Consider the following 144179-nt stretch of genomic DNA (forward strand, 5'->3'; position numbering starts at 1 on the left):
AGTGAAGGATCTGAGGAGAAGTTCTTGGGGGCACTGGTGAAGAGTGGTAGTGAGGGAATCTGAGGAGGAGTTCTTGGGGGTACTGGTGAAGAGTGGTAGTGATGGAATCTGAGGAGGAGTTCTTGGGGGAAGTAGCAGAGAGGGGTAGTGATGGAACCTGAGGAGGATTTATTGGGGGCACTGGTGGAGACTGATAGTGATGGAATCTGAGGAGGATTTCTTGGGGGCACTGGGGGGTTTTGGGGCACTGGTGGAGAGTGGTAGTGATGGAATCTGAGGTGGAGTTCTTGGGGAACTGGTGAAGAGTGGTAGTGATGGAATCTGAGGAGGAGTTCTTGGGGGCACTGGTGGAGACTGATAGTGATGGAATCTGAGGAGGATTTCTTGGGGGCACTGGGGAGTTTTGGGGCACTGGTGGAGAGTGGTAGTGATGGAATCTGAGGTGGAGTTCTTGAGGAACCGGTGAAGAGTGGTAATGATGGAATCTGTGGAGGAGTTCTAGGGGGCACTAGCGGAGAGTTGAAGAGATGGAATCTGAGGAGGAGTTCTTGGGGGCAGTGGTGAAGAGTGGTAGTGATGGAATCTGTGGAGGAGTTCTTGGGGGCACTGGCGGAGAGTGGAAGAGATGGAATCTGAGGAGGAGTTCTTGGGGGCACTGACGGAGAGTGGTAGTGATGGAATCTGTGGAGGAGTTCTTGGGGGCAATGACGAAGAGTGGTAGTGAGGGAATCTGAGGAGGAGTTCTTGGGGGCACTGGCGAAGAGTGATAGTGATGGAGTCTGAGGAGGAGTTCTTGGGGGCACTGGCGTAGAGTGGTAGTGTTGGAATATGAGGAGGAGTTCTTAGTGGCACTGGCGGAGAGTGGTAGTGATGGAGTCTGTGGAGTAGTTCTTGGGGCACTTGCGGAGAGTGGTAGGGATGGAATCTGAGAGTGATAGTGATGGAATCTTAGGGTGAGTTCTTGGGGGCACTGGCAGAGAGTGGTAGTGAGGGAATCTGAGGTGGAGTTCTTGGGGGCACTGGTGAAGAGTAGTAGTGATTGAGTCTATGGAGGGGTTCTTGGGGGCACTGGCAGAGAGTGGTAGTGAGGTAATCTGAGGAGGAGTACTTGGGGGTACTGGTGAAGATTGGTAGTGATGGAATCTGGGGAGGAGTTTTTGGGGCACTGGTGGAGAGTGGTAGTGATGGAGTCTGAGGAGGAGTTCTTGGGGGCACTGACAGAGAGTGGTAGTGAGGGAATCTCAGGAGGAGTTCTTGGGGCACTGGCGAAGAGTGATAGTGATGGAGACTGAGGAGGAGTTCTTGGGGGCACTGGCGTAGAGTGGTAGTGTTGGAATCTGAGGAGGAGTTCTTAGTGGTACTGGTGGAGAGTGGTAGAGATGGAATCTGAGGAGGAGTTCTTGGGGCACTGGTGGAGAGTGGTAGTGATGGAGTCTGAGGAGGAGTTCTTGGGGGCACTGGCGTAGAGTGGTAGTGTTGGAACCTGAGGAGGAGATCTTAGGGGCACTGGCTGAGAGTGATAGTGATGGAATCTGAGGAGGAGTTTTTGGGGGCACTGGCGAAGAGTGATAGTGATGGAGTCTGAGGAGGAGTTCTTGGGGGCACTGGCGTAGAGTGGTAGTGTTGGAATATGAGGAGGAGTTCTTAGTGGCACTGGCGGAGAGTGGTAGTGATGGAGTCTGTGGAGTAGTTCTTGGGGCACTTGCGGAGAGTGGTAGGGATGGAATCTGAGAGTGATAGTGATGGAATCTGAGGGTGAGTTCTTGGGGGCACTGGCAGAGAGTGGTAGTGAGGGAATCTGAGGTGGAGTTCTTGGGGGCACTGGTGAAGAGTAGTAGTGATTGAGTCTATGGAGGGGTTCTTGGGGGCACTGGCAGAGAGTGGTAGTGAGGGAATCTGAGGAGGAGTACTTGGGGGTACTGGTGAAGATTGGTAGTAATGGAATCTGGGGAGGAGTTTTTGGGGCACTGGTGGAGAGTGGTAGTGATGGAGTCTGAGGAGGAGTTCTTGGGGGCACTGACAGAGAGTGGTAGTGAGGGAATCTCAGGAGGAGTTCTTGGGGCACTGGCGAAGAGTGAGAGTGATGGAGTCTGAGGAGGAGTTCTTGGGGGCACTGGCGTAGAGTGGTAGTGTTGGAATCTGAGGAGGAGTTCTTAGTGGCACTGGTGGAGAGTGGTAGAGATGGAATCTGAGGAGGAGTTCTTGGGGCACTGGTGGAGAGTGGTAGTGATGGAGTCTGAGGAGGAGTGAGTTCTTGGGGGCACTGGCGTAGAGTGGTAGTGTTGGAATCGGAGGAGGAGATCTTAGGGGCACTGGCTGGGAGTGATAGTGATGGAATCTGAGGAGGAGTTCTTGGGGGCACTGGCAGAGAGTGGTAGTGATGGAATCTGAGGAGGAGTTCTTGGAGGCACAATAAAAGATGGCACCACCAGCACTACAGTCGGCTCTGCTGCCCACATCCAAAGGGTTCATTACAGATGCGACGCCCACCACATTCAGAGACTCCCTGCTGGTGCCAGCCTTTGAGGATGTATAATGCTAGGTTATGGCATTTCTAAACGCGAAGGACGCGTCAAATCAAATGTACCATCCAATCATTTTTATCACATATATAACTTGTTCACAGGAGGCCCCCAACACAAGACCTGTTGTGTTTGTCTGCATCCGTCCTGGGATGCTGGTCACACAGGGGAGAATGCACCAGTGTTGACAGGTGGAGTGCCAGTGGGTAACTCCTCATATGTAGCACTCCCCCCCCCGACTTTCAATGTGGATAGAATTTAATTATATTCGATCTCGGTCAGCGCCCCCCGCAGGACTGTATTGATACAATTCTGTATTTTCTTGTAGCTCAGGCTGGGGAACGAGAGACATGTTTATAGATCTCGACTTGGACCCTTCACCAGAGCACCAAATGATCTAATACGGGGTCAATCATGATGGTCCACTCACCCCCAAAATAAAGTCATCCGAGCAAAATTCAGCAAGAGTCTTGAGAGTATGGTATGGGGGCACCTTTCATCACCATTTGCTTCATATCTCAAGCCCACATATATATTTGCATCCATAGTTTTAATTGTTCAAACAGCAGCTTCCGGGCAGGTCTTCTGTGTTTTTAAGAGTGTCTCTAGTGATGGCTTGCTGCTCATCTGGTGGACACCATGGGATGGTGACTTCCTCTAGTGGGTTGTGGCTTGATCCACCACCCACCCATCTCCTAATGATTTCAAGTATCCCTCACCTGACAAGTGGGGTTCCTGAGGGAGTATTTATATATCAGTGTGCTTGGTACTTGGAAAGTGACGTCTTTTCTATGCTTTGACATAGGTGCCATGACCAAGCACATTAAGTGAAGAGACAGGCAATGGCTGGTTGGAAATCGTCTTGGCACGTGAGAAGCAGGCGTCTGGAGGAGAAATGTAGTAGATGTAATTGAGTCGGCCAGTAGGCGAAGGTCTGTGAAGCAAGAAGATGTAAGAGGACGAGCAATCAGTTAGAGCACAGCTGATATAACAACCTTTAAATGTAAGGTTTTGTGAACATAATTCAAAGCTGCACTCCAACTCCCATGACTGCCAGAACCCAGAGTTTAGTTTCCTACCATCTTCAACTACACACAAAGTGTATTTCTCTGCTTGTTGCAGGTGATCCAGGCTTGCCTCCCTCGATCTCTGGTATGGTGACGGGTACCAGTATCCAGTTGTGGCTGAAATAAGTAGTTTATTTCATGGAAGAAGATCTCACCTTCACCAGCTCTCCCTCTGCTTACTTTAGTCCCTACGATTCAAACTGACCTCAGCATTGCATTTGACGTACAGAGCTGCTGCATTCAGTCGATCATTACAATAGATCCTTATTCTAAGTGTGCAACTACTACACCTCCCTTGTTGGCCCTTCTCCATCCCTTGTCCATCACGTGTCGGACAAGGATCCTGGATGGTGTACTTTAGGATCTGCAAGTCCACCTTTATGTCCAGGGATCCAGAGTCTAGGTGACCTGGAAGAGTTCCAATTGGGTGAAAGAGTGTAACCCGTTGCCCACCCTCCATCTTCTTCTTTTGGGTCCATCCTGGTAGAACTCCTTGGGGTGCCCAGACTGATTATTCAACACCAGCATTCTTCCACAGAAAGGATGCTATTGCTTGGTGTTGGCGAGTGTGGTTGAATGCCAGTTGGATGTTTTTAACATGACCCGATAAGTCCCTGGTGTCCAATGGACATCTTAGTCCCCCTGCTGAGGGCTGATCAAGGTAAACTCCTGATATGCCTCCGGGGGGAGGGATGGGGGAGAAAGCCACCAAGGCCATGTTTGTATCGGGAGAGTAGTGCACTTGGAAGAATGTACCTCCCACTTTGGACAGTCCTCTGTGTCTAGATGGGAAGATCCCTGCTTGGTGAATGTCATTCATTGTAATTTATTTTAGGAGAGGGATTATTTGAAAGGGGATTGTACCCCTGTGGAATGGTCGCATGCAGGAAACAGCCAATAGAAGATTGATATTCCACATACAGGACCCCCAACAGCTTGGCACAGCAGTTGGACAGTCAATGAGTCAAAGCCCCACGTTCTAGAGTTCCCCAATATCATGACAGAAGTCCATTCTAATGCAAAAACAACAGTTGATGGACAGAATGCAGAGCAATGTCATACATTCAGCCCAGTATAGAGATCTGGGCCTAAATCCATAGTTTTTTTGCTCACCATGCCTTTCCAGTTTAAACCCAGCCATATGCAAATCAGTCTTGACCCTGTGCCTCATTGGAACAGTCCAGCCCGAACTGCCAAGCCAGGTCCTCCCTGGACTGGAAACAAGCACCCTAGGACTCGTTTCAGGGTTTCACCCCTCTTCAGCCAAGATAGCTTGATTCCAGTGGCATGGAGAGCACATGACCCACGTCTGGGCATACCTGTCCCACTCGGGGTGACAAATGCAAAAACAACAGTTGATGGACAGAATGCAGAACAAAGTCATACATTCACCCCAGTACAGAGATCTGGGCCTAAATCCATTGTTTTTTTTGCTCACCATGCCATTCCAGTTTGAACCCAGCCATGTGCAAATCAGTCTTGACCCTGTACCTCATGGGAACAATCCAGCCCGAACTGCCAAGCCAGGTCCTCCCTGGACTGGAAACAAGCATCCTAGGACCAGTTACGGGGTTTCACCCCTCTTCAGCCAGGATAGCTTAATTCCAGTGGCATGGAGAGCACAGGACCCACATCTAGGCATACCCGTCCCACTCAGGGTGGCATGGTGAGCAAAAGAATGATGGATTTAACCCAGATCTCTTGACTGGGGGTGAATGTTTTGATTTGTCCTGCATTCCGTCCATCAATTGTGTGTCTTTTGCTTCCTCGCCCTAATTGTGCCAGATATGCTTAGATGTGGGTCTCGTGCTCACTGTGCCTCTGGAATCAAGCTATCCTGGCTGAAGAGGGGTGAAACCCTGAAACCGTTCCTAGGATGCTTGTTTCTGGTCTAGGGAGGACCTGGCTTGGCAGTTTGGGCTGGATTGTTCCCATGAGGCACAGGGTTAAGACTGATTTGCACATGGCCAGGTCTAAACTGGGGTGGCATGGTGAGCAAAAGAATGATGGAAATAACCCAGATCTCTTGACTGGGGGTGAATGTTTTCATTTGTTCTGCATTCAAATGTGTGTCTTCAGAAGTCCATTCTAATACATACACACCAATGTTTAAAGACACATGTACCTGAAATAAAAAAGTAATAACAATAATACCCATACTACAACCCCCTTGCAAAAGATACCTTACCTGTGAAAATCGGTTCTCTGGTGGAGAAGTTATAGCCCATGAAGTTGCCGCTGCATGAACCTCTTTACATAGTCACCCATTGGCTTCGCTGATGTCCTCATTTTTAGATTCAGGTCACCATCTGGCATTCTAACATCACAGATCATGTAGGTAGTCTCTGGAGACAGAAGCAATAGTGCTTTGATTGTCTCCACTGGGCACATACTGGCAAAGAAACTGGTGGAATCACCAGAGGTTTCCCTAAGCCCCTGTGAGAGGTTGGGACCACCACAACAATCGCATGAGAGGTAACGCAGAGGTCATGCCGCCCTCATTAAATACAAGAAATTAGAAATCTGTTGGCCACTTTTGTGATGGTCAAGAAGCCCCTTCAGCATCTCCCCTAACAGGACCCCAAAGGGGTCTTTGAGGGGCATTATAAGTAACTTTTAATAAGCCACCTTGCAAGAATTAGAGATTAGCCAACCATTCTGTGAAAAGTCTCAGTGATCTTCTTCTTCTGGCCCATGAGACCCAAATCTCGGTGTCTAGACATCTAAAGTAGTTGAGCTGCCATGTCAGAGTGTCTGCAATGGAGATAACACCTTGCCAGATATCCCAAAATTAGCTGACAGAATCAAAGCTCAACCAAAAATGCTTCAAGGTTTGGGAAAAGGCAAGGTAGCATTTATACTTTACTTGCACATGCTTCAACTGGTTCGGTGCAAGTTCAGGCCCTAGGAGGTGCTCATGCCAATCAGGTATAACCTAGAAGTGACGTCAGGCCTGAATTTTGATTTTGAGCTTAAGGTGGGCAGTGATCCCACCAGATCCACACATTGGGTGTTGAATCTCTGACTGGTGTTTTAATTTCAAGTGTCAGTGTAGTATTCTGTGTTGGCCCTCCCTCTGACTACACCTTGTCCACTACCCATACCATTGGTGCATTCCATGACCAATCTCTTATTCAATTTGCATTCCTCATGCCTCTTCGATATATGAAAGGGGCATAACCAGTGCTCTCAGTCTGACATATAGATGTGAATGTACTATTATGCACCCAGACTAGATGCTGTTGGGGGACACCAAAGAGTGCCAGATGCATTATTAAGCAGCCAAACTCTATGGGGGGGGGGGGGGTAACAAGAGGTAATGAGAGCAACGTGGATCTGATGGGAAAAGCACAAGGGGGAGAAAGCTGTAATGTGGGTCGAGACACAAAGACGTGCGAAAACCTCATTGAGAAGGTGGAGAAAAGCACACAATCATGGAGAGATGTGCATAGGAGAACAACTGGAAAACACATGCACTTCCACGGAGTGCTTAGATGAAAGAAAAAAGTAACACTTGGAAATGAGTAGTGGAAGCACACTAATGCACCTATGCTTCAGGGGAGGGGCAAAGGCAAAAAAAGATTGTAAAAGCCACACAAGCTAACAAATAAGTAGCAAGCAAATGAGGGTGACAAGGAAACCAACAAATGGGAAGTAAAGGGCAAGCTCTAAGCCCACCATAAGCAGATAATATAGCTTGCTTGCAAATGACACTGGTGTAGAGAGGCCCAGTCAGAAGTGGAGCTAGATATAGATGCATAGAGGTTCTGATAAAGAAATATAAAAAGATGTGATAGAGTGGGAGAAAGAACACTTCACCAGGCATCTCTAAGAAAGTGTGGTGCCTGGGAAATTGCTCAATTTGCCCATACCACTTCTTTGTGTTTTGGTGTGTGTTAAGCACTCCCCACAGCATGTGTGAAAATCTGTACTCTGTGCATACAGCACCAAAATGCTCTGCAATGTAAAATTAATTAAGAACTCTATGCTAAAGCAATGAGTAAACCATTCTCCATCCCAGTTCAAAAAGCTAAAACATGGAGAGCAATGCCAGGAAACATAAAACTAAAAGAATTGGAACAGCTTTGTGACAGCCATGAGCTCTCAAATTAGCTTCTCTTCTGGAAAGTGATACACACTGAGTAAACGTGACTGGCTGATAACGGAGACCCACCAACACAGCAATGGTAAACACCAGGTAGCCAGATTTTTGCTATGTGTCATCTCTGCCAACCATGCCAAACATTTACTCCCTCTGTCCATCACACTGGAACATTCGTGCACCAAATAGGTTTACATCCTTCTTGTTAAATCAAGCACCACCTTCAACTCATGTAGAGTACAACCACACCATTGTTGAGGGTAACCTAGTCTCCACAACATGCATTAGAGTTCAGTGTTCTTGTTATCAAGGGAACATACAGATCCTGGGATTAGCCAAGTTAGCTCTTATGCAAAGGTAAGAGGCCATACACCACAATGAGTTGAATTGGAAAAGCTAGGCTTGCTGTTCATGGAATTAGACACGTTCCTGGAATTGGACAGGTCCCTGAGGCCTTCCCTTTTCTTTTAAAACACTGAGTTTTATCATCAAGCTCTGCCCACGTCTGTTGCACAATTATTTGTTTGTTTGTGGTATAAGCAGCTGTAAGATTACTGCACTCCTGCCTTTCCTGAGTGGCATGTATCACAGTTACACCATACTATTGTGTACCAGGTGGCATTGCCTCACGTTGATGAAAACCAACTGGCATTGTTGGGTCATCCATCTAGACATGGTTGGCCACTTCTACTTTCAATGACCTGAACTGGGTCATGATTGTGCACCCCTTTCAGAAGTGTTTCACCATAAGAAAAAGAAGATCCCCATACAATCCAGTGGATTAGGCAGTAGAAACAGAAACAAAGTTTTGGAAACTGATAGAAGATCAATACACCCTCAAACTCACATGCATCACCCTTAAAAGAGAACTAGGCAGAGACCCCACTACCACTCAACACGCCACAGATAATGCTCGTAGCCCTGGGGAGTGGTCTATGTGGAGAGCCCGCTCCCTCCTCACAGCCCACAGTGCATGCAGTTCGCCCTGGGGAGTGGTCTATGTGGAGAGCCCGCTCCCTCCTCACAGCCCACAGTGCATGCAGTTCGCCCTGGGGAGTGGTCTGAGTGGAGAGCCTGCTCCCTCCTCACAGCCCACAGTGCATGCAGTTCGCCCTGGGGAGTGGTCTGAGTGGAGAGCCCGCTCCCTCCTCACAACCCAGAGTGCATGCACTTCGCCCTGGAGAGTGGTCTGAGTGGAGAGCCAGCTACCTCCTCACAGCCCACAGTGCATGCACTTCGCCCTGGAGAGTGGTGTGAGTGGATTGCCAGCTCCCTCCTCACAGCCCACAAGTGCGTGCAATTCGCCCTGGAGAGTGGTCTGAGTGGAGCGCCAGCTCCCTCCTCACAGCCCACAGTGCGTGCACTTCGCCCTGGAGAGTGGTCTGAGTGGAGAGCCATCTCCCTCCTCACAGCCCACAGTGCATGCAGTTCGCCCTGGGGAGTGGTCTGAGTGGAGAGCCCGCTCCCTCCTCACAGCCCACAGTGCATGCACTTCGCCCTGGGGAGTGGTCTGAGTGGAGAGCCCGCTCCCTCCTCACAGCCCAGAGTGCATGCACTTCGGCCTGGAGAGTGGTCTGAGTGGAGAGCCAGCTCCCTCCTCACAGCCCACAGTGCATGCACTTCGCCCTGGAGAGTGGTCTGAGTGGATTGCCAGCTCCCTCCTCACAGCCCACAAGTGCGTGCAATTCGCCCTGGAGAGTGGTCTGAGTGGAGCACCAGCTCCCTCCTCACAGCCCACAGTGCGTGCACTTCGCCCTGGAGAGTGGTCTGAGTGGAGAGCTCGCTCCCTCCTCACAGCCCAGAGTGCATGCACTTCGCCCTGGAGAGTGGTCTGAGTGGAGAGCCAGCTCCCTCCTCACAGTCCACAGTGCGTGCACTTCGCCCTGGAGAGTGGTCTGAGTGGAGAGCCCGCTCCCTCCTCACAGCCCAGAGTGCATGCACTTCGCCCTGGAGAGTGGTCTGAGTGGAGAGCCAGCTCCCTCCTCACAGTCCACAGTGCGTGCACTTCGCCCTGGAGAGTGATCTGAGTGGAGCGCCAGCTCCCTCCTCACAGCCCACAGTGCGTGCACTTTGCCCTGGAGAGTGGTCTGAGTGGAGAGCCAGCTCCCTCCTCACAGCCCACACTGCATACACTTCACCCTGGAGAGTGGTCTGAGTGGAGAGCCATCTCCCTCCTCACAGCCCACAGTGCATGCACTTCGCCCTGGGTAGTGGTCTGAGTGGAGTGCCAGTTCCCTCCTCACAGCCCACACTGCATACACATCGCCCTGGAGAGTGGTCTGAGTGGAGAGCCATCTCCCTCCTCACAGCCCACAGTGCATGCACTTCGCCCTGGGAAGTGGTCTGAGTGGAGTGCCAGCTCCCTCCTCACAGCCCACAGTGCATGCACTTCGCCCTCGAGAGTGGTCTGAGTGGAGAGCCAGCTCCCTCCTCGCAGCCCACAGTGCATGCACTTCGCCCTGGAGAGTGGTCTGAGTGGAGAGCCAGCTCCCTCCTCACAGCCCACACTGCATACGCTTCGCCCTGGAGAGTGGTCTGAGTGGAGAGCCATCTCCCTCCTCACAGCCCACAGTGCATGCACTTCACCCTGGAGAGTGGTCTGAGTGGAGAGCCATCTCCCTCCTCACAGCACACAGTGCATGCACTTCGCCCTCGAGAGTGGTCTGAGTGGAGAGCCAGCTCCCTCCTCACAGCACACAGTGCATGCACTTCACCCTGGAGAGTGGTCTGAGTGGATTGCCAGCTCCCTCCTCACAGCCCACACTGCATGCACTTCGCCCTGGAGAGTGGTCTGAGTGGAGAGCCAGCTCCCTCCTCACAGCCCACAGTGCATGCACTTCGCCCTGGAGAGTGGTCTGAGTGGAGCGCCAGCTCCCTCCTCACAGCCCACAGTGCGTGCACTTCGCCCTGGAGAGTGGTCTGAGTGGAGAGCCAGCTCCCTCCTCACAGTCCACAGTGCGTGCACTTCGCCCTGGAGAGTGGTCTGAGTGGAGCGCCAGCTCCCTCCTCACAGCCCACAGTGCGTGCACTTCGCCCTGGAGAGTGGTCTGAGTGGAGCGCCAGCTCCCTCCTCACAGCCCACAGTGCCTGCACTTCGCCCTGGAGAGTGGCCTGAGTGGATTGCCAGCTCCCTCCTCACAGCCCACAGTGCGTGCACTTCGCCCTGGAGAGTGGTCTGATTGGAACGCCAGCTCCCTCCTCACAGCCCACAGTGCGTGCACTTCGCCCTGGAGAGTGGTCTGAGTGGAGAGCCAGCTCCCTCCTCACAGTCCACAGTGCGTGCACTTCGCCCTGGAGAGTGGTCTGAGTGGAGAGCCAGCTCCCTCCTCACAGCCCACACTGCATACACTTCGGGCTGGAGAGTGGTCTGAGTGGAGAGCCACCTCCCTCCTCACAGCCCACAGTGCATGCACTTCGCCCTGGGTAGTGGTCTGAGTGGAGAGCCAGCTCCCTCCTCACAGCCCACAGTGCATGCACATCGCCCTCGAGAGTGGTCTGAGTGGAGAGCCAGCTCTCTCCTCACAGCCCACAGTACATGCACTTCACCCTGGAGAGTGGTCTGAGTGGAGCGCCAGCTCCCTCCTCACAGCCCACGGTGCATGCACTTCGCCCTTGAGAGTGGTCTGAGTGGAGACCCAGCTCCCTCCTCACAGCCCACAGTGCGTGCACTTCACCCTCGTGAGTGGTCTGAGTGGAGAGCCAGCTCTCTCCTCACAGCCCACAGTACATGCTCTTCACCCTGGAGAGTGGTCTGAGTGGAGAGCCAGCTCCCTCCTCACAGCCCACACTGCATACACTTCACCCTGGAGAGTGGTCTGAGTGGAGAGCCATCTCACTCCTCACAGCCCACAGTGCATGCACTTCGCCCTGGGTAGTGGTCTGAGTGGAGTGCCAGTTCCCTCCTCACAGCCCACACTGCATACACATCGCCCTGGAGAGTGGTCTGAGTGGAGAGCCATCTCCCTCCTCACAGCCCACAGTGCATGCACTTCACCCTGGGTAGTGGTCTGAGTGGAGTGCCAGCTCCCTCCTCACAGCCCACAGTGCATGCACTTCGCCCTCGAGAGTGGTCTGAGTGGAGAGCCAGCTCCCTCCTCACAGCACACAGTGCATGCACTTCGCCCTGGAGAGTGGTCTGAGTGGATTGCCAGCTCCCTCCTCACAGCCCACACTGCATGCACTTCGCCCTGGAGAGTGGTCTGAGTGGAGAGCCTGCTCCCTCCTCACAGCCCACAGTGCATGCACTTCGCCCTGGAGAGTGGTCTGAGTGGAGCGCCAGCTCCCTCCTCACAGCCCACAGTGCGTGCACTTCGCCCTGGAGAGTGGTCTGAGTGGAGAGCCAGCTCCCTCCTCACAGTCCACAGTGTGTGCACTTCGCCCTGGAGAGTGGTCTGAGTGGAGCGCCAGCTCCCTCCTCACAGCCCACAGTGCGTGCACTTCGCCCTGGAGAGTGGTCTGAGTGGAGCGCCAGCTCCTTCCTCATAGCCCACAGTGCCTGCACTTCACCCTGGAGAGTGGCCTGAGTGGATTGCTAGCTCCCTCCTCACAGCCCACAGTGCGTGCACTTCACCCTGAAGAGTGGTCTGATTGGAGCGCCAGCTCCCTCCTCACAGCCCACACTGCGTGCACTTCGCCCTGGAGAGTGGTCTGAGTGGAGAGCCAGCTCCCTCCTCACAGCCCACAGTGCGTGCACTTCGCCCTGGAGAGTGGTCTGAGTGGAGAGCCAGCTCCCTCCTCACAGCCCACACTGCATACACTTCGCCCTGGAGAGTGGTCTGAGTGGAGAGCCATCTCCCTCCTCACAGCCCACAGTGCATGCACTTCGCCCTGGGTAGTGGTCTGAGTGGAGTGCCAGCTCCCTCCTCACAGCCCACAATGCATGCACTTCGCCCTCGAGAGTGGTCTGAGTGGAGAGCCATCTCCCTCCTCACAGCCCACAGTGCATGCACTTCGCCCTGGGTAGTGGTCTGAGTGGAGTGCCAGCTCCCTCCTCACAGCCCACAGTGCATGCACATCGCCCTCGAGAGTGGTCTGAGTGGAGAGCCAGCTCTCTCCTCACAGCCCACAGTACATGCACTTCACCCTGGAGAGTGGTCTGACTGGAGCGCCAGCTCCCTCCTCACAGCCCACGGTGCATGCACTTCGCCCTTGAGAGTGGTCTGAGTGGAGACCCAGCTCCCTCCTCACAGCCCACAGTGCGTGCACTTCACCCTCGAGAGTGGTCTGAGTGGAGAGCCAGCTCTCTCCTCACAGCCCACAGTACATGCACTTCGCCCTGGAGAGTGGTCTGAGTGGAGAGCCAGCTCCCTCCACACAGCCCACAGTGCATGCACTTCGCCCTGGAGAGTGGTCTGAGTGGAGCGCCAGCTCCCTCCTCACAGCCCACAGTGCATGTACTTCGTCCTGGAGAGTGGTCTGAGTGGACAGCCAGCTCCCTACCCACACTACTCAGCACATGCCCATTCTTCTAGCCAGTGGTCTGCATGTAGAGACCTTTCTCTCTTCTCTACATCACGCTGTGCATGCTTGTTGCCTTGGGAAGTCGTCTGTGTGGAGAGGTCACTCCATTTCCAAATCCAACAGCTCACTACCATCACCCTGGGGAGTGGTCTGTGTGTAGAACCCACTCTCTCCCCACAGTGCATGCTCGTCAATGCGGGAATTTGTCTGGGTGAAGAACCCATTCCCTTTCCACACCCTACAGTGCATTCCCATCACCCTGAGGAGTGGTGTCTGTGGAGAGCCCCCTACCTCCCTATATCCTAGAGGGCACAGCCGTTGCCCTAGGGAGTGGTGCTCCCATACTCCACAGCACACGCACTTCACCCTGGTGAGTGATAGTTGTGGAGACCCTACTCCCTCTGCACACCTCACATCCTTCACTCTTGGGAGTGCTCGCTGCAGAGACCCCACTCCCTCCTCACACCCGACAATGCATGCCTGTCACCCTGCGGAGTGGTCTGTTCCGAGAGCCCACTCCCTCCCCACATCTTACAGCTCACGCCTATTGCCTTGGGGAGTCTCTGCCTGAAAAGCTCACTTCCCCCTCACAACTCATACATTCTTAGATGCACCTCCACACTCATACACACATGTACTTTGACATACAAACACACACACAATCATAAAGACACGTACACTCTCTCATACATACAAATAGTACATAGACCATAGACACAGATCCTTTCCCACTCTCAGACACAGAGACACACACAGCACATTTTGACACTCACTCACCCATACATACATTCTTATATACGCCCAAACACTCATACACAGAGACACACTCTGACATACAAACAAACACACAATCACATGGACACATACACTCTCTCACACACTGTCACACACATGCACAAATGCAGACACACTTCGACACATTTACAGACTCTCACATGCAAGCACGGTTTCACCCATATAAACACAGAAGCACACGCTTTTACACTTAATCGCGTACAGATAATACAGACACACATTTCCTTACATCCTATCACACATGCACAGGGACACTCACACATACTTATATTCTTGGATGCACCCAAACACTCATACACAGACATGCATCCCGGCATACAAACACGCACACGATCACACAGACATATGCATTCTCTTTCACAGTTTTACACACATGCAAAAACACGCTCACACACCCACCCACACAGACATTCTAGCACACATAAACATAGTCTCACACACACGTACACACACAAATATACGACATACAATATATTATCTACTGGCGGTCGCCAGTAGATAGTTATAGTTAGGACCATGTTTCCATAGGAAATCTCAAAATTCTATTTGGAATAACTTTGGCGCCGGTTGACGAATCCTCGTGAAATTTTCAAAACTAATGGGGGCGCTACGCTCCGCTCCTACCCTGAAAGTCTCGGGGTGATTCGTCAAGCGGGGGTTGAGAAACAAGGGGGGTCCCAAAACGCGTTTTCCCCATGCATTTTTCCATAGGACCTTTAGACACAGCTACAGCCCGAACGGCTGAACAGAATTACTTGTAATTTGGCAGAGAGGTAGCCATGAGGTCAAGGAAGTGCCTTTTGTAGGTCTGGTGTAAATCTGTTCAGTAGTTTCTGAGAAAATAGCATTTAAATCAATATATATATCTGTAAGCGCGCTCCGTGCGCTTACGGTAAGCTTACCGTACGCGTACGGTGACGTGCGCGAGCACGATTCTGATTGGTTGTTAGATCAAAGTAAACATTCGAATCGGTCGAAACCAGGAAGTATCGGCCGCCATTTTCTGTCTCTCGCACTGAAAAACAAAGGTTGATAACATGAAAAGGGGGCAACGAAGAGAGTTGCAGACCCCCTATCGTTCGTCAGGGGGTTCACAAAGGACCAAAAAGTATGAAAAATAAATTTAATAATTTTTAAAAAAAATCGCGGAGTGCGCGTATGGTAAGCTTACCGTACGCGTACGGTAAAAAAAAATAAAATAAAAAAAGAATTAACAATCACATTTAATATATAAATCTAAGGACCCCCAAGGGAGAAAAAAACAATTGATATTTTGTAAAAAATGGCGTGGCGTGCACGGTACGAAATGCGCAAGGTGGGCGCTCGGTGCGCGAAGCGCTCCGTGCGCGGTAAAAATTTACAATAAATAGATAACTTAGCATTTAAAAAACCGTACAAATTCACTGAAAAAACCATAGGTTTCACACACGTTATAGTTAGGAATTAGCATTTAAAAAACCTTGGAAATTCACTTAAAAAAACCATAGGTTTCACACAAGTTATAGTTAGCTGTACATTTCACTCGTAAAAAACCAACGAAATTCCACGTTATAGTTAGATACGGTAACTATAACTTGCGCGACCGCAATGCACAATGTGTCATTTCAGATGTCATCATTGATGTCATGAGTGATGTCACTGACCATGTCATAAGTGATGTAATATGTGACGTCATCAGCAGTGGATTGCGGGTGCGCAAGTTATAGTTACCTGATCTAACTATAACGAGGAATTTCATTGGTTTTTTACGAGTGAAATGTACAGCTAACTATAACTTGTGTGAAACCAATGGTTTTTTAAGTGAATTTCCTATGTATATATATATATATATATATATATATATATATATATATATATATATATATATATATAAATAATCGCCAGTAGGTAGTTATGTAGTTATAGTTAGGACCTATTTTCCATAGGAAATCCACAACATTCTATTTGGAATAACTTTGGAGCCCGTTGACGAATCTTCACGAAATTTTCAAAACTTTTGGCCAGCTCCGGTCCGCTTCTATCCTAAAAGTGTCGGGATGATTTGTGTAGCGGGGGCTGAGAAAAAAGGGGGGCCCCAAAATGTGTTTTCCCCATGCAATTTCCCATAGCACCTTTAGCTGCAGCTACAGCCCGAACTGCTGAACGGAATTACACCAAATTTGGCAGAAAGGTAGACCTTGGTTCAGAGTCGTGCCCTTTGCTTAAATGCTGTAAATCTGTTCAGTAGTTCCTGAGAAAATCAAAAATAAAATCACATATATATCTGGGCGGAGCCTAACCACACATCTCATCGTGAGATCTGATTGGCTGTCAGCACTTCATCCAAAAAGTGATGGCAGCCATCTTGGGACCAATATACATGATAGCACCTCATTAAAAAGCATTGCACTTAATAGAAGGTTTGTGGTAAATATTTAAATTACCTGTACTATTTTTTATGCGGTAAAGTTCAATAAGAATAACTCAGTAAAATAAGAGGCAGAATCCGTGGTATTTGAGGTTCTAAAAGGCTTTATTCCTTACAAAGGAATGATGGTTCGAACCAGGCAATCGTATTCCATCACCACGAAGGTTCAGGAAGGGATAGGCAATACATTATTGACAAGTTAACATATATATAGGAAATGTATTACAGTAAGACAGATGTAGGAGGCGTAACAGCTGATATGAAAGATAAGAATACACATACGTAATGAAAAAGGCGTTACAATAGGCGTGCATAAAGGCGTATACTAGAAACGTCATTTAAGATGATGTCACAGGTGGGTGGATCCATAGAGAATCCTGCAATGTCAGCAGAAATACTTGGCAGAGATGCGCGCGCAGCCGCATGACGTGTGATTGACGTGTAACTAGAGGGTGAAGGGGACTTGACATTTAGCTCTACATGTGGAGACAGAAGTCTGGGATGTCAGAACGACCTAATCCCAAATCGTATCTAATATCTTATGTTTAAGGAACTGTATTATCCAAAAGGAAAGGTCTCTCGGACAGAATCTATTCTATACTGACTGTTAGTGCGTGTACAAGCGTCTAAGTGTCTACATGAGATGCGAGGGGGCATGGGCCTTCCATGGTAACAGGGGCTATGAATTACTTGCATGAAGACAGTGAGGCCGGGCCCTTTGCTCGGTAGCTGGAAGGATGTTTACCTAAACTACTAGACAGGAATGCATTGGATGAGGAGCGGAGCAGATAACTTGAAGGCTGAATACAGTCTTTGGCAGGCAACAGGCCGAGTCAGGCACCGTTAGCCGCGCAGGGAGTAGGACAAAGTTCATGGATACAGATGCAAACTCAGGCTGGAGTTTTCAGAGGCAGAAGGCAGGAAAAGGCTTGATGGCAGAATTCAGGGCCTACTCGCCTGAACTGTAAAACGTGAAAGGTGTACCATATAAAGTCGGTGGCCAATCATATTTAGGAACGGAATATCCGACCCATCCATGGCGGATCTGAAAGAGGACATGTTGACGTTGGACGCACATGTATTTGCGTCTTCATAGCTGGAACTGGAGGGAACATACATGTACATGGAGCCGTTGGGGTCTAAGATAGGGGACATAACTGATCATAAAATTCATATTTCCTCATTCCCTCCTTGTCCCCTACGGACCCTTCATGAAATATCGATCTTCATCAATCCATCAATCTGTTCGTATAACATCATCTGTTCCTCTTTCTTCTTCCGGGATCTTGAATGAAAACTTGAATGTGGAATACACGATGTGGCACACAGACCACAAATCGCTGGCCCACATTGTAGACATAAGCAACAACTGAATATTATGAGAAGGCCAATACCTAGGAAGGATAGGATCCTCCATCCCCAGGCTGACAACACGCTCCAGAACCAACCGGACCAAGTCCAGGTGCCTGGATTCTGGTGTATCTGGCTTACAATCTTATGAAGGCGAGTTATGGCTTTATATACTGATGGCGCGTTTTCTGGGATGAAAACACAGCAACTTGATCCGATGACCCTACAAGCTCCGCCCCTATCGGCCAGGATGACGTCAAGGACAAGACGATTTTGAAGAACAACAATCCGCATCGCAGACTGCTCCTCTGTTAAGTTGCCTAGGGCGGAAGTAGTTTCATTCACTACTGCTTCAAGGGTTCTTGTTAATCTACGTATTAGTTTACTATTCGTGACAGTGCCTATGTAGGGAAAGAAACCTTTATTGAAATCTGTGTATTGTTCCCATGCCGTTTCAGTGTAGTCGACAATCGGGAGATCTCTCTGCTGTCTATTGTGTACTAAATGGGTATTTCTGTGATAATCAGGAGGGGCTAGGAAAACAGGTGGCAGAAGGAATGCAATGTAACAGGTACCATCCCAATCTAGAGGTAAACGTATATATGCTGTCTGACCACATATGAAGTATGAATGACGAGAAGCTCTAAATGTAGACTTGCCTTGATCACTGAATTCGACTACAGTGGTACATTTACTATGGCCCATGTATATTGAACCATTCTTTCTTACACATAATTCACCTTTAACTGGAAATACTGACATAGCGGGCAAGACTGGTACAGATTCGGATTCAACATTCAGAATCATGAGGTTAAGTGTAAAGTTACCTAATCCATATACTTCATTTTCTAGATCAGTTCCTGTTCTTTTGGGAAGTCCCTCCTTGTTAGGGTAGCAGACTTTAAGTAAAACTAGGTTCAGGTTTCCCCATACCCAGTTGTCCTGGTAAACTACGGAATTTGAATCTAGGGAATTAATCAAACTAAACCATGCTCCACAGGAGCCATTGTGTGTGAATGGATACGGAAAGAGAGGCAGAACTCCCTTGTAGTTCTGATAGGGAGGGAGTCGGCCACATATCCAACAATTTGTAGCATTGCTGGTCTGATGGGAATGATGTAACATACTAATGAATGTGTTATTGCGCAGCGCAAATCTATAGGACAACTCATGCGGAGGTAATTCGCTAAAAGAATGTTCGGCAGTAGCATTGAAAGCACGCTTGGAAATAGGGTAATACATGTGTAACAGTATACCTGCAACAATAATCAGAATGCTTAGAAAAAACATAATTAATAATGTCACTATGCAGTGACTACGAAGTGATTTACAGTATGCATGTTTCTTGAGCTGTTTCTGTCTATTTCTCTCTCTATTTCGGTCTAGAGGATACTTGTCAGAGACTAATTCAACTGATTCACCTTGGAGAGGACTTAAACAATCAAATTGTCTGACTTGCTAGACCTTAGTTTCAGTTTATAATTTTCTTGTTCGGTTTTTTCAACCAGGGGGAGTTTTGAGTCAGTCTGTGAGGGAATGCAGGGCTGAAAGTTCACATCCGAAGGTAGTCCATGAAATTTCTTGATATGACTCGAGTGTAGCCAACCCTTGCGACCCTCAATCTTCACTGCTGTCCTCGTCGTGAGAAGAACGAGTTTTGGCGACTGCCAACGAGGCTCCAGCGGGCTCCTCCTGTCGAAGTTTCTTACAAGCACTAGATCACCTGGAACCACTTCATGGGGCTTCACCTCAGTGTTATCGGGAAAAGCTGCAGCTACCTGTGAACGACAAGATTGTAGTGCAGACATCAAGGAAGCCAGGTAATCTGTCAGCATATTACAATCAACGTCTGTGATTTTACGAGGTATAGGCGTCCCCCACATATTTGGTGGCCTACCGAAGACCACCTTATACGGGGATAGCCCTGTTCGAGAGTGTGCTACCATTCTCATGTAAAAGAGCGCAACTGGTAAAGCTACAATCCAGTCGACACCTTTTTCTCTACATATTTTGGAGAGTCTTATTTTCAGAGTTTGATTATGACGCTCCACGAGACCTGCTGCCTCGGGATGCCGGACACAGTGGAATTTCCATTGATAGCCTAACAGAAGTGAAACGTGTTTCATTAGCTCGGATGAGAACGGCTGGCCGTTATCTGAGTACACGACACGGGGCAAACCGTACCGTGGGAAGAATTCTCGAACTAACTGTTTGGCAGTAGGGGCAGTGTAATCTGAGACGGGATAAGCCTCTGTCCAACGGGAAAGAGCACATACAACTACGAGAACATATTTGAATCCTCGACAACGTTCCATCTGGATATAATCCATCTGGAGGACCTCAAAAGGGTGATCGGGAGGTTGAAATCCACCTTGCTCTACAGGAATGCTTTTACCTGGATTGAACTGACAACAAATCATGCAGGTACGTACTTTCTGTTTGGCTGCTGCTCGTAAGTGTTTGTTGAACCAAATGTGTTGAATACTGTCTAGCATAGCTTTTTCTCCTAGGTGTGCTGGACTGTGTATTGTGTTAATGATGACTTGAACCATGGAGTCGGGGAGAAACCATATAGATTTTCCCTTCGTCATCCATCCTTGATCCGTTTGGATCCCTCCTAATTCAGTCCATTTCTTAATTTCTTCTGGTGTAGCATGTGTCTGTATGTCAATTACATCAAGGGCGGGATCCTTAACTGTCATGCAGTGTGTCGGTGTCGGAACTATTGTCTTTGTCAAGTCAGTTGTATGAATCTGATTCTGAGCAGTCTGTTTAGCTGTTCGGTCAGCTAGATCGTTACCTTGGGAAATAATGTCAGTCACTTTCGTGTGGGCCTTGCACTTCATAATCGATATTGCAGTAGGTAAATGTATTGCGTCTAGTAGGGCCTGAATGAGGGGTCCGTGTTGGATGTGGGCACCGTGAGAAGTTAAATAACATCTCTCTCGCCAAAGAACGCCGAAGTCATGGACGACTCCGAATGCATAACGTGAATCTGTGTATATGTTGACTTTCTTATTTTTGGCTTGAATACAGGCTTGTGTCAGAGCGATGAGCTCTGCTGCTTGAGCTGACAAGGTATCAATACAATTTGTTTCAATAACTTCAGTGTCTGTTGTAACTGCATAAGCGGCCACTAACTCTCCTGTACTGGTTCTCATGCATGAACCATCTACATACAATGTCAGGTCTGGATCTGATAATGGAATATCTGTCAAGTCTTGTCTGGGTTTCGTCGTAATAGTAATGACTTCGATACAATCATGTGCCAATGGGTCTGTTCCACTTAATGGCAAAAGTGTGGCAGGATTTAATGTACTACAACGTCTTATTTCTATGTGTGGCTGGAACAATGTTAGCTCGTAACCCGTCAGTCTTGCTATAGTCAAGTGTTGTGTTTGTGTCCGGTTCAAGAGAACCTCTACTGCATGTGGTACTTGCACTGTCAATTGATGTCCTAATACTATGGCATCGCTTTGTCTGATCGCTAAAGCTGTTGCTGCCACTGATTTCAGGCACGCAGGAAGAGCCTGAGCTACGGGATCTAACGTACTAGAAAAGTAAGCACATGGTTTGTGTGATCCTGCTTGTTCCTGAGTGAGTACTGACAAGGCAGTACCTTCACGTTCTGTAACAAAAAGTGTAAAAGGTTTACTGTAACATGGTGTTGCTAAAACAGGTGCTTGGCATAAGGCTTTCTTTAAGCTTTCAAAAGCTTGTGTATGTTCTTGAGTCCAAGGGAGGACAGTCGATGTCGCTGCCTCCTGTGTTGTCAACTGAATGAGTGGTTTTGCTAGAAATGCATATTGAGGGATCCACTGCCTACAGTACGAAGTGAGGCCTATAAAGGCCCGTACCTCCTTTTGTGTCTTGGGTGGTGGCATGTTAACAATTAACTGGATGCGGTCAGGTGTAAGCTGTCTTCCCCCCTTGGACAGCAAGTGCCCAAGGTACACAACTTGCTGGACACAGAATTGTAGCTTCGAAGGGGACACCTTGTGCCCCTTGTCGGCTAGGAAATGTAAAACCGTCAGTGATGCTTTTTCACACTCGGGTTCGCTTCGGGCGGTGATCAACAGATCATCGACATATTGAAGCAGGGCAGTGTTAGCTGGCATGTGGATACTGTCAAGTTGTCTTTTCAATGCTTGGCTATAGATGCTGGGGCTTTCTGTGAATCCTTGAGGTGCGCGTGCGAATTTAAAACTTCGTCCATTTAAACTGAATCCGAACAAATATTGGCTTTCCGGATCGATTGGGACGTTAAAGAAGGCGTTCTTGAGATCAATTACAGTAAAGAACGTTGCTTCGGAATCAATGGCTGTTAGTAATGAAGAGATATCCGGGACCACGGGATATTGTGGTACAATGCATTTATTCAACTCGCGCAGATCAATAACTAATCGATATACTGGCGGTGCTTTTGGATCAGTTCGTTTAAGAATCGGAATGATCGGAGAATTACATACATTGGAGTCGGTTTCCACAACCACTCCTTGTGCAATGAGCTCGTCAATGATTTGCAGCAAAGCCACTACAGCATCTGGAGGTAACTTGTATTGTCGCATTCGTGGTAATACCACTCCTGCTTTGAGTGTGACTCGATATGGTGTAATGTGCATGCAACCTACATCAGTGGGGCCTTGTGCCCATAAATGTGCAGGTAAATTCTGTAACCGGTGATCCATGTCTCTGGACACGTAGTGACCTTTAAAGTCACGCAAAAATAATCGTACTCCTTCCGGAGAACAACATATTATAGCTCCTAGAGCTTTCAGTGTCTTTATACCTAACAAGTTTTCTGGACATGATTTAGTAAGTAATAAATCTGTAGTTCGTGTCAATGGACCAACCGTAAGTGGAAGAGGTTGCGATACTTCGTTAATAATAGGCTTTCCTGAAAATCCAAGGGAAATATTCTGTGAGCCTGAGAGGGGTGCCCCTGGAACTTCGTTGTGACTTATAGTTGTTCTGCTTGCCCCTGTATCAACTAGAAATTTTCTGTCTTTCCCTAATACTTGACTATGTACATAAGGTCCCTCTTGATCTACAGGAACCTCAATAAGGGGTAAGCCAACTTCCTTCTCTAGGCTATTTCATGTGTATCGCTGATAATCGGGATAGTCAGCTTGTGCATACTGGTACATCTGTTGTGTCGTGGTTTGTGTTGCAGCAATAGGCTGTGGCTGTGATACTGCTACGGTCTGTTGTGGAACTGGCATAGGCTGTACATGCTGAGGTACTTGTTGCTGGGTCTGATCCGGTCTAGGTGTTTCAGGACTGCGCAATCGTTTATATAATGACCTGGCTGTTTACAATAGTTGCATGTCCCTTTTACAGGAACCGCTGAATCACTGGACTGTGTTGTACCCTTTTTATGACCGTCAGCTGGAACTGACTGAGCAACAAGCATTTTCATTTTCGTGTCTTTCATACGTCTTTGTTCATGTTCTTGTTCTTCTCTAATTCTATTGTGGTGATATTGTAACATTTGTAACATCTGTGAAGGGGTGTTACCTTGCCAAGTACTCTCGAATTTCAATACTCTATTCTTAACTTGGGGCAGGGAATTTTCGACTAGTTTTGTCACAAACAGATGTGGATACGACTCGCTATTTGCTTTTAGGCCACTATTAATACCAAAACATTTTTCAAATCGGGAATAAAAATCACTAGTGTCTTCATCTTGTTTTTGTTTACAGGCTGAAATTGCACCCCAGTCTTCCTTTTTCGTAGTTAACAAACGTGGCAGTACTTGCACTAATAATCCTGGTAATGCTGTAGTTTTTCCCCCAAGCCCTGAGCCTGCAGTTCGGGCCTTTTCTTCGTTTTCTAATGCTGTCCAATCAATCTTTTGGTCTCCCACCTCCCATTCCTTTTCTTTGAGTTTCTCGTAAATACCGGCAGGAAATAATACTTTTAATATTTTCATAATGTCAGGGTAGGTATAGTCACCCATGAGTAACATGTCTTTTATTTCACGGTGGAAACCTGCTGGATCTTTGTCATGGCTGGGTACTAATTTTTTCATTTCCAATAATTCTATTTTAGTTATGGGCGTGTACACAAACACGCGTTTAAAAGTATTGTCTTCACCTTTGACTGGGTGCACTTCATGTAAGGGATTCTGTCTGTCTATGTAATACGTTTTTCTTTCCATGGTGGGAGCTGAAACATGTTCTGGGCATACGAAGACAATGTACTGGTGTCGATATTCTAGAATTTCTTTAATTAGATCAGTACCCGAACCTCTCCATTTATTTGTTAGTAATTCTATCAGGATATCAGGTAGGGGACCAGGATCCGAGTGTTGGCTTTTATATAATATAAGGAGGTGTTGTATCATGTATATACCAGCTAAACGCTGTTCGTCTGGGGTAAGATTCAGAAACGTGTGTGCTAGCGCATCATCACTGTACTTTTCAGAACTGTCAGCCCAGTGTACTGCTGACCTGGCTAATTCTTGTTCATCCAGTGAATTGAGCACATGGTACCCCCTTCGGTCTCGTAGTAATTTATCAGCAGCCTGGAATAAGTGTTCAGGGGACCTCGTATTTAACATAGGGGCTTGAAAATTTCTGTTACATTCTGGACGTATCGGACGTATTGGATCATTAAAGTATCTGGTATTGTTAAAAGATCTTCCCTTACCTACATAAGCTATCGTTTCTCCAGCTGATTTTTCTAATTGTCCTGTGGACATTTCTGATTCTTCCTCCTCCTCTCCCTCTGATTCATTTTTGTCTGCCTCTAATCTGGTTTCATGTATTCGTTCTACTTCTTGTCGGATCTTTCGGCACATAACTGTTATACTCTTCTGTTTATCATGTTTATTGTCTGCTATATTCTGACCCCATTTGGTAAGTACTTGCATTTCATCCTGATCTACCTCAGGCCTATCTCTGTTTCTGATCAAGCAGTTTATGAAGAAGCGTAACAAGAATCTCTGTATATCCACTTTCTGGTATTCCATGGCCTCGTCAATACTTTCAGGGCCTTGCCCTGTTTGGACAAAGCGATATATATTGTCTAGATGAGCAACCATTCCTGGTAGCATCGTTAAATAGTTCGAAGCTCGTCGTATACGTAGTGATGATAGCAACATTCTGTCCTTTTTACCGGGCACTGGATCATATCTACAATCTGCAAGAGGTTCCTTAAATATATCGGAATTTGCTGTTTGGGGTGTACGTTGGTATGCTAAATCTCTAAAAGTCAATTTATTTCCTGGCGGTGGCGTGGAAAAAATTGCTGTCGCACCTCCTGTCGCACCTTCTGAGGTGCCAGGCGTAAAAGGATTTGTTGAATGTAAGGTAGAGACGGTAGATGCCGGAAGGACTGTAGAAACCGGCGGAACTATTGGAATGTGAGGAGGAGTTTGTTGTTGCGGAGGTGGGGGCGGATGATCTTGGGGTTGAGCACCATCGACAGGTGGTGTGTGTGGCGGAACATTAACATATTCGGGAGCTACATCGTCTAAATAGGAAGAAAGGAAAATGTCCTTTGCGGTCTTGGGGTGTACTTTAATCGGGAGTAATGGAGGTGGCAGATCCTTTGGTATTTCCGGGGTGGCCTTAGGTAAACCCTCGGCCAGAAGAGGATACATACCATTCATAAGAGTGTTTCGTTGCCTGTCTACTTGTTCTGTTTTTACTCGGATACCTTCCTCAATTAATATATTTTCTCGGGCTTTATTTGAATTCTCTCTACTTTTCTCTTCCTTTCTGAACGCTTTCTCTGCGCGTCTATGCGATTCTTTACGCCATAATTCAATGGCATCTTTCTGTGACTGCCTGGCTTTCTTTTTCCATAATTCTTCTTCTACTCTCATGATGCAATCTGCATCCCATGTCCCAGCTGCGGGCCATCTCTGACTTTCTGCTAAATCCTTGGTGTAGTCCACCCATAAATCAAGATATAATACGGCATCTAGGCCATGTTTATGGTACATAAAGTACCCTGGAGTGTCCCTAGGTGGAATGGGAACAGCTTCTTCGAGTACCCCTTTTCTAGTTTTTATCTGTCTTAATTTTGAAAAGAACGGCATCTTTAAACCTTGCTACTTGATTCTTACTCAAACTCTTAATACTTGGACTTGAACACAATTAATACAATAAACACAATAATGAACAATCATTCATACCACAATTTTTAAAACATATTAAAACATTTAACATTTAACGAACAATGATAATTAGAAGAAAACTAGTTACTGACATATTACTAATACTAGATAATACTAGATTATACACTAGATATACTGGATGTACTGCTAAACAGTACAGATACACTGCTAAAACAGTGCAGACCGGATCTGTGTACCCAAACCCGTCTTGACTGGCACAAACTAATGTGCACGTCTAAATGCGTCCCCAGCAACGGTACTCACCGGGAAGCACGGAACGGAAGGCCTCGGAAACTCTGGACTGGACTGGACCGGACTGGACTCGACTCGTGAACGGAACTTCGGAACCTGGTGGGCCTCTGTATACCTCGGATCTTGCTCTCTCAGCTAGGCTCTGGTCGGGATCCTTCGCACTTCTCACCGCCTCGTCTGGGTGTTGATCGCAGCCTCAGTCACCCCCGCTTGGCCGGAGGGAGATACAGGAAATCCTGCGGGTACGCGTAGTTGTCCGTCCAGCTGTGGCAGGAGACCGGGCCTGCAACGCACCTCCGGCGCGTGAGATGGGGAAAGTGTCCCTATTCGGGCGCCAATTTATGTGGTAAATATTTAAATTACCTGTACTATTTTTTATGCGGTAAAGTTCAATAAGAATAACTCAGTAAAATAAGAGGCAGAATCCGTGGTATTTGAGGTTCTAAAAGGCTTTATTCCTTACAAAGGAATGATGGTTCGAACCAGGCAATCGTATTCCATCACCACGAAGGTTCAGGAAGGGATAGGCAATACATTATTGACAAGTTAACATATATATAGGAAATGTATTACAGTAAGACAGATGTAGGAGGCGTAACAGCTGATATGAAAGATAAGAATACACATACGTAATGAAAAAGGCGTTACAATAGGCGTGCATAAAGGCGTATACTAGAAACGTCATTTAAGATGATGTCACAGGTGGGTGGATCCATAGAGAATCCTGCAATGTCAGCAGAAATACTTGGCAGAGATGCGCGCGCAGCCGCATGACGTGTGATTGACGTGTAACTAGAGGGTGAAGGGGACTTGACATTTAGCTCTACATGTGGAGACAGAAGTCTGGGATGTCAGAACGACCTAATCCCAAATCGTATCTAATATCTTATGTTTAAGGAACTGTATTATCCAAAAGGAAAGGTCTCTCGGACAGAATCTATTCTATACTGACTGTTAGTGCGTGTACAAGCGTCTAAGTGTCTACATGAGATGCGAGGGGGCATGGGCCTTCCATGGTAACAGGGGCTATGAATTACTTGCATGAAGACAGTGAGGCCGGGCCCTTTGCTCGGTAGCTGGAAGGATGTTTACCTAAACTACTAGACAGGAATGCATTGGATGAGGAGCGGAGCAGATAACTTGAAGGCTGAATACAGTCTTTGGCAGGCAACAGGCCGAGTCAGGCACCGTTAGCCGCGCAGGGAGTAGGACAAAGTTCATGGATACAGATGCAAACTCAGGCTGGAGTTTTCAGAGGCAGAAGGCAGGAAAAGGCTTGATGGCAGAATTCAGGGCCTACTCGCCTGAACTGTAAAACGTGAAAGGTGTACCATATAAAGTCGGTGGCCAATCATATTTAGGAACGGAATATCCGACCCATCCATGGCGGATCTGAAAGAGGACATGTTGACGTTGGACGCACATGTATTTGTGTCTTCATAGCTGGAACTGGAGGGAACATACATGTACTTGTAGCATGTACATGGAGCCGTTGGGGTCTAAGATAGGGGACATAACTGATCATAAAATTCATATTTCCTCAGGTTTTAAGACTTTAGTTACATTATAAATCATTTGTTGATGGTACCATACTAATTTTAGGAATTGTGGTGTGTTCTAAGGTGATTTTACCATGTGAAAAAACCTACTGCTGGGATATCATGAATCATGTTTGAGAGAGAACTATTTTCTCATGCTTTTCCCACAGAGGTTTGGAAGGTGATCTATAAGCTAAACTGAGAGCATATTTTCTGTACATTCACATTTTCTTTCTCAGTCATGTGAGAATGAAGTCTGACATTCTCAGTAAAACATGTACATCCAACAAGGGCAGAGATTGTCAGTTGATTCCTTAGGGTTCTCCTGCAGCTTCCCAGAGTGTTCCAAAGAACAACTAGAGCGCTAACAGTCCTACTTATGATAAACATATGGCACACCTGAAGCCATCTTGATTGGAATACAGTGGTAACACTTAAAACATTTAATTTAAAAAAGAAGAAAATGAGGGGGTTCATTTTGCCATAGAATGTATGATTAGTGCTGCAGAAAGAAAAATTAGGGCACATTTTGAGTGACTTCTCAAATCTTCTTCTATTTCATTAAAGAATTCTGACATGCAGACTGAAACATGCACTTTCAATACCAGCAGCAGACTTCCCTGGTGAGCAGTAGCTTTACTACAGTGATCTAATGAGGAACTAGAGTGCTACCATTCAGAATTTATGGCAAATGTGTCACATCTGAATGCCTTCTTGATGGAACCAAAGTAAACAAGCATTGAAAATGCAATAGGTCTCGCCCTGGTTTAGGTTAAAGAAATTCTGTTTGTAATCAGGTGGCTTTTTAGCTTTGCTTTTATTAGTGTTTTTCAAAATTTCATGTAAATAACATGCATATCTGTATATGTATGCATGCATTTATATTTGTATTTATATAGATATGCAGATTATATATATGTTTATATATGTATGTATATACATATATATACACATACATATATATAAATGCATATATGTGCATATGTGTGCGTGTAGAGAGAGGTAGAGAGAGGTAGAGAGGTAGTGTTAACCTTCACTCACCTGAAATGCAGGCTGTTCAACTTGAGAGATGCGTGGATAGCTCTCGACTTCCCCCAAGAACTTTTTCTGGACTCAACTGAATATTTAACACAGTTGGACCAAGTTAAGTTCCTAAGGGAAGGGGGAAATGGGACAAAATAATAAACAAAAAGACACTCCGACTTTCAGTGTGCTCTGTGCTCTCCTGTCAGGCTTCTCATGAAAACACAGTTCTAGTAATAAATAAAGAACAACATGATTTTAGCACATAGCACATCAGATTTGCAAGAATTACATATACATATATCTACATATATTTAGTACCTTGTTGGCCCAATATACTGATCTACACCTGAACACAATGTGGAATATACATCTGCAAAGATAAAAGTAAAACTCTTAATTATTGTTGAATGGTTAACCTGATTATGCCAAGGTGCTGTTGAATGATGCTCAAAGTTGCTTTGTAAATACTCACAATAGTCTAAGAAATGCCAAAAGTTATCAATCCAAATGTCTCTTTTTTCTGTTCTGTAGGGTTGTTTTTTTGCACCTTGGATTAGAAGAATGCGCTGCGCCAGAGTGAAAATCCACTTTAGATAAGTATTGTCTTTTATATTTGCATTGTTCTGTGCTTGTTTAATCACTAACTCTAACACTTGGCCAAGTATTAGTTAAACTAGAATAATGAAACGATGTCCGAGAAACTTACAGGTATTTTGTAGTAGCCAGCCGGTTACTCACTGATTGCTGAATGCTTTCTCTTTTGTTTCCTTTTCTCCGTAGGAATCTTTTTAATGTGACTCCAGATTTGCAGAAGGGAAGCTTGAGGCGTCTCCGTGGCAACGAGGGAAGAACTTTGGAACTGGACCGGATGCCTCGCAGGACTCGGGAGCCGATGCAGGATCACAGAGGAGAGTTTTCTGCCTTCAGGTAAGCGTTGGTAGAAAAACGAGCGTAAGCGCTTTTGTAGGGGTTTTCAGGCTTTAAATAAAGTAGCTGGAGGGTGGGGTTAGAATGCGGAGGAACCAGTGTTCCACGTGTTTGGTTTCATGCTGGTTTGCCTGCAGGGAACGTGAGTAGGGAACGTGAGCTCAACTGTCAGAAGGGAACGTGAGCTCAACTGTCAGAAATACAGCATGTTCTGTAACGTGCGCCTCTAAACTGTGCAAATAAGAATTATTCCACGTGCCCCACGTTTACAGCAGCAGGAGCAAAAGACAAAAGCCTAATGATTTCATTGCTACCAAAACGTGCACCTGTGAGGAGTTTTAGCACACGAGACCAATGAAAATACTTTACCATCATTGCCATCGAGTTTTTGTCATTCAAGACTGATGCACAGTTTAACAACAAGCATTGGCAAAACGTACAAAGGAAAAAAACTAACATTACTATTTCTGTACATAATTACAAGGTGATTCTTCCAGATGGGTTCGAGCATGGTTGTTACAACAGACTGTAACAGTCGCTCCCCTCAAAGAGCGCCCCACCGGACGTGGCTTGAGAGGGAAACATAAGTGAAACTGTCTCAAAAGTCGTGGAGCATGAACATATGATGCTGGTTCCCATGAGTTCTCAGTAGCATCAAAACCTTTCCAGGCTATTAAATAATACAATTTACCTCGCATTCTTTTTGCATCTAAAATCTTCTGAACTTCATATTCTAAATGTCCGTCAACTTGAATAGGAGGGGGTGGAGGTTCTGATCTGGTTTGTGGATTGTAGGGTTTTAATAGGGATACATGAAAAGCAGGGTGTACAGGATATTCTTGGGGTAAGTCCAATTTAACAGTTACTGGGTTGATGATTTTTTCAATTACAAATGGACCTATATATCTTGGCATCAATTTTCTAGGTCCTGACAACTTCAAGTTTTTAGTAGAAAGCCAAACACTATCTCCTACATGATATAGCGGAGGAGCTATTCTATGTTTATCCGCTTGCTTCTTCATAGAGTCTTTGTATTTATTTAAATGTTTTATAGCTTTTGCTTGTATGTCCAGTAACGAGGTGAGTCGCTCTGTGACCCCTGGTGTTAAAGAGGGAGTCACAGAAATAGGTAATGCTTGCGGATGATACCCGTGTAAAAAATAAAACGGTGTACATTGTGTTGCAGAATGCACATTGTTATTATAAATGAATTCTGCAATAGGTAAGATTTTATCCCAATCAGTAGGGAATTCCGCCATTAAACAGCGTAGAGTCTGCAATAACGTTTGATTAACTCTTTCTGTTTGGCCGTCAGTTTCTGGGTGAAAGGCCGTCGAAAGAGCTATATCCATTTTTAGACTTTTTCCTAAATTGGTCCAAAATTTTGAGGTAAATTGAGTCCCCCTGTCCGAAAGGATTTTTGCTGGTAATCCATGTAACCTCACTACTTCCTTAATAAAAACATCTGTCAACTGTGCTGCAGTGGGGAGTTTAATCAAAGGGATAAAATGTGCCATTTTTGACAAATAGTCTACTACCACCAAAATAGTGGTATACATATTTGACTTAAGAAGATTGACAATGAAGTCCAAACTGATTGTATGCCAGGGACTCGGAGGAGTTGGCAATGGCTGTAATAAACCCATGGGTGCTTTGTGTACAGATTTATTTCTTGCACAGATGGGGCAGGAATTGACATATCTTTTAATGTCTTCAATCATGGAAGACCACCAAAAATGTTTTTTGCAATTTTCCAAGGTTTTTTGTGATCCTGGATGCCCCGCTAAAAGAGAATCATGATGCCAAGATATAATTCTTTCTTGTAAATTCTTAGTTGGCACATATAACAAAGAATTATGGTACATTAAACCATCTTGAATAGAATTGTGAGGATTTTTTAACCACTCCTGGGCTGTTACTTTTAAATGTTCCTCCCTGATTTGTTTTAAAAAATCTTGTTGTATAATGGGAGCCAGAATTTTTTGTGGAGGAATTATGGGAGGGCCAATTCCTTCTTTCTTTAAATCAGCTGTGTACCCATATCTAGATAAGACATCTGACTGAATTTGCTGTGCACCTGGTGGATACGTAATAACAAAATCAAATGCACTAAAAAAATTCAGCCAACGCATCTGTCGAGGTGTCAAAGCTCTTACAGAACTAAAAAACTGTAAATTTTTTGATCACTAAATATAGTGACTGGGAATTTTGAGCCCATCAAGTGGTGTCTCCATTCAGTAAAAGCCAATTTGATTGCCAGCAGTTCACGCTCTGCCACTGTATAATTTTGTTCAGCAGGTAGCAGTTTTTTAGAATATAAAGCTAAAGGATGTAGCTGACCATCCTGGATGTCCCTTTGAGATAATACTGCTCCCACCGCCACCTGTGAAGCATCTGCCTCTACAAAAAATGGAAGATCTGGATCTGGGTGTTTTAATAAGGGTGCAGAGGTGAACTTTTCTTTGAGGGTTTTGAACGCCTGAGCTGTGCATTCTGTCCATACAAACTTTTGTCCCTTATGTAACAATTTGGTCAGAGGTACTACAGTTTCTGCAAAACAAGGAATAAAACGCCTATAAAAATTGGCAAAACCTAAAACATTTTGTACTTCCTTAACTGTCGTAGGTTCTGGCCACTCCATAATAGCATTTACCTTTTTAACATCCATCATTATACCTGCTGGGGACAGACAATACCCAAGAAAATCCACTGTATCTGTGTTGAAAATACATTTTTCAAGTTTAGCAAAAAGATGGTTTGTCAACAATTTCTGCAACACTGCTTTAACTTGCTGCACATGTTCTGCTCTTGTCTTTGAATAGATAAGTATATCATCAATATACACAATGACACAAACATCAAGGAATTCATGCAACACCTCATTAATAAAAAATTGAAATGCTGCGAGTGCATTACATAGACCGAAAGGCATCACTGTATATTCAAATAAGCCAAATTTAGTTTTAAATGCTGTCTTCCATTCATCGTTTTCCTTAACTCTAACCAGGTGATATGCACCTCTCAAATCTAATTTTGTGTATATTGTGGAATGACGTAATTGGTCCAAGAGAACAGGTATTAAGGGCAATGGATATTTATTCTTTATTGTGGCCTTGTTTAATCCGCGGTAGTCAATACAAGCGCGGAGACTTCCATCAGGTTTAGGAATAAAAAATAGTGGCGAGGACACAGGAGAGGTAGAGTGTCTTATAAACCCTGATGCCAATAACTCATCAAGATAAGTCCTCAAATATTTAGTTTCCTCTTCTGTGAGGGCATATACTCTAGAGTTAGGCAAGGTAGCTCCGGGTATTAGGTCAATTCGACAATCATACGACCTGTGTGGTGGCAAAGAGCCAGCCTTTATGGGGTCAAAAACATCTTTAAACTCTTGGTATTCAACTGGTAGATGAACCACCTGCGTTTGCGCAGCCGCACAATGTAACATAGTCATAGATTCAGTGAGTGCTTCTTGATAACAAGTCTCACGACAGAAGGTGGAATCCAAAGTTACCGTTCTCAAAGCCCAATTAATTTTAGGATTATGCTGAGTTAACCATGGTACTCCTAGAATTAACCCAAAAGCAGGTGTATCAATTAAATCAAAGCCTATTCTTTCCGTATGTCCATTTTGACACACCATAATCAAGGGAGTTGTTTTCTTGGTAATCATCCCAGAAGACAAAGCCGACCCGTCTACTGCGCACACAGATTCGGGTTGCGTTTTCCACTCAGTTGGAATCTGTAATCTTTCTGCCATTTTAATATCCATGAAATTCCCTGTGGCCCCACAATCTAATAAGACTGGGACGGAATGCCGCACATGGGTACTAATTATCAAAACTACATGGATCATGAAATGTCGAGGTATTTTTGGTACCACATTAGTGGAAACATTGGAGGTCAACAAAGATTCTTTACTCGTACAAGAGACCCCCTTCTTGCCGAGTTTGTTAGTTTTCCTGACCTCCTGTAATGTTTGTGACTAAGGAATTAACTTTCTTTGTCCCTTTAGGTTTTATTGGACATTCTTTTGCAAAATGTCCAGATTTTGCACAATATAAACAAAGGTTTAGTTTTCTCCGTCTATCCTTTTCCTCAACTGACAGGGGTCCTTTAATTGTCCCAATCTGCATAGGTTCTGACTTAGATACCTTGGAATCACTTTCCTTCTTCTCATTTTTATATACTGAAAATCTTGGTTCAAGTCGGGTTTTATCTCCTTTTCTTTCACTTATTCGATGATCTAATTTGACCACCATCTCCACAAAGTCTGAATACTCTTAAGGAAGGTCCACAATATGTGCCAAGGCATCTTTTAAGTCATCACGCAACCCTCTATAAAAGAGCGACGTGCGCTTTTCTTCTGGCCACTGAGTTTCGGCCAAAAGTCTGTTAAATTGAGTTACATAAGTTAGTAAATCTTGTTTACCTTGTTTTAAGTTTAGTAACTCATTGTCACTGGCTTGCACATATGTATGTTTTGCAAATAATTTAGTCATGGTGTTTTTAAACATTGACCAGTTATGTAAAATGGGATCATCTCGATCGATAAACGGTATAGCCCAGTTTGCAGCCGTGCCTCCCAAATAGGAAAGTACAAAGGCTACCTTAGTAGCATCTGTGGGAAATAACTGTGGTTTACAAGTAAAATGTAATTGACATTGACTGAGAAATATGGTAAATTTTCCAGAATCGCCAAAATAGCGTTCCGGAGCAGCCAAAGGAACAACATTAGGAACGGCCACCATTACTTGTACTGGTGAGGAAGCAGAATCAGGACTCGTGACTGATTTAGAGACTTTAGACTTACTACCAAACATGGATGAATCTAAATGTGGAGACAAAACAGGTTTCCCCCATACAGAATCTCTTGGTTTAAAACGAAGAACTTCCTGTCTTAATTCTGAATTTTCATGTCTCAAATTTTCCATTTCAATTTGCATTTTTTGTAAAGTCTCTGCTAAAGATTGATTTCGCAAAACATCGTCAGCCAGTGCTTGTGCCATTGCTTGTCCATCAATGATCTCTGTATCAGAATCCATATCTCTCAAGGAGAACTTAAGTTGTTGTGAAGGCTTACGCTTCTGTTAACCTTCACTCACCTGAAATGCAGGCTGTTCAACTTGAGAGATGTGTGGATAGCTCTCGACTTCCCCAAAGAACTTTCTCTGGACTCAACTGAATATTTAACACAGTTGGACCAAGTTAAGTTCCTAAGGGAAGGGGGAATTGGGACAAAATAATAAACAAAAAGACACTCCGACTTTCAGTGTGCTCTGTGCTCTCCTGTCAGGCTTCTCATGAAAACACAGTTCTAGTAATAAATAAAGAACAACATGATTTTAGCACATAGCACATAAGATTTGCAAGAATTAGATATACATATATCTACATATATTTAGTACCTTGTTGGCCCAATATTCTGATCTACACCTGAACACAATGTGGAATATACATCTGCAAAGATAAAAGTAAAACTCTTAATTATTGTTGAATGGTTAACCTGATTATGCCAAGGTGCTGTTGAATGATGCTCAAAGTTGCTTTGTAAATACTCACAATAGTCTAAGAAATGCCAAAAGTTATCAATCCAAATTTCTCTTTTTTCTGTTCTGTAGGGTTGTTTTTTTGCACCTTGGATTAGGAGAATGCGCTGCGCCAGAGTGAAAATCCACTTTAGATAAGTATTGTCTTTTATATTTGCATTGTTCTGTGCTTGTTTAATCACTAACTCTAACACTTGGCCAAGTATTAGTTAAACTAGAATAATGAAACGATGTCCGAGAAACTTACAGGTATTTTGTAGTAGCCAGCCGGTTACTCACTGATTGCTGAATGCTTTCTCTTTTGTTTCCTTTTCTCCGTAGGAATCTTTTTAATGTGACTCCAGATTTGCAGAAGGGAAGCTTGAGGCGTCTCCGTGGCAACGAGGGAAGAACTTTGGAACTGGACCGGATGCCTCGCAGGACTCGGGAGCCGATGCAGGATCACAGAGGAGATTTTTCTGCCTTCAGGTAAGCGTTGGTAGAAAAACGAGCGTAATGCTTTTGTAGGGGTTTTCAGGCTTTAAATAAAGTAGCTGGAGGGTGGGGTTAGAATGCGGAGGAACCAGTGTTCCACGTGTTTGGTTTCATGCTGGTTTGCCTGCAGGGAACGTGAGTAGGGAACGTGAGCTCAACTGTCAGAAATACAGCATGTTCTGTAACGTGCGCCTCTAAACTGTGCAAATAAGAATTATTCCACGTGCCCCACGTTTGGGAGGGAGGGGTGGGGGGGGCAAAGCAGACCGCTGACCAAGGTATGTGTGTAAAAGGCCGCTTTATTGGAGACAGGTGCACATTACAATTTTACAACCTTGGCCGAAACGCCTTCCAAAACTAAACCTCACTAAATATAACATACCTAACCCCGCCCCCCACCCCCTCCCCTAAATTCCTTCGAGCCCGCCCCCGCCCGTACAATACAACATTACAACAATATCAAACATTACATTCCTGTATAACCCCCCCAACAATCTCTAAATACAAACCTTCCGTTAAACAAACTGCCCTGCCTGCCCCTTTACAGCTATCGGCCCCCAAACTGTGTAACCGAACTAAACTTACCAACCTATCCTTTCCCTGTCGATAACCCAACTCAACAACATAACTCCACCAACCTCCGGTAAAACTATCGAAAATTCACCATAACCCCCGCACTGCACCTGCTCCAAGCGACAAAATACAAGCGTATGCAAACCCCTGCACACCTGTCCCCAGCAAACCGCCCAAAAAATTCAAACGGAAAAAAGGAAAAAACAAAAAATCCCCGCAAAAGTGTTTTTTGAGGGAGGGAGGGGGGGACAAAAAACACACAGCACTAGCCTAGCTCCCAGCCACCAGGTCACCAAACCTAAAATGGTGGCCGGGAGCAGGCGCCCAAAGTATTTATACTTGGGCAGCATTTGGTAGAAAAAAGGAGCCCAAATTCAAAAAAGGCCGCGCGGGGCCAGCCACGCCCCCCCACACGCCCCCTCCCAAACTGCCCGGGGGCGGGGACTCCCTTCGGTCGCCACCCCCCCCAAGCCCCCCTTGGGAGGGAGGGGTGGGGGGGGCAAAGCAGACCGCTGACCAAGGTATGTGTGTAAAAGGCCGCTTTATTGGAGACAGGTGCACATTACAATTTTACAACCTTGGCCGAAACGCCTTCCAAAACTAAACCTCACTAAATATAACATACCTAACCCCGCCCCCCACCCCCTCCCCTAAATTCCTTCGAGCCCGCCCCCGCCCGTACAATACAACATTACAACAATATCAAACATTACATTCCTGTATAACCCCCCCAACAATCTCTAAATACAAACCTTCCGTTAAACAAACTCCCCTGCCTGCCCCTTTACAGCTATCGGCCCCCAAACTGTGTAACCGAACTAAACTTACCAACCTATCCTTTCCCTGTCGATAACCCAACTCAACAACATAACTCCACCAACCTCCGGTAAAACTATCGAAAATTCACCATAACCCCCGCCACCCAGAAAGAGGGGGGCGGTGCAACTACCCTCCCCTCTTTCTGCCCCCCACCAAAAAAGGGCTTTAAACACAACGAGCCTGATTCTGCACATTCAAACACCGAGACAAAACCTCCCGAAGCTCCAACAAATACAAATCCCTGCCCAACCTCGACAAATGGACCCCATCTCCCCGAAAAAATTCAACCGCCTCGAAACGAATATCCTTGTGCGTCACCCTCCCAAAACCCAGATCTCTGCAAAACCTGGAGATTTCCAAATTCACCTTCCTCCGAGACCTGTCAATTGCCCTGGGATTCTTTGCCCCTCTCCACACTCTCCGCGGGACCAATTCTTTCCAAATAACATGACAACCCGACCATCGCTCCTTGAACAACGCCACATCCCGTTTCATGGCACGCAATAACACCACCCCTTTAACACCGCACAGATCGTTCTCCCCCAAATGTATTAACAGAATATTCGGGCATTGACCCCTCACCATGGCTTTGTTCAAACACGGAATCAGTTCCCTCCAAAGCATACCACCCTTCCCTTTCCAGGTCATTCGAAAAAGGCTGTCATTAAAACCCAAATTCCCCCCAAAATAACTCTTGCACGCTTGAACGTGTGCCCACTTGACGAAGGAATGCCCCACAATCCACACCGTCAATTCCTTTGCTTGTGGCCCAGCCACCGAACCTGAAAAGAAAAACAAGAATGAGACTCAAGGCATAGAGGTGGACGCAAGCGCCTCCGCTGCATTTGCACGCACATATTTGTTAAAGCAGTCCGATGACCAGCGCCCCAAGCGCATTATGTCGCCCTGAGACCAACCCCGATTATGCGCTTCAGTTGCCGCCCCAATTCTAAAAGAGTGCGTCCCAAACTGGGCCCCATCCAGCCCAATGCGCTGCAGCCCCTTGCGCAGAACCATACGCAGCTGATAATCCGTGACGCGCGCCCCATTCATATGCCTGAAAACCAGATCGCTCCCATCTCCCCCCGATAAGATCTTCCATTGCCTCGCCAAACGCAGCGGACACGTACAACTGGGGGCTCCTGCTTCTAACCACACCCCCGTACCCTTCCCCCTCTGATCGGTTTTCGAACTGGTCAACCAAATGTTCACACCTGTGTCCGAGAAGAAAACGTCCTGCCAACGAATACCCCTCTTTACCTTGGTCCCGAGGAGCTCAGAAACCCAAAAAGCCCCAAAAAACATGAACACCATAAGAGTGGCAAATAACGAAGCCTCAAAATCATCCCTGCAAACCGCAGGCAACACTGTCAACAAACGTGCTAACATCTGCCAAGAAATAGGTAAACGGGACATCACCGTTCCCCCCCCGCTCTCTGGCCCAACCCTCTAGCATCCTGCGTCCTATTTCCCCAGCAGACGGAGAATAGCCCCAGAAAAGCTTACCCATAAAAGAAATTCCCGCCAACTTCCCAGCAATGGTGACTCTAGACAAACCCCTGTCGATGAGGTCAAGGATAAATTGAACTACATCCTCTGAACTGCGCCACCCTTCCTCCCTCCTACGCGCACCTGAAGACAAAAATTCCTTCCACGCCAAAGCATACGCTGCACGAGTGGAAGCAGACAGAGAACCTACCACCAGTTGAAATACCCTACGTTGCCTACAGACCAGAGGTGCTCCGGCATCGGGGTCGGTGTCTTGTCCGCCTCCTTGGCCAGCCCATGGAATCTGTCCCACTGCGAACGAGACAAAGCATCCGCAATGTCATTGTCCACACCTGGCACATGCAAAGCCCTGAATGCAATATCATAGCGCAAACAGCCCAACACAAACACTCTCATCAGTTTCAAGATCTGCTCGTCCCTAGCCGACTGCCTGTTGACTATTTGTACCACCGCCATATTGTCCACACGGAACAAAACCTTCTTATGTTCCAGGTCCTTGCCCCAAATTGTCAGAGCCACCAGTAGTGGAAAAAGCTCCAAAAAAGCAATGCTCCGCCCACCATTCCTCCATTCCTGCGGCCATTTCTCTGCACACCAACGCCCTTGCCAGTAAATGCCAAAACCATCACTGCCCGCTGCATCTGAAAACAATTGCACGTCCCACTGCATATCCTCATCTCTGGCCAGGGGTACCCCATTAAAAGAGTGTAAGAAAAAGGACCACATACGCAGGTCTTCTTTCACGCCTGCTGACAAACGCACATGATGGTGAGGTAAATGCTGCCCTGACAAGGCCCGACCCAAACGCCTACAGAAAGTCCGCCCCGCCCTTACGACCCTGCAAGCAAAATTCAAATGGCCTAATAGCACCTGGATGTCCTTCACTGTCACTTTCGGTCGGGCCAACATCGAGTCCAGCAATGCCAACATTTTGTATTTCTTATCTTCGGGCAAACTGGCCTGCATTGCAACTGAGTCAAGCTCAATACCCAAAAAGGAAATAACAGTATCCGGCCCCATTGTCTTTTCCGGGGCCAACGGGACCCCCAATTCCTCCATAATCCCTTGAAAAGACTCCAGAGCCTGCCGGCACTCCGAAGAGCCCGGAGAGCCCACAAAGAAGAAATCATCCAAATAATGGGTGACCAAGCTGTGACCAGTGCGATGCGTGAAAAACCATTGCAAAAAAGTGCTGAACAGTTCAAACAGAGCACATGACACCGAGCATCCCATTGGTAAAGACTTGTCCACATACCATTTACCCTCAAACTGTATGCCCAACAACGGCCAATCGTCCGGATGAACCGGCAGCAGCCTGAAAGCCGACTTAATATCACACTTTGCCATACCTGCAGCTGCGCCCGCGGTCACGACAAGTGACATGGCGACGTCAACTGAGGAGTATGACACCGAAGCAGCGTCTTCATCGATAAAATCATTGACGGACGACCCTTCAGGCCATGACAGATGTTGAATCAGTCGAAACTACCCTCCTTTTTGGGCACCACACCAATAGGGGAAATGATCAAATTATGAACTGGCCACTCTCCAAACGGGCCTGCCATTCTCCCCTCCTGCACTTCCTTATCCAATTTTTCACGCACCACCATAGCGTGCTCTGAGGCGGATTTCAAATTATCTGCCCACCTTCTCTGCCGGGGCCCGTGGTACCCCAAATGAAAACCCCACCTGAAACCATCAAGAAGTGTCTGCCGAGCCACCAAGTCTCCGTAGCCCTGCAATGCGTCCTCAAGTGGAGCCAACTTAATTGGCGTAGGAGCCCTTCGGCCCAGAACCCTGTGCGCCCCTACCTCCCCGTCCACCTTGTGACTGCTGCGCATTGCCAGACATCCCTGCGCCTGACTGCTGTCCTTGCTGTCCACCCGCCGGCCTAACACCCCAGCAATTGACGAGAGGGTGGCGCTTGCCGCATTTGGAACACTCGTGACGGTATTTGCAATACTCCCGAGTACACAGGCCTTTGTTGAAATCCCAACATGCCCCGACCCCTGACTGTGACGCGGCTGAGCCTCCCACCCCACCCCGGGTGGGCTTGCCCTGAAAGGGCCGATAAACCAAAGGCAGACCACTAGCCGTAAAAATAGTCTTACCTTCCGGTGCAGCCCCCATGGTATGTTGCCACAAGTCATTATCTAGTTCACCCCACTTTGCCTCCGGGTCCCAAGCCATACGGGCCCTAAACTCTTCATCATATTGTGCCCAAGCGTAACCAGTACCTGTAATCTGGGCCTTCCGTATGACATCCATATACTTGAATATGGCCACACAGCGCTCAGGAAACTTTTCACAGTAGACACTGGCAAAGATTAAAAATGCCGCCGTCCAATTTTCAATCGTCAGCGGCACCTTAGGGCGCTTCGCCAATTCATACTCCTCTTCCTTAGAGCCCTGCTTAGACCTCACCTCCCTGTGTAACAACTTTAAAATTTCCACATATTCACCCTTCCAAATGCGCTCCTTGGTCGCTAACATCAAATGTGCGCCTAAAGGCTTAGTCACCCCCATATACGGTAGCTTCTTAATTTTTAATTCTTTGCTCTGTGGCTTGTCCTTACCGTCACCTACCTCTGGATTTGACCCAGACTCCACCTTGTTCCCCAAAACCACACCCTCTGACCCCGTACCAACCCCTGTATCTTTCACATATTTACCTTTATAAAGTCTCCCCTCCGACACCCCTCCTGCCCCATCCCCCCCAGACCCCACAGACACCATAATAGGTTTGGCCCGTGGTTTAGCACTCTCACCTGGCTCTAAAGAGGGTGTGCGGACCGACTCCGACCGCCTCGCCGACCTCTCAGAAGACTCCCTTGGAGGATGCGCCCTCACTGACGGGCCGTGCTCTCCTTTGGCCGTCCCCACCACGGGCTGTGCCATGTGTGCCGCACCAGACACCTGTAACATACTGCAAGAAGCATTAGAGTGTCCCCCCTCCTCATAACCCCGTATCTCCCCTTCTTCGGGGCTGTCTTCCTCATAATCAAGCAAAAGTGGCTCATTCACCATCAAATTTCCTGCAGCAAATTCCACCACACGGGCTTTACCGGACCCAGAATTAGCCCAATCGGCCTCCACGGCCTTAAAACCAGCTTGCGGGGGAGCCGACTGTACACGCCGGTCCTCCCCCCTACGCTGAGCAACAAAAATATTCCATCTTTTTTGAAAAATCCGTCCACCTTGACCTCCGTGACGTTGGGGCCAGCGAGGCCGCGCCGGACCTTCGTGAGCTGGACGCGACGGGATCCCCCGCCGGTGCGGAATGTGCCGCGCTAGGCCTCATCCTCCCTTCTCCTCGGCGATAATGGGCCGCACTTCGCCCTACCGAGTCTGCTGCGCTGCAACGCCTCCTGTCCTGAAATGAAAAAGTTTGGACTGGTGTGCTGGGAGCCTGAAAAACAACCGGGCCACCCGCCCGATGACCACTCAATAAAACTTCCCCATCTTGCCTAGTTCCGGAAAAACCAACATGCTCCCCGACACCCGACAACGTAGAAACCACGCCTTCCTCGTCCCCACTCCAATCTAGCATCGCCTGCACCACCGCCGACGCCGATCCCCCAGCCCGCTCAACCCTTCCCGCCCGCAAACCGTCAAACCCAACGCCAGAGGCGTCGCCAACACCGACGCCTGCCCTCATCCCCGACTCCAAAACCAACCCGTGCCCCTGCCCTAGAAACGGGCCCGACGCAACCCCCCCACACCGCTCCGCACTCCCTCAGACCACGAGGGGAAAATATCCAAACCGTCCCAGGCTAAATCCCCCCCAGCTGGCTCCAGATCCCCAAAACCCAAAACCTCCTCCCCGCTACTACCCCCCTGCCCCCGCCCCGCTTTGACCTCCCACATAACTCGAAAAACGCGAATCCCCCCGCTGCGAGGAAATGGACACCCCAGAAACCCCAAGATCCCTGCGAGGAATCAAATCCTGCTGAGAAACCCACCCCCCCACCTGAGCCCGTCACCGTCGCCCAATGAACTCGTTCCTAAAGACCCCGGCCCTCTCCTCAAAGAGGAAGGGGGGGAAAACAATAAAGGACTTACCTCTCCTGATGCCCCCACAAACCCCCGCTCCCCCACCACCTCCGCCATACCAAAAGCCTCACAATCCTGTTCCTCATAAAAATGCCCTGCAAGCTCTCCGGACCCACTAGTACCCGACCGCTGATCCCTCACAACCCCCGCGCCGCCTGCCCTGCCGCCTGCCCCATCCCCTTCGCGATCTCGAGGAGAAAACGCCGCACGCGCCAAGTGCTTAACCTCTTGACCTGCCGGGCCCGCTCCACACACATCAGCGCCTCCCTCCTCCACATGTTGCCGCGCCGGAGCCCCCGGCACCGAAGAAGCGCGCCGCTTATATACGCGCCCTCCCCCGCGCTTGCCTCTCACTGCGGGGGAAGAATAAGAGCGCACCGCCGCCGCCCCCACCACTGAACTGGATTCCCCACGCCATGCCTCACGGCCCGCTCCAGTCACGCCTCCCGCCACACCCCTGCTCAACCTGCGCCCCTCTCCGAATAACTTCCGTCGGAGCCGCTTTCCTAAAGCGCTGACGGCCCCGCTCACTTACCCCCACAGTTTTCAACCGCTTCGGCGAAGTGCAGGCGGCCACCACCGCCGCCACGCCTGCCGAGGCCTGGCGCATGGGCCGCGACGGCCCTGCCACCTCACCAACGACGAGGTCCATCCGGCCCGCCTCACTCAAAAGCCTGAGAGCTTCCAAAACGCGATAATCACCTTCCGCCATAGCAATAAGAACGAAATACTACCAAAACAGGCTAAACTACCCTGACAAAAAACACACAGCACTAGCCTAGCTCCCAGCCACCAGGTAACCAAACCTAAAATGGTGGCCGGGAGCAGGCGCCCAAAGTATTTATACTTGGGCAGCATTTGGTAGAAAAAAGGAGCCCAAATTCAAAAAAGGCCGCGCGGGGCCAGCCACGCCCCCCCCACACGCCCCCTCCCAAACTGCCCGGGGGCGGGGACTCCCTTCGGTCGCCACCCCCCCAAGCTCCCCTTACAGCAGCAGGAGCAAAAGACAAAAGCCTAATGATTTCATTGCTACCAAAACGTGCACCTGTGAGGAGTTTTAGCACACAAGACCAATGAAAATACTTTACCATCATTGCCATCGAGTTTTTGTCATTCAAGACTGATGCACAGTTTAACAACAAGCATTGGCAAAACGTACAAAGGAAAACAAACTAACATTACTATTTCTGTACATAATTACAAGGTGATTCTTCCAGATGGGTTCGAGCATGGTTGTTACAACAGACTGTAACAGGTAGAGATGTAGAGGTAGAGACGTAGAGGTAGAGAGGTAGAGGTAGAGAGGTAGAGAGTAGTAGAGAGAGAGGTAGAGAAAGGTAGAGAGGTAGGGAGTAGAGGATGAGTAATAGAGAGTAGAGAGTGAGTAGTAGAGAGAGTAGTAGAGAGAGTAGCAGAGAGTGAGTAGGAGAGAGTAGTAGTGAGTAGTAGAGAGTGAGTAGTAGAGAGTAGTAGCGAGTGAGAAGTAGAGAGTAGTAGAGAGTGAGTAGTAGAGGGAGTAGTAGAGAGTAGTAGAGAGTGAGTAGTAGAGGGAGTAGTAAAGACTGAGTATTAGAGAGTGAGTAGTAGAGAGTAGTAGAGAGTAAGTAGTGGAGACTGAGTAGCAGAGAGAGAGTAGTAGAGAATGAGTAGTAGAGAATGAGAAGTAGAGTGAGTAGTAGAGAGTAGTAGAGAGTGAGTAGTAGAGAGTAGTAGAGAGTGAGTAGTAGAGAGTAGTAGAGAGTAGTAGAGAGTAGTAGAGAGTGAGTAGTAGAGAGTGAGTAGTAGAGAGAGAGTAGTAGAGAGAGAGTAGTAGAGAGAGTGAGTAGTAGAGAGTAGTAGAGAGAGTAGTACAGAGTAGTACAGAGTGAGTAGTAGAGAGTGATTAGTAGAGAGTAGTGGAGAAGTAGAGAGTGAGTAGTAGAGAGTAGTAGAGAGTGAGTAGTAGAGTGAGTAGTAGGGAGTAGTAGGGAGTAGTAGGGAGTAGTAGAGAGTGAGTAGTAGAGTGAGTAGTAGAGCGAGTAGTAGAGCGAGTAGTAGAGAGCAAGTAGTAGAGAGTGTGTAGTAGAGAGAGTCTAGTAGAGAGTAGTAGAGGGTGAGTAGTAGAGAGTGAGTAGTAGAGAGAGTAGTAGAGAGTAGTAGAGTAGTAGAGAGTGAGTAGTAGAGAGTGAGTAGTAGAGAGTGAGTAGTAGAGAGTAGTAGAAAGTGAGTAGCAGAGAGAGTAGTAGAGAGTAGTAGAGAGTAGTAGAGTGAGTAGTAGATAGTGAGTAGTAGAGAGAGAGAGTAGTAGAGTGAGTAGTAGAGTGAGTAGTAGAGAGAGTAGTAGAGTGAGTAGTTGAGAGTGAGTAGTAGAGAGTAGTAGAGAGTAGTAGAGAGTAGTAGAGCGTAGTAGAGAGTGGTAGAGAGTGAGTAGTAGAGAGTGAGTAGTAGAGAGAGTAGTAGAGAGAGAGAGTAGTAGAGAGTAGCAGAGAGTGAGTATTAGAGTAGTAGAAAGTGAGTGGTAGAGAGTAGTAGAGAGTAGTAGAGAGTGAGTGGTAGAGAGTAGTAGAGAGTAGTAGAGAGTGAGTAGTAGAGAGTGAGTAGTAGAGAGTAGTAGAGTAGTAGAGAGTAGTAGAAAGTGAGTACTAGAGAGTGAGTAGTAGAAAGTAGTAGCGAGTGAGTAGTAGAGAGTGAGTAGTTTAATTTAAAAGGAACACAATGAGGAGGTTCATTTTGCCATAGAAATTATGATTAGTGAGGAAAAAAGAAAAATTAGGGCACATTTTGAGTGACTTATCAAATCCTCTTCTATTTCATAAAAAACTTCTGACATGCAGACTGAAACATGCACTTTCAATACCAGCAGCAGACTTCCCTGGTGAGCAGTAGCTTTACTACAGTGATCTAATGAGCAACTAGAGTGCTACCATTCAGAATTTATGAAAAATGTGGGACACATCTGAATGCCTTCTTGATGGAATCAAAGTAAACAAGCATTGAAAATGCAATAGGTCTCGCCCTCGTTTAAGTTAAAGCAATTCTGTTTGTAATTAGGTGGCTTTTTAGCTTTGCTTGTATTAGAGTTTTTCAAACTTTCATGTACATACCATGCATATGTATGCATATATGTATATGTTTGCATGAATTTATATTTATATAGATATGCAGATTATATTTATATGTTTATTTATTCACTGAAAAAACCATAGGTTTCACACACGTTATAGTTACGAATTAGCATTTAAAAAACCTTGCAAATTCACTTAAAAAACCATAGGTTTCACACATGTTATAGTTAGCTGGACATTTCACTCGTAAAAAACCAATGAAATTCCCCCGTTATAGTTAGTGCAGGCAACTATAACTCACGCGACCGCAATCCTCTGCTGATGACGTCAGATATTACATCACTGTATTTAGACACCTATTTACCCATGTCTTCTTCCATTAATCTTTAGCTATGCATATATTACAAATATTTATTTTTCATAAAGACACATATGTCATCAGTGATGTAATATCTGACGTCATCAGCAGAGGATTGCGGTCGCGTGAGTTATAGTTGCCTGCACTAACTATAACGGGGGAATTTCATTGGTTTTTTACGAGTGAAATGTCCAGCTAACTATAACATGTGTGAAACCTATGGTTTTTTAAGTGAATATATATATATGCCAACCATTTCCTCCTCAAAAGAAAATTAGGGTCGCACTCCAGTTCGTGAATATTGCAAGATTTATTCACAAATCATTTTCAAAGTCAGCAATAAAGAAAGGCACACAGGTCCCAACCAACGCGTTTCGGTATGCTCACGCTACCTTGCTCACGGTCATTAGTTTAACTCCTGGTGACTGATATTTAACCCCTTCGACGCTCATGACGGAACGGTTCCGTCATGAGCGTCGGTTGAGCTGTGCTCATGACGGAACCGTTCCGTCATGACCACGCCCGCGCAGGTAACGGTCAGCACAGCGGGGGAATCCGCCCCGCATGGAAGGGGTTAAACTTCTCAACAAAACTTTACTGAAAAACGCGTCAAATCAAATATACCATCCAATCATTTTTATCACATATATAACTTGTTCACAGGAGGCCCCCAACACAAGACCTGTTGTGTTTGTCTGCATCCGTCCTGGGATGCTGGTGACACAGGGGAGAATGCACCAGTGTTGACAGGTGGAGTGCCAATGGGTAACTCCTCATATGTAGCACTCCCCCCCCGACTTTTAATGTGGATATAATTTAATTATATTCGATCTGGGTCTGCGCCCCCCCGCAGGACTGTATGGATACAATTCAGTATTTTCTTGTAGCTCAGGCTGGGGAACGAGAGACATGTTTATAGATCTCGACTTGGACGCTTCACCTAAGCACCAAATGATTAATACGGGGTCAATCATGATGGTCCAGTCACCCCCAAAATAAACTCATCCGAGCAAAATTCAGCAAGAGTCTTGAGAGTATGGTATGGGGGCACCTTTCATCACCATTTGCTTCATATCTCAAGCCCACATATATATTTGCATCCATAATTTTAATTGTTCAAACAGCAGCTTCCGGGCAGGTCTTCTGTGTTTTTAAGAGTGTCTCTAGTGATGGCTTGCTGCTCATCTGGTGGACACCATGGGATGGTGACTTCCTCCAGTGGGTTGTGACTTGATCGACCACCCACCCATCTCCTAATTATTTCAAGTATCCCTCACCTGACAAGTGGGGTTCCTGAGGGAGTATTTATATATCAGTGTGCTTGGTACTTGGAAAGTGACGTCTTTTCTATGCTTTGACATAGGTGCCATGACCAAGCACATTAAGTGAAGAGACAGACAATGGCTGGTTGGAAATCGTCTTGGCACGTGAGAAGCAGGCGTCTGGAGGAGAAATGTAGTAGATATAATTGAGTCGGCCAGTAGGCGAAGGTCTGTGAAGCAAGAAGATGTAAGAGGACGAGCAATCAGTTAGAGCACAGCTGATATAACAACCTTTAAATGTAAGGTTTTGTGAACATAATTCAAAGCTGCACTCCCACTCCCATGACTGCCAGAACCCAGAGTTTCGTTTCCTACCAACTTCAACTACACACAAAGTGTATTTCTCTGCTTGTTGCAGGTGATCCAGGCTTGCCTCCCTCGATCTCTGGTATGGTGACGGGTACCAGTATCCAGTTGTGGCTGAAATAAGTAGTTTATTTCATGGAAGAAGATCTCACCTTCACCAGCTCTCCCTCTGCTTACTTTAGTCCCTACGATTCAAACTGACCTCAGCATTGCATTTGACGTACAGAGCTGCTGCATTCAGTCGATCATTACAATAGATCCTTATTCTAAGTGTGCAACTACTACACCTCCCTTGTTGGCCCTTCTCCATCCTTGTCCATCACGTGTCGGACAAGGATCCTGGATGGTGTACTTTAGGATCTGCAAGTCCACCTTTATGTCCAGGGATCCAGAGTCTAGGTGACCTGGAAGAGTTCCAATTGGGTGAAAGAGTGTAACCCGTTGCCCACCCTCCATCTTCTTCTTTTGGGTCCATCCTGGTAGAACTCCTTGGGGTGCCCAGACTGATTATTCAACACCAGCATTCTTCCACAGAAAGGATGCTGTTGCTTGGTGATGGCGAGTGTGGTTGAATGCCAGTTGGATGTTTTTAACATGACCCGATAAGTCCCTGGTGTCCAATGGACATCTTAGTCCCCCTGCTGAGGGCTGATCAAGGTAAACTCCTGATATGCCTCCGGGGGGAGGGATGGGGGAGAAAGCCACCTAGGCCATGTTTGTATCGGGAGAGTAGTGCACTTGGAAGAATGTACCTCCCACTTTGGACAGTCCTCTGTGTCTAGATGGGAAGATCCCTGCTTGGTGAATGTCATTCATTGTAATTTATTTTAGGAGAGGGATTATTTGCAAGGGGATTGTACCCCTGTGGAATGGTCGCATGCAGGAAACAGCCAATAGAAGATTGATATTCCACATACAGGACCCCCAACAGCTTGGCACAGCAGTTGGACAGTCAATGAGTCAAAGCCCCACGTTCTAGAGTTCCCCATTATCATGACAGAAGTCCATTCTAATGCAAAAACAACAGTTGATGGACAGAATGCAGAGCAATGTCATACATTCAGCCCAGTATAGAGATCTGGGCCTAAATCCATAGTTTTTTTGCTCACCATGCCTTTCCAGTTTAAACCCAGCCATATGCAAATCAGTCTTGACCCTGTGCCTCATTGGAACAGTCCAGCCCGAACTGCCAAGCCAGGTCCTCCCTGGACTGGAAACAAGCACCCTAGGACTCGTTTCAGGGTTTCACCCCTCTTCAGCCAAGATAGCTTGATTCCAGTGGCATGGAGAGCACAGGACCCACGTCTGGGCATACCTGTCCCACTCGGGGTGACAAATGCAAAAACAACAGTTGATGGACAGAATGCAGAACAAAGTCATACATTCACCCCAGTACAGAGATCTGGGCCTAAATCAATTGTTTTTTTGCTCACCATGCCATTCCAGTTTGAACCCAGCCATGTGCAAATCAGTCTTGACCCTGTACCTCATGGGAACAATCCAGCCCGAACTGCCAAGCCAGGTCCTCCCTGGACTGGAAACAAGCATCCTAGGACCAGTTACAGGGTTTCAGCCCTCTTCAGCCAGGATAGCTTAATTCCAGTGGCATGGAGAGCACAGGACCCACATCTAGGCATACCCGTCCAACTCAGGGTGGCATGGTGAGCAAAAGAATGATGGATTCAACCCAGATCTCTTGACTGGGGGTGAATGTTTTGATTTGTCCTGCATTCCGTCCATCAATTGTGTGTCTTTTGCTTCCTCGCCCTAATTGTGCCAGATATGCTCAGATGTGGGTCTCGTGCTCACTGTGCCTCTGGAATCAAGCTATCCTGGCTGAAGAGGGGTGAAACCCTGAAACCGTTCCTAGGATGCTTGTTTCTGGTCTAGGGAGGACCTGGCTTGGCAGTTTGGGCTGGATTGTTCCCATGAGGCACAGGGTTAAGACTGATTTGCACATGGCCAGGTCTAAACTGTGGTGGCATGGTGAGCAAAAGAATGATGGAAATAACCCAGATCTCTTGACTGGGGGTGAATATTTTCATTTGTTCTGCATTCAAATGTGTGTCTTCAGAAGTCCATTCTAATACATACACACCAATGTTTAAAGACACATGTACCTGAAATAAAAAATAATAACAATAATACCCATACTACAACCCCCTTGCCAAAGATACCTTACCTGTTAAAATCGGTTCTCTGGTGGAGAAGTTATAGCCCATGAAGTTGCCGCTGCATGAACCTCTTTACATAGTCACCCATTGGCTTCGCTGATGTCCTCATTTTTAGATTCAGGTCACCATCTGGCATTCTAACATCACAGATCATGTAGGTAGTCTCTGGAGACAGAAGCAATAGTGCTTTGATTGTCTCCACTGGGCACATACTGGTAAAGAAACTGGTGGAATCACCAGAGGTTTCCCCAAGCCCCTGTGAGAGGTTGGGACCACCACAACAATCGCATGAGAGGTAACGCAGAGGTCATGCCGCCCTCATTAAATACAAGGGGTCTTTGAGGGGCATTATACGTAACTTTTAATAAGCCACCTTGCAAGAATTAGAGATTAGCCAACCATTCTGTGAAAAGTCTCAGTGATCTTCTTCTTCTGGCCCATGAGACCCAAATCTCGGTGTCTAGACATCTAAAGTAGTTGAGCTGCCATGTCAGAGTGTCTGCAATGGAGCTAACACCTTGCCAGATATCCCAAAATTAGCTGACAGAATCAAAGCTCAACCAAAAATGCTTCAAGGTTTGGGAAAAGGCAAGGTAGCATTTATATTTTACTTGCACATGCTTCAACTGGTTCGGTGCAAGTTCAGGCCCTAGGAGGTGCTCATGCCAATCAGGTACAACCTAGAAGTGACTTCAGGCCTGAATTTTGATGATATCAAAACTAACCAAAGGTGACGGACTTAAATGGTAGCACATCACTTTTAGTAATGCTGCTGCCTTATCCGGCTGTTAGTGCACAAAAACTCCAGCACCATTCACCTAGTGGTGCCTCAGAAAAAGAGAAATTCCGACAAACAATTCACAACGAATGGAGGTGCACTGAACATAGAAAAGAAGTCCAAAGTGTTTCTCTGTTTCTTTGTTTAATTTTTATTTTAGATAAATACACAACCGCAGCCAACGCGTTTCGTTCCTTAAAGCCAAATTTTAACGGAACTTCTTCAGGGCTGCAACAAAAATAGAAAATAAATATATATAATACAATCATTAAAACTGACGGACGTACACATATTTACAGACATTAAAAAAAAAATTTGTGTGTTTTTTGTTTTAAATTCATACAATTTATACAAAAAATAGAATTGATATATACAATTAGATTAGTTGCGTTCTTTTACACATTCTCCTACAATTTATAAATACCGATTTTCCAAAAACTAAAAGGAGAATTTTAATGTTCATCAATCCATATACTATGTCCGAACAGCATAATAACAATTTCTTTAGGAACTCCGAACAGTATTTCACTTTTGAATTTATTAACCAAAGCTAAAACTCATAAAGTACAAGCCATTATCTTACCTCAAAATGACAGCAAGTTAAGTACAAGCTTAATATTCGAAGAATGAAGAATACGAAATGAGCAGTATATCCCACTTGATAATGGAACTATCAAAATGTCAAAAAGTATCTGAAAGAATTTTTGAGACAAGAAAAACCAAATTAGAACAACCTAAACTGGTTAGCGTGATGTTTGAGAAGAAGGGGAAGAAAAAGGGGATGAATACAGTCAATTGTCTCACCCAAATCGGTCGCAGAGGGTTTAGATAAATCTAGAGAACCAATGGTTGATAATAGAGATGTGAAGGTCCATTGGGATGGTGACTATCAAAGATTCTTAATGAGAATCTAAAGTGAAATAAGACAAATATTGAGTCACAATTAATTGAAAGTGATAAAAACACGTTGCGTACAAACAACATTTACACAAATCATAAAACATAAAACTCCACAAAGTTTGCCATTATTTCGCAAAAAAAAGGGGAGAGGGAATGAACTAAAACTAAAGAAGCTTCAAATTAAGAAGACCTAACAAATAACAAACCGCAACTTTAGATGATTTAATAATCAGTAAAAAGAGCTTTTTTTTATAAAGATTAGCTGGGATCTCACCTGTACTGTAGCTTCAAGTAAAATTGTGAGGCAGATTGTCTTAGATCTCATGAGTAGATGCTCAGTTTATTGACAACGGAATATCGGTCAGACACCTAATAAGGAATATGTGAATCTATAAATAACTTAATACAGAACTTCATTAATGTTCAATAATCCAATTAAAGTCGTATATATAAAATGTAAACAAAAACCTATAAAACTCAAGAAGTCGACTCATGTATTGAATTTTTAATGAGGAAAAGAATTGAATTTTTAATAAGGAAAAGAGAAGGAAATTCTATGACCAAACTCAGAATTGGCATTGGTTCAATCAATTAGTCTCTAAAGTTTATACAAAAGAGCGATAGTCATTCAGTGTACTTTATATGGGCGCTAGTGGATTTAATAAGTTGTAACTAAAATAATATAATAGTGCAAAGCATACAAACAACCAAATGTATCTCCGAGATCATAATCACTTAACCCCAACAAATTCACTAAACCCACAGAACCAATTAGGCTGATGATCTAAACAAATATCTAGAACCAATAAAAATGCAGATTATCACATCTTAAAAGATCGATTTACCCCCTGTTAACACTCGCGGTAAAATACCAAAATACTAATTCCCATTGAAATACCTTGATAAGCGTTTTCTGCTCCCATCCCGATTCACCGACAGCTTTCACGGTACTATTTCGCTGCTTAAATACCAAGTTTGAATACTCTAGATAGGAGACACCTGATCTGACGCGTCTTAGATGACATCATAGTTACGCGACACCCACAATAACGCAACCTCGTGTATAGAAGACTCTCACAAATGATTCCGCCATTTTGTAGTGTCCAAAATATAAGGATTTAGAAAGTATGTTTGGACACGTCTAATGCTCACCGGATCAAAATTCGATATTTAATAGGAAAAAACAATCTCCTCATTTATAATTCTAAAAGGTGACAGTACAATTTCTAATATAAATATTAAGTTTGACGTTGATGGAAATGAATATTTAATCAATTTGATCCTTATTCTATTTTCGTAAAATACCGCAAAATAAATTGTTTAATTCTGTTTTTCTCTATTTATAAAAGTTATTCAATATAAAAATGACCGCCTTAAATTGTATGAAAAAAAGGGGAATTTATGTTAAAGGTTCTAGTTTCATGCTCCAATATTTCGGCCATCTTTAAGTATCAATATATATGAGTTCAAAGAGTTGAATACATGTAGTGTCCAATACGCATATGCTTGTCAGAAAAAATAATGCAAGCTTAAGATGTTTAGCTGATATAATAGTATAAATTACAAATATAAATTGTTTACTAATTATACAAAAAGCAGCAGTATATATATGCTCCTACCTTTGGTGCGAAAACATGTAATATTTTAAATTTAGTCACAAAATCCTATAAATCAAGATGCGACAATCATAAAGGATAGTAAATGAAGCAGGAAAATTAGTCATGTTCAAACAATATAAAGAAATAATACCATGGCATTTTTGAAAGGTGCCATTTGATAAATACAAAAGGGATCAGCAACAAGATCAAGCAAATATAAAGTCTTGTTGTTTTCCTTGTAATATAACAAACCTCGTAAGGGAAGTGATATAGAGAGAGTAAAGAATAAGGTCAGGGAATGAAGAATAGAGTATGTGAATGAAGCTGGATAAAGAGAAAGAGTCCCATGTTACCATAATGCCTACATAGCCAGTCTTGCTGTCAGATCGAGTAAGACAATATTCAAAACAAGCTTTCATATTACTGGTATTCCTTAACATCCGCTTAAAAGAATGGCATCACAACTGTAATAATTGGTCGATTAAGTAGCTCCTCAACAAGATTTATGATACATTTTGATGCCACGACTAGCAAATAACTGATTTTGCTTAAGCTGAATACAAGATTTTAACCATTGACATCTGTCTTAATTCAAAAAATAATGAAATTCGTTATCAGTATTATGACCAAACTTGATTGCTTGTAATCTACAAATCCATTTTGCCTCACGTTGTCTTAGCATAAGAGCTCTATCTCCACCTCTATTACATGCAGCCACATGTTCAATTCCAAAGAACCAAAATGTATGGTCATTAGCATGAGTTTGTTTAAAGTGCTCAGCCATAGGATACTTCGGATCTCCTGCAACTATTGCTCTTCTATGCTCCTGTATTCTCAGTTTTAGGCTTCTCGTTGTGCTTCCTACATATATTTGATTACATTAACAGCTCAATATGTAAACCACAAAACAGGTTTTACAATTAATAAATTCTCTGATCTTATATTGCTTCTGAGTATTATACATAAATTCCTTTGTTTTGTTTATACCAAAGGCACACATGTTGCAGGAGCTGCATGTAAAGAAACCAATCGGTTTCGTAGGTAACCATGTTTGAGGTTTCCGTGATGAGGTCACATAACTAGGGCACAATCTTTCTTTTAATGTTGTACCCTTCTTATAGGTGACACTTGGATTTTTGGTAAGAGTCATTCCGAAAGCGGGTATTTCCAGTAGCATGTGCCAGTTGTTTTTCAAGATTCTAAAAATCTTTTGACTATGCGAAGTATATTTAGTGATGAATCTTGGTTTGTCATTATGAGTTTATCTTTTTAGTGCTATTCTCCAACATGGAGTCTCTACTTATTTGATGTACTCTTGAAATGGCTGTTTTTACATCTCTCTCTTCATAACCTCTTTCCAAGAATTTATTTCCTGTCTCTAAAACATTTTTTTCGAAAACTGTGGTTTCCGAACAGTTTCTTCTTACCCTCACTAGCTCTCCGTAAGGAATATTCTTAATAACTGATCTAGAATGGGCACTCGTAGCATGGAGTACTCCATTGCAGGATGTCTCTTTTCGATACAGAGCACTCTGTATCGTTCCATCTTTCACATATAGATGTAGATCTAAAAAATCTATTTGTGTTTTATTGCAAGTCATTGTTAGCGTCACATTATATGGATTATTATTAAGATGATGGAAATAATCATGTAAACAAGTTTCAGACCCAGACCAAAGGCATATTATATTGTCAATAAACCTCCCCCAGAACACTATGTGCTGTGTCCAAGGGGAGGCCTCTCTGCCCCATGCATGGAGGCCCTCATACCATCCCATAAATAGGCATGCGTATGAAGGGGCAAATTTAGTGCCCATTGCTGTACCGCGCAGTTGGCGATACCACTTTCCATCATGGAGAAATACATTCGTTGTGAGAATCAATTCCATCATTTTTAAGATCATCCTATTATGTTCAAAGGTGTCAGCTTTGTCTTTGTCTAGGAAGGACTGTGTTGCCAGAAGACCAAACTTGTGCTCAATGCATGTGTAAAGGCTAACAACGTCCCACGTGACAAAAAAAAGTTCATCTGACCAGGCAAAATCTTTCAATTTGGACAGAACAGCTTTGCTATCTTTTAAAAAAAGATGGCAAATTAAACATATACTTTTGTAGTTTGTGATCCACAAACTCAGACATTTTCTAAGTAGGTGATCCTACTCCCGAAATTATCGGTCTTCCTGGTGGAAATTTGACTATTTTATGTGTTTTTGGAAGTATATAGATACACGGGAAGCGTGGATTGCTCACTTTTAAGAATCTATATTCTAAGTCATTTAGGAGACATATTTCTTTCCATTCTCCCAACATAAGGTTTATTCGGGAGGTAAGTTCAATTATGGGGTTACCCTTCAGTACTTCATAGCAGGTCTTATCGCTTAATTGTCGGTCTAATTCACCCATATAGTCAGCTTTGTTCATCATAACAACATTATTGCCTTTATCGGCTTTCCTAATGACTATAGAGCGGTCGTTCTCTAGCCTGTTCAATGCCTCTCTTTCACCTCTGGTCAGATTATGTTTATCTTGTTTCAAGTTTTTCTCAGATTTTTCTAACTTGTATAACTCTTCCGTCACCTTTTTATGGAATTTGTCGATGTTTGGATGGTATCCCTGATTGGGAACAAACTTGGACTTTGGTCTTAACCCACTGTCTATATTGACATTTTCTAAAATGTCCAAATCTTGTAGAAGAGATTCCATCTCCAATTCTTCCCCTTCCTCAATAGAAAGGAGACATTGTATATTGCGGACATCCTCAATACTATGTGTGATTTGTTCTGTACTCCTTCCCTCGAAAGACACACCACAATTTCGATCTTTGAAGTACTCTTTTAATTTCAAAGTTCTTATAAATTTGAACAAATCAACATGTACATCTGATAAGTCTCCCGATTGTGTGGGACAAAACCCAAGGCCTTTACATAACAAACTTTGTTCATCAACATCAATAGATCTATCAGATAAATTGATAATTTCCAACTTTGTATTCTCTAAATTACCATCAGATGGAGTTATGATATCATCATTTCCTTCTTGGGTTGCACTCATGGTTTTTTGGGTCTCAGTGTCATTTTCTCCTGCTCTGACTGTCTGCCTTTTACTGCCCTTTCCTTTTCCTCTCCTCCCTCCTCTCCTCGTCTTGGAATTTGTTTTTTCCGCTGATTGCTGCTTATCCGAAGTGTGGCCAGTTCTTTTTGGAATGATGTGGTACCCTCCCCCAAAGGGGCCTCATCTTGATTACTACCTGAAGCAGCACTACTGCGTGAAGATACTGAGATACTACTTAGTGATCGCGTATCTTCAACTTCTTCCCTTCCTCTTTTCTTGACTTCAGATATCTGCATGGAGTCATACTTTTTTGCAAAGGTGTATATTCTCCCTTCCTTATAATCACAATCATCTCGCCAAATTTTTCTCATTTTTTTATCTTTGAGATATTGTTGATGGCTCAAAATTACCTTTTTTAAAATTTCATAATTCTTCTCAATTAAATCTTTGGTTTCCAATGTCTCAATCTCTGATTATATCTTTTGAATCTCCGATAGCAATTTTGCCCCTTTGTCAATCGCATGTCTTATCAAGATTTGCATCATGACTAATGACGCATTTTCCAAATTCACTTCCCATTCTTTGAGTAGATCTGCACTCAGATCTTCAAATGTAGGGAAAATTAGAATGCGTAGTCCTCTTGGGACTTTCTTGTTGTCTATGTATTGTTGGAGTGTAACTCCATCCCACCATCGTGCCAATTCTTGTTTTTTTAAACGTTCTAATTTTAAGAATAGGGCTCGTAATCCTTGTTTCCCCGTAGTGGTGGGTATGGTGGATATTGGGGTGGCACTTTTGCCAAAAAGGTCCTGCGCTAATTCCTCGAGTCCGTCATTAAAGCGTGACATATTCAGAATGTATATAGAGCAGTAGTGAGTGCAAACCAGTCCAGAAAATGATGATATCAAAACTAACCAAAGGTGACGGACTTAAATGGTAGCACCTCACTTTTAGTAAAAAGTGAATTTTGATTTTGAGCTTAAGGTGGGCAGTGATCCCACCAGATCCACACATTGGGTGTTGAATCTCTGACTGGTGTTTTAATTTCAAGTGTCAGTGTAGTATTCTGTGCTGGCCCTCCCTCTGACTACACCTTGTCCACTACCCATACCATTGGTGCATTCCATGACCAATCTCTTATTCAATTTGCATTCCTCATGCCTCTTCGATATATGAAAGGGGCATAACCAGTGCTCTCAGTCTGACATATAGATGTGAATGTACTATTATGCACCCAGACTAGATGCTATTGGGGGACACCGAAGAGTGCCAGATGCATTATTAAGCAGCCAAACTCTATGGGGGGGGGGGTAACAAGAGGTAATGAGAGCAACGTGGATCTGATGGGAAAAGCACAAGGGGGAGAAAGCTGTAATGTGGGTCGAGACACAAAGACGTGCGAAAACCTCATTGAGAAGGTGGAGAAAAGCACACAATCATGGAGAGATGTGCATAGGAGAACAACTGGAAAACACATGCACTTCCACGGAGTGCTTAAATGAAAGAAAAAAGTAACACTTGGAAATGAGTAGTGGAAGCACACTAATGCACCTATGCTTCAGGGGAGGGGCAAAGTCTAAAAAAGATTGTAAAAGCCACACAAGCTAACAAATAAGTAGCAAGCAAATGAGGGTGACAAGGAAACCAACAAATGGGAAGTAAAGGGCAAGCTCTAAGCCCACCATAAGCAGATAATATAGCTTGCTTGCAAATGACACTGGTGTAGAGAGGCCCAGTCAGAAGTGGAGCTAGATATAGATGCATAGAGGTTCTGATAAAGAAATATAAAAAGATGTGATAGAGTGGGAGAAAGAACACTTCACCAGGCATCTCTAAGAAAGTGTGGTGCCTGGGAAATTGCTCAATTTGCCCATACCACTTCTTTGTGTTTTGGTGTGTGTTAAGCACTCCCCACAGCATGTGTGAAAATCTGTACTCTGTGCATACAGCACCAAAATGCTCTGCAATGTAAAATTAATTAAGAACTCTATGCTAAAGCAATGAGTAAACCATTCTCCATCCCAGTTCAAAAAGCTAAAACATTGAGAGCAATGCCAGGAAACATAAAACTAAAAGAATTGGAACAGCTTTGTGACAGCCATGAGCTCTCAAATTAGCTTCTCTTCTGGAAAGTGATACACACTGAGTAAACGTGACTGGCTGATAACGGAGACCCACCAACACAGCAATGGTAAACACCAGGTAGCCAGATTTTTGCTATGTGTCATCTCTGCCAACCATGCCAAACATTTACTCCCTCTGTCCATCACACTGGAACATTCGTGCACCAAATATGTTTACATCCTTCTTGTTAAATCAAGCACCACCTTCAACTCATGTAGAGTACAACCACACCATTGTTGAGGGTAACCTAGTCTCCACAACATGCATTAGAGTTCAGTGTTCTTGTTATCCAGGGAACATACAGATCCTGGGATTAGCCAAGTTAGCTCTTATGCAAAGGTAAGAGGCCATACACCACAATGAGTTGAATTGGAAAAGCTAGGCTTGCTGTTCATGGAATTAGACACGTTCCTGGAATTGGACAGGTCCCTGAGGCCTTCCCTTTTCTTTTAAAACACTGAGTTTTATCATCAAGCTCTGCCCACGTCTGTTGCACAATTATTTGTTTGTTTGTGGTATAAGCAGCTGTAAGATTACCGCACTCCTGCCTTTCCTGAGTGGCATGTATCACAGTTACACCATACTCTTGTGTACCAGGTGGCATTGCCTCACGTTGATGAAAACCAACTGCCATTGTTGGGTCATCCATCTAGACATGGTTGGCCACTTCTACTTTCAATGACCTGAACTGGGTCATGATTGTGCACCCCTTTCAGAAGTGTTTCACCATAAGAAAAAGAAGATCCCCATACAATCCAAAGGGTTAGGCAGTAGAAACAGAAACAAAGTTTTGGAAACTGATAGAAGATCAATACACCCTCAAACTCACATGCATCACCCTTAAAAGAGAACTAGGCAGAGACCCCACTACCACTCAACACGCCACAGTTAATGCTCGTAGCCCTGGGGAGTGGTCTATGTGGAGAGCCCGCTTCCTCCTCACAGCCCACAGTGCATGCAGTTCGCCCTGGGGAGTGGTCTGAGTGGAGAGCCCGCTCCCTCCTCACAGCCCACAGTGCATGCAGTTCGCCCTGGGGAGTGGTCTGAGTGGAGAGCCCGCTCCCTCCTCACAGCCCACAGTGCATGCACTTCGCCCTGGAGAGTGGTCTGAGTGGAGAGCCAGCTCCCTCCTCACAGCCCACACTGCATGCACTTCGCCCTGGAGAGTGGTCTGAGTGGAGAGCCAGCTCCCTCCTCACAGTCCACAGTGCGTGCACTTCGCCCTGGAGAGTGGTCTGAGTGGAGCGCCAGCTCCCTCCTCACAGCCCACAGTGCGTGCACTTTGCCCTGGAAAGTGGTCTGAGTGGAGAGCCAGCTCCCTCCTCACAGCCCACACTGCATACACTTCGCCCTGGAGAGTGGTCTGAGTGGAGAGCCATCTCCCTCCTCACAGCCCACAGTGCATGCACTTCACCCTGGGTAGTGGTGTGAGTGGAGAGCCATCTCCCTCCTCACAGCCCACAGTGCATGCACTTCGCCCTGGGTAGTGGTCTGAGTTGAGTGCCAGCTCCCTCCTCACAGCCCACAGTGCATGCACTTCGCCCTCGAAAGTGGTCTGAGTGGAGAGCCAGCTCCCTCCTCACAGTCCACAGTGCGTGCACTTCGCCCTGGAGAGTGGTCTGAGTGGAGAGCCATCTCCCTCCTCACAGCCCACAGTGCATGCAGTTCGCCCTGGGGAGTGGTCTGAGTGGAGAGCCCGCTCCCTCCTCACAGCCCACAGTGCATGCACTTCGCCCTGGGGAGTGGTCTGAGTGGAGAGCCCGCTCCCTCCTCACAGCCCAGAGTGCATGCACTTCGCCCTGGAGAGTGGTCTGAGTGGAGAGCCAGCTCCCTCCTCACAGCCCACAGTGCATGCACTTCGCCCTGGAGAGTGGTCTGAGTGGATTGCCAGCTCCCTCCTCACAGCCCACAAGTGCGTGCAATTCGCCCTGGAGAGTGGTCTGAGTGGAGCACCAGCTCCCTCCTCACAGCCCACAGTGCGTGCACTTCGCCCTGGAGAGTGGTGTGAGTGGAGAGCCCGCTCCCTCCTCACAGCCCAGAGTGCATGCACTTCGCCCTTGAGAGTGGTCTGAGTGGAGAGCCAGCTCCCTCCTCACAGTCCACAGTGCGTGCACTTCGCCCTGGAGAGTGATCTGAGTGGAGCGCCAGCTCCCTCCTCACAGCCCACAGTGCGTGCACTTTGCCCTGGAGAGTGGTCTGAGTGGAGAGCCAGCTCCCTCCTCATAGCCCACACTGCATACACTTCGCACTGGAGAGTGGTCTGAGTGGAGAGCCAGCTCCCTCCTCACAGCCCACACTGCATACACTTCGCCCTGGAGAGTGGTCTGAGTGGAGAGCCATCTCCCTCCTCACAGCCCACAGTGCATGCACTTCGCCCTGGAGAGTGGTCTGAGTGGATTGCCAGCTCCCTCCTCACAGCCTACAAGTGCGTGCAATTCGCCCTGGAGAGTGGTCTGAGTGGAGCACCAGCTCCCTCCTCACAGCCCACAGTGCATGCACTTCGCCCTGGGTAGTGGTCTGAGTGGAGTGCCAGTTCCCTCCTCACAGCCCACACTGCATACACGTCGCCCTGGAGAGTGGTCTTAGTGGAGAGCCATCTCTCTCCTCACAGCCCACAGTGCATGCACTTCGCCCTGGGAAGTGGTCTGAGTGGAGTGCCAGCTCCCTCCTCACAGCCCACAGTGCATGCACTTCGCCCTCGAGAGTGGTCTGAGTGGAGAGCCAGCTCCCTCCTTGCAGCCCACAGTGCATGCACTTCGCCCTGGAGAGTGGTCTGAGTGGAGAGCCAGCTCCCTCCTCACAGCCCACACTGCATACGCTTCGCCCTGGAGAGTGGTCTGAGTGGAGAGCCATCTCCCTCCTCACAGCCCACAGTGCATGCACTTCACCCTGGGTAGTGGTCTGAGTGGAGTGCCAGCTCCCTCCTCACAGCCCACAGTGCATGCACTTCTCCCTCGAGAGTGGTCTGAGTGGAGAGCCAGCTCCCTCCTCACAGCACACAGTGCATGCACTTCGCCCTGGAGATTGGTCTGAGTGGAGCGCCAGCTCCCTCCTCACAGCCCACAGTGCGTGCACTTCGCCCTGGAGAGTGGTCTGAGTGGAGCGCCAGCTCCCTCCTCACAGCCCACAGTGCCTGCACTTCGCCCTGGAGAGTGGCCTGAGTGGATTGCCAGCTCCCTCCTCACAGCCCACAGTGCGTGCACTTCGCCCTGGAGAGTGGTCTGAGTGGAGCGCCAGCTCCCTCCTCACAGCCCACAGTGCGTGCACTTCGCCCTGGAGAGTGGTCTGAGTGGAGAGCCAGCTCCCTCCTCACAGCCTGCAGTGCGTGCACTTCGCCCTGGAGAGTGGTCTGAGTGGAGAGCCAGCTCCCTCCTCACAGCCCACACTGCATACACTTCGCCCTGGAGAGTGGTCTGAGTGGAGAGCCATCTCCCTCCTCACAGCCCACAGTGCATGCACTTCGCCCTGGGTAGTGGTCTGAGTGGAGTGCCAGCTCCCTCCTCACAGCCCACAGTGCATGCACTTCGCCCTCGAGAGTGGTCTGAGTGGAGAGCCAGCTCTCTCCTCACAGCCCACGGTGCATGCACTTCCCCCTGGAGAGTGGTCTGAGTGGAGAGCCAGCTCCCTCCACACAGCCCACAGTGCATGCACTTCGCCCTGGAGAGTGGTCTGAGTGGAGCGCCAGCTCCCTCCTCACAGCCCACAGTGCATGTACTTCGTCCTGGAGAGTGGTCTGAGTGGAGAGCCAGCTCCCTACCCACATTACTCAGCACATGCCCATTCTTCTAGCCAGTGGTCTGCATGTAGAGACCTTTCTCTCTTCTCTACATCACGCTGTGCATGCTTGTTGCCTTGGGAAGTCGTCTGTGTGGAGAGGTCACTCCATTTCCAAATCCAACAGCTCACTACCATCACCCTGGGGAGTGGTCTGTGTGTAGAACCCACTCTCTCCCCACAGTGCATGCTCGTCAATGCGGCAAGTTGTCTGGGTGAAGAACCCATTCCCTTTCCACACCCTACAGTGCATTCCCATCACCCTGAGGAGTGGTGTCTGTGGAGAGCCCCCTACCTCCCTATATCCTAGAGGGCACAGCCGTTGCCCTAGGGAGTGGTGCTCCCATACTCCACAGCACACGCACTTCACCCTGGTGAGTGATAGTTGTGGAGACCCTACTCCCTCTGCACACCTCACATCCTTCACTCTTGGGAGTGCTCGCTGCAGAGACCCCACTCCCTCCTCACACCCGACAATGCATGCCTGTCACCCTGGGGAGTGGTCTGTTCCGAGAGCCCACTCCCTCCCCACATCTTACAGCTCACGCCTATTGCCTTGGGGAGTCTCTGCCTGAAAAGCTCACTCCCACCTCACAACTCATACATTCTTAGATGCACCTCCACACTCATACACACATGTACTTTGACATACAAACACACACACAATCATAAAGACACGTACACTCTCTCATACATACAAATAGTACATAGACCATAGACACAGATCCTTTCCCACTCTGACACAGTGACACACACAGCACATTTTGACACTCACTCACCCATACATACATTCTTATATACGCCCAAACACTCTGACATACAAACAAACACACAATCACATGGACACATACACTCTGTTGGACCCGGCCTCGTGGCGTGGTCCTGACTTCCCGGGGATTGGGCCCGTTCCCCACCCTAGCCTCCACGAGCTACCCGTGCGGGCCGCACGAGGTCACCTACACCTCGAAGCTCCGCCATTTTGTCACCTGCCACGTGACCCTGCACACCAGCCCTCATGACTCCGCTCAACCCGGCCTCGGCCCCAGCAAGGCCCAGACATTGAGGCACCAAGAACTGGCCAGGGGGTGTCACGTGAACACCTCATCGCCCTGGCGGAGGGCGGTATCGATGGGACCCCCAACCGTCCCCACACACCGAGGTGCGATCGGCCTCCAGCTCTCCTGGGCCGGGCGCCTCTCCTGCTGGGCGTCTGGCCGCCTCAACCCGGCCTCTCCGCCCCCCCCGGGCGCAAGGGTCCAGACATCAAAGGACTCCAGACCTATATCTGGGGCGACCCCGCCACAGACCGGCAGTTGTATCCCGGAGTCGAGAGCCCTGCTGATCGAATCGCGGCCGACCCTACGGAGAAGAACTCTTGCTTGAACTACCACGAGCCCTGCAGACTGCGTCGCGGCTCCTTCTTGTTGAAACCTTGAAGCCCCCCGGAACATCGGGGCCCTGCTGACGCTGTCGCGGCCCAACCTCGCTGAAACCTCCCTCGGAGCCCTGCTGACGACGTCGCGGCTCGAGCTGAGCAGAAACCATCTTGAGAGCCCTGCTGATTGGATCGCGGCTCTCCACGAACTGAACGCCAGAGCCCTGCTGACGCCGTCGTGGCTCGACCCCTCCGAGATCCGGAGGTCCTCCAGCTTGAGGATAATAACTGGGCCCCAGGTACCCTCGTACCGAGCTCCTGCCAAAGACTGTCCCGCTACCCCTTCCCTTCTAAAGAGACACTGAGACTTTTGTGGATCCCTTGATCCCTTTCGTGTAAATATTGATCCCGTAGCCTTTAAGTGCTGATAAAGAATTGCTCGTCTTGAGACAACCTCCTTGAGTCCTGTGTGGTGGTGTTACTGTGCTAGTACATGAAAGGAGAAGGATCTCCCAGGAGGCTTCTCTACAGCGCTCGGCTACTTCGTACAGTGTGGGGGCCCCCCCCCCTGAGTGGTCTCGCCGACTCCTCGGGGTCCGCCTTCCAACATTTGGTGGCCAGCGACGGGATCCGAGCCGAACGCAGTACGTACCAGCCAGTAACCCACTAGCTACCCATCCAGACAAACAGAAGTCATGAGCAACCAGGAAAATAACGCGACCACGGAGTTCCAGCCCGAACGGTTGGAGGAATATACGCACAAGGAATTGAAACAGTTCTGCAAGGACAAAGGCATTGCAACCACCGGCCTAGGTACCAAAGAGGAGATGCAGAAAGCCCTGAGGACCTGGCTGGAGGCCGAGGCAGGCCACTCCCAGGAAGAAGGTCCCCTGCCCCTGACTGAGGCCACATCAACCGCACTGACTCCAGCAACCGGAGGAAGAAAGAGCATAGAAACCGGCCTCTCCGAAGAAGAGATACGAGAGCGGGAGAAGGTCCGGAACCACGAACTAGAGCTCGCACGACTGCGGCTGGACGGCGAACTCCAGCTGGCGGAAAAAAAACTGGCCCTAGAGCAGCTACGGCTACAAGAGGAGATAGAAGAGAAGAGACGGCACCGAGAGTTGGAGGAAAAAAGACTGACCCTTGAGCACGAGCGAAGTCTCAAAGAGTTCGAAATCAAGGCAAAGAACGGGGGGACCGACACCCCCAGTAATAGAGACACCCTACCGCCTGCCGAGGCCAAGGTACATATCCCGATAGAGGTCGTCAAGGAGTACTATAAGAATGACGACATCCAACAATGGTTCAAGGCATACGAGGTGGCCATGACCTCTCATCGGGTGCCCCGAAAGGACTGGGGCGCCGGCCTGTGGGGTCGGTTCCTGAGTGAAGGTCGAGACACACTGCTCCAGCTGCCGGAGGAGGTGATGACCTCCTACGACCACATGAAGGAGGCCCTGCACACCCGCTACGGGCTAACCGCGGAAATGTACCGCCAGCGGTTCAGAGACTGCAAAAAGATCCCGGGTACTACCTGGGTGGAATATGTGGACTTTTTCAGCCGGGCCCTAGAAGGATGGATCAAGGGTAGCAAAGTCACCACCTACGGGCAGCTAGTCGACCTCATTGTTTGGGAACATCTCTCCAACAATTGCTTCGTGGAGCTAAGGCAACACCTCCTCGACAGCAAGATGACCGACCCACAAAAACTCGCCGTCGAGGCCGATCGATGGGTCAACACCCGAGTCCCCCTGAACTCGATGGGGGAGTACCAGAGGAACCCCACCGGACCCCCCCGCCAACGCGGTGGAGGGGGAGGGCCGAACAGGAACCGGGACCCCCCCGCCGGGGCCCCCAGGAGCCCACCTCGAGGGCCACCGCAGCAACCCCTCTCCCCGAGCCTAGCCCGAAGGGGGGCGACCCCAGCCAGAACCGGACCACGGCCCAAAGTAACATGCTACGGCTGCCAACAAACCGGACACTATGCCAGCAACCCGGTCTGCCCCCTGAACCGAAGAAGCGGGGCCGGCGGGCCACCGCCCCGACAGCTGGCGGCCGCCGCCCTGGGGGAAGGAGAAGAAGAAGAAGAAACCCTCGACCGAGGAACCACCGAATGGGAGCCGGCAGCCATGTCCCTGGTCTGCCTGGGCAGCCGAGAAATGGTGCCCCGCACCCCCATCCCAAGCAACACCCAGAAGAACAGGCAGCAGGTCACCGTCAATGGACAACGGGCCGAAGCCCTTCGTGACACCGGCGCCAGCGTCACCGCTGTCCGCTGCCACCTGGTGACCCCCGAACAGATCCTACCCAATGTGCTGTGCCCCGTCCGGACGGCCGACAACAGCGAAAGCCTGTGCCAGATGGCCCTGGTCCCCTTCGAGTGGGGAGGGGTGACAGGCCTGCTAAAGGTGACTGTCCGCGACGACGCACCAGTAGACTGCCTCCTGGGGAACGACCTGGAGAGTTCCCCCTGGGCCCAAGTGGAGCGACGAGAGCACCTCCGAATGCTGGGACTATCCGAATGGGCCTGCGCCATCACCCGGTCCATGACCGCCCGGGCCCCCCGCTCGTCCTCGGCCCCCGGGGCCGCCCAGCCCGAGGGGCTCGCACCACCCCCCGCCTGCGGCGAGGGGGAGGCGGACACCGACCCTGGACCTATTGAATCCTCCCCCGAGGAGATTGCTTCCCTGGGCGCCCTACCAGAACTTGCACAATGGCGCCACGAAGGGAGCCCCACCCGTGAGCAGTTCCAGCAAGAACAGCAGTCCTGTCCCTCTCTCGAAGGGGTCCGACAACAAGCGTCCGCACAAGCCAACGGGGACCAGACCGGCACCCACTGGGTCTACTGGGCCGAGGGCCTGTTGTACAGTGAGCAAAAAGTGGCAGAACTCGGGGCCAGCCGCGTGTTGGTGGTCCCCCTCCGCTTCCGGGAGTTCCTTCTCAACCTGGCACATGACGTGCCCCTCGCCGGACACTTAGGGCAAGACAAAACTTACAGCCGTCTGGTGACCCACTTCTACTGGCCCCGGATGCGGAGAGACGTGGACAACCACTGCCGGTCCTGCCAGACCTGCCAAGCCTGCGGGAAGACGGGGGGGTCGGGTCAAGGCCCCCCTCCAGCCCTTTCCAGCCGTCAGCACCCCGTTCGAACGGGTCGGAATCGACATCGTGGGGCCCCTGGACCCCCAGACCGCCCTGGGCCACCGCTTCATCCTGGTCCTCGTGGACCACGCCACCAGGTACCCGGAGGCGGTCCCGCTAAGAACTGTAACGGCCCCCGTGGTAGGCCGGGCCTTGATGGGGATCTTCTCCCGAGTGGGATTTCCCCGCGAAGTGGTGAGCGACAGGGGCACGAACTTCATTTCCAAGTACATGCGGTTCCTGTGGCAGCAGTGCGGGGTCACGTACAAATTCACAACCCCCCATCACCCTCAGGGGAACGGATTGGTCGAGCGGTTCAACAGAACCTTAAAGTGAATGATCCAGGGCCTGGAAGAGCCCCTAAGGCGGAGATGGGATGTCCTGCTGCCGTGCCTCCTGTTTGCCTATCGGGAGGTCCCGCAGAAGTCTCTGGGGTTCAGCCCGTTTGAACTATTGTACGGACATCCGGTCCGCGGACCGCTCAGCCTGGTCAAGGAGGGCTGGGAGACGAAGCTCCAAGGCGCCCCTCCTGACATCTACCGATACCTCCTGACCCTACGAAACCAGACCCGCAAGTTCCGAGCCATGGCCGAAGCCAACCTCGAGGCCAGCCAGGAGGACATGAAGCGGTGGTACGATCGGAACTCCTCTGGGTCATGGCCCCGGTTGAGCCCTGCGCCCTCCAGGACAAGTGGACCGGGCCCTTCAAGGTGGTGGAGAAGAAAAGCCCCGTCACCTACCTAGTCGACCTGGAGTCCCCCCGGAACCCCCTCCGGGTTCTACATGCTAACAGGCTCAAACCCCACTTTGCCCGGACCGAACTGAGCCTGCTACTGGCGACCGACGAGGGGGGCGAGGGCGACTCCGAGCCCCTACCCGACCTCTTGCAGTCCAACGTCCACGACGGATCCGTCAAAGGTGTCCTCTTCCCTGGCCCCGGAACAGCGTAACGACTGTCAACAACTGCTGCAGGACTACGCAGCCCTCTACTCCCTCACCCCGGGGGTGACCCACTGGTGCGTCCACGACGTCGACACCGGGGAGAGCCCCCCCCCGTGCGACACCGAGCCTACAGGGTACCCGACCGAGTGCGGGCATGCATCCAGGCCGAAGTAGCAAAGATGCTGGCCCTGGGGGTCATCGAACCCTCCGACAGCCCGTGGGCCAGCCCTGTCGTCCTGGTACCAAAGGCCGCAGCCCCCGGCCACCCCCCGGAGTTACGATTCTGTGTAGACTACCGAGCCCTGAATGCTGTGACCAAGACGGACGCCCATCCTATACCCCGGGCCGACGAACTCTTCGACCGCTTGGGGGCCGCCCGCTACCTGAGCACGCTGGACCTCACCGCCGGGTACTGGCAGATCCAGCTCACCCCCGGAGCCCGAGAAAGATCCGCCTTTTCTACCCCTGATGGGCATTACCACTTTCGGGTGATGCCCTTCGGCATGAAGAACGCCCCGGCCACTTTTCAGAGACTTGTAAACAAGGTTTTGGCCGGGCTCGAGGCCTTCAGCGCGGCCTACTTGGATGACATTGCCGTGTACAGCAACCACTGGGCTGAGCACCTCATTCACCTCAAAGCCGTCCTGGCCGCCCTCCAGCGGGCCGGGCTCACGATCAAGGCCAGCAAATGCCAGATCGGCTAAGGATCAGTGACCTACCTGGGCCATCAAGTGGGAAGCGGTCAGGTGGCCCCTCTCCAGCCAAGGCATGGGAACCCCCCACTACCCAGACCGCTGTGCGGGCCTTCCTGGGCCTCACTGGATACTACCGGCGGTTCATCCGGGACTATGGGAGCATTGTTGGGCCTCTCACAGAGCTCACCTCGAAGAAACAACCCAAGAAGGTGCACTGGACCCCTCGCTGCCAGTCAGCTTTCGAAACTCTCAAGGCAGCGATGTGCACTGCCCCTGTACTCCAGGCCCCTGACTACAGTAAGGAGTTCATCGTGCAGACAGACGCCTCCGAATATGGGATCGGGGCCGTCCTGTCTCAGGTTGATGAGAAGGGACTCGACCGCCTGGTGGCCTTCATCAGCCGACGGCTGCTGCCCCGGGAGCAACGATGGAGCACCATCGAGCGCGAGGCCTTCGCCGTAGTGTGGGCCCTTAAGAAGCTCTGGCCCTATCTCTTCGGTACCCACTTTCGGGTCCAGACCGACCACCGGCCCTTGCGGTGGTTAATGCAAATGAGAGGCGAGAATCCCAAGCTGCTGCGGTGGTCCATTGCCCTGCAAGGGATGGACTTTTCAGTTGAACACCGACCCGGCAATGACCATGCCAACGCGAACGGCCGGTCTCGCTTCTTCCGCCTTGACGAGGAGAATCCCCAAGGAGATGGGTGACTCTCTCCGCCTTCGGCTGGGGGGGGACGCCTGTTGGACCCGGCCTCGTGGCGTGGTCCTGACTTCCCGGGGATTGGGCCCGTTCCCCGCCCTAGCCTCCACGAGCTACCCGTGCGGGCCGCACGAGGTCACCTACGCCTCGAAGCTCCGCCATTTTGTCACCTGCCACGTGACCCTGCACACCAGCCCTCATGACTCCGCTCAACCCGGCCTCGGCCCCAGCAAGGCCCAGACATTGAGGCACCAAGAACTGGCCAGGGGGTGTCACGTGAACACCTCATCGCCCTGGCGGAGGGCGGTATCGATGGGAGCCTCCAGCTCTCCTGGGCCGGGCGCCTCTCCTGCTGGGTGTCTGGCCACCTCAACCCGGCCTCTCCGCCCCCCCGGGCGCAAGGGTCCGGACATCAAAGGGCTCCAGACCTATATCTGGGGCGACCCCGCCACAGACCGGCAGTTGTATCCCGGAGTCGAGAGCCCTGCTGATCGAATCGCGGCCGACCCTACGGAGAAGAACTCTTGCTTGAACTACCACGAGCCCTGCAGACTGCGTCGCGGCTCCTTCTTGTTGAAACCTTGAAGCCCCCCGGAACATCGGGGCCCTGCTGACGCTGTCGCGGCCCAACCTCGCTGAAACCTTCCTCGGAGCCCTGCTGACGACCGCAATGCACAATGTGTCATTTCAGATGTCATCATTGATGTCATGAGTGATGTCACTGACCATGTCATAAGTGATGTAATATGTGACGTCACCAGCAGTGCATTGAGGGCGTGCGAGTTATAGTTACCTGATCTAACTATAACGTGGAATTTCATTGGTTTTTTACGAGTGAAATGTACAGCTAACTATAACTTGTGTGAAACCTATGGTTTTTTAAGTGAATATATTATATATATATATATATATATATATATTATCGCCAGTAGTTAGTTATGTAGTTATAGTTAGGACCTATTTTCCATAGGAAATCCGCAACATTCTATTTGGAATAACTTTGGAGCCCGTTGACGAATCTTCGCGACATTTTCAAAACTTTTGGCCAGCTACGGTCCGCTCCTATCCTAAAAGTGTCGTGATGATTTGTGTAGCGGGGGCCGAGAAAAAAGGGGGGCCCCAAAATGTGTTTTCCCCATGCAATTTCCCATAGCACCTTTAGCTGCAGCTACAGCCCGAACTGCTGAACGGAATTACACCAAATTTGGCAGAAAGGTAGACCTTGGTTCAGAGTCGTGCCCTTTGCTTAAATGCTGTAAATCTGTTCAGTAGTTCCTGAGAAAATCAAAAATAAAATCACATATATATCTGGGCGGAGCCTAACCACACATCTCATCGTGAGATCTGATTGGCTGTCAGCACTTCATCCAAAAAGTGATGGCAGCCATCTTGGGACCAATATACATGATAGCACCTCATTAAAAAGCATTGCACTTAATAGAAGGTTTTAAGACTTTAGTTACATTATAAATCATTTGTTGATGGTACCATACTAATTTTAGGAATTGTGGTGTGTTCTAACGTGATTTTACCATGTGAAAAAACCTACTGCTGGGATATCATGAATCATGTTTGAGAGAAAACTATTTTCTCATGCTTTTCCCACAGAGGTTTGGAAGGTGATCTATAAGCTAAACTGAGAGCATATTTTCTGTACATTCACATTATCTTTCTCAGTCATGTGAGAATGAAGTCTGACATTCTCAGTAAGACATGTACATCCAACAAGGGCAGAGATTGTCAGTTGATTCCTTTGTGTTCTACTGCAGCTTCCCAGAGTGTTCCAAAGAACAACTAGAGCACTAACAGTCCTACCTATGATAAACGTATGGCACACCTGAAGCCATCTTGATTGGAATACAGTGGTAACACTTAAAACATTTAATTTAAAAAGGAACAAAATGAGGGGGTTCATTTTGCCATAGAAAGTATGATTAGTGCTGCAGAAAGAAAAATGTGGGCACATTTTGAGTGACTTCTCAAATCCTCTACTATTTCATTAAAAACTTCTGACATGCAGTCCGAAAAATGTACTTTCAATACCAGCAGCAGACTTCCCTGGTGAGCAGTAGCTTTACTACAGTGATCTAATAAGCAACTAGAGTGCTACCATTCTGAATTCATGGCAAATGTGTGACACATCTGAATGCCTTCTTGATGGAATCAAAGTAAAAACTGAAAGTATTCCTACTGGGGAGACTGTAGTAAATGAGGACATTAGGAAACTTCCTAACAAATAAGTCTCCCAAGATGGCCACCAGAGACAAAGAGTACAAATGTAGCCCAAATATCACCCAGATGTAGCCCAAGTATAGCCCAATGACAGAAGTGTGCAAAACACTTATATTTTGTGTTTTTGCAGTTTTATATAGTGCAGACTTGTCAGGTATTGGAGTGCTTTACATGAGCATTGGTTACATCACACAAGAACAAATTCATTTTGGTTGTAGACATGGGGAGATTAAGTGATTTGACCAGCATCACAGAATGTCGAGCTGAAACAGAAACTCCAACCTGGTTACCCAGTTGCAAAGTCTGCAGCTCTGGAAGTAACACTACATCCTCTCCCCTGAGTGCAACATTCAATCAAGTGGTCAACTGGATAAAGAAACATAAAGATAACAAATAATTTAAAAGTGCTTTGTCGCTATTTGAAAACTCAGAAAATATGTTCTCATTTTAGTTTTTTAGAGCACTAACCATAATTTTGATGCAAATAAGACCCTCTCATATATGTAATTTCTAAAGGAAATGCTCTAGGTATTACAGTTTTGATTACATCAAGATGACGTCAGGCGTTCCACACTTTTATAATAAATATAGAATGTTAGCAATCTAGTTGTTCATTAGGATACTGTTGAGAGGCAGAGGCCATGGGCACGGACTCTGAAAATTGAAGGCAGGTAGGAAGGTGCAGCGGCAACAATTTGACCACACTGGGCAGGCAGGAAGGGCCGTGGCAGCACAACAGACTATGGAGCGCAGAGGAAAGGGGGGCAGGGGCAACAAGCCAACAATACAGGACTGGCAAGAGAGGCTGTGGCAATATAATAGACCATTGTGGGCAGAAGGAAGAGGCAGTGGTAGTACAACCATACATGCCAACAGACCCGATTCAGCCAGGAAACGTCCAATGTTTTTAAGCTCAAATGGGCTTTATTTGATCTGTCTCCTGTCTACAATCTCCTCTTTTTCAATGTAAGTCAAAGGGGAAAATCAATACCCCAGTGTTTTTTCAAAATCTCTCTCTTACCAAGTTCAAAATGTTCGCAAGAATGGTACATTGGATCATGGAAGGCAGGAGGAATTGAGGTAGGGACATGGACTTGGATAACAGAGGACAGGAGGGACGTGGAGAGGTGCACCAAACTGACCCTGCAGGGCAGGCATCAGGGTTTGCAGCAGCACAATACACCACATAGGGCATGCGGGATGGGAGTGCAGCACAACAATCCATAGAAAGCAATAGGGAGGGGACAGGACCATGCAAATGGACAACAGATAACATAGGGGAAAGAGGCAATGGTAGCTAGCTGACCATAATGGACAGACAGGAGAGAAAGCTGCAGCATAACAGACCTTAAAGGGCAGGAGGGATGGATCAGGGGCATTACAATGGAACAGACAAGCCAGGAGGGAGGGAATAGGGGTCTGCACATGGAAACAGAGGGCTGGGGGCAAAGGGGCAGGGCAGGAGCAGCAAGATGACCATGGAGGTCAGGCAGGATGGGCACTAGAAGCAAGACACACCATAAAGAGCAACAGTGAGACTGTGATGGCATACACACAGACCATGGAGGGAAGGTGGAAGGGGGTCAGGGGCAGCTTGATGACCACACAGGGAAGGTGGGAGGGGCCGTAGCAGCACAGAAGACCATGCATGGCAAGCGGGAGGGTTAGTGGCAGCACAATGGCTATGATGAGCAAGAAGGAGGGTGCAGGGGCATGCACAAAGGACCATGGGGGATAGAAGGGAGGGTCAGGACCTGGACACAGACAAGAGAGTTCAGGGGAAGGGCCTCACAACAGACCGCGCGGGGCAGGCAGGAGGAGCAGTTGCAGCACAACAGACCAGGGAGGGCAGAAGGGTGTGGCAGTAAAATGGACCATGGAGGACAGGAGGAAGGGGATAGGGGCATGGCATGTGGACAGGCAAGGTGGAGGTGGCAGGGACAGGTTACAGTCATCTGACAATGCTAGGCAGGTGGGAGGGGAGTGGCAGCTCAACAGAGCACTCAGAGTAGATAGGAATGGCAGGTCCATGGAACATGGTGGGCAAAAAGCATGGAGCAGGGGCATGGACAAAGACATCGGAGGGCAGGGGGAAGGAGAATAGGGGCAGCAAGCTAAGCACAGAGGCTAAGCAGGAGGTCAATGATGGGGCATAGAATTGTACAATGGAGGGCAGGAGGAGTGGACTGGTACATCATGCTAAATGGAGGGCAGTGGCAGCACATCAGACCATGCATGGCAGGAGGGAGGAGGCTAGTCCATGGATTCAGACAACAGAGGATAGGGAGTAGGGGGATGGGGCAGCAAGCTAACTGTTCAGAGAAGGTGGGTATTAGGAACTTTATTGTTTTTAAAATGTGTGTCTGTGCGAACTACTTAAAATATGAACAAGTATGCAGCATAATCTCACTTTTATTCAGGAAGAGCGAGGACGTTTGTGACTGACTCCGGGCTCACTTGGCAGAAACACTCCCTGACCCTCCACCCCCCATCGCAAAATGTAGTGCCTGTGAAAAGGGTAGGTGAACTCAGTGTTATATAGAACATAGTCCCGAGAGCACGATTGAAAATTAAAACTAGATATAGTGTATGGTATAAACTATGCATCAAAAAGTGTGATATAAGATGAACCGGGCCTGAAATATAATATGCGATACATTGTGCGCAATGACAGATTCATTGGAGAGCGCGAGATAGCACAGGCACTAGCGCGTGCTATGCGATATGCGCCTTGGAGTGTAGTATGCACAGGGCAGTGTTGTGTAACCTAACTAGTCTCTAAAGTTGTAATATAAAATATGTGCTGGGGAGAGTAACGTTGCATATGCACTGTGACAAAGATATGGATCCCAGATTGTAATATGTATGGTATAGTGCTGTACGTTATAACATAGGCATCGAGGAAGGCACGTTAGATGGGGCAATATAACCCGTGCGAAGGCAAGTGTGGCATGACATATTCACGGGTGGTGTTACAGTGCACATGGGCTAGTGTCACAGCATACGCACCAGCTGGTGGAATACAACACAGAGGTGTGTGGCACTCGGCGAGCACTTGTGGGTGTAACACAGCATTGGGCTCAGCCAGGAGCGTGCTGTGACTCTCAAGTGAGGTTTGTCTCATTTCCAGAGAGTAAAATAAAAAGTATTACACATCCGGTGCTAGATGTGTGTTTTATTAACCGTGAGGGGGGTTTCTTGCATAGTTTGTCAAATTTTTGTCGAATCCCCTTTAAATGGTTTGGTGTGCGTGTGTATTAAGTGTGCCCGTCAATAGCGCCGGGATTAGGCACGGTAGGGCGTCAGACACGTCAGAGCTTCACTAGCGATGTAAATACATTCCACGTGGATTCATTGTATGCATAGTCGCCTTTTAATGAATATCACGCAAATCGTCATGGTGATAGGTACGTACGGTTTGTCCAGCATGTCCTAGGTGTTTCTATAAATATATATATTTTTTTAAAATAATGAAAAACAATGGGCTGCCCCGGGGCCATAAGTGGCCTGAGGAGGGGGGCAACTCAGCCCCCCCTCCTAAAGATTTTTTTTTTTAAAAAGGCGATGCCCCGGGGGTTGGGTCCCTGGGGCCGATTTAGGCCTTGGGAGGGGGGGGCACGCGGCCCCCTTCTACATTTATTTTGAAAGAATTAGGAGGCATGCCCTGGGGGATGGGTTCCCAGGGCCAATAAATTAGAAAAAGAAGGGGGGCCACATAAAATAAATAAAAGACCGGCATCACGCCGGAGGCCACGCCCCCTCCTTGCAGCACTCTGCAAACGCGCCCCCCGGTGAGTTGTAAGTTGGGGAATTAATTCCCCTTCAATACTGAGGGTCCCTGAGGGCCAACTAGCCCAACAGATATCTCCAGTATGCGTCAGGGAGCTGCGTTGTCGACAGGTGTTCTGAGGCCACGCCCCTTTTTACACCTCTCTGCAATGCAGCTCTGTGGCGCTTACTGGAGGTACTTAGTGGACTAGTTTGCCCCTAGGGACCTTTAGGATTCAAGGGGACTTAATCTCTCTACTTAGAACAGCCACAGGCCGCGTTTACACAGTGGTGAAGGGAGGGGTCGGGGCCTGAGGTGACGTGTGCAAACACTCCCTGTAGTGCATTTTAATTTGGGGAAATAATTCCCTTTCAATCCTGAGGAACCCTGGAGGCCAACTAGCCCACCAGGTGCTTCCATTAAGCACCACTGCGCTGCATTGCAGAGAGGTGGTGCAGGGCGTGCCCCTTTTTACACCTCTCAGCAACGCAGCTCTGTGGTGCTTACTGGAGGTACCTAGTGGTCTAGTTGGACCCTAGGGACCCTCAGGATTCAAGGGGACTTAATCTCCCAACGTAAAACGGCCACAGGGCGTGTTTACACACTGGGGAAGGGAGGGGACGGGGCCTGAGGTGACGTGTGCAAACACGCCCTGTGGCCCGTTTTAAGAGGTAGTTTTAATCCCCCTGCCCTATTATATACTTACAGAGGAGGTCATGCTAATCACAGGGGGACCCCAACGCATAGTGTTCCCTAGTGTATGTAGGTGTTTTCACTGCATTCTAAGTGTCTTTTAACATAGCACTGGCTCTAGGACTGGTTAGTCAGACTTAGATACCACCAGTATCCGTCTGAAAAAGTTGAGGGTACAGGATGATTTTACAACAAGGCTTCTTTCTGCTCTCCTGTTTGTTCTTTCTGCACGTTATCCTTCTTCCTGCACTTTTCTTCGTCTTTGAGGACTTCTGTTGCTTCTTTCTGCATTTCTTTTTTTTCTTTCTGTGCATTTTTTCTTCTTTCTTCACATGTCCTATCTCTGTAGGCATAGTTAGAAATTAGCATTTAAAAAACCTTTGAAATTCACTGAAAAAACCATAGGTTTCAGGCATGTTATAGTTAGGAATTAGCATTTAACTTCACTTTGATAGCTTTATTTCGGTCGGTGACCATAAAAGCACAGATAAAATATATACATATACATAAAATACATAAATAATTCAGTTTTTTTAGATAAAAAGTTATTAAACAACAGTTATCAAAGTAGCAGCAAAGAACAATAAAATCCCATTTGTATTAAAAATAAATAGTTGATTAGTTTATCAGGGCTGACCTTCTTCTCCACATACCATATAAAAAACGGGAAACAGAAAACACAATTGGGGGGGAAGTGTCATAGCGTAAAATCCTGCAGGCTTGTGCACAATGCTTTAATCCCAAATTTCTGCACAATGGCACAAGCCAGGCTCTGCGTATTTTATTATAAGCGGAGCAGAAAAATAAAACATGAGCAAGGTCTTCTTTGGTTTTATTACAGACGGGACAAACCCCCGCACCTCTTCCCGTCCACTTGCAAGTCAGTTCCCCAATCGGGAGACAGCCATACCTTAGTTGGATATATAACTTCTTTGCTCTGGGCGGCTGAATCAAGTCTAGGAACTCCTCCCTGCTAGGGGTCAATTTTACTTGCAGGAATTCCATTGTCAGCCTACCCATAGATGACAGGCGGTATAGTTGGTCCAGATTGTGCTGTCTAACTAGAGCTAACAACTCCGTTCTTTTTACCGCCAAACAGCCTTCCTCTGGGGTCTCCCATAGTTGGGGGAGGCCAATCTGGTATAATGTGGCCTTTATATGGGATAGCCAAGGTATGTTTCTACTCTTCAGCTGATCCCAAATTGCTAGAAACTCAGCTCTGTAATCGCCGAGCTCTGGTACTGTCCACAACCTTCTCCAATACAAGAGGGGTCTGCTCGCCAGAAGTTCAAAGATAGGCTCTAGATCTAAGTCTAGTCTCAGGGGTATCAGCGGGGTGCTCTGAGGGAGCCCTATCAAATTTCTAGTAAATGTATGTTCGACCTTGGAAAGGGCCGATACACGGGTATGGCCCCAGAGTTCTGCCCCGTACATTGCAGCAGGTCTAGCTTGGGCTTTATATATTTCAAGACCAGGAGAGACTGGTTTAAATAGCGTTTTCCTTTGAAATTTATTTATACCCCCCGCTATCTGTGTGAGCCTCAGGGCAGATTTAACCACCTGTGGGCCCCAGCCAAAATCTTCGGTCAGGGTAACACCCAGATAGACAAAGGTACCAACCCTTTCTAATGGGATGCCATTTAGGACTGGGCAGGGGCGAGTGCGCTTCGGGGGGCCAAAGATCATGAACTTTGTCTTTTCTAGATTGATCTCAAGCCCCCGCGAAGCGCAGAATATTACAAAGCCATCCAATACCCTCTGGATGCCTGTAGAGGTTCGAGACAACAGTAGAGTGTCGTCTGCGAACATCAATGCAGGCACCCGTCCAGATGCCAACCGAGGAACATCGCTATTCTTAACCTTATCCAACTCACCCACCAAACCATTAATGTAGAGGCTAAAAAGAGTGGGGGCCAGGGCACAGCCCTGGCGTACTCCTCTGGTAACTGGAAAACGTTCTGAAAGCATTTAAAAAACCTTAGAAATTCACTGAAAAAACCATAGGTTTCAGGGGTGTTATAGTTAGCTGGACTTTTCACTCGTACAAAACCATTGAAATTCCCCCATTATAGTTAGTTCAGCTAACTATAACTCGCGCGCCCGCAATGCACTGCTGATGACGTCACATATTACATCACTCATGACATGGTCAGTGACATCACTCATGACATCACTGATGACATCTCAAATGACATCACTGATGACATCACTGATGATATCATCCTTGTGATAGAGTGGCAGACCTCCTCTCACCCTAATATAACCTTTGATACACACATTCAAAAATAGAAACTAAAATTTTCAAAACAATGGACATACAATACCAGTTACAACAACCTATTCAGTAATTCTAGGATCCACATACACATCCACTCATTCACCAACAGTCCTATACAGTCACTCATACATGTACTCACTCATCATATGTACACCCACACCTATACATCCTGTTACACAACACCACTTATCCATAGAGTTACTCACACACATAGCCACTCATGCTAATAAAGAATCAAACATCCATTTACTTGCAAATACAGTTATACACACACCACCACACTTACTTCTACAGAAACTTACACATACTTAGTCTTTTAAACAATCACTTATAGAAACACATACTTATTCATACAGGAACTCATCCAATCTCTCACTCTCACATATACTCACTTATATACACCAATAGTCACATATACTAGTTTAAAACATATGTAGTTACTCATAAAGACACTATTGAGACAGTCATTCACTCACTAACACACCCATACACACACTCATCCACCCATACAGTCCTACACATGCTGTCTTCAACACATACAAACAGTGAGTCACTCATTCATGCACCTATGCACTACGTAATACCCCTCACCGAACCATACAGACACTCAGACACTCATACTGATACTCAAAAAAACAACTAATAACCTATATAGACACTCATGTAGCTACTCACCAACCCATGCAGCCACTTATACACAAAGTGAGAGACTGATACAGATATTTGCATATTTAAACATTACTCACTAGGCCACGTATTCCCTAAGATTCACTTAATCAGTCAGTTATACAATCAATTTTTCAAAAGCAAATCATCCATTTAGACACTTATATACCCATTTATTCTTCCATCGACCTTGAGATATACATATATAAAACATATTTAATTTTCAGAAAAACACAGATTCACTGGATGATGTCATCAGTGATGTCATGAGTGATGTCATTTGAGATGTCATGAGTGATGTCATGAGTGATGTCACTGACCATGTCATGAGTGATTTAATTATGTGACGTCATCAGCAGTGCATTGCGGGCACGCGAGTTACAGCTAGCTGAACTAACTATAACGGGGGAATTTCAATGGCTTTTACGAGTGAAAAGTCCAGCTAACTATAACACCCCTGAAACCTATGGTTTTTTCAGTGAATATATATATATATATATATATATATATATATATATATATATATATATTATCTCAAAATTCTATTTTGAATAACTTTGGCGCCGGTTGACGAATCCTCGCGGAATTTTCAAAACTAATGGGGCGCTCCGCTCAGCTCCTACCCTGAAAGTCTCGGGGTGATTTGTCAAGCGGGGGCCGAGAAAAAAGGGGGGTCCCAAAACGCGTTTTCCCCATGCATTTTTCCATAGGACCTTTAGACACAGCTGCAGCCAGAACGGCTGAACAGAATTACTTGAAATTTGGCAAAGAGGTAGTCCTCAGGTCAGGCATGTGCCTTTTGCATATATGGTGTAAATCCGTTCAGTAGTTCCTGAGAAAATCAAAAGTAAAATCATATACATATCTGGGCGGAGCCTAACCACACATCTCATTGTGAGATCTGATTGGCTGTCAGCACTTCATCCAAGAAGTGTTGGCAGCCATCTTGGGACCAATATACATGATAGCACCTCATTAAAAAGCATTGCAGTTAATAGAAGGTTTTAAGACTTTAGTTACATTATAAATCATTTGTTGATGGTACCATACTCATTTTAGGAATTGTAGTATGTTCTAAGGTGATTTTACCATGTGAAAAAGCCTTCTGCTGGGATATCATGAATCATGTTTGAGAGAAAACTATTTTCACATGCTTTTCCCACAGAGGTTTGGAAGGTGATCTATAAGCTAAACTGAGAGCATATTTTCTGTAAATTCACATTATCTTTCTCAGTCATGTGAGAATGAAGTCTGACATTCTCAGTAAAACATGTACATCCAACAAGGGCAGAGACTGTCAGTTGATTCCTTTGTGTTCTACTGCAGCTTCCCAGAGTGTTCCAAAGAACAACTAGAGCGCTAACAGTCCTACTTATGACAAAGGTATGGCAAACCTGAAGCCATCTTGATTGGAATAAAGTGGTAACATTTAAAACATTTAATTTAAAAAGGAACAAAATGAGAAGGTTCATTTTGCCATAGAATGTATGATTAGTGCTGCAGAAAGAAAAATTAGGGCACATTTTGAGTGACTTCTCAAATCCTCTTCTATTTCATTAAAGAATTCTGACATGCAGACTGAAACATGCACTTTCAATACCAGCAGCAGACTTCCCTGGTGAGCAGTAGCTTTACTACAGTGATCTAATGAGCAACTAGAGTGCTAACATTCTGAATTTATGGCAAATGTGTGACACATCTGAATGCCTTCTTCATTGAATCAAAGTAAAAAACTGACAGTATGCCTACTGAGGAGACTGCAATAAATGAGGAAATTAGGAAACTTCATAACAAGTCTCCCAAGATGGCCACCAGAGACAAAAGAGCCCAAATGTAGCGCAAATATCACCGAGATGTAGCCCAAGTATAGCCCAATGACAGAAATACCAGAGTGTTTTAAAGAACAACTAGAGCGCTAACAGTCTTACTTATGACAAAGGTATGGCACACCTGCAGCCATCTTGATTGGAATAAAGTGGTAACATTTAAAACATTTAATTTGCAAAGGAACAAACTGAGGGGGTTCATTTTGCCATAGAAATTATGACTAGTGCTGCAGAGAGAAAACTTAGGGCACATTTTGACTTCTCAAATCCTCTTCTATTTCATTAAAAAGTTCTGACATGCAGACTGAAACATGCACTTTGAATACCAGCAGCAGACTTCCCTGGTGAGCAGTAGCTTTACTACAGTGATCTAATGAGGAACGAGAGTGCTACCATTCAGAATTTATGGCAAATGTGTCACATCTGAATGCCTTCTTGATGGAACCAAAGTAAACAAGCATTGAAAATGCAATAGGGCTTGCCCTCGTTTAGGTTAAAGCAATTCTGTTTGTAATCAGGTGGCTTTTTAGCTTTGCTTTTATTAGTGTTTTTCAAAATTTCATGTAAATAACATGCATATCTGTATATGTATGCATGCATTTATATTTGTAATTATATAGATATGCAGATTATATATATGTATGTATATACACATATATACACACATACATATATATAAATGCATATATGTGCATATGTGTGCGTGTAGAGAGAGGTAGAGAGAGGTAGAGAGGTAGAGATGTAGAGGTAGAGACGTAGAGGTAGAGAGGTAGAGGTAGAGAGGTAGAGAGTAGTAGAGAGAGGTAGAGAAAGGTAGAGAGGTAGGGAGTAGAGGAGGAGTAATAGAGAGTAGAGAGAGAGTAGTAGAGAGAGTAGAGAGAGAGTAGTAGAGAGAGTAGTAGAGAGAGTAGTAGAGAGAGTAGTAGAGAGAGTAGTAGAGAGAGTAGCAGAGAGAGTAGTAGAGAGAGTAGTAGAGAGAGTAGTAGAGAGAGTAGCAGAGAGTGAGTAGGAGAGAGTAGTAGTGAGTAGTAGAGAGTGAGTAGTAGAGAGTAGTAGCGAGCGAGAAGTAGAGAGTAGTAGAGAGTGAGTAGTAGAGGGAGTAGTAGAGAGTAGTAGAGAGTGAGTAGTAGAGGGAGTAGTAGAGAGTGAGTATTAGAGAGTGAGTAGTAGAGAGTAGTAGAGATTAAGTAGTGGAGACTGAGTAGCAGAGAGAGAGTAGTAGAGAATGAGTAGTAGAGAATGAGTAGTAGAGTGAGTAGTAGAGTGTAGTAGAGAGTGAGTAGTAGAGAGTAGTAGAGAGTGAGTAGTAGAGAGTAGTAGAGAGTAGTAGAGAGTGAGTAGTAGAGAGTGAGTAGTAGAGAGTAGTAGAGAGTAGTACAGAGTGAGTAGTAGAGAGTGATTAGTAGAGAGTAGTGGAGAAGTAGAGAGTGAGTAGTAGAGAGTAGTAGAGAGTGAGTAGTAGAGTGAGTAGTAGGGAGTAGTAGGGAGTAGTAGAGAGTAAGTAGTAGAGTGAGTAGTAGAGTGAGTAGTAGAGAGCAAGTAGTAGAGAGTGTGTAGTAGAGAGAGAGTAGTAGAGAGTAGTAGAGGGTGAGTAGTAGAGAGTGAGTAGTAGAGAGAGTAGTAGAGAGTAGTAGAGTAGTAGAGAGTGAGTAGTAGAGAGTGAGTAGTAGAGAGTAGTAGAAAGTGAGTAGCAGAGAGAGTAGTAGAGAGTAGTAGAGTGAGCAGTAGAGTGAGCAGTAGAGAGAGAGTAGTAGAGTGAGTAGTAGAGTGAGTAGTAGAGAGAGTAGTAGAGAGAGTAGTAGAGAGAGTAGTAGAGAGAGTAGTAGAGTGAGTAGTAGAGTGAGTAGTAGAGAGTAGTAGAGAGTAGTAGAGAGTAGTAGAGCGTAGTAGAGAGTGGTAGAGAGTGGTAGAGAGTGAGTAGTAGAGAGTGAGTAGTAGAGAGTGAGTAGTAGAGAGTGAGTAGTAGAGAGAGAGAGTAGTAGAGAGTAGCAGAGAGTGAGTAGTAGAGTAGTAGAGAGTGAGTGGTAGAGAGTAGTAGAGAGTGGTAGAGAGTAGTAGAGAGTAGTAGAGAGTGAGTAGTAGAGAGTGAGTAGTACAGAGTAGTAGAGTAGTAGAGAGTAGTAGAAAGTGAGTACTAGAGAGTGAGTAGTAGAAAGTAGTAGCGAGTGAGTAGTAGAGAGTGAGTAGTTTAATTTAAAAGGAACACAATGAGGAGGTTCATTTTGCCATAGAAATTATGATTAGTGAGGAAAAAATAAAAATTAGGGCACATTTTGAGTGACTTATCAAATCCTCTTCTATTTCATTAAAAAATTCTGACATTCAGACTGAAACATGCACTTTCAATAACAGCAGCAGACTTCCCTGGTGAGCAGTAGCTTTACTACAGTGATCTAATGAGCAACTAGAGCGCTACCATGCAGAATTTATGAAAAATGTGGGACACATCTGAATGCCTTGATGGAATCAAAGTAAACAAGCATTGAAAATACAATAGGTCTCGCCCTCGTTTAAGTTAAAGCAATTCTGTTTGTAATTAGGTGGCTTTTTAGCTTTGCTTGTATTAGAGTTTTTCAAACTTTCATGTACATACCATGCATATGTATGCATATATGTATATGTTTGCATGAATTTATATTTATATAGATATGCAGATTATATTTATATGTTTATATATTCACTGAAAAAACCATAGGTTTCACACACGTTATAGTTACGAATTAGCATTTAAAAAACCTTGCAAATTCACTTAAAAAACCATAGGTTTCACACATGTTATAGTTAGCTGGACATTTCACTCGTAAAAAACCAATGAAATTCCCCCGTTATAGTTAGTGCAGGCAACTATGACTCACGCGACCGCAATCCTCTGCTGATGACGTCAGATATTACATCACTGTATTTAGACACCTATTTACCCATGTCGTCTTCCATTAATCTTTAGCTATGCATATATTACAAATATTTATTTTTCATAAAGACACATATGTCATCAGTGATGTAATATCTGACGTCATCAGCAGAGGATTGCGGTCGCGTGAGTTATAGTTGCCTGCACTAACTATAACGGGGGAATTTCATTGGTTTTTTACGAGTGAAATGTCCAGCTAACTATAACATGTGTGAAACCTATGGTTTTTTAAGTGAATATATATATATATATATACCAACCATTTCCTCCTCGAAAGAAAATTTGGGTCGTACTCCAGTTCGTGAATATTGCAAGATTTATTCACAAATCATTTTCAAAGTCAGCAAAAAAGAAAGGCACACAGGTCCCAACCAACGCGTTTCGGTATGCTCACGATACCTTGCTCACGGTCATTAGTTTAACTCCTGGTGACTGATATTTAAACTTTTCTCAACAAAACTTTACTGAAAAAAACTTTAACAGGAAATGGTAGTACCTCATTTCCTGTTCATAACAAGACTTGCTCCGCTGACTGATGGGAGATGTAGTCTGTTAAATTTAAACCATTCTGTTATGCTCAAGTAGTTGCGAGACAGTCATAGGTAGGCAATAATTAAAGGAATAATTCATCAAACACAATCAATTTAACCGATCAGGCCGTACATCGAGTCATAATACAAACCGTAATTTCAATCCTAGTGAATTTTATGTTCATATATTTTTCTCGGGTTAGAGATTGATGCATAAGCAACATAGTAATCAACATTCTTAAACACGTCACATTGTTTCTAGGGGTTTGGGATCAAGTTTCAAAGTATCGGGTTGAAGGAACCCTTCAGTGGGAATTGTTTTATATCATTATTGTCATTTTAACTCCTCCAGTGGAGTGTCTCTCCCCATATTGAAATGGGATTTCAGCCTTCCATTTAGTCTGTTTTGTTGATCGCTGCCTATACAGGTTGCTGTTTAGTTATTTTGAATCAGATGTGTATGTATAATTCTTCCGACTGGTTTAAACCGTGTGGTGTCAAGCTTCTGAAGTTCAAAATGTGACGAGATTCCCGTTGGCGTAGCATTTTCTCTCTATTGCCACCGCGTGTAAGTATCGGGATGATTTCTATTCCATAAAATTTCAAGGATTTCCAATTGCCATTGTGGCAGAGGTCCATATGTTTTGCCACTGCATTGTTTTTGTCTTTGTTTTTAGTTGCACGAACATGCTCTAAAATTCTTTTTTTCAGTTCGCATATGGTGCTGCCCACGTATTTTAATTTACATGGGCACTCAATAATGTATATGGTATATTGGCTTTTGCAAGATATCAGATCCCTTATTTGCCATACTTTCTCATTAGCCATTGTAGTTTCCATGGTTGGTTGCGCAATTTGACACACCTTACAGTTGTGGCATTTGATAAATCCTTTGGTTTTAAGCCAAGTTTCCTTAGGTTGTTTTGTTTTTAGATGACTGTGTGCCAGCCGATCTTTCAAATTAGTTGCTCTTCGATATGTTATTGTTGGTTTTGGTCCCATTCTTTCGCCAATTGTGCCATCCAACTGTAAGATTTTCCAGTTCTTTTTTATGATGTTTGATACTTCCTTTGATTCCAAAGAGAAATCCATGATTAACCTGATTGGTTCCATTTCTGATTGTTGTTCTGTCTCTTTAGGTTTCAAGAAAAAACAACAACTCTCAACTGGTATCATTCGACCAAGACAAATGATTTGCATGTAAAAAACGAAGTAATCACCCTTGCTGGAGTCCTGGTAACTGAGACACCCCCTGGACGTCATATTCATTAGGCAGTCCTGACCACCCCTATCCCCTGAAATTTCCTTCCGGACACCGCATTCATTAGGTTGTCCTGGCCGCCCCTCCCCCTTACTCTTATCCTTTCCGCTCCAGTCGATTATGATCATGGATTCCTCGTGACCAACCACTTTCTGTTTCAAGCCCCTAGTCGTTGTGTCTGAAACGAATACCAATTAAGTAATTGTTGACACCCGATCAGCCAATTCGCCTTACGGCCACGAGTTCATTCTCGCCGACCCAGACCTGCTGACTTTCATTGCTCTGGATCCAGCGCCCCGCCCTTTGTCACCCAGCCCCAGAATTACTCTGGACCCTTTCTCTCCACCGTCCCTTAACCTTGAACCTTCATCCATTTAGCACTGTGATGAATAATTCAACCCTGTCCTGACGATGATCCCAATTTAATCAGGATCGAAACGCCGTCGACCTTTTCAGCTTAACTGATGGCTTTATGGTTCCTCAAATTGATGTAAAAATAATTCTCTAATGTCGAAAATTGAATTCAGAACCTTGTAAATATCATTCCACTATTCACTTTCACTTCACGTTGCGCCGTCCCTTGCTGATCTCACCTTGTCACTTGCGTCGCCGTCTTCGTGTCACATACACTTTAAGCACCAAGTACAAGTCCGGGTTGTCTTTATGATATATTAATTGTATGTACAGTGCTGCTATTACTGCTTCATTTTTTGGACCTTTCAAATTTATACATGTTTTTATGTAAGCAATTTTTTCCTAATCAAATACAGTATTTTTCTTAAATCATTCTCTTCTTGAGTCTTCCTTATCTCCTTTGTAATGTTTTTTACATGCAAATCATTTGTCTTGGTCGAATGATACCAGTTGAGAGTTGTTGTTTTTTCTTACATTATTACCCTATCTCAACGAGGTTTACGGGTTATGCTCCTGTTGTTCTTTTTAATCTTTAGGTTTCAGACACTCATTTCTCAGGCTTTCATTGGCTCTGATCCAACATCGATTAACAATTTTTTCATTGTATTTCCTTGCTTTGAATCTTTTGATTGTCCCGGCACTGTGTTTTTTCCATTCTGTATATATATATAAATATCCTTTTTGTTTAACCAGGAAAATAACCATTCTTTAATGTTCCCTATAAATATTTTTGTATTTTCTTCGATTTTTCATGGGTTAATGTGGCAACCAAGTAGGAGAGAGAAACTTGGAGACTAGATGAAAGAGGAAAAGACATATGTTGTTGATCTGTTGCAAATCTGAGTGGTTATTCCTTCAGAAAAAACTATGACTGAGCACTACTGACAATAAAGAGCCATATTGTAGTGTTTAGGAGTGATATCAGATCTCTAGTAAAGCACTTGAGCTGATGGTTGTTGCCCTGGTGCAGGAGGAAGTGACTTCACCAGTGTTGATGGCTGTTGAACATCTCTTTGGAGTTCAGCTCTAGACAGGTGTCTGGGATGTGTAGCATTGAGGTGGGCTCCACATCCCAGTGGTGTCATGGGAATGTTCGTTTTCTGTACCGCTGGAGAATGTTTTTGGCAGGAGTTGCACCTCCTTCTTTCCAGGTGACAGGCTTTCTGAACTGGTTGTTTTTCCTGTTCTTTTTCTCTGCCATCTTCTCTCTTGCTCCTCCTGATGACATTTTCTACAGAGAAAATGCACACAAAAATACGAATTGAAACAAGGCCACAGAAAAAACCTTTTTCTGGAATGAGCTAGAAGTTAGTAATGGGAAAAAGATCTTCCTGCAAATAATAGTTGACAGGTATTTCCCCAATCAAAATGTAATATTGGCTGTCGCGTGCCCCTCGCAAAACACTCGTGGCATACGCAGCATGGCAAAACGTAAAATCTGTTTCATTTATAATGAAAACATTTGTAGGAAATACCATTACAATGTGTCCGCTAGAAAGCCTCTACATTTATGTACAAAGCACTATTTAAATAAAGTTCAATTTTGTTAAAAGCAAAAAGTCGAATCCAACGAGTGTCTCACAAGATACCTCAGGATCATGAAAATGAACAGCATGAGGGTTGCTGAAGAAAAAAACTTTAAAAATCCTTATAAAGTATTTGTTTTATGGTACCTTCTACTCTTGGAACTTCATACTAAACTGAAATCACAGGGGGTGGGAAAACAATTGGCAATACCAATGAAAACTAAACCGATTTCTTGCACAGCAGTGAATGGGGAGAAGTCATTGCCTTGTCAAAGCATACTACACAAAGGGCCATCTTTATGAGATTGTCACGCAGCCCAGTGAAGCAAACCACCTTGCTGTGCTACATTGCATGACAAGGAAAGGGCAGGAATGTGCTGTATTTCAGCCAGCAAGGTGCTGCCCAAAGCCAATGCAGGTACCCTTGTACGTTGGTGCAAGAGCGCCTGTGTTGAGGGCAGGATTGTTTCTGTGCAGGAAGGGACATCTTCCTTCACAAACACAATCCCCTGCGGCATTTTACTCATTCTCTGGGTGCTGCACCATGCTGCAAACGTAGAAAGAGGAAGTAACAAGGAGAAATAAAGATATTTCCCCTTGTTACACCTCCCCTGGGAAGACGTGGCTTTTTGGCGCGTTCCCAAGTTTACCAGTTCTGGTCAACATGGGAATGCATCAAATTTCATGAGAGTTGTGTGCGAACACACACACAATGCCCATGAAGTGCCTTCCCAGGGCAGATTAAGGCAATACAGCAATTAGCGTTGTGCTGGTTTACTCAAGCTTTATGGACCCACTCAGGGCCACGCAAAGTGGCCTTGCGTGGCTTCATAAATCACATTTTGGGTTTACGTCGCGCATGTACCACGTTGCCTGGTGCAAACATGACCCAAACGGCATCATAAATATGCACCAAAGTGTTTAGCCAGTGCAGAGGTATCTGTGGTGACACCACTCCTTTCCCAAACCGTACTATGCAAAGATTTCAGCCGGTCAAGCTGTCTTTACAGAGACGCATCTCCCTAAATCAACCCCAGTACACAATGGCTTTGCCTAGTACATCTGTCTTTACAGAAATGGTACTTCATCTCCAGATTGGCACTTCATCTTCATCTCCACTAGCACTTCATATGCAACCATACTGTGAACAAAGATTGCTCCGTACAAGATGATGGCGGCGATGCCAGATTCTTCGCATATCTTAGGCCTCACACAAATTTAGGGAAATCAGTATACCGAACTAACAAAATTAGAGTTGGTGCTTTGCAGGTATATGCACCCGGACGGTAAACAACGTTTATCCCGAAACTTTTTCCTCGCTTGGAATCACAACCCTGTCGTTACAACGACCGCGTTGTGATTCCACATACCATTACTCCGCAAGTAATGGTATGTGACTTGGAAGAACGACTTGCGGGGATGGGGGGGTTGGATTTAAAATCCAACACCTTCCCTAGTGTCCACACAGACTGGAGTTGGAATAGTATATTATACTATTCCAACATCCAGCACCCCCACGCGATAAACACTCTCTCCATATTTTAAACACTGTTTACATTACCCAGTTTTCTACTCATATCAGCTTCATTTCTCACTTGAGGTTCGGTGATTGGGAGGGGTTGGATGCAGATAAAGGTTGTCCATAGTAGGGCATCAATTCTGAAACAGACGTTGAGTATCTTGAGGAGCATGGCTTACTCTGAATAGTTATATACAGATAGAACGCTGTGTTAAATAATGTTTTCCCATATATCTCTGGTTGATTGTTAATGTGAACTAGGCTACCCAATAAGTGTATGTTATAGGGTCAATGCTGAACATAACACATGCTTGCTACACCTAACTTTCATGGCATTAATACTGTTTCATATTATTCTGAGCTATGTTGTATTTACTTGCAGGCCTCCAATGCCATTCTAGTATATAGACAATGTATGTAAAAGAAGCTTGGGTGATGTCATCAGTAATGTCATCAGTGATGTCATCAATGATGTAGTATTAATACCTTATTTCAGTCCAGAGACAATTAAAGTGCAATTACAGTAAATACATCATATTGATAAAAAGCATAACGAAAGCAATCGCAAAAAGAGGAAGAATAAATACATAAAAATATTATAGTAACTTGTAATCTATATGATGGCCATGATGGGGGACCTCAGGGGAAACAATTACCACCAACAGCATAAACCGCCATATGGCCTAGTTTCATGCCAATATGTGGTCCGCCTTTTACGGGTCACTGACCTAATATACATATATCCTATAAATACTTGCCTTCTTCCCGTGAAGCTTTTACTGTTAATTTCACCCCTAAGAGATCCTTGCTATTACACAGGATCAACTTAATTCTTTGAAATATATACAACCATTGCCATATAAGCAGGCCCCCTGAGGCTCTTCCAGATGTAGAGGGAACTGCGTTAACAGAATGATTACAGAACCCACTCCTAAAAACAGGGTCAACTTGCCCAGGTCTCCTGTGGTGGTTCGTCTATAAATGCCCCCTCATTCTGGGTCAGAACCTTTGGCTCGGATGCCTGCAATGTTCCAAGATATGAAACTAATAAACACAGCTCTTTCCTCATTATCTTTTCCAAACAGCCCTGCTGTGGATAAATAGCCAGTACGTTGGTCTGGGTTGCCTCACCCCCTCTCTAATCAGGGCCATAGCCACAGGGGGCTTGAGGGGGTCGGGCCCCCCTAAATGCAACTGCAAGTATGTCAGAGAATGCTTTCACTTCTGCTGAGGATTTAGAAGAGAGATAATGCCTGAAGGGAAAGCGCTGCTAGCGCCACGGTCAGAGGCTTTTGGATAGGGAAAGCAGCAACATTGTAATAATTCTGCACAGTGGGCGGGAGGAAGCAGGTTTTCCCCGGGCCATATCCACCACCCTCCCAAGCAAAGCAGGAACATTTCTCTTCAGCCTGCAGCTCCTCTGGGGACTGCAGCAGCGCAAGACACACTGGCCATCGATCAAGTTGAAGATCAGGTCAGGTTTCCATTCTGTTTCACAGTTTGACACACAAAATGAAATCATATCTGTGTTCAAAATAGCACCAGGTAGTCCGTGAATAAACAGTCACACTCAAGCAGAGAGCATGGTGCTTGTATATGGGGGCTGAGCAGGGCAGGTCTCTCCTGTGGGGCAATCTACCAGTAGCAGGAGGAGTTACCTGACAGTTCAGTGGGTTGGCTTTTCTTGGCTGTTTGTGGTCTGTTTCTGGTCTGGAGGGCTGCTTTTTTCAGTTGATTACTACAGCCATTGCCTGCAGCAAGCGCACACGCATGCGTCTTCCATAACTTGCAAAACAGCCATACAGCGTTTCTCTGCAAGCTCAAAAGAATCTGATTTATAAATATGGGGTTGTGTATCTGATTCGCAAATAAGTCCAGGTTTAATGTGTTTTTTTAGCCTATTTTCTGTCACAGTCCAACCCTGATGCTGAGAAGGGAGACAGAGGTTCTGTCTTCTGTGATCCCATGACTGTGGCTTCAACACTGTTAAAAAAGGAAAGCAGGTCTTGGGAAGTGAGTCGATGACTGAGGAAACAACATTATTTTGCATTCCTATGAGAGAATTGGTGGGTGGGATAGGTTTCTTGTAGTGCTGCAGTGAATATGTTTCTAACCCCATAACCATTCAAGTCCCTCTTTGTTTGTTCCCGAAGAGACATGACTTCTTCTCTTTGAAGAAGGAATCCTCCATCCTCAGTCTTAGAAAAAAATGTTTGCTCATTCCAACAGCTTACCTTAGCATAGAAATACATGCTCTTATGTCTTTATAGGTGTGCCGAACAACGGGGTTTAAGGGATTGGGGTATGGTGTTAGTAACCTCAATGGGAAGACAACTTTCAGTATCTTTCAGAGGGCAGCATTAGAAGTTAGTGGATAGAGACATGCAAGGCCACTGCTCACTTTGGAGGGGGGGGGGACAGCAATGTCAGCTTCAGAAAATACAAATGATGGCCTGGTTCCAGCACTATTCATAACTAATGGCGGTGTCAAAGTCTGCATATTGTATTGTAGTGATATAGTGCTTCATACCTTTAGCAATGTGCCACACGACGTGCATATTTGTGTCTGCATTTGTGTCCACTGATATGTATGTTGGTGGGTGAGTGTATGTGTGTTTCTGTGTGATGGATGCGGGGAGGGAAGTCTGCCTTTCGATTCCCAAACTAAGACAGAAAAACCCTACCAGTTTTGTTGATCCTAGCCTTTTTAAGCAAAAGCGCTTTTAGTTTTTCTTTATCCACTTTGACAAAAACCTCTAGTTCAATGTGAGTTTATTGGAGAAAATACTTTTCCGTGACTTCATTGGTAGATCTCCTATTCTAACATGTTGATGTGTGTGGTCATTTGGCCACTTCCACAGCTATCGCTGTCCAGCTCACTGGGATGCCTGTTTATTGGCTGAAGATGTAATTAAAACACAAGACCCTTTGTCCGATGATGATGCCCAGAAGTCCCCAGTGGCAGGCCTGGCACTGAAGCCTTGCAAGGTGAAAGGGAGTTCTTTAATGCAGCACTGTTCACAGGAATACGCTAAATTGACTGTCTTCCTCAGCTGTCTCCTTCCCTTTCCTGGATGCAAGAAGAAATTCCAAGCAGGCCCCTTCAGTTTAAGGGGGGCCCCAACCATTAAGATGTCCCTCATTGAACCCAAGACCAATGAATATCTGTGCAGTCTGGGACACACCTGGGTCCTTGATCACATTCTGCAACGGGGCATCATTTTGCCTTATGCCAATTCTCAGTAGTTGTGTATTTGTAACAAAATAAACCACCATAACACCACAGCTAATTGTGAGTGACATGTACGCATTTTATTTAATGAATGAGAGAAGTGACAGTGGTACCAGTACCATCCAAGCATCTCTCCCCTTTTATCCTGACAACCCTTGAAGCAGAAAGGGTGGACCAGGACAATTAGTAATATGGTAGCAGCTTCCTGTCTGAATCTAGTATTTGCAAGGTTTCATTTACATTTGAATTTAAAACCGGTGTTAAAAATAAATCGGAGGACTCGAGTCAACTTGTGGAATACAAGTAACCTATCCATTTGTTTTTTACATTGAATCCTTTTTCTAGTACATAGACATTAATTATATATTCAGGGCTACAAATACCAGAATGCAAAGGAAAACAGGAATAGAAAAGCTACTACAGTAAACAAAGGTTAAACTAACAGTGCATGAATGTGGAATTCTGCAGATTCAAAAAACATTTTAGTCTGCAATGTATTGGTACTTATGTTCAATCCTATTTGAACATCAGTAAGGTGCAGTACATTGTACAATTGGGCATTGTATATTGCATAATACTGGCAGTAGACAAAGTTGAGAGTGACTTGGGAAGAAAATATTTGGGAGCTTGCTTTCATTTTAAAACAGTAAGCCGTGCAAATGATGGAGGAGGTAAAACAAAATCTTGTATACCTCCTCTATTTTGCATGAAATTAGTTACTTAACCATATTAAGTATTAACTTGTAGTAACTAGTGTGGAATGGAACGACTAATCAACTTTTGCACCTTGATAAACATGAGATACACATGGGACTATAATGCTAATTGCATGGCAAAACAATTAAAATAATTAACTGTGGTACGCAAACTAACTTTAGAATGTGGCAAAATAAAGAATTGCATGATTCATTTCACTTTTGTGATGGTTTGTGCTTTCAACAATGCAGAATGGTGAGTATTATTGCTTTAAATGTTGTTATAAGCTAGGAAATACTGATATACATTGGGATTAGTGTGGGTTTAAACATTAGAATCTTAATTTCTATATTTTAATTGCTGTTATGTTTGTTTTTACTTAAGTTGGCATTTGGGCCTACTAGGCCGCAGTACTTAAAATGGAGCTCCAAGGGTGCCACCGTCATGTGAGCGCGATGTCTACTGCGCAGAATTGGATGGCTCTGGAGATCTCCAAGTGACCTCGGCCACGAACCAGAGTGTTCCTTGTCAAGGATTGAACATGGAGGACTGCCAAACAATGAATGGTGTGAACGATCAAGGGGACAATGACGGACCTGTACGAGGAGGCTTGCTTGTTGTTACTTCGGAACTTTTGCCTGTGAATTACCAAAAAGATATACAATTGAGCGCTGCCATGCCAGGTCTCATGGGAAAACAGGTGAACATGAGAACACTCGAAGACCTTACAAATTGAATTGGATTAGCCACTCAGAACACTTTCTACCCCTAAATTGTTGCACATTGACCTAAAGTTAAGAAGGAAAAGGGTATAAAAGACAGTGATCTGTCAGAGGGGTTTTGGTTCGTTGGGATGATCGTTTTGGCGTAGGGTCTGTGTTGAACTGACGGAGATTTCCGTGGTTTACCTGGGTTTCTTTGGAAACGAGAGAGCGATTCTATCTGAAGGGTTTTGATTATTGCCATGGGCTGAACAGTTTATCCTGGAGATTGTCGCAGTGACTTGAATAATCCTCTGTGTGATCGGAGGGTCTCCAATTTACGAGATTTGGTAAATATACTGCCTTGCAAACTTATGCGGATGTTCTAAAGATTTAGGTCTCCTTGAAATAAAACAAATTATGTAATAAACTGTAGACCTTAAATACTAATGCAGAGCGAACTAAATTAGATAAACAACATTTTGATTAATAAGAATTAAGTTTGTGGTTCTTTAATTAGGTACTGATGATTAATTAAATGTTTCTGAGACTTTAATTGTGTTTTAGCTGGTTCTAATTCACCACCAACCAGTCCAACTAATTGGTCTATCAACCAAGTGGTGGAGTGCCTTGATGTCAAAGTTAGGATTCTATAGGTGCAGATGTATATAATGTATATACTGTAAAGGAATTACTCCCGATAGGTAACAAGGTACCCCCACATGTCCAGAGCTTTTTCCCCAGTGCACAGATTCGAGTGAGACGTATGAGTGTTGGTGTTAAGGGCCCCACCAATGAATGAATGAATGATTAGTGTGATGACGAGTCTGTGACATAGGGAGGATATGTAAATTTGCCTTTTAAGCTGGATCAGTTTTCTGGTAGCAGAGTTATGGTTTTATAGCATTGGTTTGGTGAGTATTGACTTATGTTTAACACTTTATGTTGAGTTATGTTGCGTTTTATGTTGTGAAAAGTTTTGAAGACTTCCGGGAAGTAGGAAGTTGGTTGCCCTGTAAGTAGATGGGGGAAATGTGTGGCAAGTGAAGTCGCACAGCGCATTGTCTGATTTCAAGTTGGTAACATCGTCGTGTGTTATCTTTAGGGACATTTTCCTTATGAACGTGTGTGGGTGAAATAGCAACAGGTTCCCTTGTGAAACTCTGGCCTTAATTCTCAGGAGCATTGTAGTCTCCACATGTGTTTTATCCCCAGAGAAACGGTTAGCCTTTTTGCTTGTTAGAAGGGTAAGGTATAGGGAAGTGCTACTTTAGCTGCGAAACTGAATAAATCTGTGGTAGGGTAGAGGTAAGTGCTGCCTACTGGAAATACAGAATTCTTGTGCAAGTGGACAAAACTATCTCTTTGGTTTAGCGAAACAGGCAATGGAGATGTTTTATGTTGTCACTAACAGATTTTAATTAAAGAAAACGGAAGAAATGTTTGCCGATAAAATGTTTTAAAAGGAGGGGTCAGCAAGAGTAGGAGTAGCGAGAAAGGCACTGATTGGCGCGTTAGTGTGAGTCGTGCTAGGAGTGGAGAATTGCCGGTGTGACGTAGACGCCCAGGATTGGTGCGTTAGTGTAAGTTGTGCTGGGATTTGGTCAGAATACGGAGAAGTCGTGAAAGAAGTGATTTGCAAAGCCTAGTGATTAAGAACTTTGAAAAATAAAAATGATGTACTATGATCAAACTGAGAAAGAGAAAAAATCATGGTTTGGGAAAATCAAAAATCTATTTAAGAAGGATAAGCCGATTGTGACTAGGGAAGAACAGATACTTCCTCCACCGAAATCGCCTGCATCCTTTATGGTAGCGAAATATGGGTATCATACATGTACTTGGTTAGAGAATTGGGCAAGGTATACCAAAGAGGATGGAGTACTAGCGTTTCCAGAAAGTGGTTTGTTTAGTTTGGCTGTATTAAGAAATTTAAGAGAAAGAATGATGAGGTTAGAACCGAAACCCAGACCTACTTAGTTTGAGGCTTTGACGGAGTGGGAAGAAGAGATGTATGACCGGGAAAGGCAACGGAGTGGAAGAAGGTATAATTACATGTTTGGTAGACATTGTGGTCAGGAAAATCAGGATGACAGAATGAGAAGATGGCGGAATGCAAATATGACCGATGGTATGTTTCCTCTGAGAAATACTGAAGAGACAAGTGGCAGAAAATGTACAGAAAAGAGAAATAACACAGGGTCAGAAGGTTATAGATATGGAGTGAGTGAATCAGAAGATGAAGTGCTGGAGGACATATTTTATAAAAACCCTCCCCCGTATCAACCGAATTCTACGTTCCTGATGCTGAGTGCGCCGGTAAAAGAAACCTTGATACATAAAAATCTTTAGCAATTTGGGAAAAATTTGTTCTTTTAAAGATTCTGAAATGCCACAACCCGTTAGAACCGGAAATGAAAATTCCGTTGAGTTAGCTAGAACCACTCTGGAACTAACTGAGAAAATTAGAGAATTAACTAAAAATATGGAACCATTGACCATACCTGTAACTATAGGACCAGTGATGCCTGTCTTTGATAAACAGAAAGATAGTGAGCATTGTTTAACAGTTCCCTACAATTGCGGTAGACAAATAGAGACAGAAAGAAGTGGATCTGGAAGGAATGCATGGAAAAAAATGTCAGGAACATCGGGTTTAAGTACTCCTAAAAATTTGACTGTAAATCAAAGTCCAGCAAGTAAGTTACTTATGGCAACTGAATCAGCAACAGAAACCCCAGAGAGAAATACGGATTAAATAAGAAGACAACTCCTGTAGGTCCCACTTCTGAAGAATTAAGTGATTGGTTAAGAAGTTTACAGCAAAAAGATACAGAACCACAACCTTTAGATGTAACATTAGAAGAATTAATCTTTTTCAGCATTTCCAGTGAGAGAAAAAGAGCCAGTGGTAACCGAATGTCCCATGAGGGAAATCCCAGGAGGAGGTTATAGAGACAGGATATTTTGTCATTTACTAATGATTTTCCGAGGTAAAGAGACAAACCAGTTGAATGGTACCGACAGGTAGAAAGATTTGTTAAACTGTCAAAAGTGCTGTGGATAGATCTGAACGGTCTTCTTGATATAATTGTACCTGCAAATGTATGGGCAGAATGTAAAATTACAATAGATTGGCCAACTCAAGAGTATCCTAGGGATCCTAAGACGGGAGCCCCTGATCCAGAAGTAATGAAAAAATATGATCAGGTAATTACTTTTTTGAAAAATAAAGTGCCTCTAAAGGAAACGGACTGGGTTAAAATTGACAGAACTCACCAAGAGGCTAAATAATCGGTTCATGCATACTATGAAAGGTTGCTGTTGGCTTTGAAACAATATAGTGGGGGTGAGAAATCAAGTGAAAAGGATCTGAGTCATTTTGTGTATAGATTTGTCTATGGTTTAAGGCCTGAGGTTAGTGAAATGTTCAAACAACATAGAGTAGATTGGCAGAATGAAAAGATAGATGAAGTGTTACCACATGCAAAATATTTTAGTGATGAAATTTAAGCTAAACAACGTAAACTGAAAGAAAAGCAAATGTGGGCACAAGTTAAGGTAGCCAAGAGACAAGAAGCCCAGCTGATTGAGCAAGCTAATGGCATGGGCCAAGCTAGACAAGCTAGACAAAAACCTAATATTAGGAAAGGAAAGGGACAAATCAGCCTAGAGGAAGCTAAAAAGAAGTGGCCATGTCATAATTGCGGAAAATTAGGGCATTGGAAATCCGAATGTAAATTGCCACCGAGAGCTAATGGTGATAATGCATTGAATCCACAGGTGCAGAATGAGGTGAGTTGTCAACCGCCGCGACAGCAGCAGGTTGTTACCCAACAGTGTCAGGTGCCAAAGCCACCTTTTCCACAGAGCGTAAATCCTCAGAGATACAGTAATGAGACAGGATTCTACACCGAGGAACAGGTAACAAAGCTACCGCTCGCTAGTCCTGTTTCGCAGTATTGGCTGCAATGCAATGAGAGTGAGTCAGAAGAAAGTTATTGATGGTGCCTAGGAGAGGAAGAGGAAGTGCGTATTGAGCGCAACTCTAGAGGTAGACCAGACAGGACCCTTTGTGGATGGAAAGGTAAATGATGAAAACATTACTTTCCTAGTGGATACTGGTGGTACTCGTTTGACTGTTAGATCAGCTGACGTTAAAAATCTTCCTCTCTCTGGTGAAACAATCTAAGTAGTTGGAGTCTCAAATAGACAGATAAAAACGTACCTTACAGATCCTGTTAAGGTTAAAATAGGGAAATTCACCAACATGCATTGATTTGTCGTGTGTGACACCAGCCCTGTGAATCTGTTTGGGAGAGATTTGTTGTGCAAAATGAATTGCACTATTTTCTGTACCCCTGATGGCATAGTTTTTGAAACTCCTGATGAAGATGTACTGTATACAATGACAATGGCAAACTTAGAACCTGAAATCACTGAGGCATTTGTTGTATTTGATCCAGAGGGATTGCCTCAAGAGTTGAAGAAAACAGTAAAAGCCAAAGTATGGGATTTCACAGGAGAAGATATTGGATTGATGAAAAGAGTAGATCCTGTGAAAATAATTGTAAAGGAGGGAGTAAGTTACCCGAATATTCCTCAGAATAAACTGACACCAGAAATAATTGCAGGAGTAACGCCTGTAATTGACAGACTGATTGAACAAGGAATTTTGAGAGAAATAAGGAGTTGTCCATGTAATTCTCCAATCATGGGTTTAAAGAAACCGAATGGGACTTTTAGGATAGTGCAGGATTTGAGAAAAGTGAATAAAATTGTTGTTCCATGCTGTCCCATTGTACCGAACCCTTCGGTAATCCTATATCAGATTCCCCATGATGCGGAATGGTACATAGTCATCGATTTGTGTCATGCTTTCTTTTCTATCCCATTGCACCCCCATCGCCAACAAATGTTTGCGTTCCGGTGCGGCAAGCGTATTTTGGCGTGGTGCCGTATCCCACAGGGGTATACAGAAAGTCCATCGATATTTAATCAGATTCTCAAGAAGTCCTTGGAAGATTTAAAAATGCCCGAAAGTTTAGTGCTCGTGCAATACATCGATGACCTATTGGTGGCATCGAAGACACGAAAGGCATGTGTGGTGGACACATGCCTTTCTGTTGAATCATTTGGCGGATGGAGGACTCAAAGTATCCCCATCGAAGTTACAGTTTTGTCAAAAAGAAGTACAATACTTAGGTCATAAGATTGATAAGGGTCTGAGAAAAGTGACTGTGGACAGGATTAGAATAATAAAAGGAATGAGAGCACCAATGACACAGAGAGAAGTTAGAATGTTTCTTGGAATGGTGGGATATTGTCACCAGTGGATCAGCAAGTTTTCGCTGATTGCGAAACCATTGGTACGCTTGACAAAAAGTGATGTGAAAGATCCCCTTGAACTGAATAAAGAAGAGATGAAGGCTTTTAGACAATTGAGAGACAGCTTGTGTGAAGCACCAGCTCTTGAAATGCGTGATTACGAAAAAGTATTCGAGCTCTATTGCAGTGAGAGAGATGGATGTGCACTTTCTGGGTTGGTACAAAGGCATGGAAGATTAAGACGACCAATCACATATTTTTCGGCTGTACTAGATCCCGTAGCCGTAGCTTTGCCTGGTTGTTTGAAAGCTGTGGCTGCCACATGTAAGAGTTTGGAACAGAGTGAAGGAATCATGATGGGATATCCTGTGAGAGTGTTTGTGCCCCATGATGTTGCCATCCTTTTGACCAGGAGCCGAACACAGTTTATGACGCATAGTCGTCTAACTAAATATGAAGAGGTCATTTTAGGTGCCACAAATGTAAGCCTTGTAAGGTGCCTTAATGTAAACCCATCAACATTACTATCTGATGCTGTGAATGTGGAAGTGAAGGACGATGTGGATCATGACTGTTTGGAAGTGCTTGAATTCTGCACCAAACCACATCCGGACATAAAAGATGTCCCTCTGAAAGAAAGTGACTGTGTGATGTTTGTGGATGGGTCATGTCTGAGAACTGGAGAAGGGATTTTGAGTGCTGCATATCCTGTATGTACTGTAGTGCCTGTGTTAGAAGCATCTTGTCTGAAAGGAGTAAGGTCCTTTGCTTTTTACTATCACTGTGAGTACATGGGATGAGGTGAGGCAGTTACAGGAAGAGGCAGGAGAAGAAGAAAAGAAACAGTGGATAAAATCAGGATGTGCACCACAAGACAGAGTTTGGGTTTATCGTGATGGAAGACCAGTAATGCCTGATAGCATGATATCTACCATCGCACGGATGTACCATGGGCAGGCTCACATAGGCAGGGATGCCATAATTAGACTTTTTAAACAGACCAGGTATAATGCAAAGTTTTGGCTTATAGCTGAGAGCCTTTGTCAAAGATGCCTTATATGCCAGCAATATAACCCAGGAATAAAAACGGTGGTAAGTTTGGGAACCATTGGATGGGAGGGAGGTCCTTTCACTAGAATGCAGATTGATTTCATTGAAATGCCCCCATGTAACCGGCTAAGATATGTCCTAGTGATTGTCTGCTTGTTTTCACGTTGTGTGGAGGCTTACCCGACCAGAAGAAGTGATGGAGTTACAGTTACAAAACTTCTATTGAGAGAGATCATTCCTAGGTTTGGTTTCCCAGTAACAATTGAATCAGATAGGGAAAAGCATGTCCAAAATGAGATTATAAAATTGATTTGTGAAGCGTCGAATGTACAACAAAAACCACATTGTGCCTATAGACCAGAGGCTTCTGGAGTAGTGGAACAAATGAATGGCACCATAAAGAACAGATTGGGGAAAATGTGTTTGGCCACAGGTCAAAAATAGCTGGAAGTCTTGCCTCTTGTGCTCATGACTATTAGGTCAATTCCTGATAGGAGCACTGGCCTGAGCCCCCATGAAATTATTATTAGAGCAATGAGACATGTTTTCATTCCTGTCACCAAACTGTTGCCTATATCTGATGACTTCGTTTTGGATAATTGCAAGGGGTTGGCCGATACAGGTCATTCTGTGTTTCATCAGGTTGGACCAGATGCGACCACCCTTGAAAAGAAGCCAGTTCATGACTTGAGTCCTGGAGAGTGGGTACGCATCAAAGTACACAGAAGGAAAAATTGTCTGGTTCCACTCTGGGGAAAAACACGTCAAGTGATTTTGACCACAACGACTGCTGTGAAGTGTGCCAAGGTAAAGAATTAGATTCCCTGGTCCTATAAATCAATCTGAAGAAGAGCATTTGGAAGAGTCTGACACCAGTTCTGAGTCAGAATCAGAAGAAACAAGAACAAGACAAACCGCAGATTTTGGTATGCTGAAATGCTTAAAACATGTTCCTCCAGTAAAGCCTGATTGCTCTTTGCCACACTACCAGGACTGAGCTAAGGATTTATTATTGTGAATCAAAGGACCATCTTTGGTGTAATGTGAGAGTAATGCATGGTGAAGCCCAACCAGCATCACCATATAATACTCTACCGTCATACACGTGTGCTCTTTAGAAAAGCAACCACATTGACGAAGAAATAACACTTGATCCTGTACAACCATCAAATCATTGCCCTATTGCTACATTTCCCATATGACTGAAAAAGCAGCAGCTGTACATTGGCAAGATTATCTGGAGTTTCACACGGTCATCCTCTTCCTACAACTGGGTTTTAGAGCAACTCTCAAATTTATGTGAAAGGCACATTGAGTTATATTGACCCAAATACCATCCTCCGGGACCCAGCCACAATTGTGGGTGCCCTGATCCCACCCAGGGCACCTACTTGTCACTGATGGGGACCATGGGGGGAGCCTGAAGGCCCCGGTGGTCCATGCTGGCTCCCTGCCTCTTGAGGGACCAGGCATTGCTTTCACAGAGAGGGAGCTGCTAACATGCAGCTCCTTCTCTGTAAAAGCAATTGTGCTCTGTATTCCTAATGCTCTCGCTTGATGAAAGAGGAGCACAGTTTGCTATGGCTTGACAAGAGCGGTAAAGCTCCCCCCAAGTCATAGCAAACAGTTATGTCCCGGGGGTGGGCACCCCAGGACGTAGCAGGAGCTGGCCCTGAGGAGTGGGAGTCCCCAGGGCCACTCGACTCCTCCTCACCATACACCAACAGATCACCACCGTAGCCTTCACATGCTTCAACACCTCTGCATACTCCGCAAGAGAATAGCAGGAGCCGGCCCTGGGGAGTGGTAGGGCCATTTATGGCTCCAGGAGGAAAGCTGCATGCCTCCCTCCTTTTTTCCTTCTTGGGCCTACCCCTAGGAAGTGGTGGTCCTCAAGGTCCGGGGGTCCCTAAGGGCCATCCATTGCAAAATAAAAAGCCTCAGGGAGATGGTAGTCCCTGGGGCAAGTCAGTTCCACAAGTCCCCTCCCCCAATTTCTTTCACATTGGCCCCATTGAGGTGGTGGTTCCTTGGGCTGCAGAAAGGCCATACAGGCCTCACCCTCACTAATTCTCTAAATAGCCTCGGGGAGGTCACAGTCCCTGGGGTTTTATAAACCAATAGGGGCCCCCTTCTTTATTGTTTTACATGCCCCCAGGATTTGCCCCCCCCCCCCAGGGCCTTCCTCAAAAAGACTAACAGGAACTGTTGTGTAGTTCCTATATCCCTGATAGGCTCTGCGCATTCGAATAATATCCACTATAGTTTTGACATATGACTCAGGTCAGTATGTCTCTATCGAGTACATTAACCCCTTCGCTGCCAGGCCTTTTCCCCTCCTGTGCCCTTTTTTGGCTATTTGGGGTAGTGCGCGCTGAGGCCCCTGTAACTTTTTGACCACATAAGGTATCCACGCCAAATTTGCATCCTTTTCTTCCAACATCATGGGGATTCTAAAGGTACTCAGGGTTTGTGGATTCTCCTAGAGGGGTCACAGAAATCAGCCAAAATACAGCAAAATTTTGGGTTTTTTCGGAAAAATTGGAAAAACGGGCTGCAAATGAAAGCATATGGGTTTTTCCCTGCAAATGTTATAAAAAAAGTGTTTGTGGGGTTGAAATCACCATTTTCTCAGCTTTTCGGGGATACCAGACTTTTGTCAGAAACCCAACATTTTTTACACAGTTTTGGCATTTTTCTGGGACATAGCCTAATTTTGCTATTTTTTGTGCTTATGACCTCCTTCCAGTTTATGGCAGAAATAGGTACAAAAGCAATAATGGATCCTGGAAAGCTATACATTTTCGAGAAGAAGACAAAATTCTGAATTTAGCAAGGGGTCATTTGTATAGATCCATCAAGGTTTTTTATAGAAACTAACAGTTAAATATAGGATAAATTGAAAATTAGGTGACAAAAAAAGCCTTTCGTGTCAACGTTTTTACCTGTAACTTCTTCTAATTATGACAGCTCTTTGAAAGCAATATACCATTACATCCGCTGGACATTACTGGTTGTGGGGATATGTAGGACTTGTAGGTTCACCAAGAACCCGACGAACCCAGAGCAAAAAACTGAGCAGCAACTTGCAATGGTTTTTTATTATGTACCGGGTATAGTAATTATTCTGTAAAAATGTGTACATGGAAAAATCGGTATGAAAGACACCTATGTATTTCTGAAATGGGAACAAAATATAGAGTTTAGAAACAGTAGATATTTGCACATTTCTGAAATTGGGAATACTCATACTAGCATGAGAATTGTCAGTCACTTCTTTTTTACACAATATCTTTCATTTGGAAGGCAGAAATGCATCGAAAGTCAATAGATAATAACAGTTCCTTTACAAAACTGAATTACCCTAAGTCTCCCGATAAAAACGGTACCTCACTTGTGTGGGTCGACCTAGTGCCCGCGACAGGAAACGGCGCAAAACGCAACGTGGTCACACCTCAATTTTCGCAGTTAAAAATGACCCTTTTTTGGCAAAATGTCTAGCTGTAGTTTTTGAACCCTAGCTCTGCGGGCACCTTGGGAAACCTAGCAAACCTATACATTTTTGAAAACTAGACACCCGTGTGCTTCCAGGGAGGCATGGCTTGCGTGGATCCCCCAACGTTTCCTTACCCAGAATCCCCTGCAAACCTCAAATTTAGCTGAAAAAAATCACCTTTCACACATTTTTGTGTGGGAAAGTTGTGGCATCACCGGGCTGACACAAATTTCCTACCACCCAGCGTTCCCCCGGGTCTCCCGATAAAAACGGTGCCTCACTCGTGTGGGAGGCCCAAGTACCCGCGACTGGCAAGGCCCCAAAACGTATTGAGGCAACATGAAAATTGCCTACCTCAAAACGACCTGGTTTCGCAAGGGGGGTCACCTGGGTTTTTGGCCCGGTGCTCGGCGGCCACCTAGGGAAACCTACCAAACCCACACATTTCTGAAAACTAGACACCCGGGGATTCCAGGGAGGTATGGCTTGCGTGGATCCCCCAACGTTTCCTTACCCAGAATGCCCTGCAAACCTCAAATTTAGCTGAAAAAATTACCTTTTTCACACATTTTTGTGTGGGAAAGTTGTGGCATCACCGGGCTGACACAAATTTCCTACCACCCAGGGTTCCCCCGGGTCTCCCGATAAAAACAGTGCCTCACTCGTGTGGGAGGCCCAAGTACCCGCGACTGGCGAGGCCCCAAAACGTATTGAGGCAACATGAAAATTGCCTACCTCAAAATGACCTGGTTTCGCAAGGGGGGTCACCTGGGTTTTTGGCCCGGTGCTCGGCGGCCACCTAGGGAAACCTACCAAACCCACACATTTCTGAAAACTAGACACCCGGGGATTCCAGGGAGGTATGGCTTGCGTGGATCCCCCAACGTTTCCTTACCCAGAATGCCCTGCAAACCTCAAATTTAGCTGAAAAAAATCACCTTTTTCACACATTTTTGTGTGGGAAAGTTGTGGCATCACCGGGCTGACACAAATTTCCTACCACCCAGCGTTCCCTCGGGTCTCCCGATAAAAACGGTGCCTCACTCGTGTGGGAGGCCCAAGTACCCGCGACTGGCAAGGCCCCAAAACGTATTGAGGCGACATGAAAATTGCCTACCTCAAAACGACCTGGTTTCGCAAGGGGGGTCACCTGGGTTTTTGGCCCGGTGCTCGGTGGCCACCTAGGGGATCCTACCAAACCCACACATTTCTGAAAACTAGACACCCGGGGATTCCACAAGGTATGGCTTGCGTGGATCCCCCAATGTTTCCTTACCCAGAATGCCCTGCAAACCTCAAATTTAGCTGAAAAAATCACCTTTTTCACACATTTTTGTGTGGGAAAGTTGAGGCATCACCGGGCTGACACAAATTTCCTACCACCCAGCATTCCCCCGGGTCTCCCGATAAAAACGGTGCCTAACTCGTGTGGGAGGCCCAAGTACCCGCTACAGGCAAGGGCCCAAAACGTATTGAGGCGACATGAAAATTGCCGACCTCAAAACGACCTGGTTTCGCAAGGGGGGTCACCTGGGTTTTTGGCCCGGTGCTCGGCGGCCACCTAGGGAAACCTACCAAACCCACACATTTCTGAAAACTAGACACCCGGGGATTCCAGGGAGGTATGGCTTGCGTGGATCCCCCAACGTTTCCTTACCCAGAATGCCCTGCAAACCTCAAATTTAGCTGAAAAAATCACCTTTCACACATTTTTGGGTGGGAAAGTTGTGGCATCACCGGGCTGACAAAAAATTTCCTACCATCCAGCGTTCCCCTGGGTCTCCCGATATAAACAGTGCCTCACTCGTGTGGGTGGCCCAAGTACCCGCGACAGGCAAGGGCCCAAAACGTATTGAGGCGACATGAAAATTGCCTACATCAAAACGACCTTGTTTTGCAAGGGGGGTCACCTGGGTTTTTTGCCGGTGCTCGACGGCCACCTAGGGGAGCCTACCAAACCGACACATTTCTGAAAACTAGACACCCGGGGGATTCCAGGCAGGTATGGCTTGCGTGGATCCCCAAACGTTTCCTTACCCAGAATGCCCTGCAAACCTCAAATTTAGCTGAAAAAATCACCTTTTTCACACATTTTTGTGTGTAAAGTTGAGGCATCACCGGGCTGACACAAATTTCCTACCACCCAGCGTTCCCCCGGGTCTCCCGATAAAAACAGTGCCTCACTCGTGTGGGAGGCCCAAGTACCCGCGACAGGCAAGGGCCAAACCCATAGTGCGCCTCAACAGGCAAGGGTCCTAAACGTAGTGCTCCTCACTAAGTTTGAGACCCGGGGGAACGCTGGGTGGTAGGAAATTTGTGTCAGCCCGGTGATGCCTCAACTTTCCCACACAAAAATGTGTGAAAAAGGTGATGTTTTCAGCTAAATTTGAGGTTTGCAGGGCATTCTGGGTAAGGAAATGTTGGGGGATCCACGCAAGCCATACCTCCCTGGAATCCCCCGGGTGTCTGTTTTCAGAAATGTGTGGGTTTGGTAGGTTCCCCTAGGTGGTCGCTGAGCACCGGGCCAAAAACCCAGGTGACACCCTTGCAAAACCAGGTCGTTTTGAGGTAGGCAATTTTCATGTCGCCTCAATACTTTTTGGGCCCTTGCCTGTCGCGGGTACTTGGGCCTCCCACATGAGTGAGGCCCCGTTTTTATCGGGAGACCCGGGGGAATGCTGGAATTTCTCTGGGGGTGGGGTGGGGTATTGTCATGCCCATTTTGGGGAGCCCCTACCCCTACACTAATAAAACAAAAAAATCCATGGTTTCTAGTGGGCATTCCGCGCCCCCAGGGGGGGGGCAGATTGGGGGCTACAGCTCCCATCTGCCTCCTGGGGGGCAGAAAGACTGACATTTTTGTGGGGGGGAGAGTGGGGGCATTGGCGTGCCCGTATCAGGCAGCCCACACCCTAAAAACAATTGCGCAAAAAAAATCCCTGGTGTTTAGTGGGCTTTCTGCCCCCCCCCGAAGGGGCAGATTAGGGGCCAATGCCCCATCTGCCCCCCGGGGGGGGCAGAAAGACTGTAATAATTGGGGGGTGGGGTGGGGTGGGGGTATGGGCCCCCACCCCTATTTTTTTTTTTTAACAATTCCCTGGTGTCTAGTGGGCTTTTTGCCCCCCCAGGGGGGCAGATTGGGGGCCGATGCCCCATCTGCCCCCCAGAGGGGGCAGAAAGGCTGTAATGGTAGCGGGTGGGTGGGGGCATTGGCATGCCCATTGCGGGCAGCCCCCACCCTAAAAATAAAACTAAAAACTAATCCCTGGTGTTTAGTGGGCTTTCTGCCCCCCCCGAAGGGGCAGATTAGGGGCCAATGCCCCATCTGCCCCCCGGGCGGGCACAAATACTGTAGTAATTGGGGGGGGGGGTGGGGGCATGGGCCTGCCCGTTTTGGGCAGCCCCCACCCCTATTTTTTTTTTTTTTTTTACAATTCCCTGGTGTCTAGTGGGCTTTTTACCCCCCGGGGGGGCAGATTGGGGGCTAATGCCCCCATCTGCCCCCCAGGGGGGGCAAAAAGACTAGAATTCGCAAAATAAACAGTGGGGAGCAAAGGCCCTTGCCCAAGGAGCCCCTCCCCCCTCCCTGGTGTCTAGTGGGTGGATCCCTGCTTGGGGATCCACTGGGGAGGGGTACCATTGGAAAGGGGATATTCTCCCCTTTCCAACGATACCTCTCCCGTCTTTCTACGTGCTCAGGGGGCTGAGATTGCCCCCTGAGCACGTACAAAGTGAAACCTGAAATGAGCCTCTTGGCTCATTTCAGTTTCACTTTCACTGTAATGACGTCGGCGCGACGTGCGTGCCGATCGTCATTACAGTGAAAGGGGGGGGGGGGGGCTCAGGAGCTGGGGAAGCTCTTCCCCAGCTCCCGAGGCTATTTTTGCAGAAAGGGAATCCCTCTGGTGCCCGCACCAGAGGGATTCCCTAGGGTATGCCTCATGACGAGCTGGACTCGTCATGGGCACAGCGCAAGTGTGCTCCATGACGAGTCCAGCTCGTCATGGGCATACAAGGGGTTAAACTTAATTACTTGTGTGCGCTAGCTAACTCACAGGTCACTAGAAACTTCTCGAATAAACAAGAAGGGATTAGTTTCTGACAACCGCATAAACATGACAACTTTGTTTCCCTTACAATCGGAACAATCTCAGAATCGTGGAAACAATAGATAGCAGTTTCACTTAGTCAATCGTGCATGCTTAGTTTCTACAGAGTTACACAGAAATAGATAGACGGGCGTTTAAATAAAAAGGGTTTATTGAACAGTCTTATTTCTCGTGCAAGAGATATGAACTTCTACAATTGTAAGACATAATGCGAAGTATAATACGTACAGCGTTAGCAGTAAGATAAAATAATACTGCAATAGCATGGTTTATAGCTATAACAGATATTCATAAAAAACATACATAAATAACAGAGGCTAAAATGTTAATACTCATCTGATTCTTCTAGCTAGTTCTACCCCAGTGTACCTAACCTAAGTGTAGTACAAAGTATGAAGTAGGTGCTGTTTGTCTATAGTCTAGTTTAGCTATAGTTGCCAAGATTTGCCAAAAGTCCCTCTAGGTTCTAGTCCACTCCATACCTTAGAATGAGTGAGGTTGGAATCTCTTTCCGAGTCTCGATCTTCAAAACACCCCGCAAGGGGAGTCAGAAACACTGGAGCTGGATTCTCTGCGAGGAGGATGACAGCGTGTGGTCAGTGCGTCAGGCGGGGACTTGACTTCTTTCCGAACTTGATGTGGCGAGCCACGTCGTGCAAGTAGGCATCCAAACCATGGTTTGCCATGGTAAGTGAAGGTATATTTACACCTTGAAGGTGTTTAGGAATGCCAGTATTGACGTAAAGGTCGGGCAGAAGAACATCATGAATGAACCCCTAAGGAATAGATGTTCATGCATAATAAATGAGTTCTTGGAGAAATCAATATCCAAGCAAGGGGAAGTCCTAAAGGCTTAAGAGTCTGGTTTTCCAACAACTCGTTGTGACATAAATGTACGGATGTAGGTGGCGATGCCTGTATTTGGTTAGCATGGATAATGCCTAAATAAGGGTAGCATGTCTATGCCTAAATATGGGCAATGTGAATTGTGCCTATATAAGGATGTAAATCGGGAAACCTATATACCGTATCTAAATTGACACACAACAGAATCTGCACGTATTTTTATTTTCAATTTTGCCATAGATTCGCGGATGTCATGAGTGATTTCACTGACCATGTCATGAGTGATGTAATATGTGAGGCCATAAGCAGTGCATTGTGGGGGCGTAGGTTATAGATCAGGTAACTATAACTGCTGAATTTCACTGGTTTTGTATGAGCGAAATCTGAGTCTAACTTTAACGTCCTAGTAACCTTTGTTTTTTTCATTGAATATATAAAAAAACAAAGGTTAAAGTAACTTTATACTTAAGTGAATATGTTAAAGTTTTGAACTAAAAAAACTGAGAGATTCACAACTTACTGTTAGCAGAGCTAATATTACTTGTGCTTCTGTCATGCACTGCTTATGACCTGCCATATTACCTCATTTGGGACATGTTCTACGACATCAGTGATGATATCTCAAATGATGTTGAGGGCTGTTGAGGGAGCCACATAGGCGCCGCAGCCAACGCTAACTCCCCGTGTGCTGTGGGAGCCGGCATTGCCCCCACCTGCTGAGAGCAGCTATTTATGCTAATTCCTCTGGGCGTGAGCAGTCTGTTGATTTGTTTCCGGGCAGGGAAACAGATCACAAGTCTGCTTCCAGTTGACAGGAGCATTTTTACACCTCCTGGCTGCTGGGAGCAGACTTTGTGTTAGCTCCCATTTGGTAGGAGTTTTGAAAAAGCTCCCGCCAGGCAGGAGCAGGCATAAGTTTCCCTGCCCACGTCGGTGCTGGCAGGGAAACTACTGTAAACCGGGGGTAAGCTCCCCAGGACATAGCATGTGAGCCGGCCCCGGGGATGGGTTCCCAGGGTGGCTACGTGGCCCCTTCTCATTAAAAAAAATTAATTGTCCCCAGGAGATTGAATCCCCGGGGCCTTTGATGGCTTTGGAGGGGGGCCATGAGGCCTCTTCTTCCCCCTTTTGCATGTTTCAGCCCCATAGTTTGGCTCCCCAAGGCCTATAATGGCTCACGGAGGGGGGCCTGTGGCCCCTCTTACCTTTAAATAAAGAAAGAGACCCAAGGGAATGGGGTCCCCGGGGCCTTTGAACTCTCCGGGATCAGGGAGCTTGGCCTCCTCCCCCTTTATGGACATTTTGGCACCTAGGGATGGGCTCCCCAGGATATATAATGGCTTGGGAAGGGGGCAACTTGGCCCCCTCCCCTTATGGAATGTGGCCTTGGAGATTGGCTCCTCGGGGTATATAATGGCTCTGGGAGAAGAGGCTGCGGGAATCCCTTGGGATTGCAGCAAAACTTGCAGCTTTCTTGTGTATGGTGGCCCCAGTTTTCTTTCTAAAAATTTAGTACAGGGTACTTTCTCATGCAGTAGTCTGACTCCAGCAGGAGTGAACAGCCACAGAAAAATAAAGCTCCGTGGGCCAATCAGAATCTTTCTGAATGGCCCAGGCAGCCTTATTCTTGAGCCTCTCACAGACCCAAATGTCCAGATATACAGATATTTTTGACACTTAATTTCTAAAAATCTGCTGAATGTATTTATACCAAATTACAAGAAGTACATTCTGCTGACCAATATCTAACTTCCTGAAAAAGTTGTAATTCCAGCAGTTCTTGCTGGAACTTTGTCTAAAGAAGTCAATGGAAAATGCATGGGGATTTTGTGTTTTGGGACCCCCCTTTTTTGTTGACCCTTACTTGACAAATCATCCTGAAAATTTCCTTGCATAAACTAGTCGAGAAGTAGCACATTATTGGAGTGTTTCATGGAGATTCGTCAAACGGGGCCAAAGTTATTAGCAACACAACAAACACTTTTATTATGGGACAGCTGACCTAACTATAACTATAGCGATTTTCGCTACTCCAAGACCAGACAGAACTAACGGTGGATCAGCAGGAAGAAGCGCAGGGAGATTCCCCACAGCTCAGCCAAGGTGTTGTAAGTACGAGCAGCCAGAACGAGGTCCTCGGGTAGAGGGGGGAGGTTTCCAGAGTATAGCATCCAACCGAAGAGAGTAACACCTGTAAGATCATTGCTGAACTAAGGGATGAAGTTAATTCGTTGAATTCACTCATTTTAGTGCTCTCAAATAAAGTGAAGCTTCTTGTAACAAATGAGCATTTGAGAGCAAACCCAAGTGACCTGCCCACTAGTCCTTTATTAAAGCATGCTCCAGCAATAGATAGTAACTCCTCTGTAAGGACTATAAGTAATCCAGTTCCCCTAATGTCCATCCAAACATGTCGCCCATTAGAATATAGAAATACAAGTTCTCCCAGATTAATGCGGGCGGTGAATAGAGGCCCCCGTACCCCGAGGCAGATCCAGGATCATGGCCCCACTAAGAGTTCTAAGAGTATTTTTATGATTAATGTGCCTAAAGTCCAAGTTTTTAAACTTGATAGGCCTGAATTGCCCCTGATTTTATTGAGTGCGTGAAGCTTATTTAACATTCTAACTTTTTACTTTGTGGGAATCTGCTGGGGGAAATTTGCACTCTGTTCGTGTGGTGGATTTTACCTACTTCCTGCTTTGCCGGCCAGCCATCTAGAGGCGCCATTTTGGGCAGTGCGCTCTCAAGTCTTTTTTGGCTGCCGGCCTATAAATATGTGCGAGGGGCGGACGCGCAGCGGACGAGCGCAGCGGGTGCGCTGCTGCGCGCCTAAGGCAAGCCCGTCTGCGCCCGGCAGCGTCCCGGCAGAGGCCAGGGCCAGATACTCTGCCCGTCGGCCCGGGGGCGCCCAGTCTGCGCTGACTTACGGTAGGGATGAATTATTAACTTTGAATTTGACTTCAGATCCCTCCCACCCTCAGTTTGACCTGTTGGTATCCCAGGAGCACGCTTGTGCTGCCTGTGGTTTCTGTCTTCCTGCCACTCCTCCAGCTGCCTCACCCGCGTTAGGCCTTTGGCCTAAGCATGTTACCTCACCGACCATTTCTGCCGCTCTAATTAATGTGCGCTCCCTCAAAAAACATCATCATGATGTCTTTGAGCTTCTCACCGATCGCCCAGTCGACCTTCTGTTCCTTACGGAAACATGGCTTGACGCTGACTCTGACCCTTTTGTTACTCTGGCCATTCCTTTGGGTTACAAAGTTGCTAGGGCTGATCGTTCAGAGGGGAGGGGCGGTGGTGTGGCGGTCATATTCAGAGAGAAGTGGGATTTTATTAGGGGCGAGACTCATGCTTGGGGGGCAGGAGAAGCATTGGACTTTAGTATCAGGTTCTCCCCCAATTCTCTGCTGGGTGGGACTCTGATCTATCGCCCCCCTGGTTCTGCCCGCGCCGCTTTGCAGTCTTGGAGCGATGAGCTGATTTCCAGGGCTCTTCGCATCTCGCAGTTCTTGTTCCTGGGAGACTTGAATATTCACCTAGATCAAGGGGCGTGTAATGATGCCATTGCCCTAAAAGAGATGTTTCAGCTTGCCCAACTGTCGCAATGGGTTGTCCACCCAACGCATCAGGGTGGTCATATCCTTGATCCTATCTGTTCTAATTTTAATATTTCAGTGGAGGACCCTCTTCCCCTTGTGTGGTCAGACCATTTTATTACCTTTTTCTCCTGGAAGGTAGGTCCGCTCTGTGGGGCGGATTCTATCTCTCGGAAAGCAGCCTTTAAAAAGGTGGATCCCGCCACCCTGGCCGGGGCCTTGGCGGCCTCTAGGCCGACCCTTACCGGTGATCTTGAGGGGAGTCTCGCGGGCTTCACTAACTGGTTAGATAAGCCTATGACCTTGCTGGCTACTCCCACCTCCTCTAGCTCCTCGAGAGTTTCGCCGTCGAAGCCCTTGTTTTCTGCTGATCTGCGCTTACTTAAACAGGATCGTAAAAAGCTTGAACGGATTTGGCGTCGCCGTGGTTACTGTCCTCTGGCTAAGGTTGCTTTGAGGGGAAGTCAAAAAATCTATTATTCAGCCATTTTCCAGGCTAAAAAGCAATATTTTACCGACCGCATTGAGCAGGCTTGTAACAATACTAAGGAGATTTTCCATATAGTTCAGAGTTTTACGTCTCCTGCCGCTCTAAACTGTACTGGCCCGGCCACGGTTGGCTGGTGCAACACCCTTTCTAGCTTCTTCCTGGACAAAATCTGTTTGATTCAGCAGACTCTTTCTGCGTGTGCGGTCCCTCTAGCAGATGATGGGTTGATTGTGCCTCCACAGGGTGCTTTGAAACACACCTTGTTAGCCTTCTCCCCTGTTGACTCAGCTAGTTCTCTGAAAATACTTAAGGGCCTTAAGTCAGGTTCTCCCTCAGATCCCTGCTCAGCTAGATTGCTGGCAGCAGTAGCGGAGACTATTAATCCTGAGGTCAACGCTATTATCAATTCCTCCCTTTGGGAGGCCTGGGTTCCGCCGGAGTGGAAACAGGCCAAAATTCTTCCTCTATTGAAGAAACCGTCCCTTGACCCCTCGCTTCCCGGCAATTATCGCCCAATCTCCCTTCTCCCTAGCCTAGCCAAGGTTTGTGAGAAGGCAGTGACCAGACAACTCATGGAATTTGTGGAAAAATCTGATGCTTTGCATCCAGCTCAGTCTGGGTTTCGGGCATCTTATAGCACGGAGACAGCGTTAGTTGAGATCTCTGAAGCAATTTGTGACTGCTTAGATGATGGTGGCAGAGCAGCTTTGGTTATGCTTGATTTGTCAGCGGCTTTTGACACGGTGCCGCACTCAAAGCTGCTTACCCGCCTCTCTGAGATTGGGGTCTCTGGATTGGCCTTGGCCTGGCTTAGGTCTTTTCTGGAGGGTCAAGCCCAACAGGTTTGGCTGCCACCGGCAGCCTCGTTCCTGCAGGAGGTCTCTACAGGTGTTCCCCAGGGCTCTTCCCTTAGCCCCCTTCTCTTTAACATCTATGTCACCCCTCTGGTCTTTTTGGCCGAGGAGTTGGGGGCCAAGGTGATAGCCTATGCTGATGACACCCAGCTACTTTTTACATGGGGCAAGGGGGATGATTCCATTTTGCCTGAGCAGAAGTGTTTGTCTTCAGTATTTGGGTGGCTTGCCAGAGCCCAACTCAAATGCAATGAAGACAAATCGGAGATCCTTCTTTACGGCAACTTCCCCTTGGATTTCAGAAGTTGGATCTGGCCTCCTGATTTCCCCCCTCCGTCTTCTAATGGGAGCGCCGCTAAAAACCTAGGAGTATGGTTTGAGGATAATCTTTCATTCTCTGTCCAGGTGAATAAGATCTCAGGTTGTTGTTTTGGCCTTCTCAAGGTTCTTAGAAGTTTACTCCCCCTTCTCCCAAGGTCTGCCAAGGAAACGGTCATTCGGGCGCTGGTTTTGTCTCGCTTGGACTATGCCAATTCCCTGTATGTCGGCCTACCCAGCTACTCCATGAATAAACTACAAGTGATCCAGAATGCGGCCGCAAGGCTGCTTCTTGGAATCGCCAGAAGAAGTAGTGTACGTGTTCATCTTCGCGCCCTGCATTGGCTACCCATGGTGGAGAGGGTCAAATTTAAAGCCTTGGTCATTGCCCACAGGGCCCTTCACAATCTGGGTCCTATTTATCTGCAGAGGCGGTTCTCCATTTATGTTCCAACTAGAGTACTGCGCTCGTCAGCTCTTTTGTTGGCCACGGTGCCGCGTTTCTCCCGGTCCAAGGTGGGGGGCAGCTCGCTCGCGATTAAAGCCTCCCTGGCCTGGAATGCTCTTCCATTTTTCCTGCGTAACACTCAGGACCAGCTCTGTTTTAAGAGACTTCTTAAAACTCATCTGATCCCATAGTCATCTATTTTTGTTATCTCTTCTCTTGGCTTCGCGCTGGGACGCTCTTTGGAGTAACTATTGCGCGTTATAAAAAATATCTAACATAACATAACATCGGTAGGCAGACAAGAGGACAACCATTAATTACTCAACAAATCAATCCATTGGATCCGTAAAATAAGGGGGTGTAGGTCCATTATTAGGGACGATATTATCTGGGCAAAAAGAATTTCATACAATGCCTCCCTTACAGATTCCATCGAACTCCACCTAAGAGATGAAAACCTAGTCCACAATTTAATTGCTCTAGAGGCAAGAACCTGCTCCCCGACAACCACTAATATCGAATTGAAATATAGCCCCTGCGTCTCAGCACAGCCACAAGTACACAGAAGAGTTAGTGCCTTGATGGGGTCTGATTCATCCTTATCTCAGAACGATTGACTGAGGTGTTACAATATTATACCCTGTAAGTCCCCCAGCTGCTATGATAAAAACACCAATCGGGCCTCGAAGATACACCAACTTGGAGCACCTTCATCTGCCTTGCTGACTACAATGCCGCCTCCTTACTTTGAGCCCCTTGATTCATCGCATTCTATTGTTGGAACTCAAATAATGGCAAGGCCAGACCAGCAAATCATTCCCCGAGTTCCACAGATGTGCAATGTATCAGAGAGATGTCCTCAAACCATCACTCAAGGGCCAGAAGAAATTAATTCAACATTCCGTGTAATGACGTGGAATGTGGCTGGAATAAGATCTAAAATGGCACTCCCACACTGGATTGCATATATTGAACAATTTGATGTCTGCATTTTACAAGAAACCTTGGCGACCACACCGGTTTACATTCCTGGGTATGTTACTTTGTGTCGACCGGCTGTTACTGGTAGACCAGGAAGACCAGCGGGGGGGCTATTGACCTGGATTAGGATGGATCTGCTATGCACAGAGAGATTAAAACCAATAGTCCCAACATACATGCAACTAGCCTCAGATGTGGAAATGGTAGGATGATGGACATATTCAATGTCTACGCTTGTGGGACCAAGGCAGGTACATGTTCGCCAACCCTCCAAGCGTTAGAAAACACTTGTGATGAGAGGGAGTCATCACTACCCCTGATAGTTGCAGGAAATTGTATTTGTATGTACGAACCATTATGCACAATAGATGTATCCAAAAGTGACCAGGTAGAGGCATATTGGCATGTCCCCCCCCCCTCGTTTTACCACCAATCAGAAAATGGACTCAAACTGACCTGCATGTTCAGGCCATAACTCTTGGTTACGGGCTTAGGGAAGCAAATGGTCGTACTAACTCTGATAAGATGGGAGCCAATACTTTTAATAGGACATTTAATATGAGTCGAATTGATTATGTTTTGAAAGATATTAGGTTGTGGCCAGAAGTACTGGATATGGAGGTTGGGGAAACAATTGATAGCGATCATAACCCGCTCGGGCTTTCCATGACCTCAACCCAGCGTAAATCCAATGATACTTAAGAATTAATGCTCTCGTCTAAGGATCTATATCCCACGAAGGACAATAGACGATTAAAGTGGGCGTGGGTAGCGATGGACACCATTAAGACTAAAGCTATGAATCAAACCCTTCAAGAATGCATCAAAATGCTTCATAATAGAGTTGAACAGCAAGATGAGCTTAAAACTCGTCCTTTTTCATACATTTTACCTTCCCGAGATTTCATCGCAAGAAGACATTAGTCAACTCACAGCACTCCTGGTTTAACCAAAAATGCAAGGAAGCACGGTCATATCTGGCAGCTGAGATTAAAGCCAAGAGTCCTATCAATATAAGATCAGCTAGAAGATTATGTAAGAAAACTCAGTGGGAAGCAAAAAAGGAGTGGGTGGAGGATCGTTGGTTGCAGATCAATGCCACTTGTAAACAGAAAGATCAAAAGCAATTTCGGCGACTTGTGACTAGGTGAGAAGCTGAAAGACCTAGATCACCCACTAACAATATCACAGAGGCAGCCTGGTTTGACCACTTTTTCTGTATTTATTCTGGACCAGGTGCGACCATCACTGGAGGCTCTTCCCTAGAGTTAACCAATTACAGCCCAATGTTGATTTCTTTTCTGTAGCCGATATTACGGAAAGTATTAACTAATACCTGGAGACGTCTTTCTAGCTGATATTCCCAACTGGTCTAACTATATGTAGTTACTAGCAAATGGTATAGCTGCCGGGGCCCCTATTCCTCTTTCGTGGCAAGGAGCGGAGATCATCCCAGTTTACAAGAAGGGGGACCGATCGCTGCCTTCGAATTACAGGACGCTAAGCTTAATAGATGGGGTGCAGAAAGTTTCCTCCCGTGCCCTGCTTACCAAAATCACAGATTGGATAAAGGAGAACAACATACTATCCTTCCAAGCAGGGTTTAGGAGAAAAATGAGTACTATCGACCAAGTTTTTCGCTTCACACTATTGCCCTGGAAGTCTGAGATATCAGAGCAGGGCAATCTTTACAATGCTTTCATTGATCTGAAGTCAGCTTTTGATCTTATCCCTAGGGCCATACTTCGGCAAGTCCTACAAGATCTGGGGCTCCCTCATAACATTCTGGCACTTCTAATACGAATCCACTAAGGAAATTAGGCTAAAGTACGATGAGGAGATCAAATGCAACTGACGGACCCAATAAAGGTCGTTAGAGGGGTGAAGAAGGGCTGAGTTCTAGCCCCCACCTTATTTTCGTTTTTTGTAAATGGGGGGGTGAAACACCTAGCGGAAGTCCATACAGATGCTCCCTCATTGGGGAGAGTAAAAATAACTGCCTTGCTGTTTGCGGATGATACGCTACCAGTCTCTAAAAACCCCAGTGGCCTTCAACTGCTACTTGATCGCTTCATGTCTTTCTGGGAAATGAGAGGATTAGAAGTCAACACCTCCAAGACAAAACTCCTGCTAATGAATCCCCACAAATCTTTTAAAGGGAAATTATCATTGGGGGGGATTCCACTGGAAAGGGTGGATTCCATTGTATATCTCGGTGTAACTCTCACAGAGAAAATCGCATGGAAATAACATATTTCAATGCGAATCCTACAGCAGAGGAAGACTTCTGGGGCCCTAATTCTAGAACATAGGAAATCACAAACCAGACTGATTGCAGCCCCGCTACAGAAATATGACCAGAAGGTGGTTGGCTTGGCCCTGTACAGGGCTGAAATCTGGGGTTTTGGCAATCTGGAGGGCCTGCTTCTTACTGAAAATACATTTTTAAGATCACTCTGCTCCCTTCCCCAGAGTACCCCGCTCGCCCCTTTAAGGTTAGACTTGGGTAGAACTACAATAGTGGTTTAGGTGAGGCTTAGCCCGCTTCTCTTTTGGCTCCGCATTAAAAAAACACCTGAGCTTATCCACTATGCGATTGCTACTGAGGAGGTTCTTAAGCTGGATTGTTTAAAAAAAATTGGCTGGTTCCGTGACATTAGAACATTGCTCTTCGAATTAGGTCTGGGAAACCTTTGGGAAAAAACAGATACCAACTTATTGCCCAGTAGAGAATGGGTTAAGTCTTATTACTGGAAAAGGGTGGCAGAGAGAACTGTTAAACATGCAATAGGAGGTTGCCTCACAATAGCATTTATAGAGTTTAAGGTGCTGAGTGTGTATGAACCTTATCTGGATTTCATCACTGTCCCCCATGAGAGGAAGTTATTTATCCAATTTAGATTTGGATGTCTCCCCTTGAACTCTTTTACTGCGTCATGGAACAGGGGCTCTTCATCCACTCTTTGCCACTGTCCATGCTGCTTTTGAGACAGAGGAGGTGACCAAGCATATTCTTTTTGCATGCCCTCTCTATAAAAACCCAAGATCTAAATGGTTAGCCCCTGCCTGTAGACAACTGGGAACCCGTAGTCACTTAGAGGCTCTACGTATCCTCAGAACAGATTCAAGGACACCAATAGTATGTGCAGTGGCTAAATTCCTGGGGAGAATGTGGTTTATCAGGAGGCAGATGCAAAAAATGAACTAAGTGCACTCTCAGATCAAACATCAATCCTCATTTAGTATTTAGTCCACATCCGATATCTGTTGCACATATTAATACATGACTCATGCCTAAATTACTGAGAACTTGTGCAATATTGTATTCTTGCACGTTAGGCACTAGCACTTTATGTATATCTATGGCTCCATCTTTTGTCTTTTTTTTTTCTATCCTGTACAAAAACTGTTTCCCCTTCAGTGATGTATATGAACTGTTGTTTCAGGAATTCTTTTATCTGTTTTTAGCTTTTTTACCTTGTTGAAGTTGTCATTTTTAACCTGCTTCTCACTTTTTAATGGTTTGGTTTTACTATGTTTTGCTTTTGTATAAATAATGTCATCCATCTTGGCCCACAATACCTAACATGGAAATCTTTGTCTTATCTAATATACTGTATTGTACGCCTATGCACTTTGATGGTCGTAATGACCGAATAAAGTTTGATGATGATGAGGATAACTATACCGCATTTGGTTATATATATATATATATATATATATGTTTGGGTTTACATACGTATATATATTTATCTATTGAAATTCTTAACATTTACTTCTTTAAACTTATGGCAACCATAAAGCTCTTTCTGATACACAAGTGTCAGGACAAGCTTCACGGAAAATCTATATTTTCGGATGGTATTAGTGTCACCAATAATTTGTTCTATATTTTGGTATCTACCATTGTAAGTATAGGAGCAGGATATTGTGGTAAACAATATTTTTAGCACAGTATTTTTGTCAGAGATATGTTTACAGCGATATTGTGTCAGTGATGCTTCTGTATTAAGACAATCTCCATATATCGCAACTTCGACCCTCAACCAGACCCCCATCACCATCACAACTCAACTTTCCATCCTGGCTGAAGACCAAATCCTGACTTTGTGGCCTACAACCCTGATCAAAATTGCTGCTACAATAAAGTTACCCTCCATGGGGGCATATGACCCTTGACCCCATTATACCTTCAGTGAAGGACTCCTGTATTTGTATTTATGAAGCGCAACATTCATCCCAAGGGACATAACAGCGTTAGGAAAGCATTATTCCTGTATGGCAGTGAAGAATATCCTAACAGTTTTGAGGCCTGGGATTTCAGTCAAAAGGTGATGCATGGTTTTGGTTATGTTTTAGGGAACAGCCATCTGTTTAATTTCTTCCTGAAGGACAAATATGTGTCCGATAGGGGAAGCTCTAAGGGTACCTCATTCCAAGGGACGGCCGCCAGATTGGAAAAAAAACGCCCTCCGGATCTAACGTTTTTGATCCGTTTAGTCTTGGCCATGGCCTAATGGTGGGATCTCAGATTGCGTGTGGGCATATAAAATAATTCAATTTTATCTCTTAGGATTCGAGGACCCGTTTTATGTAGTGCTCAGTAAGCATAGCACAGAGTTTGAACTCAGCTCTTTGGCGAATGGGCAGCCAGTGTAATTCTTTCAGATCCCGTTTTGAAAGTCCTCTGTGTTCCCACAGTTAGGATGCAGCCCCACCTCCAGCGCAGCTTCCGGGAGCTTCGGGTTGCGCTGAGGCTTAGTTGTGGTTTCGCACCCTCCCGCCCGCCTAATAAGCCAAGATTCAGGTAAGCACAAATCAGATTCTACTTACTTTAAATTTATTGAATTCGAACCGTGCAAATAAGTGCAAGTTAACTCTTTCCATTTAGTTTAAAATTGAGTTTAAAACAATTACCGTTGAAAATCAAAAGTGAAACATTTTTTAGAAGTGGAAAATTTTTTAAATCAATGGTGCGGGCAACGCAAGTGCTGTCCTAAAGCTTCGGGGAAATGCAAAGCAGATTTAGGGGCAGATTTACAAGCCCCTTGCGCCACTTTTGCGTCACTTTTTGACTGAAAAGTGGCGAAAGGGGCTTGTAAATCTGCCCCTTAGAGTGTAACTGAGTCAACAATACAATAAGAATAAGCAATCCTACCACTTAGTGATGCAGTAACACCCATCTTCAACACCTCAATGGAATCAGGAACATTCTGGGACACCTGGAAACATGCCACCATCACGCCTCACTCAAGAAACCATCCTCTGACACTGCCGCGCTTTCCAAATACAGATCCATCTCCCTCCTAACTTACATAGCAAAGGTCTTAGAGCAATGAAACAGCTGACGCCTCACTGACCACCTAAGCTACTTCCAGCTCCTCAAAAATATGCAGTCCGGATTCAGGCCCAACCTCAGTACAGAACGAGGACTCATTGCCACCACTGCTGACATCCGCATGATTTTTGAAAGATGAGACATGGCAGCCTTCATTCTACAAACAAACAGAAAAGTTCAAAGCAGGTGGGAAATTTAAAGGCCACACAGAATTTAATCCCCAATAATTACACTCATAACTGTACCAAATACTTGGGTCTATTCCGAAAGATAGCGTAAGTGTGCGGCGAACCACTACTGAATGATGACTGAAGAAATCAACACAGAACCAATGGCTGAAACCCACAGAAATAACTGTGGGCACTTCCCTTTGCAGGAAGAAATCCCTCACTCACCAGAGGTGACATGCGTCATCATATGGGATTCTCCTCTCAAAGGAAACCCCTAGTTCTTTTGAGGGCTACAACCCCCTCTTAGAGAGGGGGTTGTAGCCTTCAAAGAAACTAGCGGTTTCCTCAAAAGGGAAAATCAGAATGCAGCACACATAGAAAGAGGAAAACAAGAGGAGAAGTAAAGGTATTTGTGATCATTACGCCTCACCTGGGGATGTGTAGCATTTTGACGCATTCCCAGGTCTACCAGCAGCCGTGGCCCGTGTAGGTTAGGGCGGTGGAGCTATGGCGCCGGCTTGGGGGGAGGGGGACATTTTGATGGGATATAAAGAGGGAAAATTAAATAAATAATTTTCCCTCATCATCGTCCAACAAAATCACCCCCTCCCCCTCCCCCCGTTGGCCCCACCGCCCTAACCTGCACAGGCCGCGGCTGTCTACCAGTAATTGTCAATCTGGGATTGTACCATAATCCATGGTTGGATGCGTGGGAACACCCACGTTTAACTCATGGAGTACCTCCCTGGGACAGAGTAACACAATGCAGCGAATTGTGCTGCATTTCGTTACTCTAGATTTATCAAGCCACTAAGGGCCACCAAGGTGGCCTTGCATGGCTTGATAAATCCAACTTTAGTATTGCGTCCCCGCTGCACCCTGTTGCGTGGCGCATGGGCAGGCGCAGCACAATGATAAACATGCCCCATAGTTTCTTAACTTCTTCATTGACTATATGATGTATGGTGAATAAAACAGTGTGATCTATAGAGGATCAACATGCTATAATCCTCCTCACTGTGTGATCCTCAGTGAGCAGCACCTTGTACTTCTTAGAGCTCTGCCGTGAAAATAATTGAAATTAAGAAAAAAGGATATCCTCAATTTCGCCACCATTTTTGTCTGGTCATCTCTTAAATATCAAACAATAAATAAAGTACTAATTCAAAAATTAGGAATAATATAAGTTCCTGGGTTAGAATTTATCTGAGGCATGTGATGGAAACAATACCAGCAAAACAAAAGGAAGTGGGAAACCGACCTTCAGAAAAACATGGGGTCAGAAGCACTGTGGCAAAGCACATAAGTTAGCATTTAAAGAAGGATACAGACGTGTGGTTCACGACAGGGTAGCAGCAGTTCCATCCTGACTGTCTTCCAAGCCCTTCATTAGGGGTGGCACTTTTTGAGTTAGCTTTCGGAGTACTAGGAGGCTGGCTCACCTCTACAGCTTTGGCTCCTTCAGCATCTGAGGACAGACTGGTATCAATGCCAATGGTTTCTAGTAGGCAAGTGAGGTTGGGGAAGTTTGCCCACTATGGACTCTACCTTCATTTCTCCCAACTTAGGCAGGAGTGTGAAGTGTTTGTAAGTCTGTCCACTGCACTTAGGATGGGTTAGTGCACATCTATAGTCACAGTCTCAGTGCCACAAAAGCTGAAAACCACAGCTCTGCTGTCAATTTTCTAAGACAGCCTGCCAAAAGCCTGTGTCACCCCTGACAGTGATGGGAGGATGTCAGACTCTCCGTGTTTTCAGGCACACAGCTTGTCCATGAAGAGGAAACGTTCCCTGTGCATCTGCAAGAGAGAAGAGGCCTTAGACTTTGGGATCCTTACGGGGAAGAGCCACCAAGTCAATCAACTCTCAATCCAATGGCATCCAAAGTGGAAGTCACCTCCATCTGGAAGGTATTTATGGCAGCACAGACCCCAGGAGGGAGATCCTTGCCCAGTCTATGATGAAGTAATAATGATCATGGAAGAGATACATCAATGGAACTTAAATGCTGCAGCAAATCAGTAGCAAAGTGACTCATGCAGTCAAACCTAGTCATCACTCACATGGAGAAGGGGCTGCATGTGCTGATAGTAAACCACATGATGGTTCTCTGATTCCAGCTGTAAGAAAGGAAAAGATATTCCTTCCCGCTTCAACGGCCTGGTCTCTGAGATCAGAGAGTGAAGGGGGCAGAGATCCTCCCACTTGCCAAGACTGATGGTGGTAGGATTCAGGAATACAGAAATAGTCCACCAAAGGCCTGGATGGGAAGGGGGGGTCACACCTCACTCCTTGGCAGGATGGCTAGTGAAGTATCACATCAAGGAGGTAAAATTGAAAGATTTCACTGCATCTGCTATGCATCCAGGCTTACCCCCCCAAAGGAAGGAACAGCCATCCCCCTGCTCAGGCACATTTGCCCCCAGGCAGGTGGCAAGATTATGTAGTGAAGAAGTGCACACCCCCAGAACGCTAGCCACATCTTTTGGGTGGGCTACCTGGTCTCTTCTGCAGAGGAAATCTTCTGCCATTTTTAAAAGAGGTAGAATAGAGGGTACTGGGTAGAAAAGGTTGACACACATCCTTGGATGTGGTCATCTCAGGGTCAGCTTAGCTGTTGAGGTTAGCACCGCATTTAGCACGTGCATCCATACCCATAATGCCCCTATATCTAGGATTTAAGGGTTACCCCTGACACCAGAACCTCAGTTCTGATCTGACTTGTAAGAGGACAAAGAAGAGACCCACATTCTGCAACAAAAGGATCTGCACAAAGCAAAGGCGTGATACTCTGCACCTGTGGCAACCTTCCTGGAACTGCATGACAGCGACTCGTCCCAGATCAAAGCACCATTCCCCTATACAGATGGACCCCTTTGCTTACATAAGGCAACTCCAGACTCCCATGGACTAATGGCACTAGTCCCCTGGACACCAAAGGGAAAACCAGCGCACCGAAACCAAAGAATCACTGGCCATCGGACCCTCCAAAGGATCGCCAAAAAGTAGTTGATCTAGGGCATGTGGGAAATGTAGTTCTGACCTCCACCAAGTTTCAGACGGCTATTGTACACCCTCAGACCTCCGGAAGTCAAGACAACTTTCTGCTGAGCTTGCTCAAGGCTTGGGAGTCACCATTCCGGAAACCACCTCCTTTACTAGATGTTGCATGGCAAGGGAACCCCACCAAATCTTCATCTGACATCAGCAGTGGCATTGCTTTTTGAACCCGGATCTCCACTAGCACCATGTAAACTATAAAACCAGCTCACTCATGGCACCCACTTCAGCACCTTGGACAGACAGGACAACTCTGCAGCCAGGCTTCTCGAGCCAGGTAAAATTTAACTGACTGTTGTGACTTGGACCTGATGCATCACCTTACCCTCCTTGGGTTCCATGCAACTCGACCTGCAAATGACCGATTGTCACTAGTGGTTTTTACCATTAAATCAGTGATAAAGTTTTGTTTTACTATTTTAGATTTGCTTCAGAAATCTATAATTTCAGTTATACTTAACTGATTGACTTTGTCTTGGTGTCTAAAATTATGTACAAATGCATTTACACTATGCTGTTTTGGGTTTCAATTTATAATAACTGATTAAACCCCCACCTAAAGAGAAAAACTGGGCTAACATTATTGTGCTTCAGTTTTGATGTTTAGGGATGTCACTAAACTATTCTTTTTTCTTCCTTTTGCTTTTTTCAGTTTTGTGATCTTCTGTCTAATGAAGCAGCGTTTAGAAGCATGTTTTTGGTCTTACTTTTTTTTTTAATAAACTGTAGAGAATCAGGAAATATCAAAATCATATTTGATATTTTGGCTGCATTTGTTTCTTTCACTTGATAGGTAAAATGGTTGGTTTCATAAGGATCTTTCCCAATATGTACCATCACATTTACCCACAGACAGAATGGGTGAAACGCTTTGATACATAAGCCCCCTTTTTTAGCGAGTCAGTATTGAGAGTCGGTGACTTCCCAAACACCCCAGGCTTTGAACATTCAATGCAAGATGCACTGACAGGTATATGTGAAAAGAGTGCTGTCACCAAGCATCTGGGCTAGTGTTGAAAACATGATACTAGATTTTTGGAAAACATGGAATGCACTGTCTCTTGGAATACTGCTGTAAAAGGTTCTTACAAAGTTCAATAAAGATTAGAGTGATAGTTTTTTTATTTGCAGTGATTCAGCTAAGTATATGAAAAAGCTGTGTGAGGACCTGACAAAATCGATACCTGAGCTGAAGTGCTTCCCTGTAAGAGATTCTTGCCACTTGCTAGATGGTTTGCTGAAAGCATCTATACAATCTTCAGAGTCAATGAAGAATGCTATTGACTTTGTAGCTGATTCTGGTGCACATTTTCGTTATGCACAGGAACTAAAACACACATAGTTACAATTTTTTTGCTTTGCATAGCATCAATGAAAGAGTCATTCAAAAGGTGTAATTTAGCCGGTGATTCTTAGTCCTAGAGGCCGTGAATACTATGTTACCATGTAACGACCGTTAACTGAATTTTTGCTAAGTGATGATGCCAAAAGCAAGAAATTTGAGGATCTTCGATCGCTTAATGATAGTGATGTGAAAAAAAAGCACACTCCAATGCATTCTTAGATTTTTATAGGAAAACATAACTGCTTTAGTGAAACCATCTTTGTCTACCAAGTGTCCAGAGTAAATTGTGTACATATGAAACATGTCCTTAGGAGTAGGCTGGGTGACACTTTTAGGGACTTTGGCACTGCAACATGTTCCATGTTAGAATTCTTGCCACCTGGTTTGGAAAGAAATGTTGAGGAGCAATTCAGGAACATTTATTTGACAATGCATGAGAAATGGCTTGCAATGATGCATAGAAATGTCCCTTCACCAGCCATGGCATTTGAAACCAATGAGGCCTCACTATAGTACTCTGCACAAGTTCTAGATCCCTTCCATGAATTTACTCCAGAATTTGAAAAGTACTGCTTCACTTTTTTACCGCTCAAATGACTCTGAAGGCCTATTGCCCAGTTCAACGCATATGTTGCAGAACCTGTCCCAGAAAATTACAATCTTCAGGTGTATCAGTATTGGTATGGAAAGCTAAGTCAGTGGCCAGAGTTAGCAAATTGTATACTAGATGTTTTGGTATTGCCCGTATCAAGTGGCAATGTTGAGAGGCCTTTTCACAGATAGAAGATTATATGGGAAGGAAACAGTGAGCGGACATGACCAAAGACTCACTGAAGAAGTATCGCATGATGTACTACAATAAGTTTGATTTGTAAAAATGTATTTGTACCTCATATACACTGTACGTACACTGTCTATATACCATGCACTATGAGAGCAGAAAGCAAACAATAATAAAAGCAAGAAATTCCATAAACCCCAGAAAAAACACAGTTTTTGTTGTTATTAATGGCGCAAAAATGTGTAGCTAGTGATTAACACAGTTGTTTTAAAGGTATTGGATGCAGTGGAAAACACTGCAAAAACCCCACCAGAATTTAAAGAAAAAAGACACTGAAAACAGGAAAGCCTAAATACATTGGTGTTCGATTTCTTTCGAGTCATGTCAATTACTTATAGTCCATGTTGGTACTCTGAAATGCTTAAAACATGTTCCTCCAGTAAAGCCTGATTGCTTTTTACCACACTACCAAGACGGAGCTATAGATTTATTATTGTGAATCAAAGGACCATCTTAGTGTAATGTGAGAGTGCATGGTGAAGCCCAACCAGTATCACCACATAATTCTCCACCTTCCTACACTTGTGGACTTTAGAAAAGCAACCACATTGACAAAGAAAAAATACTTGATCCTGTACAACCATCAAATCATTATCTTATTGCCACATTTTCCATATTACTGAAAAAGTAGCAGCTGTACATTGGCAAGATTATCTGGAGTTTTGAATGTCATCCTCTTCCTACAACTGGATTTTAGAGCAACTCTCCAATGTATATGAAAGGCACATTGAGTTATATTGACCAAACCACCATCCTCCAGGACCCAGCCACAATTGTGGGTGCCCTGGTCCCACCCAGGGCACCTACTTGTCACTGATGGGGACTGTGGGGGGAGCCTGAGGATCTTTTACAGAGAGGGAGCTGCAAACATACAACTCCATCTCTGTAAAAGCAATTATGCTCTGCTTTCAGTAAGCGAGAGCATTCCTAATGATCTCGCTTGCTGAAAGAGGAGTACAGTTTGTTATGGTTTGATGGGAGCAGTGAAGCTCCTGCCAAGCCATAGCAAACAGCTATCCCTGGGGGGTGGGCACCCCAGGACATAGCAGGAGCCCGCCACGGGGAGTGGGAGTCCCCAGGAGCACTCGACTCTTCCTCACCATGAACCAACAGATCACCGCTGTAGCCTTCACATGCTTCAACACCTCTGCATACTCCGCAAGAGTATGCCTGGGTAGTGGTAGTCCCCAGGGCCATTTATGGCTCCAGGAGGAAAGCTGCATGCTCCCCTCCTTTTTTTCTAGGGCCTACCCCAAGGAAGTGGTGGTCTTCAGGGCCTGGGATACCTAAGGGCCACCCATTGCAAAATAAAAAGCCTGAGGGACATTGTAGTCCGTAGGGCAAGTGGGTTCCACGAATCTCCTCCCCCAATTTCTTCCACATTAGCCCCTTTGAGGTGGTGGTGCCTTGGGCTGCAGAGAGGCCATACAGGCCTCACCCGCACTAATTCTCTAAATAGCCCCGGGGAGGTCTCAGTCTCTGGGGTTTTATAAGCCCATAGGGACCCCCTCCTTTGTTGTTTTACATGCCCCCAGGATTTGCCCCCCCCCCCGGGCCTTCCAGAAAAAGACTCACGGGAGCCAGAACATCTTTTTATTTTCAACTTTGCCATAGATTTGCAGATGTAATCAGAGATTTCACTGACCATGTCAAGAGTGATGTAATATGTGAGGCCATAGGCAGTGCATTGTGGGGGCGTAGATGGGGGATGGGAGCACACTGCTACCTCCCAGCACAGTTCGCCCCTTTGCATCCTGGTACATGCAGTTCAATTTAAATGCTTACTTGAAATTTTGCAGAGTGTCTCACCAAAGTTGGTGCAGGTTAGTGCTGTTAATCTCTAGACACATGTGTTTCTGGATTTCATCCTTCTTCAGTAGAGATAAAACGAAATTCTTCTGGGGTTTGCTGAGAAAGCTGCCACAATACTCTCAGGTCTCTGTACCTCTCCCTGGCGCACAGGTGCCTCCCATGAGCTCGTCAGCCCAGTGGCTCAAGGGAGCCTTTTTGAAAAAGAAGGGGGATGGGAGCACACTGCTACCTCCCAGCATGGTTAGCCCCTTTGCATCCTGGTACATGCAGTTCAATTTAAATGCTTACTTGAAATTTTGCAGAGTGTCTCACCAAAGTTGGTGCAGGTTAGTGCTGTAAATCTCTAGACACATGTGTTTCTGGATTTCATCCTTCTTCAGTAGAGATAAAACAAAATTCTTCTGGGGTTTGCTGAGAAAGCTGCCACAATACTCTCAGGTCTCTGTACCTCTCCCTGGCGCACAGGTGCCTCCCATGAGCTCGTCAGCCCAGTGGCTCAAGGGAGCCTTTTTGAAATAGAAGGGGGATGGGAGCACACTGCTACCTCCCAGCACAGTTCGCCCCTTTGCATCCTGGTACATGCAGTTCAATTTAAATGCTTATTTGAAATTTTGCAGAGTGTCTCACCAAAGTTGGTGCAGGTTAGTGCTGTTAATCTCTAGACACATGTGTTTCTGGATTTCATCCTTCTTCAGTAGAGATAAAACGAAATTCTTCTGGGGTTTGCTGAGAAAGCTGCCACAATACTCTCAGGTCTCTGTACCTCTCCCTGGCGCACAGGTGCCTCCCATGAGCTCGTCAGCCCAGTGGCTCAAGGGAGCCTTTTTGAAACAGAAGGGGGATGGGAGCACACTGCTACCTCCCAGCACAGTTCGCCCCTTTGCATCCTGGTACATGCAGTTCAATTTAAATGCTTACTTGAAATTTTGCAAAGTGTCTCACCAAAGTTGGTGCAGGTTAGTGCTGTTAATCTCTAGACACACGTGTTTCTGGATTTCATCCTTCTTCAGTAGAGATAAAACGAAATTCTTCTGGGGTTTGCTGAGAAAGCTGCCACAATACTCTCAGGTCTCTGTACCTCTCCCTGGCGCACAGGTGCCTCCCATGAGCTCGTCAGCCCAGTGGCTCAAGGGAGCCTTTTTGAAACAGAAGGGGATGGGAGCACACTGCTACCTCCAGCACAGTTCGCCCCTTTGCATCCTGGTACATGCAGTTCAATTTAAATGCTTATTTGAAATTTTGCAGAGTGTCTCACCAAAGTTGGTGCAGGTTAGTGCTGTTAATCTCTAGCCACATGTGTTTCTGGATTTCATCCTTCTTCAGTAGAGATAAAACGAAATTCTTCTGGGGTTTGCTGAGAAAGCTGCCACAATACTCTCAGGTCTCTGTACCTCTCCCTGGCGCACAGGTGCCTCCCATGAGCTCGTCAGCCCAGTGGCTCAAGGGAGCCTTTTTGAAACAGAAGGGGGATGGGAGCACACTGCTACCTCCCAGCACAGTTCGCCCCTTTGCATCCTGGTACATGCAGTTCAATTTAAATGCTTACTTGAAATTTTGCAGAGTGTCTCACCAAAGTTGGTGCAGGTTAGTGCTGTTAATCTCTAGACACATGTGTTTCTGGATTTCATCCTTCTTCAGTAGAGAAAAACGAAATTCTTCTGGGGTTTGCTGAGAAAGCTGCCACAATACTCTCAGGTCTCTGTACCTCTCCCTGGCGCACAGGTGCCTCCCATGAGCTCGTCAGCCCAGTGGCTCAAGGGAGCCTTTTTGAAACAGAAGGGGGATGGGAGCACACTGCTACCTCCCAGCACAGTTCGCCCCTTTGCATCCTGGTACATGCAGTTCAATTTAAATGCTTACTTGAAATTTTGCAGAGTGTCTCACCAAAGTTGGTGCAGGTTAGTGCTGTTAATCTCTAGACACATGTGTTTCTGGATTTCATCCTTCTTCAGTAGAGATAAAACGAAATTCTTCTGGGGTTTGCTGAGAAAGCTGCCACAATACTCTCAGGTCTCTGTACCTCTCCCTGGCGCACAGGTGCCTCCCATGAGCTCGTCAGCCCAGTGGCTCAAGGGAGCCTTTTTGAAACAGAAGGGGGATGGGAGCACACTGCTACCTCCCAGCTAGGCCTGGGCAAAATTTCCGTTCCGTTCGCGGAATTTGCGATAATTTGGCATTTCCGCGTTCCGCGGAGAGCGCAGAAATGTCAAAATTTCCGCATTCTGCAGCTTTGCGATAATTTGGTTCTTGCTCGCGCTGTAAAATAATACATTCTCGCGCGATCGCCTTACCTGAATCCCCGCGTTCGCCGACAAGTTTTCCCGATCCGGTCGCGTTCTCCATGAGATGTTGTATTGTTTTAGCCATTTGCGCTGTCTCGCGACAGTTCGCGTCCGCAGTGACGTCATGCGTCGCGCGATCACTTCTTTTTTCTCGCGATCATGCACCGCGAGACAACTGAAAACAAGATGGCCGCGCCCGCAAGCAACCACATGGGTAAGTTGGCAACCCGCAACCATGCAGAAAATCTCACGAACATGCCGGAAAAAAACTTCCGCATCTTCGCGATATTTCCGCTTGTTTGCGGAGATTTTTAACATTTTCGCGATAATTTTCGGAAGTCGCTTTCGCAAATTCCGCCCACCCCTATTCCCAGCACAGTTCGCCCCTTTGCATCCTGGTACATGCAGTTCAATTTAAATGCTTACTTGAAATTTTGCAGAGTGTCTCACCAAAGTTGGTGCAGGTTAGTGCTGTAAATCTCTAGACACATGTGTTTCTGGATTTCATCCTTCTTCAGTAGAGATAAAACGAAATTCTTCTGGGGTTTGCTGAGAAAGCTGCCACAATACTCTCAGGTCTCTGTACCTCTCCCTGGCGCACAGGTGCCTCCCATGAGCTCGTCAGGCCAGTGGCTCAAGGGAGCCTTTTTGAAACAGAAGGGGGATGGGAGCACACTGCTACCTCCCAGCACAGTTCGCCCCTTTGCATCCTGGTACATGCAGTTCAATTTATATGCTTACTTGAAATTTTGCAGAGTGTCTCACCAACGTTGGTGCAGGTTAGTGCTGTTAATCTCTAGACACATGTGTTTCTGGATTTCATCCTTCTTCAGTAGAGATAAAACGAAATTCTTCTGGGGTTTGCTGAGAAAGCTGCCACAATACTCTCAGGTCTCTGTACCTCTCCCTGGCGCACAGGTGCCTCCCATGAGCTCGTCAGCCCAGTGGCTCAAGGGAGCCTTTTTGAAACAGAAGGGGGATGGGAGCACACTGCTACCTCCCAGCACAGTTCGCCCCTTTGCATCCTGGTACATGCAGTTCAATTTAAATGCTTACTTGAAATTTTGCAGAGTGCCTCACCAAAGTTGGTGCAGGTTAGTGCTGTAAATCTCTAGACACATGTGTTTCTGGATTTCATCCTTCTTCAGTAGAGATAAAACGAAATTCTTCTGGGGTTTGCTGAGAAAGCTGCCACAATACTCTCAGGTCTCTGTACCTCTCCCTGGCGCACAGGTGCCTCCCATGAGCTCGTCAGCCCAGTGGCTCAAGGGAGCCTTTTTGAAACAGAAGGGGGATGGGAGCACACTGCTACCTCCCAGCACAGTTCGCCCCTTTGCATCCTGGTACATGCAGTTCAATTTAAATGCTTACTTGAAATTTTGCAGAGTGCCTCACCAAAGTTGGTGCAGGTTAGTGCTGTAAATCTCTAGACACATGTGTTTCTGGATTTCATCCTTCTTCAGTAGAGATAAAACGAAATTCTTCTGGGGTTTGCTGAGAAAGCTGCCACAATACTCTCAGGTCTCTGTACCTCTCCCTGGCGCACAGGTGCCTCCCATGAGCTCGTCAGCCCAGTGGCTCAAGGGAGCCTTTTTGAAACAGAAGGGGGATGGGAGCACACTGCTACCTCCCAGCACAGTTCGCCCCTTTGCATCCTGGTACATGCAGTTCAATTTAAATGCTTACTTGAAATTTTGCAGAGTGTCTCACCAAAGTTGGTGCAGGTTAGTGCTGTTAATCTCTAGACACATGTGTTTGTGGATTTCATCCTTCTTCAGTAGAGATAAAACGAAATTCTTCTGGGGTTTGCTGAGAAAGCTGCCACAATACTCTCAGGTCTCTGTACCTCTCCCTGGCGCACAGGTGCCTCCCATGAGCTCGTCAGCCCAGTGGCTCAAGGGAGCCTTTTTGAAACAGAATGGGATGGGAGCACACTGCTACCTCCTAGCACAGTTCGCCCCTTTGCATCCTGGTACATGCAGTTCAATTTAAATGCTTATTTGAAATTTTGCAGAGTGTCTCACCAAAGTTGGTGCAGGTTAGTGCTGTTAATCTCTAGACACATGTGTTTCTGGATTTCATCCTTCTTCAGTAGAGATAAAACGAAATTCTTCTGGGGTTTGCTGAGAAAGCTGCCACAATACTCTCAGGTCTCTGTACCTCTCCCTGGCGCACAGGTGCCTCCCATGAGCTCGTCAGCCCAGTGGCTCAAGGGAGCCTTTTTGAAACAGAAGGGGATGGGAGCACACTGCTACCTCCCAGCACAGTTCGCCCCTTTGCATCCTGGAACATGCAGTTGAATTTAAATGCTTACTTGAAATTTTGCAGAGTGTCTCACCAACGTTGGTGCAGGTTAGTGCTGTTAATCTCTAGACACATGTGTTTCTGGATTTCATCCTTCTTCAGTAGAGAAAAACGAAATTCTTCTGGGGTTTGCTGAGAAAGCTGCCACAATACTCTCAGGTCTCTGTACCTCTCCCTGGCGCACAGGTGCCTCCCATGAGCTCGTCAGCCCAGTGGCTCAAGGGAGCCTTTTTGAAACAGAAGGGGGATGGGAGCACACTGCTACCTCCCAGCACAGTTCGCCCCTTTGCATCCTGGTACATGCAGTTCAATTTAAATGCTTACTTGAAATTTTGCAGAGTGTCTCACCAAAGTTGGTGCAGGTTAGTGCTGTTAATCTCTAGACACATGTGTTTCTGGATTTCATCCTTCTTCAGTAGAGATAAAACGAAATTCTTCTGGGGTTTGCTGAGAAAGCTGCCACAATACTCTCAGGTCTCTGTACCTCTCCCTGGCGCACAGGTGCCTCCCATGAGCTCGTCAGCCCAGTGGCTCAAGGGAGCCTTTTTGAAACAGAAGGGGGATGGGAGCACACTGCTACCTCCCAGCTAGGCCTGGGCAAAATTTCCGTTCCGTTCGCGGAATTTGCGATAATTTGGCATTTCCGCGTTCCGCGGAGAGCGCGGAAATGTCAAAATTTCCGCATTCTGTAGCTTTGCGATAATTTGGTTCTTGCTCGCGCTGTAAAATAATACATTCTCGCGCGCGATCGCCTTACCTGAATCCCCGCGTTCGCCGACAAGTTTTCCCGATCCGGTCGCGTTCTCCATGAGATGTTGTATTGTTTTAGCCATTTGCGCTGTCTCGCGACAGTTCGCGTCCGCAGTGACGTCATGCGTCGCGCGATCACGTCTTTTTTCTCGCGATCATGTACCGCGAGACAACTGAAAACAAGATGGCCGCGCCTGCAAGCAACCACATGGGTAAGTTGGCAACCCGCAACCATGCAGAAAATCTCGCGAACATGCCGGAAAAAAACTTCCGCATCTTCGCGATATTTCCGCTTGTTTGCGGAGATTTTTAACATTTTCGCGATAATTTTCGGAAGTCGCTTTCGCAAATTCCGCCCACCCCTATTCCCAGCACAGTTCGCCCCTTTGCATCCTGGTACATGCAGTTCAATTTAAATGCTTACTTGAAATTTTGCAGAGTGTCTCACCAAAGTTGGTGCAGGTTAGTGCTGTAAATCTCTAGACACATGTGTTTCTGGATTTCATCCTTCTTCAGTAGAGATAAAACGAAATTCTTCTGGGGTTTGCTGAGAAAGCTGCCACAATACTCTCAGGTCTCTGTACCTCTCCCTGGCGCACAGGTGCCTCCCATGAGCTCGTCAGCCCAGTGGCTCAAGGGAGCCTTTTTGAAACAGAAGGGGGATGGGAGCACACTGCTACCTCCCAGCACAGTTCGCCCCTTTGCATCCTGGTACATGCAGTTCAATTTAAATGCTTACTTGAAATTTTGCAGAGTGTCTCACCAACGTTGGTGCAGGTTAGTGCTGTTAATCTCTAGACACATGTGTTTCTGGATTTCATCCTTCTTCAGTAGAGATAAAACGAAATTCTTCTGGGGTTTGCTGAGAAAGCTGCCACAATACTCTCAGGTCTCTCTACCTCTCCCTGGCGCACAGGTGCCTCCCATGAGCTCGTCAGCCCAGTGGCTCAAGGGAGCCTTTTTGAAACAGAAGGGGGATGGGAGCACACTGCTACCTCCCAGCACAGTTCGCCCCTTTGCATCCTGGTACATGCAGTTCAATTTAAATGCTTACTTGAAATTTTGCAGAGTGTCTCACCAAAGTTGGTGCAGGTTAGTGCTGTTAATCTCTAGACACATGTGTTTCTGGATTTCATCCTTCTTCAGTAGAGATAAAACGAAATTCTTCTGGGGTTTGCTGAGAAAGCTGCCACAATACTCTCAGGTCTCTGTACCTCTCCCTGGCGCACAGGTGCCTCCCATGAGCTCGTCAGCCCAGTGGCTCAAGGGAGCCTTTTTGAAACAGAAGGGGGATGGGAGCACACTGCTACCTCCCAGCACAGTTCGCCCCTTTGCATCCTGGTACATGCAGTTCAATTTAAATGCTTACTTGAAATTTTGCAGAGTTTCTCACCAAAGTTGGTGCAGGTTAGTGCTGTTAATCTCTAGACACATGTGTTTCTGGATTTCATCCTTCTTCAGTAGAGATAAAACGAAATTCTTCTGAGGTTTGCTGAGAAAGCTGCCACAATACTCTCAGGTCTCTGTACCTCTCCCTGGCGCACAGGTGCCTCCCATGAGCTCGTCAGCCCAGTGGCTCAAGGGAGCCTTTTTGAAACAGAAGGGGGATGGGAGCACACTGCTACCTCCCAGCACAGTTCGCCCCTTTGCATCCTGGTACATGCAGTTCAATTTAAATGCTTATTTGAAATTTTGCAGAGTGTCTCACCAAAGTTGGTGCAGGTTAGTGCTGTTAATCTCTAGACACATGTGTTTCTGGATTTCATCCTTCTTCAGTAGAGATAAAACGAAATTCTTCTGGGGTTTGCTGAGAAAGCTGCCACAATACTCTCAGGTCTCTGTACCTCTCCCTGGCGCACAGGTGCCTCCCATGAGCTCGTCAGCCCAGTGGCTCAAGGGAGCCTTTTTGAAACAGAATGGGATGGGAGCACACTGCTACCTCCTAGCACAGTTCGCCCCTTTGCATCCTGGTACATGCAGTTCAATTTAAATGCTTATTTGAAATTTTTCAGAGTGTCTCACCAAAGTTGGTGCAGGTTAGTGCTGTTAATCTCTAGACACATGTGTTTCTGGATTTCATCCTTTTTCAGTAGAGATAAAACGAAATTCTTCTGGGGTTTGCTGAGAAAGCTGCCACAATACTCTCAGGTCTCTTTACCTCTCCCTGGCGCACAGGTGCCTCCCATGAGCTCGTCAGCCCAGTGGCTCAAGGGAGCCTTTTTGAAACAGAAGGGGGATGGGAGCACACTGCTACCTCCCAGCACAGTTCGCCCCTTTGCATCCTGGTACATGCAGTTCAATTTAAATGCTTACTTGAAATTTTGCAGAGTGTCTCACCAAAGTTGGTGCAGGTTAGTGCTGTTAATCTCTAGACACATGTGTTTCTGGATTTCATCCTTCTTCAGTAGAGAAAAACGAAATTCTTCTGGGGTTTGCTGAGAAAGCTGCCACAATACTCTCAGGTCTCTGTACCTCTCCCTGGCGCACAGGTGCCTCCCATGAGCTCGTCAGCCCAGTGGCTCAAGGGAGCCTTTTTGAAACAGAAGGGGGATGGGAGCACACTGCTACCTCCCAGCACAGTTCGCCCCTTTGCATCCTGGTACATGCAGTTCAATTTAAATGCTTACTTGAAATTTTGCAGAGTGTCTCACCAAAGTTGGTGCAGGTTAGTGCTGTTAATCTCTAGACACATGTGTTTCTGGATTTCATCCTTCTTCAGTAGAGATAAAACGAAATTCTTCTGGGGTTTGCTGAGAAAGCTGCCACAATGCTCTCAGGTCTCTGTACCTCTCCCTGGCGCACAGGTGCCTCCCATGAGCTCGTCAGCCCAGTGGCTCAAGGGAGCCTTTTTGAAACAGAAGGGGGATGGGAGCACACTGCTACCTCCCAGCACAGTTCGCCCCTTTGCATCCTGGTACATGCAGTTCAATTTAAATGCTTACTTGAAATTTTGCAGAGTTTCTCACCAAAGTTGGTGCAGGTTAGTGCTGTTAATCTCTAGACACATGTGTTTCTGGATTTCATCCTTCTTCAGTAGAGATAAAACGAAATTCTTCTGGGGTTTGCTGAGAAAGCTGCCACAATACTCTCAGGTCTCTGTACCTCTCCCTGGCGCACAGGTGCCTCCCATGAGCTCGTCAGCCCAGTGGCTCAAGGGAGCCTTTTTGAAACAGAAGGGGGATGGGAGCACACTGCTACCTCCCAGCACAGTTCGCCCCTTTGCATCCTGGTACATGCAGTTCAATTTAAATGCTTACTTGAAATTGTGCAGAGTGTCTCACCAACGTTGGTGCAGGTTAGTGCTGTTAATCTCTAGACACATGTGTTTCTGGATTTCATCCTTCTTCAGAAGAGATAAAACGAAATTCTTCTGGGGTTTGCTGAGAAAGCTGCCACAATACTCTCAGGTCTCTGTACCTCTCCCTGGCGCACAGGAGCCTCCCATGAGCTCGTCAGCCCAGTGGCTCAAGGGAGCCTTTTTGAAACAGAAGGGGGATGGGAGCACACTGCTACCTCCCAGCACAGTTCGCCCCTTTGCATCCTGGTACATGCAGTTCAATTTAAATGCTTACTTGAAATTTTGCAGAGTGTCTCACCAAAGTTGGTGCAGGTTAGTGCTGTTAATCTCTAGACACATGTGTTTCTGGATTTCATCCTTCTTCAGTAGAGATAAAACGAAATTCTTCTGGGGTTTGCTGAGAAAGCTGCCACAATACTCTCAGGTCTCTGTACCTCTCCCTGGCGCACAGGTGCCTCCCATGAGCTCGTCAGCCCAGTGGCTCAAGGGAGCCTTTTTGAAACAGAAGGGGGATGGGAGCACACTGCTACCTCCCAGCTAGGCCTGGGCAAAATTTCCGTTCCGTTCGCGGAATTTGCGATAATTTGGCATTTCCGCGTTCCGCGGAGAGCGCGGAAATGTCAAAATTTCCGCATTCTGCAGCTTTGCGATAATTTGGTTCTTGCTCGCGCTGTAAAATAATACATTCTCGCGTGCGATCGCCTTACCTGAATCCCCGCGTTCGCCGACAAGTTTTCCCGATCCGGTCGCGTTCTCCATGAGATGTTGTATTGTTTTAGCCATTTGCGCTGTCTCGCGACAGTTCGCGTCCGCAGTGACGTCATGCGATCACGTCTTTTTTCTCGCGATCATGCACCGCGAGACAACTGAAAACAAGATGGCCGCGCCCGCAAGCAACCACATGGGTAAGTTGGCAACCCGCAACCATGCAGAAAATCTCGCGAACATGCCGGAAAAAAACTTCCGCATCTTCGCGATATTTCCGCTTGTTTGCGGAGATTTTTAACATTTTCGCGATAATTTTCGGAAGTCGCTTTCGCAAATTCCGCCCACCCCTATTCCCAGCACAGTTCGCCCCTTTGCATCCTGGTACATGCAGTTCAATTTAAATGCTTACTTGAAATTTTGCAGAGTGTCTCACCAAAGTTGGTGCAGGTTAGTGCTGTAAATCTCTAGACACAAGTGTTTCTGGATTTCATCCTTCTTCAGTAGAGATAAAACGAAATTCTTCTGGGGTTTGCTGAGAAAGCTGCCACAATACTCTCAGGTCTCTGTACCTCTCCCTGGCGCACAGGTGCCTCCCATGAGCTCGTCAGCCCAGTGGCTCAAGGGAGCCTTTTTGAAACAGAAGGGGGATGGGAGCACACTGCTACCTCCCAGCACAGTTCACCCCTTTGCATCCTGGTACATGCAGTTCAATTTAAATGCTTACTTGAAATTTTGCAGAGTGTCTCACCAACGTTGGTGCAGGTTAGTGCTGTTAATCTCTAGACACATGTGTTTCTGGATTTCATCCTTCTTCAGTAGAGATAAAACGAAATTCTTCTGGGGTTTGCTGAGAAAGCTGCCACAATACTCTCAGGTCTCTCTACCTCTCCCTGGCGCACAGGTGCCTCCCATGAGCTCGTCAGCCCAGTGGCTCAAGGGAGCCTTTTTGAAACAGAAGGGGGATGGGAGCACACTGCTACCTCCCAGCACAGTTCGGCCCTTTGCATCCTGGTACATGCAGTTCAATTTAAATGCTTACTTGAAATTTTGCAGAGTGTCTCACCAAAGTTGGTGCAGGTTAGTGCTGTTAATCTCTAGACACATGTGTTTCTGGATTTCATCCTTCTTCAGTAGAGATAAAACGAAATTCTTCTGGGGTTTGCTGAGAAAGCTGCCACAATACTCTCAGGTCTCTGTACCTCTCCCTGGCGCACAGGTGCCTCCCATGAGCTCGTCAGCCCAGTGGCTCAAGGGAGCCTTTTTGAAACAGAAGGGGGATGGGAGCACACTGCTACCTCCCAGCACAGTTCGCCCCTTTGCATCCTGGTACATGCAGTTCAATTTAAATGCTTTCTTGAAATTTTGCAGAGTGTCTCACCAAAGTTGGTGCAGGTTAGTGCTGTTAATCTTTAGACACATGTGTTTCTGGATTTCATCCTTCTTCAGTAGAGATAAAACGAAATTCTTCTGGTGTTTGCTGAGAAAGCTGCCACAATGCTCTCAGGTCTCTGTACCTCTCCCTGGCGCACAGGTGCCTCCCATGAGCTCGTCAGCCCAGTGGCTCAAGGGAGCCTTTTTGAAACAGAAGGGGGATGGGAGCACACTGCTACCTCCCAGCACAGTTCGCCCCTTTGCATCCTGGTACATGCAGTTCAATTTAAATGCTTACTTGAAATTTTGCAGAGTTTCTCACCAAAGTTGGTGCAGGTTAGTGCTGTTAATCTCTAGACACATGTGTTTCTGGATTTCATCCTTCTTCAGTAGAGATAAAACGAAATTCTTCTGGGGTTTGCTGAGAAAGCTGCCACAATACTCTCAGGTCTCTGTACCTCTCCCTGGCGCACAGGTGCCTCCCATGAGCTCGTCAGCCCAGTGGCTCAAGGGAGCCTTTTTGAAACAGAAGGGGGATGGGAGCACACTGCTACCTCCCAGCACAGTTCGCCCCTTTGCATCCTGGTACATGCAGTTCAATTTAAATGCTTACTTGAAATTGTGCAGAGTGTCTCACCAACGTTGGTGCAGGTTAGTGCTGTTAATCTCTAGACACATGTGTTTCTGGATTTCATCCTTCTTCAGAAGAGATAAAACGAAATTCTTCTGGGGTTTGTTGAGAAAGCTGCCACAATACTCTCAGGTCTCTGTACCTCTCCCTGGCGCACAGGAGCCTCCCATGAGCTCGTCAGCCCAGTGGCTCAAGGGAGCCTTTTTGAAACAGAAGGGGGATGGGAGCACACTGCTACCTCCCAGCACAGTTCGCCCCTTTGCATCCTGGTACATGCAGTTCAATTTAAATGCTTACTTGAAATTTTGCAGAGTGTCTCACCAAAGTTGGTGCAGGTTAGTGCTGTTAATCTCTAGACACATGTGTTTCTGGATTTCATCCTTCTTCAGTAGAGATAAAACGAAATTCTTCTGGGGTTTGCTGAGAAAGCTGCCACAATACTCTCAGGTCTCTGTACCTCTCCCTGGCGCACAGGTGCCTCCCATGAGCTCGTCAGCCCAGTGGCTCAAGGGAGCCTTTTTGAAACAGAAGGGGGATGGGAGCACACTGCTACCTCCCAGCTAGGCCTGGGCAAAATTTCCGTTCCGTTCGCGGAATTTGCGATAATTTGGCATTTCCGCGTTCCGCGGAGAGCGCGGAAATGTCAAAATTTCCGCATTCCGCAGCTTTGCGATAATTTGGTTCTTGCTCGCACTGTAAAATAATACATTCTCGCGCGCGCGCGATCGCCTTCCCTGAATCCCCGCGTTCGCCGACAAGTTTTCCCGATCCGGTCGCGTTCTCCATGAGATGTTGTATTGTTTTAGCCATTTGCGCTGTCTCGCGACAGTTCGCGTCCGCAGTGACGTCATGCATCGCGCGATCACGTCTTTTTTCTCGCGATCATGCACCGCGAGACAACTGAAAACAAGATGGCCGCGCCCGCAAGCAACCACATGGGTAAGTTGGCAACCCGCAACCATGCAGAAAATCTCGCGAACATGCCGGAAAAAAACCTCTCCCTGGCGCACAGGTGCCTCCCATGAGCTCGTCAGCCCAGTGGCTCAAGGAAGCCTTTTTGAAACAGAAGGGGGATGGGAGCACACTGCTACCTCCCAGCACAGTTCGCCCCTTTGCATCCTGGTACATGCAGTTCAATTTAAATGCTTACTTGAAATTTTGCAGAGTGTCTCACCAAAGTTGGTGCAGGTTAGTGCTGTTAATCTCTAGACACATTGTGGGGGCGTAAGTTATAGTTATAGATCAGGTAACTATAACTGCTGAATTTCACTGATTTTGTACGAGTGAAATCTGAGCCTAACTTTAACGTCCCAGTAACCTATGTTTTTTTCATTGAATATATAAAAAAACAATGTTAAAGTAAATTCATTAACTTGTGCTCTTGTCATGCACTTCTTATGACCTGCCATATTACCTCACTTGTGACATGTTCTATGACATCACTGATGAGATCTCAAATGATGGTGAGCGCTGTTGAGGGAGCCACATAGTCCCTGCAGCCACCGCCAACTCCCCAAATGCTGTGGGAGCGAGCATTGCCCCCACCTGCTGAGAGCAGCTATTGATGCTGCTCCCTCTGGGCATGACCAGTCTATTGATCTGTTTCCGGGCAGGGAAACAGATCACAAGTCTGCTCCCAGTCAACGGGAGCATTTTTAAACCTCCTGACTGCTGGGAGCAGACTTTGTGTTTGCTCCCATTTGGTAGGAGTTTTGAAAAAGCTCCCGCCAAGCAGGAGCAAGCATAAGTTTCTCTGCCCACACCGGTGCGGACAGGGAAACTACTGTGTACCGGGGGTAAGCTCCCCAGGACATAGCATGTGAGCCAGCCCCGGGGATGGTGTCACAGGGCCCATAGAAGGCTCAGGGAGGGGGGCTACATGGCACCTTCTCATTTAAAAAATGAATCGTCCCGAGGAGATTGAACATCCAGGGCCTTTGAAGGTTTAGGAGGGAGGTGATGAGGCCCCCTCTTCCCCCTTTTGCATGTTTCAGCCCCATAGGTGGGCTCCCGAGGCCTATAATGGCTCACGGATGGGGTGCGTGGCCCCTCTCCCCTTTAAATCAAGAAAGAGACCCAAGGCGATGGGGTTCCCAGGGAACAGGCAGCTCGGCTTCCTCCCTCTTTATGGACATTTTGGCACCAGGGATGGGCTCCCCAGAGAATATAATGGCTTGGGAAGGGGAGCTACTTGACCCCTACCCCTTATGGAATGTGGCCTTGGAGGTGGCCTCCTCGGGTTACATAATGGTTCCTGGAGGAGGGGCTGCGGGAGTCCCTTGGGTTTACAGCAAAACCTGTAGTTTTCTTGTGTAGTGTGGCCCCAAGGGGGTCCCTCTGGGTCTCCACATGGAGCCAAGGGGGGCAGGGTATCCTTACTCTGCCCATTAAGATCGCTTTTCTTTCTAAAACTTCAGGACAGGGTACTTTCTCATGCAGTAGTCTGCCTCCAGTGGGAGCGAAAAGCCACAGAAAAATAAAGCTCTGTGTGCCAATCAGAATCTTTCTGATTGGCCCAGGCAGCCTTATTCTTGAGCCTCTCACAGACCCAACTGTCCAGATATACAGATATTTTTGACACTTAATTTCTAAAAAGCTGCTAAATGTATTTATACCAAATTACAAAAGTACATTCTGCTGACCAATACCTAACTTCCTGAAAAAGCTGTAATTCCAGCAGTTCTTGCTGTAACTCTGTCTGAAGAAGTCTATGGAAAATGCAAGGAGATTTTGTGTTTTTGGACCCCCCTTTTTTGTTGACCCTTACTAATTTCCATGCACAAACTAGTCAAGAAGTAGCAAATTTTGGGGAGTTTTTCCATGGAGATTCGTCAAACGGGGCTAAAGTTATTAGCAACACAACAAACACTTTTAATATGGAACAGGTGACCTAACTATAACTATAACACATTTGGTGATATATACGTTTGTGTGTTTATATAAGTATATATATTTATCTATTAAAATACTTAAAATGTACTTCTTTAAACTTATTGCACTTTAAACATATGCATAATAAACAACCATAAAGCTCTTTCTGCTAAACAAGTGTCAGGTCAAGCTTCACGGAGTGAAAGGCCCTTCTGTGAAGCCACCAAAAATATTTATATTTGAAAATCTATATTTTTGGATGATATTAGTGTCACCAATAATTTGTTCTGATATTTTGGTATCTACCATTATAAGTATAGGAGCAGGATATTGTGGTAAACAACATTTTGTTTCACAGTACTTTTGTCAGAGATATTTTTACACCGATATTGTGTCAGTGATCCTTCTGTAGTAAGACAATCTCCATATATGGCAACTTCGACCCTCAACCAGACCCCATCACAATCACAACTCAACTTCCCATCCTGGCTGAACACCAAATCCTGACTTTGTGGCCTACTCTCCCGATTGAAACTGCTGCTACAATAAAGTTTCCTTCCAGGGGGTCATATGACCCTTTACCCCACTATACCTTCAGTGAAAGACTCCTACCACTTGGTGATGCAGTAACACACATCTTTAATACCTCCATGAAATCAGGTACATTCAGGGACACCTGGAAACATGCCACCATCAAGCCCCGATCAAGAAACCATTTTCTGACCCTGCCACGCTTTCCAAATACAGATCCAGCTCTCTTCTAACTTATATGGCAAAGGTCTTAAAGAAATTAAACAGCTGACGCCTCACAGACCACCTCAGCTACTTCCAGCTCCTCAACAATATGCAGTCCGATTTCAGGCCCAACCACAGTACAGAAACAGGACTCATTGCCACCACAGCGGACATCCGCATTATCTTTGAAAGAAGAGACATGGCAGCCTTCATTCTCCTTCAGCATTTTATGCAGTCTCACTCCCCATCTTTATTAGGAACCTGCATGAGATTGGCAACCGATGTTCCTCTCTCTGCTGAATCTGCTCCATCTTAATGGATAGAACACAAGCTGTCAGCCTCTCACCTCACTCCTCGGAACTCTGCAAAGTCATCTGTGGAATATATTCTATGCTGCGATCACCAAGCAACAAACTAGAAGGCAACAAACCATCAAGAGCTCTGCAGCCAGATTCATCCTCAACCTCTTACGCAGAACTCACATCACACCAGAACTCAGGGAGTTACAATGACTTCAGATACACAGTTGCGTTAATTTCAAATGCCACACACACACACATTCAAGGGACATCGCAACTTACCTAAACAGTTCCACCTCCTTCCACCAACCAACCAAACATCTCCGCTACACAGGACTCCTACTCGCACATTTCCTAAAAATAAATAGAATCAGATCAGAATAGCTGGATAACCATACATCACTCCTAAAGCATAGAACCACCTCCCATCAAACATCAGAACCTCCTCCTCTCTTCTTGAATTCCACAAGAAACTGAAGGTCTGTCTTTTCAATTTATGAACCTACTGTAGTCAGAGCTAGGCACGCACACCTCCTCAGCACCAATATACTTTTGCGGGTGATATTGCACTTTCTAAATACACATAACAAAAAACAAAAACTAAAAAGACCTATCTACTACAGGAGTGCCAGGTGAAACTTCACAGCGTTATGGGGCCTTCTGCAAAGCCACCAAAAGTTGGAATGACAAAACTTACCCTCCCCTTGGAACAAGTGTGCCAGAGCAAGCAGCAGGGATTAAAGAGTTCATCTGAGAACAGAAGCTGCCAAGAAATGGAACTGTCAGGCTCGCCCCTCTCTCCAGAAAAGCAATTCCAGGGCAAGCTTCATGAACTGACAGGCCTGGCTATGAAAGTGGCAAAAGCAGAAAGGCCAATCTTCCCCACAAACCTGGATCACCGGTGCCAGGGCATGCATCACAGACAGGAGGGCCTGACTGCAAAACCACCAAAAGACAGAACTGCCAAGCTCTCCCCACCTGTCTGCAAAAGGGTCTGGCTGGGAAACAGCTAAAAGGCACACCCATCAATCTTCCCCACCCCCCAACCTGTAATACCATCGCCAGCAAAAGCTTCACGATCTTAAAGGCAGAGATGATAAGAAACTGCAAGGCTGAAGTCAAGCTCCCCCCCCACCCTAAAACACTGTTGCAAGCTTCATGGACTGAAGGGCTCAGTTACAAAGACTCCAAGCTCCAAGACCCTTCACACCCCACACAACTCCACTGCACAATACCATTGCCATTGGTAGCTAAACAGACATAATGGCATGTCTGTGAAAGCATCAAAAGGTGATACAGTCAATCGCCACCTCCCCCGCTAGAACACCACCAGGGCAAGATTCACAGAATGAATGGCCTGGCTATGAAGCTGTATAAAGGCAGAACCATCAAGCTACACCCCACTCACTGAAATGCCAATGCAAGGGCAATATTCATGGACTGATGGGACCCTCTTCAAATCTGGCAAAAAGTGGGGCCTCCATGCACACCCATTCTTCAACGTACACCGACACCAGGGTAAGCTGCACATTACAACTATGAAATACTAAAAAGTGGAACTATTAGGCTCTCCTGCACCTGGTAACACTGATGGCAGTGAAAGCTGCATGGACTGAATAGCCAGACTGGGAAACTGAAAAACAGAGGAACCATCAAGCTATCCTCCACCCCAGACCAACATTGTCAGGGCCAGCTTCCCAAACTGAATGGCCCAGCAGCAAAACCGCCAAAAGGCAGAACTTTCACGTTGTCCCCC

The 144179-nt window shown here is 46.2% G+C and overlaps 1 long non-coding RNA gene across 1 annotated transcript; it reads left to right on the plus strand.

Annotated features, from left to right (window-relative positions):
• Positions 1-29436: 29436 nt before the first annotated feature.
• LOC146830195 (uncharacterized) lies at positions 29437-93574 on the plus strand. Its single transcript, XR_014961132.1, has 3 exons — positions 29437-29571; positions 35193-35588; positions 92770-93574. It is a non-coding gene; the product is annotated as an uncharacterized LOC146830195 (long non-coding RNA).
• The last annotated feature ends 50605 nt before the right edge of the window (positions 93575-144179 follow it).

Source organism: Triturus cristatus, chromosome 5_1 (genome assembly GCF_964204655.1).
Source record: "Triturus cristatus chromosome 5_1, aTriCri1.1, whole genome shotgun sequence".
Lineage (NCBI taxonomy): Eukaryota > Metazoa > Chordata > Amphibia > Caudata > Salamandridae > Triturus > Triturus cristatus.